This window comes from Dipodomys merriami, unplaced genomic scaffold, assembly GCF_024711535.1.
Source record: "Dipodomys merriami isolate MVZ:Mamm:240054 unplaced genomic scaffold, mDipMer1.0.p SCAF_103, whole genome shotgun sequence".
NCBI lineage: Eukaryota > Metazoa > Chordata > Mammalia > Rodentia > Heteromyidae > Dipodomys > Dipodomys merriami.
Genome location: NW_027202305.1, coordinates 1800465 through 1908711, shown reverse-complemented (window position 1 = coordinate 1908711; position 108247 = coordinate 1800465). Strand labels below are relative to the sequence as shown.

The 108247-nt window shown below is 55.1% G+C and overlaps 1 protein-coding gene across 2 annotated transcripts; it reads right to left on the bottom strand.

Annotated features, from left to right (window-relative positions):
- Positions 1–3927: 3927 nt before the first annotated feature.
- On the bottom strand, positions 3928–104958 carry LOC138809830 (rho GTPase-activating protein 42-like). Of its 2 annotated transcripts, XM_069996858.1 has the most exons (24): positions 104749–104958; positions 79865–79960; positions 68396–68457; positions 48597–48668; positions 41332–41433; positions 40133–40243; positions 35163–35267; positions 32775–32904; positions 31870–31970; positions 26399–26508; positions 25858–25936; positions 24141–24180; positions 20681–20743; positions 20222–20296; positions 19551–19635; positions 18585–18643; positions 16176–16281; positions 15090–15249; positions 14266–14410; positions 12122–12502; positions 11639–11795; positions 10903–10965; positions 6083–6162; positions 3928–5222 (listed from the first exon to the last, which is right to left on the bottom strand). In XM_069996858.1, exons 1-24 carry the CDS (start codon positions 104900–104902, stop codon positions 5134–5136), a joined length of 2625 nt encoding a protein of 874 aa, XP_069852959.1. In that variant the 5' UTR covers positions 104903–104958; the 3' UTR covers positions 3928–5133. The 2 variants fall into 2 exon arrangements, with proteins under 2 accessions (XP_069852959.1, XP_069852968.1); XM_069996867.1 differs by lacking the exon at positions 41332–41433.
- Between the last annotated feature and the right edge of the window lie 3289 nt (positions 104959–108247).

Genomic DNA, 108247 nt, shown 5'->3' with positions numbered 1-108247 from the left:
TCAGTGTGAGGCCGGGAAGAGTCTGGGTCTCCACGGAGCTCAGCCCCGCTGCAGGGCCCAGCAAGGACACAGCCGTGGCTGTTCCTCTAGGAAGGCCGGCTCCTCAGCCCTGCCTGGCTGCTGGTTCTCAAAGACAAACTTAAGTCCCACGCTGAGCACGGACGCAAGGACCCCGTTCTTGTTCTCAAGAGCGCCTTGGCTCGCTCCCACCGGCCTGGAAAATGGCCAAGTGCCGGAAAGAAGCGCACAAAGACGGTGACCTCAATGCGGATGCTCAGAGACACGCTGTGGGAACTCAGGAGTCTTCTGGAAGAGGTCGCAGGCCCCTTCCCACTGTGTGTGCCTCAGTTTCCTGCCCTGGAAGTGACTGAGGCAACTGTTTAACATTAAAGAAGGACGGACGGAGCACAGCGGTTAACACCGTGTCAGATGAGCCCGCACTGGTTTCATTGCAGGAATTCAACAGGCAGATAAAATAGCGTGTGAGGGTCACACGGAGTCTTGGAGGCAAAGGATGAGCAGGGACAAGTTCCTTCTCCAAGTCCCGCTAATCAGATGCCAACAACTCCTGTGTGAAATATAAATTTCTTATTTCTTTCCAATCAACTGTAGATTGGCCAAGGAGACCATTTTACTGGCCCATCTGACTGACAAGTTTCTACAGCGAAAGTGATTTCATTTATTCCTGGCTAGCACAACTTCATCTCTGCCTTGGCTTTCTCATCTGCAAAACGGGTACAGCAACAGTGTCTCTGTCGCAGACTCACGAATAAGATCACGTAGGGCAGAACCTCATCTGGTCGGCCCTGCCTTCCTGCGTGGCCCAACCAAGTGGCCTTTTCCCCGGTAGACAAGCGATGAAGGGTACGAAGGACGTTCACAATCTTATACAAATATACAGGAGAAATAACAACAGTATGAGGCCATGAGAAACTTCATAGCACCAAAGTTCATTCATCAGAGCTGTTTTCCAGTACAGTAAGGACGGACTGTTACAAGTGGAAAACAACCTAGAATTCAATGAAAACCTTCCATCTGGGCAGTCACACCCACTCTGAATCCTTTATTTGAAGTATACTCCTCAAATCCATGTTTATAGAAATGTTATCCCCCACAAATATTCAAATAAGCTTAGAAAAGCTAGGCGTCGGTGGCTCACGCCTGTAATCCTAGCTACTCAGGAGGCTGAGATCTGAGGATCCTGGTTCAAAGCCAGCCTGGGCAGGAAAGTTCGTGAGACTCTTATCTCCAATAAACCCGCTAGAAAACCAGAAGTGGCGCTGTAGCTCAAGCGGTAGAGCACCAGCCTTGAGCTGAAGAGCTGAGGGGACAGCGCCCAGGCCCAGAGTTCAAGCCCCAGGACAAAAAAAAAAAAAAAAAAAAAAAGAAAAAAAATCAAATAAGCTTAGAAAAAGGCACACAGTAGGACAAAATTTAAAATGGTTATACACTTAGTAAAGCAATAAGACGGCAGCAACGGGGGGACCCAGGTGGACAAATGCTGCAGCGTCCTCACCGGACACTGTGTGGAAAACGAACTATACAACTGGTGGGCAGGAACGGGAGGGAAACGCTGGGAGAGAGCGGGGGGGGGGGGGGGTCAAGTCCTCCTTACCTGACTTATGTAACTGCACATCGTCGTCGTCGTCATCATCATCCAACACGGAGGCCACGGCACACACGCGCCAGAGCCGGCAGCACAGCATTGGTGACGGGCGCCCCGGCCCTGTGCGTCTGAGGGGCCAGCTGTGGGCGGCGCCACCTCCACGGCCTGCCACCGCTCATCACGTGACAGCGGCACGCCGGGGAGGGGTCTGTGACTCACCCAGGGCCCCGCAGGCACCGCGAGGACGAGGATCCGGGTCGTGAAGAGAGGAAAGCTCCTCCCTCTGCATCCGCGCATTCTTCCGCGCATCCCGCTCTCCACGCCGCCGTGGCTAACGCTGCCTCGGGTCTCCTCCCACAATTCCATGCTGCAGGTCTCCACAGGGCCTGGCCGTGCCGCAGCCCCCCTCGGTTTGGGGGGTGTCGCTGGAGCTGCCACAGACGTGGCGGGGCTCACGGGCCGCCCCTCCTCGGGACCCCAGGCGTCCACTCCCTGTCCAGCCGCACGAATCAGTGCTGCCCGGGGCCGGCCCCTGGGGCTTGTCGGGGAGCCGCGGGCTGGGGGTCCCGCGCGGCCGGGCCTGGCCCCTGGGGCTTGTCGGGGAGCCGCGGGCTGGGGGTCCTGCATGGCCAGGGCGCAGGGGTGGTGGTGCCTGCTGAGGTCACCCCCATGCCTCCCAGCTCCCCCAGGCTCGCCACAAGCCGGGTGACCGGACCCCGCGCCCAGGACAGACCAGAGCGCTGCCTCGGCTGGAGTTGCACAGCCTGCAAGCGAGGCGGGGACCCAACCACAGAAACGCAACAGGCCACGCAAGATACGGGGACCCAACCACAGAAACGCAACAGGCCGCGCAAGATACGGGGACCCAACCACAGAAACGCAACAGGCCGCGCAACTAACATGTGCGTGTCGTAAATTTATTTTTAAAGTAATTCATAACAGTGTAAACAAACAGGGATAACATAGCAATACACGTTGAGTGATAGGAGCTTTTCCCACGTTGGTGAATGCGCACACGCACACACACACACACACACACACACACACACACACACACACAGGAGAACAGATAAACACAGACATATTACAAAATAAACAGAGTCCCTTATAATAACTTAGTGACAACCGTGTCCATGTTTATTAATCTGGCATGTTGCTGCCTGTAAAGAAGCCGTGTTTCACAGAGGAACTACAGTACCTGAACCGCGCATAAATAGGGTTCTGAATTAAACCCCGGCATCCTCCCTGCCAAACTCCCTGCGTGTAAAAGGCTCGCCTCCGAGTTGGAGGACACCGGGATTGCGGCCTTCAGCTTTCGGCAGCTCTCCGCTGCAGGGCCGCGGCTGGCATCCTGGGGCTTGGGGAACAAGGTCGGTCGGTTCATCGATGTCTGCCGGGGGTGCCGAGACGCCGCAGGGCACGGCCATCTGCTGGAAGTCCTCCCGCCTCCTTCCGCCCCACGGTGCCGCAGTGCTGGGCGGGGGCAGGGCTCTGCTCCTCAGCCATCAACATGGGCTCTGCTCCTCAGGACGTCCATTTCCCCGCAGAGCTCAGGACACGGGGGCCCGCCATCGTGGCCTTGTTCCAGAACTGATGAGGAAAGGGACCCCTGGACTGCCAGCAGCACGTGCCCAGCACGCAGCCAGCGTCCTGTGAGACCGGACACTCCTGTCCAGGCCCCACGCTCTCCAAGGCCAGGCCACGTACCCGAGGAAGACCACGCTGACGATGGCTAGGTGCTGTGGTCGTGGGAAACAGAGTCTCGCTGCTAAGTCCCTGGGACTGAGCCCGCGACCCACACTAGATGGGCCGGGGCAGACTCCTCGGAGGCAATTGACCTCACTGACAGTGTTTTGATTTTGGAAAATGCCGGAGAAGCAGAGGTGAACTACACAGCGACCTCTGCCTTAAGGTGGAACTGAAATGAGAGGGAAACGCTGACCGCGGGAGGGAGGAGGAAGGACAGACTTGCATCAGCACTTCCCAGGACCTTCCTAACTTACACCTCCACCACCACATTTCCATTCACATTATTTCACATTTCCATTCATGTGTTCACTCATTCACTCATTCACTGACCGCCCTCCTGACGTGTCTGTCACCATTACACTTGACTAGTTCACCCTGACACATTTTTCAAATTTAAGTCACGAGAACTCTTAGGCCACAGTGGTGTGTGTGCTCAATCTAGAAACAGTCCAAATAGGAGGAACTGGGATTGCAGACACTCAAAGACATAGAGAGTTTTCCACAGCAGCTACCCGAGCATCCGGGGAGGAGAGAAAGCTCTGGAGAAAGACAAAGGCCAGGACACACACACACAGACTTACAGAAATCATATATTAGAATTACTGACACGGAGGGCTGCGGGTGAGCAGTCCCCAAGGTACAACGGGTAGCAAATGCATCTCCACTCCACGCCTCAGAAAGTCAGTGAATTCCTAGGAAAGAAAGAACCTGAATGGCAGACAGACAATCGTGTCTGGATGTCACTCCTGAGGGGACAGCACAACGTCCAACTCTGTGGTACAAATACAAGCGTCCTGCACTTTCGTATTGCTTTTTCCGTCTTAACCGAGGGCTGATCTACACGGCCGGCTTGCCTTCGAACGGCCTCTGTCACGAGTGTGGAAGGGTGTCTCCGTTAGCCAGGATGCGCCCCTGCACTCCGTGCTGAGCGCCCGCCCACGCGCCGCGTCCACGCGTGCGATGTCACCGTGGCGTTACCGGCAGATGTGTACGGAGGACTCGTCAGCATGTCTGTTTTAACATGAAACCGTATGAAATCCCACAGTTAGGAAGATGGTTTCACGGGAACTCTGGAGGAGGGCGTCAGTCTCGGCACTGACCGCGGAGCCGCCGCCGCCCAGCCAGAGCAGCTGTGCGAGGCCGGCCTGCGGCTTCCAGCATGCCGCCAGCACCTGGCTCTCCGACGCCACAGGTGCCCACCTGCGGCCCCCGCCGTCGACTTGGAAACAAACAGAACACCTCACATCAGAACACAGACTTCTCTCACCTTGAAATGTTCAGGACCAGCAGAACAACCACATACAAAAGGAGTGTACTTCTTTACAGACAAATAAGAAATGAACGATTTAAATTACTCTTTAAAGTCCTGATTCCAAGTTTCCCCAGAGACTACCAGGCCGGGGAGTTCCGAGCTCAAAATCCACGCAGCGGAGTTCTGGCTTCCGGATTTTAGGGGATGTAACGATGAACATGGGTGCAGTAACCGAGAGCACAAGCGTCACGGAGGGAACATCAGAGAGAATTACTTATTATCAAAAAGAAGCAGGTTATTAAAAACAAGACAGAGAACAAGCCATAAAAGAATGGCTGTGATCTAAACATATTGTTTTTTCCTTTTTCCATTAACGGAGCTACACAGTCTGCTGGTGTGGAACTTGATAGAAATTGACTGTTTACATTTCGTGGGCCGGTCCTCCTATCTGTGTCAGATGAAATCATCGCGCTTATTACTCGTTACCATGGATACCATGAAGATGCGGCCGGCACCGGCGACAGCACTAGAGGAAGACAACGTAGTTCTCGGGGACGAGTCCCGTCTTGCCTTCATAGGTAGCTTTCAACCACCCGGGTTCCACGGAGGGGTACACTGGCAAAGCAGAGGCAGGAGAGGTGTCAGCGAGGGCCGGCTGCCAACCGGGCGGGGAAGCCAGAGGGGCCGGAATGCGCACACAGACATCCTCACACGATGTCCACGCAACACACACACAGTGTGCGCTGCTGCAGGCGCTGTGCTTACATTCATCACACACAGGTGAGAGGCAGGGACCACACACACACGCACACACACACACGCACACACACGCACAGACACACACAGACACACACACACGCACACACACAGACACACACACAGACACAGACACACATACAGACACACACACAGACACACACACAGACATAGACAGACACACACAGACACACACACGCACACACACACATATGCACAGACAGACACACACACGCACACACACAGACACACACACGCAGACACACACACGCACACACACACACAGACACACACACAGACACACACACAGACACAGACACACATACAGACACACACAGACACACACAGACAGACAGACACACACAGACACACACACGCACACACACACATATGCACAGACACAGACACACACATGCACACACACGCACACACACACACACAGACACGCACACACAGACACACACAGACACACACACACACAGACACACGCAGACACAGACACACAGACACACACACACACGCACACACACACACAGACACACACACACACGCACACACACACAGACACACATACCAACCACACAGCGGGGGAGGAGGGCGTCTGCGAGGATTCCATGGGTTTGCTTAGGCCGCAGGGTGAGGAGCAGGACCTGGGCTCCCTGCTTCTCCTCCAGGCCCCCCGCCCGCCCGGCGCGCCCTGGGGGTGGCGCTTCACTCACCGTTGGAGAAGAGCGCCCCCTGAGGGAAGGAGAGCTCGTGGCTGTGTTCGGCCTTGCAGGAGTACATGGCTCTGGCTTGCCTGAAAGAGCAGGGACATGGTAAACACCACGGCCCGGCCCGGCCGCATCCACACAGAACAGTCGTGGTGGCGGGGCAGCTGGCGTGTCACACGCGTGGAAGTGTGGGCGGCTGAGACTGGCCGCACAGGCCGGTCTCCCACAAGCCCTCCCCCCCATGCTTCCTGAACACCACACTGACCTTGCGGGCTCAGTCTTGAACTACAAACCTCCTGATCTCTGCCTCCTAAGTAGCTGGGAGGTCAGGTGTGGGCCGACACGCTTCGGGTGGGCAGAGGCATCCCGTGTGTTCAGCTTCTAGAGATTCTAGAGGCAGCCTAGGGCCCAGTACGCGTCAGAGAAACAGGACTGACAGCGGGCGGCGGGGGCGGCGGGGGGGAGGGGGGACGGGGGGGGGGCGCCGGGCAGGCGGGCAGGAGCGGTGTGACCTCTGGGTCACTACCAGATCCCAACTTCCCCTGAACACCAAACCACGGGAGTTTTGATAGAAATCTAGCCACATACAACCATTTACTTTAAGCGAGGACGGTAAAGCCGTTTCTTTCAAAATATGTAAATATTTTCAAACTTCCGAATTTTCTACCCTCAAAACTTCCTCCAGTAACAGCACCGCATTTCTCTGAGTCACTAAGACACACAATGAAACAACCTACAATGAAACAACTTCCAACGCCGTAGCACTGCTTACAAGACTCTATGCCACAATGCTTTAAACGCAACCCAAGTGGATACTGTTTTGGGCAGAAAGCCTGCTCCTGGTGGCGTTTCGGGGGGAGGGCACCCCTACAGAGCTGACACAGCTGCACACGGCCCCAACAGAGCAGGCCGCGCTGCCCCGTTTGTGGCGACCGGTTCCCGTGACCTGACAGAGCTGTGCGCGGTGCGGTGTCTGCGCCGCGTGGCCGGATGAGTTAATGCAGCTCTGGGCCACGCCGAGCCTCCTCTCCAGGTGCTAATGCCTCCTCTTTGCCTGTGGCGCGGACTGAAGAGCAGGTGAAAATAACCTGTCAGCTATTGTGTCTCTCATCAGAAGACTCTAATGCCTCTTTGAAAAGGGTTTTGAAGAGCTTGCCTCTGGCCGCGTGGAGAATGAGGTAATGACACTCAATCCTCAGGGCCATTTCTCCCATCATCATTAGGGAAATGATCTGCTCGCAGCCGAGCCGACTCCGCCTAGACCCGGCCGCGTGACCCGGCCAGGAGATGCGAGGCCTGAGAAGGCCAGAGTGGGAGACCTGCCAATCTGATCGAGAACATGAGGCATAAAAGGGCCCCACAGCGTGGAGAGGGGGCAGGTGAGGGAGGGCTGAGACACAGTTCTACACCCTGAACGCTACCAACCAAGATGGAAATGTCCATCGTCATATCTAACACACAGATCCGGACAGCATGAGATTCCGTACCGGGCGGCGACCACAGAGCCGGCTGCCGGAGAGCACATGGGAGGGGGGCAGGTGGGAGGGGGGCAGGTGGGAGGAGGGCATGCGGGGGGAGGGAACGCGGGGGGAGGGCACGCGGGGGGAGGGCACGCGGGGGAGGGAGGAGGGCATGCGGGAGGAGGGCACGCGGGAGGGGGACACGCGGGAGGAAGGAGGAGGGCATGCGGGAGGAGGGCAGGCGGGAGGGCACCTGGGGGGAAGGAGGAGGGCACTCGGGAGGGGGGCACGCGGGAGGAAGGAGGGCACACAGGGGGAAGGAAGGGGGAGGAGGGCAGGCGGGGGGAGGGCAGGCGGGGAGAGGGTAGGCGGGGGGAGGGCACGTGGGAGGAGGGTAGGAGGAAGGAGGGGGGCAGGCGGGGGAGGGCAGGCGGGGGGAGGGCAGGCAGGGGAGGGCACGTGGGAGGAGGGCAGGAGGAAGGAGGAGGCAGGCGGGGGAGGGCAGGCGGGGGGAGGGCACGTGGGAGGAGGGCACGCAGGAGGAAGGAGGGCATGCGGGAGGAGGGCAGGCAGGGCATGTGGAAGGAGGGCAGGCAGGAGGAGGACAGGCGGGAGGAGGGCAGGCAGGGCAGGCGGGAGGAGGGCAGGGGGAGGAGGGCAGGCAGGGCATGTGGGAGGAGGGCAGGCAGGAGGAGGACAGGCGGGAGGAGGGCAGGCGGGAGGAGGGCAGGCAGGGCAGGCGGGAGGAGGGCAGGCAGGGCAGGCGGGAGGAGGGCAGGCGGGAGGAGGGCAGGCAGGGCAGGTGGGAGGAGGGCAGGCAGGGCAGGCGGGAGGAGGGCAGGCAGGGCACGCGGGAGGGCAGGTGGGAGGAGGGCAGGGGGAGGAGGGCAGGCGGGGCAGGCGGGAGGAGGGCAGGCGGGAGGAGGGTAGGGGGAGGAGGGCAGGGGGAGGAGGGCAGGCGGGAGGAGGGCAGGCGGGGCAGGCGGGAGGAGGGCAGGTGGGAGGGCACGCAGGCACCGTGGACCAACCACAGCAGCGTCCTGCAGGCTTGTCCTCAGCCCGACTCCTCAATGGCTGGCGACCGTTTCCTAACAGCACTGTGTGTGCTGCGGATCAGCCACACTTTCTTATAGATCTGGCTGTTTTCAACAGACACTGGCTGATCCCGGCTGGACGCAGGGGTGAACGGCCAGGGGACAGGGCAAGCTAACATGACACACGGCCGTGCCCCCAAGACCAAGGAGAAGAGCGGGGAGGCGAGGCCCGTGGAGTCCATCACCCACGCGCTCAGGCGAGACAGTGAACACACATGCTTGTCCACATGCTGAGCACACAGACCTCCAAGGTGTGACTCTGAGCCGTGACTGAGGCCAGGTCCCGAGCAGGCCCGCCTGACCGCACGTGCATTCACGCTCTCCGTGTGTGTGCAGCTTCTGAAAAGCCATGAGCCAGTCCACAAGCGCCGTGGCTCAGCTGCTGAAGGAGAACCGGACCCTGAGCACAGAACGCGGAGCTCACTCGCACCAGCAGGTAGCTCAGAGCATTTAGACCGAGCCAGCACGGGAGCCTGCCCGCGGGTGGCTGAGCCTACGACGTCCGTTATATGCCAGCGTCTAATTTATTCACTGCCAGTTTTCTTAAGGCTCTGGGAATGTCTTTCTTATTGCAGTCCTGTCGGACCCCTTGCTCCTCACCCACCGACTCAACCAATCACACTGAAACATTCGGAAAAAAATGCGCCTTCATTTCCTGCTGTCGCTCTGACGCAAAGCATCCATGACCCAAGGATGACAAGGGGCATGTGGGAAGGTGTGCACGGGTCACGGAAGGGACTGGGCAGGCTTCAGATTTTGGCACGCACGTGTGTGTGTGTGTGGTGCTGGAATCCATTTCCCATCAGCACAGGAAGGATGCTCTTGAGACTTTCCCCAAGACCGTGTGGAGCTTCCTAATGGAAGGGCTCCATCTAGTGGAGCCCGACGGAGGGAAAGGTTAACTCTCAGATTGCAGTGAGCTCTGGCTGGCCAGGGCTCGGGCTCCATTGTGCCCCGAGAGAAAGGAAGCTGATGAAGATGAGAAAGGAGCCGGCGCTGTGGACAGAGGCGGCTGCAGGTGGGACCGGCCAGGCTGCCTTCACCTTGGTCAGATGTTAAAGTGATGGCGTTGTGGAGTGCCAACAAGCAGAAACCAACCGACCCAGGCACAAGCCCCAGATGCATGGTGAGGCGCCGAGCCGAGCTCGGGCCGCAGTCCAGCATTACCTCCCATGAACGGCACACGTGCTGTAATGGGTACGTATTCAACCCACAGCACACGTGTCGTATTATGTACGTATTTAACAAACGGCACGTGTGTTGTAATGGGTATGTATTTAACAAACAGCACATGTGTTTTACTGTGTAAGTATTTAACAAAGTGTGGCATACTTTTACAAGGTTGATAAAATTCTTTGGTTGGATAACTTCTGTAAGAAACACAGCAATTCCTAAATTTTTCTCTAATTCCTTCTCTTCATGGACTGAATTAGCCCGACAGGCAAAGCTCAAAAATGCCCCAGTGGAGCCAAAGGAAGAAAAAAGGAAAAAGTCAAGGCTTATTCTTCAACTTCTCTCGTATCTCGCATGCCATTCTGACAACAAATACTCCAGTACCTCCTCTAGAAAGCAAGTGCTAGAAAACGTCAGCCTTTGTGACCTTCTCCTACTCAAATGCACAGCGACAGCCCACTGCAGATGGGAAGAATTGGCCGGGAACTGGACAGGGGGACAGCGGGACGGGGGCACAGCGGGACGGGGGGACAGTGGGACAGGGAGACGGGGGGACGGGGACAGTGGGACAGCAGGACAGGGGGACAGGGGGACGGGGGGACAGGGGGACAGTGGGACGGGGGGACAGCGGGACAGGGGGAGCTAAAGCAGAGGCTCAATGCAGCGGCACAGGATGCAGCCTGCCATTCCACCCTCCACGCAGGGCCCGACGCCCCAGGAAACGCCAGTGCCCAGGCTGGGGAAATTAGCTATCTCTACAATGCTGCAGTCATTCTCAAGAATGCGTATCCCTGAGGATTATGCCAGAAAAACTTATGTAACTTTTATAAGTTCAAAAAACCCTACTTTTGAAAATTGTAACCCAAACATTGTCATTGAAGCCAGCAGGGGCTGGCGGTGTCTGCCTCTTAGGAAAGCTGCATTCCCCCTCCTCTGCGGGGGGGGGGGGGGAGGGGAGGGGGGAGGGGGAGGGGGAGGGGGGGCCCTGTGACCGGACGCCGTCTGGCAGGGGCCGGTGGACGTGTCTGGCCAGTGGCAGCATGCAGCGGCGTGTCGCCATTTCTTTCTCAGCTGTGCGTAAAGGTTGCTGGGAACTCACCGCCCGGAGGAAGCCGCCCTCACGGAGCCGGCGTTCTCAAACAGCTGCGCCTTTGCTGCCACTCTGAAAAGTAAGTGAATGCATTGAAATGCGGTTTTATGAATGACTCCGTGTTATCTTCGTGCTTCCACGTTTGAGAAAGATGACCTTCATTTTAAAAAAATGAAGTCGGCCAGAAAATCAACCGCCTCAGCGTGAACATTCAAACCAAACAGGATGAGCAGGGAGCCGGTGTACCCCTTCTGACCCCCCCCCCCGCCCAGCTGTGCCTTAAACTTCAGTTGAGAGGGATTTGAGCTACGGGGTCCTTTCCTGAGGACCTTATACCTCGAACCCCTTTTCTGCTTCAGAAAACAAGGAAACAGAGGCGAAGGTTTTCTTCCCACTCTGCTTCCAGCTGGAGGCGAGGGAAGAATGGGAGAATGGAGTCAGTGTGACAGGGGCGGGCGGCTAGGTCCCCCTGACTGCGGGTGCCCTACGCGTCTCCTGTTCCCTGAGAAGCCGAGCCCTGAACGGGTGCGGTGGTCTGCAGAGTCGGTGCGTGGCGCCCTGAACGGGTGCGGTGGTCTGCAGAGTCAGTGCACGGCGCCCTGAACGGGTGCGGTGGTCTGCAGAGTCGGTGCACGGCGCCCTGAACGGGTGCGGTGGTCTGCAGAGTCGGTGCACGGCGCCCTGAACGGGTGCGGTGGTCTGCCCCCCCGGGGGACACGGGCAATGCAAACCTGTCCTCACTTACACTGAGCCAGGCCTCTGGTAGCCATTGCTGGACGCCGTGTCTGGCCTTAGCCTCCTGAACATTTTGGGGGGCAGCTCTGGATTTGGTGTGGCTTTGGGTGACTCCTTGGAGCCTAGAGAAGTTAAGCTTTGAACGGATCCACTGTAGCTCTTGTTTCCTAAAAGGCAAGCCCAGGAGAACAGACAAAATAATAGCACTAACGCTGTACGCATGCACCACAAAGGAAGCATTTTCCTCCAGGGCTGAATGGGAAGGCACAGAATGTTCTTTGGGTGCAGCGGTCCCTCACTCAGCAGATCTAAATCTACAGTAATTACAAAGACATCGCCTCCAGGGAGGCAGAGGCGGGCAGAGGGTGACAGGATCGGGAGGATCTAGGCTCAGGCGCCAAGCAGAAGAGCGTATGTCCTTCGTTTCAGCCGTTCGCCTTGCTGCGGCGTGGCGGGCGCCCAGGTGGTCACCGCCCGGGCCCGCGCTGCTTACCCTCAGCTGCAGAGACGGACCGGAGAGAGCAGCCCGGGGTTCTCCGGAGCCCCGGAAGCCCGTAGGGGCCCTTCTTGACGGAGTCCGCGGGTGGGGAGCCGTCCCCCGGGCTGGCCACCGAGGCCACGCTCTGACTGTCCGACTCGGCGTCTGTTTTGGCGGCGTCTTCGCGAGAGCTCGATTCGGGGCTGGTGGTCCAGAGACCCAGACTCTTCTGCCCACTGGAGGGCGACGGGGTGGCGATCCAGGGGACCCCTCCGGGCTTCTCCCGGGGCGGGCAGGGGGCCGGCTTGCTCGTGCTGTTCTGTTCGGAGGAGTGGGAGGACAGGGACTCGATGCTGCCCATGGGCGTGCTGTCCGGGCTGCTGCTGTACGAGTCACCTGAGCGGCGGGACGCAGACAGACAACGCTGAACGCTGGCCGCAGCCTTCCCTGCACCTGTATCTCCCCCCCAACCCCCCTCCCCCACACCCAACTGGACCCCGCGGGTCTGCGCGGCCCAGGGCTGGCCTGCGGAACGCCCGCAGACAGGCGCGGGAGCTCAAGCAGGATTCTGTCCAGAGCTCGGAACCGCTGCCTGGTGTTCACACACTGACCCCGGTGAGACCGCGTGTCTCGAGCAGTGCGGAGGTGGAAACGCGGCTCCCACTGGGGACGGCGCGGGACTCGGTGGACCGGAGGCCGGCACCCACCTTCACCTTCCCATCCCCAGTGACGGAGGCGGTCCACGCACACCAGCCCCTCCGCACAGACGCCCTCCACACACACGCCCCTGGATCCATGCACATGCGCACCCCTCCACACACACGCCACTCCACGCACACGCCCCTGGATCCATGCACACGCGCACCCCTCCACACACGCCCCTCCACGCACACGCCCCTGGATCCATGCACACGCGCACCCCTCCACGCACACGCCCCTCCACGCACACGCCCCTGGATCCATGCACGCACACGCCCCTCCACGCACACGCCCCTGGATCCATGCACACGCCCCTCCACGCACACGCCCCTGGATCCATGCACACGCCCCTCCACGCACACGCCCCTGGATCCATGCACACACGCACCCCTCCACGCACACGCCCCTCCACGCACACGCGCACCCCTCCACGCACACGCCCCTGGATCCATGCACACGCCCCTCCACGCACACGCCCCTGGATCCATGCACACGCCCCTCCACGCACACGCCCCTGGATCCATGCACACACGCACCCCTCCACGCACACGCCCCTCCACGCACACGCGCACCCCTCCACGCACACGCCCCTGGATCCATGCACACGCCCCTCCACGCACACGCCCCTGGATCCACGCACATGCCCCTCCACGCACACGCCCCTGGATCCACGCACACGCCCCTCCACGCACACGCCCCTCCATGCACACGCCCCTCCACGCACACGCGCACCCCTCCACGCACACGCCCCTGGATCCATGCACACGCCCCTCCACGCACACGCCCCTCCACGCACACGCCCCTGGATCCATGCACGCACACGCCCCTCCACGCACACGCCCCTCCACGCACACGCCCCTCCATGCACACGCCCCTCCATGCACACGCGCACCCCTCCACGCACACGCCCCTCCACGCACATGCCCCTCCACGCACACGCCCCTCCACGCACACGCCCCTCCACGCCCCTCCGTGCAGGCACCACAGGGGCACAGCTAGCTACAAGAGGCCGGCTGTCTGGTGAAGCTTATTTTCTTCCTACTCTTAATTGCATCAAGGAGCCAGAGACAGACGTGGAGCACCGCCACACACACCCGCGCACACTCAGACTGTTTTGTTAAGTGAGGACTGCAGGGAGGCGCGGGCGGAGGCCGCGGTGTGCAGACGGCGTGGTGCGAGCTGCCCGCGTGAGAATGCGTGGTGGGGACCTCCTTCCTTCCTTCCTCCCCGACACCCCGAGGCCAGGCTCTGAGAACTCAGCGTGAGAGCCAGCAAGCGAGACCACGGCTACTTTCACTGACTTTCTCCTGTTTTCTTATGAACCACTTGGACGACAGGACCAAACCTGGCCATTCCTACCGCGCTGAATGGCGCCGGGACCCGTCTTCCTCCCCCTTGGTGGCAACAGTGGATTTGCGGTCCAGGGAACCTGGGGGGGGGAGGGGTGTGGCTGCACTTACTGTCGGGCTCGGCCAGGCACGGCGTGTACCGCCCCCGGGGCTTCCGAGGGCCAGTGGACAGGCAGATGGCGCGCGCCCTGCGGGACCCGGAGCGAGGCTGGGGCTGGGGGAGAGGCACGTTCGGGTCTGGGGCCGAGTGGAAGATCTGCACAAGAGAGACGGGGCCAGACTCAGGGACGATGGCAATGTCAGCAGGAGAGCCACACCGTGGAGACCTCAGAACCACAGTGCTGGCTGACACACGCACACGCACGAGTACACAAGCACACACATGCACACGCCATGTACACACACACCATGCGCACGTACACGCCATGCACACACACACCATGCATGCGCATGCGCGCGCACACACACACACAATGTCAGCACAAGAGCCACACCGCGGAGACCTCAGAACCACAGTGCTGGCTGACACACGCACATGCACGAGTACACAAGCACACACACGCACACACCATGCACGCACACACCATGCATGTGCGCATGCACATACACACACAATGTCAGCACGAGAGCCACACCGCGGAAACCTCAGAACCACAGTGCTGGCTGACACACGCACACGCACGAGCACACACACACACACACACACACACACACAGTCCTTGGGTGACAGGACGCTTCCTTCACAGGCTTTCTTTTCCATAGCTCCATACGTCCCAGGAGTGCGAGTCAGGTGAACCGATAGCTTTAAGCACCCGCACGCAGGACTGGGGTTCTGGGTCAGGACCCGCCCCGTCTGCAGGGCGCCCCTCCGCCCTCCTCCGAGGTGGGCTCAAGCAGGGCTCCCACTGTGAACGGAGGCGTGAAGCCCAGCCTACCTTCTCGTAGTGCTCGATGAGGATCTCCACCACGATGTTCTGGAACTTGATGCTCATCATGGCGGCCACCGTCTCCTCCTGGGCTCTCATCAGGGTGGGGCCGAATATGACGCCCAGGTTGGAGACGGTCATGAGGTTCTGCTGGCTGTGCAGCGACACCCTAGGGGGAGAGGACAGGCGACAGGCTCAGCGGGGCGCCGGGCTGAGGGCAGGGCTCCGTGCCAGCGCGCGGCCGCACAGCGCCAACACACTGCACACGCTCCGTGGACTCACGTTCTGAGGCCAATTCCGCTCCTCAGGGATGGCCTGGGGAGCAATAACGTTAAGAATGTAGAAAGCTCCTATGAAGCTCTCGAGGTCATGCACATCAGGCAGAGAGGTGTCTCCCAAATGCAAGTCCAGGGTTTCCCTGAGCCCACCAAACCCATCTCTGCCCGGCAGAGGGGCGTCCAGCCTCCTCCTCCTGCCTCTCTTCCTTCTAAAACGTCCCCGGCAGCTCCCCAGGCTGCACAAGCACACGGAAGCCGCCATGATGGCTGCCTTGAAAACACACGTAGACAGGCGCCGCGGCTCCGCCGGCCAGCTCAGCTGCTCAGGGGGCTGGAGATGGGACACGGTATCAAGCACGTACCTCGCTGGGACATCTCTGTCTAACCACTGACATCCGTTAGCCTGCTGGAAGGTAATGTCTGAGGAAGCAGCATGCAGTTGCACACACACACAGAGCACAAGGTTACACTCCTGCCCAAAGGACATCACTAACTACTCCACAGCCACAAGCGAGCACAGTGAGAGAACACTTCAGCACAGAAGACATTCCCTGTTCACCGAAGCGGGGAGACACACCGCTCACGTCACAACACGCGTGAAGAAGCCCTGATTCCTCACACATTTCCCGATGGCTATCCATCTCACCATTATTTAACAACTGCAAAGGGTATGACTATTCACATAATAGAAGCCGGTAAAGCTACACACAAACACCCAAAGATGTATTCTAGACAGCTTCACGTGTTTTAAGAAGACACCAGCAGCTCTTAGCGAGTGAACACGTGGAGAGGTAAGCAAGCTAAGCCAGAGAATTACTTGACCAGGTGCTTGATTAAGATGTCCAGCATCTCTCTGTTCTTCTCGGGCAGTTTGTGTACCAAGGCGTGCACGGCCTCCACCCTGTAGTTCTGGTCGTCCGACTCTGTGGGGAAGAAAGGTCGCAGACGCTGTTTTAACTGCAGGCATCATAACCTCGCCTGCGTCCCTCAGCCCGCAAAGCCTCGCGTCACGGAGCGGCTGTCTTCATTCCCCGAGACACCAGAGCGCTCCCTCATCTGCTGGGTGTGGAAAAGGCCAGACTGTGTGAAGTCAGGGCTGAGGTACCCAGATGTCCCCAAGAAAACCTAACTGGGAATGGAAGACAAGATACACACACACACACACACACACACACACACACACACACACACACACACACACACACACACACACACACACACACACACACACACACACACACACACACACCACTTCCCAACTTTGAGTCCGGGGACCCAGCTGTGGGTCCGTCCCTGCCAAGGAATTGTGACACTTCTAGGTCTTCAAATGTCTTCTTTTACACTGAGATGTATTTAAAAACAAAACCAAAAACAAAAAGAAGAACTGAATTTCATTGAGGAACCTAGTTTGGCATAGTTCCCCCTTGAGTCATATAACAGGTGAATTCCTGGACAGACAATGTATTCTAAATATCACTGTAATGAATAATGGGATTGCCATTTGCATCGGAACAACTGAAGAACCAAAGTTCGCATTGAAAAATCCCACTTGTTATAAAGCAAACTCTGCATAAAGGGATCTGGGCTTAGAGTTGGGAAGTGAAGTAAAAAAAACAAACAACAACAAAACCCTAGGAAGCGGGTATCAGTCACGACAGCAAACAACACTGGAATTTTCACTCTTCTTTCTCATCGCACCAGACTGTCAACCGACAGTCTGGTTTTCATCAAATTCTGTCTTCCTAAGTGACAAAAACATTTAGTTTACTCTACGATCCGTATTGGCTAAGAAGCCCTGCTGCGGGCTGCGACAACACAGACAATGGTGTTTGAGCAACAGGTGGAGCATCCACGCCAGCACACAGTGTCCACGGGCACCACAGCCTGCCCATGGCGGTCCACAGCCCATCCACAGCACCAAGCAGTGTCCACGCACACCCCAGCCCATCCACAGCAGCCCACAGCATTCACGCACACCCCAGCCCACCCACAACAGCCCACGGCGTTCACGCACACCCCAGCCCATCCACAGCAGCCCACGGCATTCACGCACACCCCAGCCCACCCATGGCAGTCCACGGCATTCACGCACACCCCAGCCCATCCACAGTGGTCCACGGCATTCACGCACACCCCAGCCCATTCACAACAGTCCACGGCATTCACGCACACCCCAGCCCATCCACAGTGGTCCACGGCATTCACGCACACCCCAGCCCATCCACAGCAGCCCACGGCATTCACGCACACCCCAGCCCATCCACAGTGGTCCACGGCATTCACGCACACCCCAGCCCATTCACAACAGTCCACGGCATTCACGCACACCCCAGCCCACCCACAACAGCCCACGGCGTTCACGCACACCCCAGCCCATCCACAGCAGCCCACGGCATTCACGCACACCCCAGCCCACCCACAACAGCCCACGGCGTTCACGCACACCCCAGCCCATCCACAGCAGCCCACGGCATTCACGCACACCCCAGCCCACCCATGGCAGTCCACGGCATTCACGCACACCCCAGCCCATCCACAGTGGTCCACGGCATTCACGCACACCCCAGCCCATTCACAACAGTCCACGGCATTCACGCACACCCCAGCCCATCCACAGTGGTTCACGGCATTCACGCACACCCCAGCCCATTCACAACAGTCCACGGCATTCACACACACCCCAGCCCATCCACAGTGGTCCACGGCATTCACGCACACCCCAGCCCATCCACAGCAGCCCACGGTGTTCACGCACACCCCAGCCCATCCACAACAGCCCACGGCATTCACGCACACCCCAGCCCATCCACAGCGGCCCACGGTGTTCACGCACACCCCAGCCCATCCACAACAGTCCACGGTGTTCACGCACACCCCAGCCCATCCACAGCAGCCCATGGCATTCACGCACACCCCAGCCCACCCATGGCAGTCCACGGCATTCACGCACACCCCAGCCCATCCACAGCGGTCCACGGCATTCACGCACACCCCAGCCCATCCACAGCGGCCCACGGTGTTCACGCACACCCCAGCCCATCCACAGCGGTCCACGGTGTTCACGCACACCCCAGCCCATCCACAGCGGCCCACGGTGTTCACGCACACCCCAGCCCATCCACAGCGGTCCACGGTGTTCACGCATACCCCAGCCCATCCACAGCGGCCCACGGCGTTCACGCACACCCCAGCCCACCCACAGCGGCCCACGGCGCGTGGTACTCACTGACGGCCAGGATGAAGTCCTGGTGCAGCTTGTACGTCATCAGCGGCTCAGCCAGGCACCTGCAGCAGAGACGGAAGGCGGCGTGCTGATGGAGGCGTCCTCTCCAGCCCGCCCCGCCAGTTCCAGAGCCTCTTTAGGAACTCAGAGATTCTCTCTGCTCAACTAGTGTCAGCGGGACACGGGGCGGGACAAGGAAGGACGGTTACAGCGCTGAGCGCAGACTCCACAGACCCCGGGCCCCGCACGGCTGGCTCTCTCAGGAGGAGAGGCTAGGGATTACTTCATTCAGGACCAAAGCCAACCTCACATAGTTCAAAAAGCAAAAAAATGTATTTCAATTTGTTTAAAACATACATTAAATATCCTCACAGGTTAATATGAAACAAAAAATGATCCTTCAGAGCTGGGTGCTGGTGGCTTATTCCTGTAACCCCAGCAACGGTGGAGACCCATCCCAGGTAGAGGCCAGGATGTAGAGGCCAGGACATAGAGGCCATGCTGCTCAGGGAAGGTCGAGAGCCTTCTGGACACGCAGCCAGGTGCTGCAGGCGCGTCACCAGCCAAGCTACGGCAGGAAGCCTGCATGAGGCGGCCATGTGCCAGAAACCACCGCGGTGGAGAGACAGACGCGGTCTCACAAGAACCAACCCCAAAACGGCTGCGGGAGAGCAGCCTCCACGCGCAGGCCCTGATTCACACTCCAGCACTGTGTTCTTCTGAACACATGAACTCAGTGCTCACAAGACGCGGCCGCCTTGGAAGGTGCCACTGAAAAAAAACCTTGACCAGTTCCAGAACGCATAATGAGCGCAGCAGGACTGTGTGTCCAGCCCGCCTGTGTGCACACAGCCCCCACGTGTGCACACAGCCTCCCTGTGCCCGGCCTGCCTGTGTGCACACAGCCTCCATGCACAGAGCCTCCCTGTGCCCGGCCTCCCCCCAGTGCACACAGCCCCGGGTACACACCTGAGGTAGTTTTTTAGCCCACTGGTGATCGTCTTGTTGTCCCACAGTTCAACGTCAATGTCAATATCTGGAGGGGATTTGGGAGCTGGAAAGAATAAAAGTATTTCAGCTGTGTAATTCAGAATGTGACCCCCGACACCCAAGGTCGGGGGTCGGTCACTGCGCAGGACGCCGCAGCCGCCCGGCCGCGTGCGCTCACTGCATCCCGGCGAAGTGTCCGGCATGCACCGGGGGGGTCGCAGGGCTCTGCATGGATTAAAACAGTCAATCCTCAGAAGTCTCAAGACACGGGGAAAGCTCACCCCCCCCTCCCCCCCCCCCCGTAACAGAGGAGGCGGCTGAGATGTGGGGAAGTTGAGCGTGTCCAGGCTGAGCCGGGATGTGATGTGCGGGCATCGGGCGTTACCTCGCCACGGGTGACCAAAGCCAGCCTGGAAGCCAAACCCAGCAGTGCCAGGATGCCCCTCGCGCTCTTATCGTTCCCCTATGACAGCTGAACACCGCAGAGGGCTCAGTGCTGTACACGAGCCCATCTGTGAAGCCCCGTCGGTCTCGTCCAATAAACACACGGAGTTAAGATTAACTATGAATTTAAAATACACAGAGGGCAGCAGCCATGTGTGCACGAGAAGCCTGTGTTCCGGGGCCACGTGTGCTGGGGCGCCACTTACAGAAGGTGGTGCTCAGGAGCTTCTGGACTTTGGAGTTGACTCCTCCGATGCGGTACAGGCCGAGGACGGTGATGCCTGAGGGGAGGGAAAAGCGTGCGCATGGCGTGAGCCCCACGCCGCCGGGCGGGAGGTGCGCGGCTCGGCAGACGCCCGCCACGCGCCACGCGGCGCAAGAGCAGCCTGGCGGGTCCGCGGTGTGGCGGGTCCAGCCGGCCCGAGACGGCCCTGCACACGCGCTTCCCAGAGCTGACCCCGCACGGCGGCCCGAGAGCCTCGGAGACCCTCCGGGAGTCGAGGGAAGCCCCCTCCCCCGCCCGCAGCTGCTACTCTACATAAACGGCATCGGGAAGGGAGGGCGAGGGTACTCCTCGTCCCCGGTCTTCGGAGTCGGGGATGCCTGTGTGCTCCACACGCATGTTTACAGGTGGGGAAAGGACCCGGCTTTCCCCGCTCACTCACCTCGCGTCTCCACGGCTTGGATGCATTTCCTCACGAAGTTGAAGCCGGCTTCGTTCAGGTACACTGGAAGAGGGGGTGACCGTGAGCTGGGCGCCCGCAGGGAGTGGGGCCCCTAGCTGGTCCCCTCCCAGACGCGCTGCCTCCCTGACGGGACGCGACTGTGGCCAGCGTGTGACAGGGACGCGCGGTTATCAGAGGTCGGGAGCCAACGGCTTCACTCCACGAAAAGAAAAACGGTTACCACTTCCTGGCCAGACGATAGGACAACGGAAACGTTAGAAGCAAAGAAGCTGCGTCACTCAGAAGAGGGTGAGGCACGCGCCGCCCCTCGCCTGACATCCAACAACATCTAAACACAGACTGCCCCACCAGGGTTCAGACTAGTCTAGAACAGGGTTCCAGACTGCTCTAGAACAGGGTTCCAGACTGCTCTAGAACAGGGTTCCAGACTGCTCTAGAACAGGGTTCCAGACTGCTCTAGAACAGGCAACGCCAAGTGCTCACTGACGGGTTATTCCTTTGCACCAAGCTTGCTCCAGTTCCTCCTCTGACAGGTTCCTGCGGGTGAGCAGAGCCTGGCCTCAGCTCGCTCTCCCTCCTCAGAGGCGGCCGGAGGGAATCAGAACCCAACTACGCGCGGTTCCCAGGAACTGAAACCGAGCAACACCCACGGTGCTTTGGCCTCCGGGGTAAAGCGGAGGACAGACCTAATAAACCTCCTTGATTCAGTCAGACGTTACCCGTTCAGGGCTACAGCTTTTACTGAAACCCAAATGACGTTTCCATAGGCAGCGTAGCAGCACAAAAGCTATTCATCGTGGCAGAATTTGAAGAGCCGCAAGGAGAGGAAACCGCGTGCCCTTCCACAGTGCTCAAAAACCAGAGTCCTTGTGCCGCGCTTCCTCGTCATCCAGACCTGACCTGACCCCGGATGCACCGCACGCAGCACACGCACCGCGCGCGGCCGCACAGCGGCTTCCCCAGCAGCCAGCGTGGAGACGCCCGCCTTAACCGCGTCTCCTTCACCCCCTGCCTTGGCTTTTCAGATGAAAAAACACAGGCATCTCCTGCTGGGCTCCAGAGCACAGGGAGACAGCGGCCCACAGAAGTGAGCACTGTGGTCTGCACCGCAGCCACAGGCCTCGAGGATCAAGAGCGGACACTGCAGCACTGCCCGTGACCCCCGTCCTGCTCCGCCCGTGAGTGGCTCCGGGGCTCTGACCTTGGACAGAATCAGTCACACTGGAGTCGAGCTGTGGGAAGGGCGGAGGGAAGGACGTGACCCAAGATGTCTGGGAACTGAATGCTGTGCCGCTCAAGGGCACGTGTGGCAGCCGGACTTGCATGGAAGTGGAAGCAGCTCACTGTTCAGTTGATGTCTGGTTGGACACGGCCCTGGGCCCCGTGGTGCTGGAGAGAACTCGGCCCTGGCACGCGGGAGGGGACTCCGTCCCGGGAACAGCGCGGGGGGGGGGGGGGGGGGCTGGGAGGAGTGCCGGCTGGGAGGAGTTCTAAGTGCCTCTTCCTCACACTCCACACATTGCCCGGGTCCAGGGTGAAGGACAAGCTGAAAAGCCACCACACAAAAGCCACGCATGATCGGAGACAAGGCTCAGGCCACCAACAGAGAATACTAAACAAAGAAAACAGGAGAGAGAGAAACTGCGTTTTCCCTTGCAAACCGCCAGGCCCAGGATACGTATCTGAGACAGGAAAGGGCCATGCAGAAAGAGGATCTGTTTCCTGGCAAGGTGAGTTCAAATGGCAGAATCCCGAGGAACCTGGGTGATGTAGTTTTTAATAAAAATACCTCAGTGGCACAGCTCGAGGGTAGTTTAATGTGAACCTCAGTTGGCACCTGTTTAATACTGACAGTAAATCTTACCTCCCTCAAAATGAATCCACTTCCAAAGTCTTAGGATTCTACAAAAAAGCCATTAACGGCCTAGCTCACAATCAGAAAGGTATTTGTGGACAGAATATCCTGCAACTGGCCATTTCTTGGGGAGTACTGCAAAAAAAAAAAAACCAAAAACACCAAACCACCACCCCACCCCCCAAAAAAACAACCAACCATCAGCTGCCTCAGAGAGCCAGCCAGACACAAGACAGGGCGTATCAAGAAGCAAATAAAAGCCCAAGGAATGAAAATGAAATCTGATGTAAGTGATAGAGAAATGGTTTGATTATGAACTATTTCTTTGATTCAAGATTTCATGTTTTCAATTCCATCAGATGGAAGGTTTGTTAACTTATCACAAATAACCTCAGTGATAAAATAACTAATACAACGTCAATGGTGGTTGGAGTGATTCTCTGGGCGCATACTGGGAAGGCAGCCTTCGGTCCCCTTCCCCGAGCCCACAGCGGCTGCTGGTGGACAGATGGCTGAAGGTCAGGTTGTGCTGGAGTAGCGAGGGGAGGGCCGCTGCTGGCTTCCCCTCCCCCAGAGTCCCAGGGCCTCACGGACAGGTCCAGCGAGCCTCGCGCTCACAGGCAGAGGACAGATTTCCCGGCCTGAGTGGCTCCTGCCATCTCGGAAGGGCTGGCGGCTCCCCCTCCGCTAACAGGACGTCCGCTCCCTTCCCGCGCTGGGGAGAAGCCGAGCCCTCGCCCTTCTTCAGCCGCACGATTCGGACGCGCCTTCTGCTCTTTTCTCGTCTAACTGTCAAGGCGCCTAACTGCGGTTTCTCTTTTCTGGCTTACTGCAAGGTTGGCCAAGGTAGAAAGAAAAGGATTGTTTCTCATTAGCGGCCAGAACTACCTGCCAAGCTCAAATCCATACTGTTTCTGCTTTTCAACTCTTAGCTGTGCCGAGAGCCGGGTCCACGCGTGCATCACTGCACCTTCCCCAGAGACACCCAGACACCGCCACAGATGAAGGGTCAGGTGTGCATCACACCACACACCTGTGAAATTCACTCATCCATCAGGAAGAATACTGCCCCATTTTCAGGGACGTAAAAAAAAAATTACGTAAAGTGAAATGTCAGGCTCAGGGAGACAAAGGGCATGTGTTTTTCTCTCCTGTGGAATTTAGATCTAAAATAGATAAAGATGTGAAAGAATAGACAGGGTTGTATGCACGCACGTGTGTACACACATACACCAACTAACGTATAGTGCGCACAGGGCGGATTCAAATGGTTGTAACTCATTTGAACAACTGCTGTACAGTTCAGTGAGGCCGGGCGAGGTGGAGGGAGAGGAGCAGACGCAGGGGAGAGGAGGAGTGGGCAGAGTTAGCACACCACGTGTGTATGTGGAAACAGAGCCTGGTGGCGGGGCCTGGGTGGGGTGAGGATGGGGGGAGGGGGAGGCAGGAGTGTGAAGGTGCCCCACACGCTCACTGCAGACGTGTGGCTTGAGAGCCCTTCATACAGCCGTTTGAAGATAATGCAAATAAACAATATACTACAGTAAAACTAATAAAAGGTTGTGAAGGGGGAAAATGACTTACTTTCTTCTTTCTTGCTAATGATGGCGGGCAGGGTGTAAATCTGAAAACAGAGGATGTGAATCAGTGGCTTGCGTTACTGTGCGCCGGGAAGGTTGGCAGACGCTGCTGCTGCGGCCTGCGCCTGCCGTGGCCCGAGGCCAGGCCCCTTGCCCCGGCCCCTCCCTCCCCTGCGCCTGCCGTGGCCCGAGGCCAGGCCCCTTGCCCCGGCCCCTCCCTCCCCTGCGGTCCCCATCCATGAAAGGCTCTGGGCCTGGCCATCCGGCAGAGGCGTCCCAGCCTGCGGCCAGCACCGTGCCTACCACTCCCCAGAGTCCTCACGGCGCCTCCCGGGTGGCTGCCTCCGGCCACCTGCTCAGTGCCTAATCTCACCCGGACTTTGCTGAGCTAACCAGCCGCCCCTCACCCAGCTCCAGCTCGGGCTTCTGGACTATTGGTGGAGAAGTGAAAAGGCTTCATATTAAAAAAAAAAAAAAAACAATAAATTGCAGACTATTTTTTTTAATAAAATATAATGAAACCGAAATAGTAAACTATAAAGAAAAAAAGCAGAGCCCAAGTTTTGTATCCTTAAATTCAACAGACATACAAGGGCTCCTCCGAGTGACAAATGAACTCGGAACCACCATTCCCTAAGACTCAAGCAGCACCGTAGAGAGCCAGGGAGCACCACACAGGGACTGGGAGCACCACCAGGGGCTGGGAGCACCAGCCAGGGGCTGGGAGTACGGTCGAGGGCCAGGGAGCTCCACCCAGGGCTGGGAGCTCCACCCAGGGCTGGGAGCACCACCCAGGGGCTGGGAGCACCGTCGAGGGCCAGGGAGCATCACCAGGGGCTGGGAGCAGCATTGAGGGTCAGGGAGCACCGTTGAGGGCCAGGGAGCACCACCAGGGGCTGGGAGCACCGTCGAGGGCCAGGGAGCCCCACCCAGGGCTGGGAGCCAGCAGGCCCACCACAAGCAGCACCGTGGGTACCTGTGCTACCACACGGGTATTCTGCACAGGCTCCTGAACCTGGAAGGTTCTACAATGGCAGGGTGATGCTCTCCTTCTGGTCCCAGTTAAAGAGATGGGCACCAGGGCCTCATGCCTGTAGCCCTAGCTACTTGGAAAAAGTTCCCAAGATTCTCATCTCAACCAGTTTATAAAAAGCTGGGCATGACAGCGGCTCCTGTGGTCTGGCTACCTGGGAAGAGTAAGCAAGGGCACCTGGGTCCAGGCTGGCCTGAGAATAAATACAAGATCTTATTTGGAAAGATAAGCAAAAAGAGCTTGGGGCCATGGCTCAAGTGGGAGAGTATCTGCCCAGCGAGCACAAGGCCCTGAGTTCAAACTCTAATACCCACCTTCTTCCTCACAGAACCCTCGGGGGGCACTGTAAGTTATCACACCACATCCAACTAAAATAACAGCTAAAATGAGAAAAATGCTTCACACGGAGAGTTCCACCAACAAGAGCTTTACCAAAGCAGTTTAACAACCAGCCGGGCTGGAGGCTGTGTCGCCTGGAATGGTTCATCGGCATGTGCCCATCGCTCAGTGCAGAAAACCACCCCGAGCGCGGCCAGAGCAATGACGAGGCTGTGGAGTGGATGCCACCTGCCCGGCCAGGCCGGGGACCAACACGGCGGCCCTCCCTCCTCCCCGACACGGCCACCGTGCGCGGCCCACGAGCGACCGAACCCCAGGCTCCACGCCCCCACCCGTGCGCCGCTCTCACCGGCTCCTTCCCGTCCATGGCTTCCAGCCACAGCTTCCGGTTGGCTTCAGAGAAGGCCTGCAGCGTGATGACGCCATGCCTGCGGGCAGAGCGTTCCCAGCGTTAGGCCACCGAGCGGACACGCCACTACACATTTACCAATCCCCAAGAACAATGAAGGTAAAATGTGACCAGAAAGAAGGGCAGAGGACAAAGACATGGGGAGGGAAGAAAGGGCACAGAAAACAAAGACAGATCCTCAGAAAACAAGCGTGGACAAGCACACACATTCACACACGCGTGACTTTAACTGTGATGACCACGGGTAGGAAACCCACGGAATGCTTTGGGTACAGGGCTGTCAGAAGAGCTACTTTTAAACTATTTTCTGTGATTCATTTCTTTTCTAAATAAGTATTTGTGGCCTTCCTATGTGAAAGAGGGAAACAGGCACATGGCTTTCAGACAGACTGGAAAACACGCACACACTTCCCATGTTGACATGTACACCCAGGAAAGGCAAACGTATCTAAAGGCACAAAGTGAAAAGATGAGTCCAGACCTTTCCACGACTTCTATGTCAAAGCAGAACCGCTTGTCGATCGAGTCTGTCTTTCGCCGGATGCAGGACTTTAACTTGAACATCTCTGGGGAGCTGGTCACGAGGCCGTTCTGGAATAGAAAAGACAGTGCACCATCAACACCACATGTGAACCAACACGTGCTCACCGGATCGAGCCACACGCCCTGCTGCCCCATAAGACTGCTCCGTCAGCTGCGAGAGCTACACCCGGCGAATCCCCCCTCGGCCCGACATGCGCTGCCCGGGGTGGGGTCACACACGGCCCGTCAGATGGCCAACGACGCCACTGAACACAAAGACCACAAGTCCCAAATGGCACAGCTTGCAGGAACTGAAATTCTGCAACGGGCTAGAAAGAGCGCCCTGCCGCGCCTAATCGACGTCCCCTAGAAGAAGAAAGGACCAGTGTGAAAAGGCAGAGACGAGTCCTGGGACCCCTGGACGGGGAGCCGAGCGTGGTGTGATCGTGTCTGTCCAGTGCTGGACGTGGAGCCGAGCGTGGTGTGAGCGTGTCTGTCCAGTGCTGGACGGGGAGCCGAGCGTGGTGTGAGCGTGTGTGTCCAGCGCTGGACGGGAAGCCGAGCGTGGTGTGAGCGTGTGTGTCCAGTGCTGGACGTGGAGCCGAGCGTGGTGTGAGCGTGTGTGTCCAGCGCTGGACGTGGAGCCGAGCGTGGTGTGAGCGTGTGTGTCCAGCACTGGACGGGAAGCCGAGCGTGGTGTGAGCGTGTGTGTCCAGCGCTGGACGGGGAGCCGAGCGTGGTGTGATCGTGTCTGTCCAGTGCTGGACGTGGAGCCGAGCGTGGTGTGAGTGTGTGTGTCCAGCGCTGGACGTGGAGCCGAGCGTGGTGTGATCGTGTCTGTCCAGTGCTGGACGTGGAGGCGAGCGTGATGTGAGCGTGTGTGTCCAGCGCTGAACGGGGAGCCGAGCGTGGTGTGAGCGTGTGTGTCCCAGTGCTGGACGTGGAGCCGAGCGTGGTGTGAGCGTGTGTGTCCAGCGCTGGACGGGGAGCTGAGCGTGGTGTGAGCGTGTGTGTCCAGCGCTGGACGGGGAGCCGAGCGTGGTGTGAGCGTGTCTCTGTCCAGCGCTGGACAGGGAGCCAAGCGTGGTGTGAGCGTGTGTGTCCAGCACTGGACGGGAAGCCGAGCGTGGTGTGAGCGTGTGTGTCCAGCGCTGGACGGGGAGCTGAGCGTGGTGTGAGCGTGTGTGTCCCAGTGCTGGACGGGGAGCTGAGCGTGGTGTGAGCGTGTGTCCAGCGCTGGACGGGGAGCCGAGCGTGGTGTGAGTGTGTCTCTGTCCAGCGCTGGACGGGGAGCCAAGCGTGGTGTGATCGTGTCTGTCCAGTGCTGGACGGGGAGCCGAGCGTGGTGTGAGCGTGTGTGTCCCAGTGCTGGACGTGGAGCCGAGCGTGGTGTGAGCGTGTCTGTCCAGCGCTGGATGGGGAGCTGAGCGTGGTGTGAGCGTGTGTGTCCAGTGCTGGACGGGGAGCTGAGCGTGGTGTGATCGTGTCTGTCCAGTGCTGGACGTGGAGCCGAGCGTGGTGTGAGCGTGTGTGTCCAGCGCTGGACGGGGAGCCGAGCGTGGTGTGAGCGTGTCTCTGTCCAGCGCTGGACGGGGAGCCGAGCATGGTGTGATCGTGTCTGTCCAGTGCTGGACGGGGAGCCGAGCGTGGTGTGAGCGTGTGTGTCCCAGCGCTGGACGTGGAGCCGAGCGTGGTGTGAGCGTGTGTGTCCAGCGCTGGACGGGGAGCCGAGCGTGGTGTGAGTGTGTCTCTGTCCAGCGCTGGACGGGGAGCCAAGCGTGGTGTGATCGTGTCTGTCCAGTGCTGGATGGGGAGCCGAGCGTGGTGTGAGCGTGTGTGTCCCAGCGCTGGACGTGGAGCCGAGCGTGGTGTGAGCGTGTGTGTCCAGCGCTGGACGTGGAGCCGAGCGTGGTGTGAGCGTGTGTGTCCCAGTGCTGGACGTGGAGCCGAGCGTGGTGTGAGCGTGTCTGTCCAGCGCTGGACGGGGAGCTGAGCGTGGTGTGAGCGTGTGTGTCCAGCGCTGGACGTGGAGCCGAGCGTGGTGTGAGCGTGTGTGTCCAGTGCTGGACGGGGAGCTGAGCGTGGTGTGATCGTGTCTGTCCAGTGCTGGACGTGGAGCCGAGCGTGGTGTGAGCGTGTGTGTCCAGCGCTGGACGGGGAGCCGAGCGTGGTGTGAGCGTGTCTCTGTCCAGCGCTGGACGGGGAGCCGAGCATGGTGTGATCGTGTCTGTCCAGTGCTGGACGGGGAGCCGAGCGTGGTGTGAGCGTGTGTGTCCAGCGCTGGACGGGGAGCCGAGCGTGGTGTGAGCGTGTGTGTCCCAGTGCTGGACGTGGAGCCGAGCGTGGTGTGATCGTGTCTGTCCAGCGCTGGACGTGGAGCCCAGCGTGGTGTGAGCGTGTGTGTCCAGCGCTGGACGTGGAGCCCAGCGTGGTGTGAGCGTGTGTGTCCAGCGCTGGACGGGGAGCTGAGCGTGGTGTGAGCGTGTCTGTCCCAGTGCTGGACAGGGAACCGAGGGTGGTGTGAGCGTGTCTGTCCAGTGCTGGACGGGAGCTGAGCGTGGTGTGAGCGTGTCTGTCCAGTGCTGGACTTGGAGCCAAGCGTGGTGTGAGCGTGTGTGTCCAGCACTGGACGGGGAGTCGAGCGTGGTGTGAGCGTGTGTGTCCAGTGCTGGACGGGGAGCTGAGCGTGGTGTGAGCGTGTGTGTCCAGCGCTGGACGGGGAGCCGAGCGTGGTGTGAGCGTGTGTGTCCAGCACTGGACGGGAAGCCGAGCGTGGTGTGAGCGTGTGTGTCCAGCGCTGGACGGGGAGCTGAGCGTGGTGTGAGCGTGTGTGTCCAGCGCTGGACGTGGAGCCGAGCGTGGTGTGAGCGTGTGTGTCCAGTGCTGGACGTGGAGCCGAGCGTGGTGTGAGCGTGTCTGTCCAGTGCTGGACGGGGAGCCGAGGGTGGTGTGAGCGTGTGTGTCCAGCGCTGGACGGGGAGCTGAGCGTGGTGTGAGCGTGTGTGTCCAGTGCTGGACGTGGAGCCGAGCGTGGTGTGAGCGTGTCTGTCCAGTGCTGGACGGGGAGCCGAGCGTGGTGTGAGCGTGTCTGTCCAGTGCTGGACGTGGAGCCGAGCGTGGTGTGAGCGTGTGTGTCCAGTGCTGGACGGGGAGCCGAGCGTGGTGTGAGCGTGTGTGTCCAGCGCTGGACGGGGAGCTGAGCGTGGTGTGAGCGTGTGTGTCCAGCGCTGGACGGGGAGCCGAGCGTGGTGTGAGCGTGTGTGTCCAGCGCTGGACGTGGAGCCGAGCGTGGTGTGAGCGTGTGTGTCCAGCGCTGGACGTGGAGCCGAGCGTGGTGTGAGCGTGTGTGTCCAGCGCTGGACGTGGAGCCGAGCGTGGTGTGAGCGTGTGTGTCCAGCGCTGGACGGGGAGCCGAGCGTGGTGTGAGCGTGTGTGTCCAGCGCTGGACGGGGAGCCGAGCGTGCTGTGAGCGTGTGTGTCCAGTGCTGGACGGGGAGCCGAGCGTGGTGTGAGTGTGTCTGTCCAGTGCTGGACGGGGAGCTGAGCGTGGTGTGAGTGTCTCTGTCCAGTGCTGGACGTGGAGCTGAGCGTGGTGTGAGCGTGTGTGTCCAGCGCTGGATGGGGAGCCGAGCGTGGTGTGAGCGTGTGTGTCCCAGTGCTGGACAGTGGTGTGACCTAATCATCCTGGCTGTGCTGCACTGCTGACGTGGACAGCCACGCTAGTGTGTGCTGCACTGCTGACGTGGAGCCACGCTGGCGTGTGAGGCAGTGCTGACGTGGACGGCCATGCTGGCGTGTGAGGCGCTGCTGATGTGGATGGCCACGCTGGCGTGTGAGACCCTGCTGACGTGGACGGCCACGCTGACGTGTGCTGCACTGCTGACGTGGATGGCCATGCTGGCGTGTGAGGCAGTGCTGACATGGACAGCCACGCTGGTGTGCTGCACTGCTGACGTGGACGGCCACGCTGGCGTGTGAGGCAATGCTGACGTGGATGGCCACGCTGGCATGTGAGGCAGTGCTGATGTGGATGGCCACGCTGGCGTGTCAGGCAATGCTGACGTGGACGGCCACTCTGGCATGTGCTGCACTGCTGACGTGGACGGCCATGCTGGCGTGTGAGGCGCTGCCGACGTGGACGGCCACGCTGGCGTGTGAGGCAGTGCTGACGTGGACGGCCACGCTGGCATGTGCTGCGCTGCTGACGTGGATGGCCATGTTGGCATGAGGCAGTGCTGACGTGGACGGCCATGCTGGCGTGTGAGGCAGTGCTGATGTGGACGGCCACGCTGGCGTGTGAGGCACTGCTGACGTGGACGCCATCCATGGTCATGCCAGTGTCCACCTCCCCCTGGAGCAGCATCGTGTGGGATGGGACGGAACCTAGGCTCAGCCCAGCAGAGCTGCCCGGTGCATGTGAGATGCAGCCCATCTCGCCCGGCACTGCTTACTTAGGTCTTTGGTGATGGAGCTCGTGGCCTTATTGACTGTTTACATCACTAACTCGGGCTGTCACAAAAGCAGAATTTCTGGCAAATGCCACTCTGCAGAGTGGAAACTAGCTGCGACAGTGGTGGCGCTGAATACTTTTTGTATGTTCTCCACGCTTTCTTTTAGTCTGAATTAAGACTGATGAACGCACAGCACAATATGCATCACCTGGTCTGTCCCTAACTTCAACCAATTTCTGTGGACTCGGCCATGATCTAGACTACAAACTGGCTGAGTCATCCTCTAGGAATTTTGTGTCCCGATCTGTTAAAGTTGGATTGAGTTATCTATGGGATAATTATCTATGGGATAATTCTGTCTGCATCTATTGGAAGCTATAGGATAAATTCCAGCCCACGGACACTGAGGTCTCGGCTTGACAATCTTATTTCCAAGTTCACTCATTATGCATGTCCATATCTTAACTGTCAAAAGAACACGCCCTGTGTGGGGTCTGCCCAGGGACCTCCCCCATCCTACTTCTAAATCAGCCGTGTAAGACGCATTTTCATGGACAAGTTAAAGGAAAACCAGGACCACGAAAATCATTCAGCTCACAAAGATCCAAGAAAATGTTTCTGAACTTTTCCATCTTCTTTTTGAGTTGCTGCTCCCAGGTTTGAACTTGGTGCCTTACGCACTCACTTGGCATTCTTGTTCGTGGCTGGTGCTCTACCACTTGAGCCACCCCTTCAGTCCAGCATTTTGTTGATTAACTGGAGACTTTTCTCCGTGGTGGGCTCTGAGTTATGACCCTAGGTCTGAACCTTCTGAGGGGCGAGGGTTACAGACATGGCCACTGACGCCCGGTGGCTTTCAATTGTTAGGAATGTCTACGTGTCATTAGAGAAGCGCAAACATGGATGACTATTTTCATTACCTGAATAACAAGCTTTCTATTGTTACTACTTTACAAAAGGAATGAAACTGGAGACTCACCACTTTTCCGCCGGACTTCATTTCTGAAACACTCATGGTGAAGGTTTTGCTTCCCTTGTCGTACGTGCAGTAATGTTTGGTCCACGTGAAACCAAGCGGTCCTAATGGAAGGAGCAAACCCCTGGAGGTCAGCAAACCACAGGCTCTCACTTGTACATTAAGGCACAACCGGAGCGTGTCTACGGGCACGGGGGAGGGGGGGAGGGGCAGGAGGACCCCACCCCTGGGCCAGCCGCCACCCCGGGGCCAGCCCTGCTCCACGCCACACAGGAGCAGTGCCCGCAGACTTCTGCAGCGTGATTTAAAAGCAAGAAGCTGAAGCATCACGAAGGCGCCTCCAGAGCAGTGTGCGCGGAGCGAGCGTTCCAATTCCCTTTACTAACTGCTGCCCGGGCTGTCAAGTTTAACTTGCTTTGGTAATAAGCTGCTCTAGGCTGTGAAGTTATGGGGTGTGGTTGTAGACTCCACACTCACGAAGGATCACAGCTATTAGCTGTGATTCCGGGTGGGGACCACAATTCCTGTTTTTGTCCAGGACCAGGACCTGAACTCGGTACCGGATGCTCATCGCTCCCAGGGAGGCGCTCTACCCCGAGCCACGCCTCTGACGAGGTGAGCTGGGCATCTCAGTGTGCCTGGTGCACACACGGATGAGCGGACGCAGCGATGCGGGAGCCAGCAGTGCGCGACTGCGTCCGGCCTGGCCGGGCCGGGCAGTGAGGAGGTGCGGGGCGTGAGGGAAGCATCTCAAAACGCTCCTCTCTGTAGGCAGCCAGGGTGGGAGGGAGCACGGGGGTGATAAACCACAGGGCATTTCCCTCTTCCTCCACGAAGAACCTCTGCGAAGTCCCGGCGGCAGCAGAGGCAGCCGGCTGTGGCGCTGGGAGAGAACACGCGGGACTCACGTTTCTCCTGGACGTAGAGGTAGCCTTCCATGGTCCACGGGCTGGGCGGTCTGTAGTCCCGGTTGGCCGATTTCATCCTCTGCATCAGCCGCTCCACCTCTTGTCGCGTGCTTTCGAAATTGTTCCTTGTCTTAAGTAAAGAGAAACAACGCACTCAGGCTGTGTGGTCAGGGGAGGGGGGGGGGCTTCTGCACGGCCCGTCCCTTCCCCGAGCTCAGCTTCTGCACGGCCCGTCCGTTCCCCGAGCTCAGCTTCTGCACGGCCCGTCCCTTCCCCGAGCTCAGCGCCCGGGGCCTGCAGAGGAGCCCTGCAGCCTCACCCCACCCCTGGCCAGGATTTCCTTCCTCCCCCACACTGTGATTTTATGACCAAAAAGACAAAGGAAACCAATTAAAATATGCCAAACTCATTAAACAGACATCAGAATTTCCCAAAGCAGACCTTTTTTTTTTTTTTGAGGAGTAGCAACCTTAGTAGTTTTAACAAACATGGTGGCACCGCGTCAATCTAGAAGAAACTCTCTTCTCTTGTTCACTGCCACCAGGTGTTCCAAAGAGACATAGTTATACTAGGGTATGGGTGTGAAAATGAACCCCAAAGAATCACTAGCTTTGCACATGCTACCTTCTTTTGCAAGAAACAGCTCATCTGCCTTATGTCAAGTCTAAGTTACAGAAAATGTCAAACTTTTCTCCATGAAAATCTCTCTTGTATTCAGACCACATGATCTTCCTTATTCATGTCTAAAAACATAAAAATCATCACTATATAACTCTAAGATCTTTCTGTAGTCCACAATAAAAGAGCAGGTTAGGAGCCTGCCTTCCTTCCTTCCTTCCTTCCTTCCTTCTTTCCTTCCTTCCTTCTTTCCTTCCTTCCTTCCCTCCCTTCCTTACCTTCTTCCCTTCCTATTTTTCTTTCTAATGGACACAAGGATTCAATGGTCCCCCAATTCCTTCCTCTTTTCCTGTTCCTGCATCCCAGGGATCTTAATGTAATTGTGTTTAATACAGAATTGAACTATAAAATACCTTGGCGTTTACAGTTTTCCTTTTTAATATTTACTAGAAAATCCTAAATGTGTTCCGTGTTGGAAAACAATGGAAATGAATTAAAGGTGAAATCAGTTCTGCTCCAAGTTAACTAAATGCTAAACTCAAAACCCAAGAAGAATAAATCCAATTATGTATTTCTCATGGGACATTCAAACTGCAGTTTTACGGAACATCTCTGCAATAATAAGAATCAGATGGAAGTGGCACTGTGGCTCAAGTGGTAGAGCGTTGGCCTTGAGCTGAAGAGCTGAGGGACAGCGCCCAGGCCCAGAGTTCAGGCCCCATGACTGACCAAAAAAAAAAAAAAAAAAAAATCAGATAAGCAAAGAAATACAAGCTTTTTATAAAAACAAAAACTGAGTGCTGAGGTCGCTGCAGCAGACACAGGGGGCACGGGGGGGGGGGGGGCGCTAACGCAACATCCGTACAACCAGCGCCTCATGCTTGGTCCGTCGCGGTGATGCAGAAATGGGTCGGCTGCAACGGCTTTGCTGCTGCTTTGCTGTCCTGTGATGCCAGGGGGCCCTTGAAGGTTGGGAAGTGTACCGCTCTGCCGTCCAATGTGTTTAGGGTCAGCCGGCATCTTTTTCCAGCATTGATGTGTAAATGACAAACCAAAGTTGTACGTATTTAAGGCGCAGGTGCTCTCTTCAGGGACGCACACACTGCGAGGTCACAATCAAGTTCACCTCACCTGGGCACCATTTTTACTTGCCTATGGGTGAGCACACTGAAGTTACTTCTCACCGGCACACTTCAAGTATAGAAGAGAGCACTATCAGGTATGCTGTCTCCACTGACGTGGCCTCCAGAACTCGCTCCTCCTCCCTTTCAGATAAATTAATAAGTGCAAAAGGCTCCCAAATCCCCAGGGTCTACACCGAGCTAAGCTTGACTTTATGCTGTGTGTGTGCCGGGCCTGGGGCCTGAAGCCAGGGCCTGGGCACTGTCCCTGAGCTTTTCTGCTCAAGGCCAGCACTCTACCACCTGAACCACAGCTTTACTTCCAGCTGTTTTGGTGTTAACTGGAAATGAGAGTTTCATGAACTTTCCATCGGCCTCACACCTCAGCCTCTTGATTACAGGCGTGAGCCACCAGTGAGCGCCTGGCTCTAAGATTTACTTTTATAAAAGGTACAGCTGTATGCACATTTTCCCACAGTGTGGTCTGTCCTTTCCGGGCGTGCAGGCAGTGAGTGGCTACAGAGCCCTCTGTGATGATGGGCATGCCTGAGGCCCGCTGCACTCAGACAAGGTTTAAAGGCCCCAGGGTCGCACGGGGGCCACAGGCCTCGCTCGGTCCGGAGGGCAGAGAAAACAAGCATGCTCTTACGTTCTGCAAGTTGAACTGCAGCTGCTGCTTGTACGGGGCGAATTCCTGGGCGAGCTCGTAGCCCTCATGGTAGAAGGTGAACAAGCCCTGCAGGAATGACAAGAGCTGCAAAGACAGAAGAGAATTCTTTAAGCACGACGTCTGGTTTTTACAGGAGTGTCAGATGCAGAATACCCTGGAATTATATTTCATCCTAATACTAATCAATTTCAACCTGTTTGTTTGGCGAGGCTGGAGAGAGAATTACGGACAGAATAATTTTGACTTCCTTTTTGGCAGAGAGTGAGTAAACTTTTTAGGCTGACTGCTAACAGTTGTCATGCTAACGTGTGCCTCTCATTCCGGCAGATTCCAAGAAAACAAGAGGCCACAGGGCGGGAGAAACCGGCTCTTGGAGGTTCATTAGAGGTAAGAACCCCATGGACGTTTCCTGCTTGGGCTGGCTTCAGACAGTCATTCTCCAATCTCGGCCTCCCGAGTAGTTAGGATTACAGGTGTGCGCCGAGGTCTGGCTGGCGTTTTGATCGGTGAGGACAGCCAGACTGGCTTCCCACGGAATTACAGCACTTGGATGTTTACGTGAAGTGAGTCATAGCCAAAAAATAACTGTTTGAAGATGTTTACATTCACTTCCCCGAGATTTTATGCCACTCACTCGATCTCTTCCCGCTGCGAATGAAGGAAATGTTTTGGAAAAGAGGCCTCTGATAGGTCTGCAACTTAATTGTTTTAAACTAAGGAAGCAGCGCAGGTTGAAATAATTTCCGTAGGCGGGCAGCATCCCGCCGCGCCCTCCGTCCGGGCAGACAACTGATCCGCAGATTCACCTTCCCACAGCTAAACACGGGCTGCTGGAAAGCACGCCTAGGGCTTCCTTTCGTGAACAGCTCCGTGTTGCCTCCTCTCACACTCACTTCTAAACACCTACTATGCTCAAGTTATTTTCTTACAGGATTTTTGCCCTAACAGTTCCTCAGTTTATGGCAAGATGTACTATTTGCCAGCTCTGGACTGATTTTATACTCCGTTTTTGCATCTACTGGTGATTACTGCCGAAACTAAGTATTCCGTAGATTGTTCTAACCAGCTGTGGTGGCCCGTGCCTGTGATCTCTGACGCCCGGGAGGTGCAGACAGGAGAGTCAGGTGTCAGGTCAGAGAACCTCCCACCTCTTCTCTTTGTCCCCGTCTCTGGGTGGCAGCTTTTGAGCTGTGACAGTGCTGCTGGCGTGACCGCCACAGGGTGGCAGCAAAGTTAAGCTGATTTGAGGTTTGACTCTGTCCCTGTGCCTCAAGGGAAGCTCCCACTAGGAGAGCCTGGAAAACTTTAACAACTGTATGTCCCACGTCGCCTCGGGTGCAGGCGCTGAGCTGTCTCCCCCGAGGAGGCTCGACCTTTGCGACCACGGATGGTTCGAACCACCGGGCCCATCTGCCCTGGGACCCACAGACTCCACCTCGCCGTGAAAATAACCCCAGACGGCGGCCTCCCGTTTGCAGACGAAATTACTGTTAGTAACTCGAAGAACCTGGGGAGTCTGAGTAGACGCCGCCCCTGTGAGCCTTCAGACCCAGGAGAGGCTGGCAGAGGCCACACTCATTTCCTGGCCCGTGACTCCCCAGACACGCGGCTGGGGGGACACAGCTGGGTCATCCCCACACGCTTCCGCGCTTCGGGCTGTGAGGGCCCGCGGTTCCCGGGAAAGAGCGAGCGAGGCAGGGCTGAGTGGAGGGGGCGAGGCTGCAGACAGACCGGGCCGCGTGGCAGCCCCCGCAGCTTCTGCCCAACGCCAGCAAAAGTGCCAGGACGCAGCTCACGCCGACGAGGCCCCGCCCTGCGGGCCAGCCCACGCGCGCGTGGTGATCGCGACTCGTCAGTCTGAAAACCCGAGAGCAGTAGGATGCGCTGCATCGCACTGCCCCAGCACCGACGCCACGGCCGCGCAGTGGGGGGGCCCGAGCCCCCCATCTGAGCGCCTTCCTTCAAGACCCGACCCTCGTTCGAGGAAGGCAGCGGCACAGAGGGGACAGAGGAGGTCACAGCAGCCTCTCTGTGCGGAGCCCGCGCCCCGTGAACACAGCCCCCTGCGGCTCCCATGCCAACCGCCGCGGACCCCCCCCCCCCCCCCCCCCGCAACAGTGCACACGTGGCACCGGAGAGCCCGGAAATGTAAAGGAGGCTTCAGTAGCTTTAAAAAGCATCCAAGTCTTAGCAGCTCCTGTTGAATTACAGGCTGGGCGCCGTGGCTCACGCCCCTCATCCTAGCTACTGAAGAGGCTGAGATCTGAGGATCTCGGTTCAAAGCCAGCCAGGGCAGGAAAGTCCATGAGACTCTTATCCCAATAAACCACCAGAAAACGGGAAGTGGTGCTGTGGCTCAAGCAGCAGAGTGCTCCCCTGAGCTGAGGCCCTCAGGGAGGGGAGGGTGTGGAGCGGGAGGGTGTGGAGGGGGAGGGTGTGGAGCGGGAGGGTGTGGAGGGGGAGGGTGTAGAGGGGGAGGGTGTGGAGGGGGAGGGTGTAGAGGAGAGGGTGTGGAGGGGGAGGGTGTGGAGAGGGAGGGTATGGAGGGGGAGGGCGTAGAGGGGGAGGGTATGGAGCAGGAGGGTATGGAGGGGGAGGGTGTAGAGGGGGAGGGTATGGAGCAGGAGGGTATGGAGGGGGAGGGTGTAGAGGGGGAGGGTGTGGAGCAGGAGGGTATGGAGGGGGAGGGTATGGAGGGGGAGGGTGTGGAGGGGGAGGGTATGGAGCGGGAGGGTATGGAGGGGGAGGGTGTGGAGGGGGAGGGTATGGAGGGGGAGGGTATGGAGGGGGAGGGTGTGGAGGGGGAGGGTATGGAGCGGGAGGGTATGGAGGGGGAGGGTGTAGAGGGGAGGGTGTAGAGGGGAGGGTATGGAGGGGGAGGGTATGGAGGGGGAGGGTGTAGAGGGGAGGGTGTAGAGGGGAGGGTATGGAGGGGGAGGGTATGGAGCGGGAGGGTATGGAGGGGGAGGGTGTAGAGGGGGAGGGTGTGGAGCGGGAGGGTATGGAGGGGGAGGGTATGGAGGGGGAGGATGTGGAGGGGGAGGGTGTAGAGGGGGAGGGTGTGGAGCGGGAGGGTGTGGAGCGGGCGGCTCTCCTTGGTTCCATGATGGGAAGGAAGTCTCCAGTTCCAGCAGGACACCACGAGGCCAGTTGGACAGTATTGCTTCTAACCTGGCCGGCCATCCCAGCAGGAAAGCTGGGTACCGAGGTGGGGAGGGCAGCAGCCACTTCGCAGAAGGCCCCTGTCCGAGGCTGCGGACAGAACGGGCCAGAACCACACTGGGACAGGGCAGGAAGACACGTGCTGGGGGGAGAGGGCGGTGCCCAGCCAGGAGGTGGGCTCGGCCGGCCGGGGGCACGGAAGGAGGGACACCGGGGAAAGGGTCAGCACAGTCCCGCACGGTCCCGTAGCCAGGGGTCAGGAAAAGCCCCACGGGAGGCATGTGAGGAGGCCGGTAGTGGGGACAGAGTCTGGCAGCAAGCGTGACCCGGAAACCATAGTACAGGCCGGAAAAAAGAACTGAGGTCAGACCAGGCAAAAGAAAGCTTGTGAGATCCCATCTCAAGCAAGAGCCAGGCACGGTGATACGTGAATCATCCCGGCTGCCATGCAGGCCAGGCCTGGGACAAAGCAAACCCATCTCTAAATAACCAGTGCGAAAAGGGCTGGACACATGGCTCACGCGGTAGAGCGCCCAACTGGCCAGAGCGAAGAGCTGAGTTCAAACCCCAGGAATACCACACACACAGCCAAAAACAACACGCAAGCCACATGGGATTCTGAATCCCAGGGTAGCACCTGGCCAGGGAGGAAGAAGCGGGGTTCCCAGACCGGCGCGGCGTCCTTGAGCCCACCGTAGGTTTCAAAGAAGCTCAGACTCCGTGAAACTTCATCAGACCCTCAAAAACGCCGCTGCTTAAGCTACTAATTCAATCAGAGGTTTACCGTCTTAGCGACTGAGCAAACAAATACGGACTTAAGTCTGCTACTGCGAATAAAAGGGAGAAGTTAAGTCCCCAAGCTGGCAGAATGGCCTCTAGCTTCTTAATCCTCGAGCTGAGCAGCTGTCTGAGAAAGCTGCCAAGAGTCAGGCTGCGGGAGGGAAGCGGGCGCCCGGCGACGCGGTCCCCGAGGGCAGGGTGGGCTCCCCTAGGAAACCACCTCCAGAAGCCATGTCCTCCCCGCCACCCACGAACGCGGGGCCACGGCGTCGCAGGACAACAGACATCCCACAGAATGCCCAAGACTGACTCAGGAGGAGCAGAATGGCCAGGATATTCCGTTACCCGTGCCCGGATAAATCCCGTCTGTCTGTATCAGAAGCGGGCCTCCCTCACGCAGGAGGGAGACGCATGTGTAAACAATGGATCTCGCTACCAGAGAATGCTGTGGAAAATGAGGTAAGCCCCTCCAGTCCAGCCACCTGCTCTCTTCTGGAATGCGGCTCCCATCAGGAAATCCGTGGCTTTTCACCCTCAGGGAGGGAACGAATGACTCCTCGGGTAAGCTGGGCAGGGTCTGGCTGTCAGGAAGAAGGGAAGGCAGAGCTCCCGGGCCGGGGGCCGGGCTGTGGCTCCCTTACTGTGACCCGTATCCCCTCACGCACAGGGAACAAGGTGTTTTATCCGTCCTCCTGCCCGCCTTCCCTTCCCTTCCCCTTTGCCTCCTCCCCACCAAAGCTTCCTGCCACTGATTCAAGACTCCCAGTGGCAGCTGCACCCACAGGCAACACCACGTTGTAGGTCTACGGGGTTCTGATGACGTCCGGCACTCAGCCTCCACGGCGGTGCCACGCTGTCACACTGGGGCCAGGCCACCACAGGGCCCGTCTCCCCCGGTGTCCCGCCTCTCCCTCCAGCCCCACCCCTCCTTTTGTTTTCTCACATCATAATCTCCATTAGAAAAACCACCACAAAGGCTCCTGGTGTCCCAGGAAACTAACACTTACCGGCTCAACAAACTCGAACTTCTTCTTTTCCTGAACTTCTTGAATCTTAAAGACATATTCTAAGGACGCCTCGTAGAAGTTTTGGTGTTCTCGGTCAATCTGTGTGTCTGCCTGAAAAAGGAAAACCAGCCCATGAAAGATGCCAAGGGGCTGCAGGGGTCCACGCAGATGTGAACGCCCGTGAGCACAAACCCCAGGGCAGACTGCCCACGCTCCCCCGGCTCACAAGAGGTTAGAGCATATGAAGCTGAGGACTGCACACACCCATGCGCACACACACGCACACACATGCCGGCAGGCAGCACCCTGAGCAGTGCTCTCTTGGATCCCTGGTTCATTTCAACCAGACGCGCGAGCATCCTGACATGTAGGAGCTGGCCACCCAGGGACCCGGGCCGCTCCAGCTCCCTTGTGCTCTGATAACTTGGTTTGTGTGATGTGTTCTGATGTGTTTGGACGCCTCCTGTCACATGACCCCACATCGCATATCCACACCCCACGCCACAGCCACATCCACACGCTAACCCCTCCTCAAAGAGAACCTGGAGCACACGGGTCTAGTGGAGAGACTGTGGCCGCCCCGCCCGCGCTTGTCCACATGGCTGGTGGCAGCCAGGCCACACTGGGCCCCCCTGGGACTCCCCCCATGGCCTGGGGTGACGGGTCATGGTCCCAGGTCCAGATACAGATCCACGTGGACCCTCACAAATGTCTGTTTGCTTTTTTTTGCCCAGGCTGGCCTCAAGACCACAATCCTGCTGATCTCTGCTTCCCAAGTGGCTAAGATCACAGGCTCGGGCCACAGCACCCAACACAGCCTAGTTATGAATGGCAAGATGTCCGTCTCCCATCCACTTTGGCTACAAAACCCATCACTGCTTTAAAAAGCCAAAAGCGAGACTGTTATCTTTTCTGCACGGGGAAGTAAAGCTTGAAAGCAAGGCCTCGGATATGGTAAATTTCACGTACAGGCCACCCTATCATCAACTTGGTCATTCTTGCCTCTCTTAATACGTCCAACAGGGAGCAAGGGGGGAAGTCTTGTCTCGGTGCTGAAGGAAATGCTGATTCAGAACCGGTGGCATGAGGGTGTCTAATGTCCTCGTCCGCAGCAAATTCAGCAAAGTGAGCCATTCTTCCTGTCACTGCACTGAAAGGAAGCAGGCTTGCAAACTATGACTCCCGCAGGAGGAACCTACCTCTTGGAGATGAGACTCCTTTTTCTTCGCAGACAAGTTCAAATGCTTGTCGAGAATAGAGTAGTATTTTTCACTCTCCTTGTCGAACTTCTTCTTTCCATCCTAGGAAAAGGCATTTACAACGCGAAGAAGAAAGATTCACTTCAGAGCATCACGCAAGCCTCCACGCCCCCCACCCCCAGCCGGAGCCCAGTGCGGTCATCTGACAAAGATCTAGTGAGCTCCAGCTCTGTGCGAAGTCTTCACCCCACGGAGCGGGAGGGAATGTGCAGCAAAACGCTTGAGTTTGTGTTCGGCTCTCGAAGGACCTTTCCATCCCTCAGGAACACAAATGCACAACACTCAAAGCCACACAGGACCTGCATGTGGGGGCCTAAGCGTAATAGGACCAGTAGCTTTGTAACTGAGAGCCAGTGGTGGCTCTGGCCTGGGTGCCACCGAGAGAACACCTCTCATTTATTCTGGTGATGGATGTGAGTTAACGTGCATGCAGTGTAAGGAACACCGACGCCATTCCCCAGCCTGGAAGAGACACTGGATATTGTGAATAACTCATTCTTGCCAGGGAGAAAAATGACACTTTTAAATGACAGTAGACTCAAATACAACAAGTCAAAGTCAAATTAAATCAAAAGTATTATGTCTACATTATGCTCTTTTAGTGTTACTTTTGCTTATTCCTACAATTTCAGAGGTGTGGTGGGTTGGAATATACCTGTGTGCGGGCTGGCATTTGTGTAAACCTAAAATACCAAATTTTATCACTCACATTAGAGATAAGATTATCTAATAAGAATAGATAAGATTATCTAATACAACAGATTAATTTTAAAGAAGTGGACAGCAATGGGCCCTAGTTGGACCTATGATTGTTAGGATAACAGACCTCCCTTAGGGACAGACAACTCCTAAAAGGTGCTTGTTTCAGATCAGATCAAACAAAACCAAAGTCTTAGCTCTCACACAGATAACCACGGCCAGTTTATCTCCTGTCTGACCACAGGACACCTGGCTCAGAGCACTGCACTGTAATATGGGCATGAGAATTCAAATCTAAGTATGCACTGTAATATGTTTATAGGATTGTATATGTGTGCACACACATATATTCTTGTCCTTAATTGATAAAGACTCCTCTACATTCTCTCCCTCATAGACAAAGCCGAATCACATTCTTGATTTACTCAATCAGTGACCACTGAACCCAGGACACTCAAAACCATAGCGTGAACAAGGCAAACATCACTTGTGAGGCTCTCCTAACCCAGCAGGACCAGGTGATCCAGCACAGAGCATTATCAATGTTGGAAACTAGAACATAGGCCAGGACCAGAACCACTTCTAAGAACAGCAGGCAATTTAGAAGCTTGTTTTGGGGTTCTTTATGGTAAAACTTTTGTGCATCTAAAAATAAAATGATGCCTTATACCTGTAGTAATAATAACAGCAACAACAGTAATGACAATGATTCAAAAATACTCCTTAACAGTCAAAAGCATGCAAGATTCACCACTGAATTCTATGAGATACTAAAAGAACAGCAATATTCTTACAAATATTCCACAACAGGGCTGGGAAGGTGGCTCAGTGGTAGAGCGCTTGCCTTGCATGCATGAGGCCCTGGGTTTGATTCCCTAGCACCACATAAGCAAAAAGGAAAAAAGCCGGAAGTGGCGCTGTAGCTCAAGTGGTAGAGTGCTAGCCTTGAGCTGAAGAGCTGAGGGACAGCACGCAGGCCCAGAATTCAGGCCCACGACCGAACCCAAAACAAAACAAAACAAAACAAAAAAATTCCACAACAACAACAACAACAAAAGGTATCTATAGGCCATTTTCCTTGATGAATGTTAAGTGCAAAAAATCCTAGCTAAAATACAGGCAACAAAACATTAAGGAAATCATACAATATGATTGCATTAGTTCCATTTGTGGAATGCAAGGATGGCTTAACACACACATACTGACTAAAGTAAAAGGATGGCTCAACACACACATGTGACAGAAGATAGACAGAAGCAAGGACAAGGATCACAGAGTCATCTCAATACATAAAAAGCCACTGGTAAATCCAGCATCCTTTCAGGATGAAAATCCTGATGAAATCTGGAAACAAATCACATTTCAGTATATGAAAAGACCAAGCACCTCAGATCTACAGTCAACCAGCTATTGTTGTCCTGTCGTCTGGTTTTTATATCAGTAAAACTCATCATAGGATGAGGTTGGGAGTACTGCTTCTCTTGATACTGTGTGGAATAAAGAAGAAAAAGGAAAAGAAATGTGAAATTAAATTGAAAGGCCAACACAAGCAGAGAGCCTGTAAATCAGTGCTGCTATAACCCCAAGGCCAAACCGGCCCAGCTTTGGAGTGATCTGTGAGGAAGCACTCTGCTCGCTGCTCCACTGAGAACTCCTGCTTGCACTGTTTTGAAGACTTCTGGGCTGTTTCTTTTGGCTTTTTTTTTTGAATTTTTCTTTTTGGTGCTGGTAGTGGGGCTTGAACTTTGTACTCTCCTTTGGCTTTTTCACTCAAAGCTGGTTTTCTACCATTTGAGCCACGTTTTCACTTCCAGCTTTTTTTCTGCTGAATTCAAGTTAAGAGTCTGCTGGCTTAAGGCCATGATCCCTAGATCTCAACCTCCTGAGTAGATAGGGTTACAGGCATGAGCCACCAGTCCAGTTTAATTTATTTTTTTGCCTGCTGTGGGGTCCCGGCTGGCTTCGGAACTTCAGTTCTTCTCACCTCCATCTCCCAAGAACTGGGATTACAGATTAAACACAGTTTCTTTTGGCATTTTGAAGATTTGATGCTTTTTCCATTCTGTCTGGGTAAGCCTCCGTTCTATCCTCAAAAGACAAAGCATTCCACACTTCTCTTGAATCCAAAAGTTGTTGTCTTACTCTTAGTTCTCTGGAGGAGAATACGTAAGGGTTTGGAAATATTTTGCAGCATGAGTGATAAATTTCACTATCGAAAAGTCAAGATGAAATGAGAAAATCGAGAGGGAAGTGTGGGGGAGGGATGTGGAGGGGTCTGGCTCTGCTTTGCTTCCACAATGACAAATTTTCATTTTCGTGATCTCACCATCAAGTGACTCCATTTTGGCTCCTACCTAAGATTTCTGACCCAATTTGCTAGCTCATGTGAAATGATTCTTTTCAACACCTTCTTAATTGATTGTGTTTATAGGACTGTGAAAGCTAATTCCTAGCTATGAAATGTTGGCCCCTATAAAATAAATGTGAGATTACAAGGAAAGAATGCTACATGATGACCTACGATTAGATTTTGGGTAAAAGCACATATGGCTTATTCTAAACCAACGGCAAGAACAACCAAAAAATACCATCTAAAAAATAAAAAAGCTTTACAGTTTAATTACTGCTGTTATAAATGTTGAGGAAGTAATGACTTAAACAACTTAATAATAATTAGGAAGGAGAAAACAACACGAATGCCAGGCCCCACTTTGCTTTACGATCTCGAGCCTTGGCAATGCCTGGGGAATCACAAGGCTACCGTGGGAGAGCCATGTATAATTCACGAGCACGAAGTCCACGTGGACACAGGCATGGGCCCCAGGAGTGGAAATCTTCGCTCTCTGACATCTTTCACTAATTACCTGTACCTGGCATTGACTGAATGGTAAGGATTAATCTACGTACAGCCTGTTGTCTGCACCGAACTGTTCGGTTCTGATTGGACATAATAAATGATCCATTTTCCCAAACTGCTCTGTTGTCCCCAGCCCGCCCCCATCATGCTCGCTGGCTGGGCTCGTCACTACCCCACCAGGACCCACAGTTAGAGATTCTCTCTTAAAATTCCCGAGGACTCACATGGGCAAAGGAAGACAGCAAATCCCTACCCCCCCAAAAAAAACCCCACAAATCCCCCAAAATAAGATTTGCTTCCCCAAAGGAGTCTGTTCTCATGGCATAAATTAAACCCCGTCTTCCCCAGAGATTAAATGACCACCCTGAGATCAGAAAAGTCATCCAGGAAAATGCTCATGTGTCCATGCATTTGATTTTCAAAACAGAACTCTTGTTATTTATGGTTTCATTCAACCCCTGAAATATCAAGGGGGAAAAAACAGAATAAACACTACTTGACACTATTTCTAATAAAAGTCTTAACAAGAGAGTCTCAAAATAAACTCATAGGTATTACCAACCGAGACTGGTTAACCAGATTTCCCAAAGAAAGCAAGTTTTCAAAGTGCAGAATCCTACACTGCAGAGTCCTTCTACAGTGAGGTCGCTCCACATTGCCCTGGGTTTCTGGGTTTCTCACCTCCAAGTGGGACCCAGGAAGTCCCAGCGCTCTGCAGGCAGAGTGGGAGCGTGGGCCGCAGGCCTTGCCTTGCGGTGCCCTGGCCTGGGAACAGGCAGGAGCAGCTCACCTCTGTGAATGTCACTGGTGGGCCAGCCCTCCTTTCTCCCGATGTTCTGTCCAGCTGCAAACAACTGCTCGCCACTAAGCCTGAGTCTATATAACCAGAACCACAAATTTCCAGATCTCTGAACAACAACAGGCTTTGTCTCTACAAAGCCAAATAAACAAAACACTTTTGTTCCATGTGTGTGTGTGTGGGGGGCACTGAAGACTGAACACAGGGCCTTGCATGAGTGCGTGCGTGCTTGTGCGTGTACGCATTACTGAACTGAACGCAGGACTCGAACATGCCAGGTATGTGTTCAGCCCTTCCACCCTACCCCACAGCTATTTTGCTTCTATTCTGCTTTGTTGTTTTTTCTTTACTTTGGTTTGGCAGGGATTCCTGCACAGTTTGCCTGCACTGGACTTGAACTAGTGACCTTGCCTCTGCCTCCTGATGGCTGAGATTACAGATGTGTGCGCCATGCATGATCCCCTCCCCCGATACTTAACTGGTTGGTTTTCTACGAGGAAGAAGGGTACAGTGATGGGGCTATCTCTCCTCGTCATTAAATTTTAGGGGGCCTCTGTTCCCCCCTCTCCCCATCCCCACTGCGTTTGGGAGTGCCTACAAGCGGACTTCAAATACAGCACCAGTCTGATCCATCCAATGTATCTGCTTTTCCCTCTCTTCTGCTAAGTGAGAGTCACAGGGGCATCATCTTGTGCTATCTGTACTGCCCGGAGCAGGCAGCGTGCCCGGGGAAAGCCGATGAGCACCATCCACTAGACTGCTTCGGTGACTCAACCTAGAAGCGGGCCAACCAGACTGCGGCGGACTTCAACTGGAGGGAGGGCGGGGTGGCCGACGACAAGCCAGCAATCCATCACACCTCCACCACACCTCCGCCACGGGCCAAAGACCACATCAACGTGGAATAAAGAGACGACAGGGTAAGAAAAGCCTCCTGAATACACAGACACACAGACACAGACACAGACACAGACACAGACGCACCCCCCCCACACACACACACACATACGCGCCATGGAAGGGCCCTGCCTTAGGAACTCTGCCATTCTTTTTTATTTATAGGGCCAGCCATTTTCCTGGTCAGCCTGGTATGGGCTACTTTCAATGCCACGGTAACCAGACGCTCTTCCTGGGCCTGCCCTCGGCAGCACTGCCGTAGGAGGTGGCTGGCAGGTTTTATTGGTAAATTAAACATGAAAGTTCTCTGGATTCCAGCTGCAACAGAAGGCTTGAGTGAATTTCCAAAGGGAAATAGTCTGAGGCCCGTCATAACTTAGAGGCGAACTCTAGAGAAAGTTCCTAATATCTGTCACTGGTTCAGGCTTCAGGTATCTTCTAATTATCTCACTGTATACTGACCACCAAGTTTCAAAACCAACCGGGCACACACACAGACACACAAACACATGCATACACAAGAGCCCAATAGTGCACAGCTGAAATTCAAATACTGACTTCATGCATTTTGCGACTGTCCCACAGAAAAGGTGCAAAAGTTAAAGTGTTCTATAATAAAAATGATTTCTTAAATCCTTCATCTCTTGTCTTCTTTCTTAGATCATCCTGCTTAAAAAAAAAAAAGATCATCTGACCTTTAGAAACATGAGCAACTGCAAAATACCTTAACTCCCTGAAGGCTGCCACGATGCCAGGCGACCACCGTATGGTTAGAGCCATGACCAATGCCCAGTACTTCTATAGTATGTCTGGTGTGTATGAAAGACGAATGTGAAGTAAAATACTCGTGACTTACTGAGTTCTTTGAATTTTCAATAGAAATGGAGCATTATCACTTTTTATAAGAAATCTAAGGCTGGAACACAATTGTAACCATTCTCTGTGGACTTCCTGAATCTTATACAGGAAGACAGCCACGTTGTAAGACCTTCTGTGGACAGAAGAAAGATATTTGCTGGATTCCATGACTGTCAACCGATATGAAATCCGAGTGAAAAAATCAAGTCCTAGTCTGGAGTTCACTATTGCTACAGTGTTTATTTCTAAATTTAAACCAAAAGATAATGCTCATACAAGTTCTAGTAAAGCCGTTTAGAACAAAAATCAAAGCGAGGCCTGGTGGCTCAGCCTGTCATCCTGGCTGCCGGGGAGGTAGAAAGACGGTTGGCCGTGGGGGTGGAGACTGAAGCTCTAGGTCGGTTCAGGGACTCAATCCTGACCTGTGGCTGAGGTCCCGCATAGCATCCGTTTAGGATGAGCATGACAGAAGGCAAATTTGATCAGGAGGTGTTTGGTGCTGGTATGAAATCCTCTCGGAGGACCAATCACACAAAATGCAAATGATGGTAAAAAGCTGTTTTACCATCATTGACTAAAATTAGAATCTATTCTGTGCCTAATTCCCATCTTATTGTGATCAGGACCTAAATTTCATGTGTGTGTGTGTGTGTGTGTGTGTGTGTGTGTGTGTGTGTGTGTGTAGCACACATATATGTATATACATATATGTGTGTACATACATACGTATATGTTATGGTATATACACAGATATACACATATACATACACATATGTGTGTATATGTACATATACACACACTCATGCACATATATATATATATATATATATATTTTTTAAATCAGACTCTCATCCTAGCTTCCAAAGTTATTTCTCCACAGCTGTTGTATGGCAGAATTCACTCACAACACGCAGACTGCTTTGCTGTTCTAAATAAGGGCATCATCGCCGAGCAATAGCACGCAGTCTGTTCCTGACTCTGTACACTGGCATTCAAGGCATTCACAAGGTGGCGTTCGTGTCCGAGCGCTGGCATCCAGAGCATCACCCTCCAGATCACTGGGAGACTGAGGAGGGGTTCCAAAAGCACACTTACTTTGGCTGCCCCAATCTGCTCTTTCCGGAATTTCTCCAGAGGCGCAATCAGGACGTCATTGGCATTCTGAATCTGAAATGTAAAATGCACATATGCTAAGTTGTGTGTAGTCCCATTAGAATGACACTGAAAAACTGACTCTGAGAGGACTTGCTGAATACAGACAGTGTGTCCCCACATCCATTGCTACTTTTTTTTTTTAAACCATTCTGGGATTGAACTCAGGGCCTGGGCCCCAAACCTAAGCTCCCAAACTCCTTTTGCTCAAGGCTAGCACTCTACCATTTGAGCCACAGCGCCACTTCTGGTTTTCTCGTGGTTCATTGGAGATAAGAGTTTCCATGGACTTTCCTGTCTGGGCTGGCTTTGAACCATGATCCTTAGATCTCAGCCTTCTGAGTAGCTGGGATTACAGGTGTGAGCCACCAGCGCCCATCTTGACTATTTCTACTTTATAATTACATCAATTCCACATATTATTTTACTTACCATCAATAATGGGACAATAAGTACTTATTTTGGTGCAATTGTACCTTGAATGTTCAAGTTTCTTCTTCTAGGAGTTAACTAAGAAATAGTACCCTGGGTATTAAATTTACAAATATTTAAATTACACTGGTTTGATGTAGCCAGTACGAGCAGCTTTTTGAAAGTTGAGTCATATAAACCTAGTTGCTAACAGAATGCTAGAACTCCACCGCTGGAAAAGAAAAGGCTCCAACAGGGCTGACTAGTATCTGCTTCCACTTCAACAAAGAGAACTGAAGTCCCATGTTCCAACATTTCCTTAAAACTTTGAAAATTATATAATATTACCATTAATCACTGAGAATACTGATGGGGCTGATTGCCGGTGCTCACTCCTGTAATCCTAGCTACTGGAGGGTTTGAACTCAGGGCCTCATGTTTGCTGGACTGATGCTTTAACCATTTGAGACAAACCACCAGCTCTGTTTGTTGCTGATTATTTTGGAGATTATATCTACAGATCTTTTCTTCCTGGGCTGGCCTCAAATCTGAGTCCTCCGATTTCAGCCTCCTGAAGAATTTGGATTTTAAGTGTGAACCATCAGGGTCCAGCTCTGCTTTATTTCTTGAATTGTATAAGCCAAATGCACATAAATAATCAACACAAACACACAAAAAACCCTCCCTCTCTCCCTCTGCTTCCCTTCCTCTCTCTTTTCCTTTCTTTTTCTAGTATATAGGTCTTGACATGTCTTATTTCAGTAACACAAACATGGTTAACTGAAAATTCCTAGTCATTACCTAAACCTTGGATTTAAACAAAGTTTGATTTTTAAAAAATACATTTTGGGGGGCTGGGAAGGTGGCTCAGTGGTAGAGCGCTTGCCTTGCATGCAAGAGGCCCTGGGTTTGATTCCTCAGCACCACATAAGCAGAAAAATGTCACAAGTGGCACTGTGACTCAAGTGGTAGAGCGCTAGCCTTGAGCTGAAGAGCTGAGGGACAGCACCCAGGCCCAGAGTTCAAGCCCCACAACCAACCAAAACCAAAAGAAAAATACATTTTGGCCCCTATTAAAAGCTAAAAATGTATTCATGAGGGATGTCACTCATTTTCAGTGAAAGTGAAGCAAATCGAATACCAGGCAAAGCAGCAAGTCCCGTATTTCCCGAGAAGACACTGGCTGGGCTGTGGGTAGGTCAGCACATTACAAGCAATTACTGTTTCCTGGCTTTTTTGTGCTGTTTCAAGTGGTCCTAATGAACGGCCCCCAGGGGGTGCTCATAAATCACTCAAGAGCAACAGCTAGAGACACTTTTATGTGGTTAGAAGAAAGCTTCTCCAAATAGGCTCACATACATTTTTCTCCATGTGGCTGTTTCCCCATGGGCTGCGGGTTTTAGGCGCTGGCCTCTGAATTCTCAGCGCTGAAAACTTCACTCCACTGTCGGTCAAAGTAACCAGTTGGATAAAAAGAATCTTAAAGATAATTACCTCGAGCGCTGCTCCTGCTCTTCCATTTCCTTCCCTTCCCAGGACTTGGGTAAAATCCAGGTTGCTGGTGCCAGGCGCAGCTGGCTAACCATCAAGACTGGAGGTCCCTTATCCTACAGCTTTCCCTGCCTCGGGATCTCCAGAATAACCATCCTCGCGCTTAAACTTCTCAAGACCAAACTCACCCGGAGTCTGGAAGCGAGTAGACAATGCGATTCCTCTCAGCGCTATCAGAACTGAGAACGCGGCCTGCCGCAGAACACAGATGGTGCGTCGCATTGCAAAACAAGGGAGATGTTGGTATCCATGCAAAGAAGCGAGGTCGTAACACGTGGAACACGCGGTGTATGAAGTGCACATTGTGATGGTAATGTAGGCAATGAAGACAGGACTGGGGGTGAGCACATTAAAAGGAGCATCCTGTGCTAGAATGGGCGACGTCGCCATTGGGTCTTTGTGACGGGAAGACCGGGGCTCTCATTCGGGGTGAAGTCTGAAGTCTGGCCAGGAGGAGAGGAGGGGGCTCCCCAGCTGGGTCCCAGATACTGACTTCCAATCCACGTGCCCTTCCCCCACTGCAGGAGCAAACTCACGAGCCCTCTGCAGCCTGAAGCGAGGCCCCGCGCCCGCGCCGCGCAAGCCACGCCTGGAGGCGGCAGCCCACTGGATTCACGGAGCGCCCCGGGAGGGCCGCGCTCGGCCATTCTGACCGAGGGAGCGTCCACTCTGCACAGGAGACCCCACCAGCTACAAATGCGGCTGTGACGAAGGTGACAGCGCCCCCCAAAAGCCGAGCATAAGCCCCTCTGCGCAAGCAGCTTCGGTCTGCGCCAACGGGTGCCTCCTGACCCTTCCCCCGTGTGGAGTTCGCATTACCAACTGAGCCACGCTCCTGGCACTGTGTGCTTTAGTTCTTAGTCAGATACAGTCTTGTACTTTTGCCCCCCATGGCCTCAAACCATGAGCTCCAGTGCAGCGGGGAGGACCGCTCACTGGTTCTCTGAGACAGGTCTCACCGACACTTCTGCTGGGATTAAAGCATGAGCCCACACCAGGCTCTTTCTAGTTTCTCCACAGTGGCCGCCTGGCAACACGTCCTGTCTGGCTGCAACTCGCCAGGGAATTGCTGACTTGATTAGAGAAAACAAAAGTTGACCTGACAGCCTTCATAGAAACCAGGAATGATTCTCCTCCACAATCACGAAGGACAGTGTCCTGCCTACAAGAAATGGTACTTTTGCAACACAGGAACGCAGCTCAGTTGCACATCTTCTGATACGTGCTGTCGTTTCCTGCCTGGAGGAAGTGAGGTTTGCAGAATCATACACACTCCGATCCATGCTTTATGGCACAGCTGGGTGGGAATCGGGTACGACCTTTACTGATTTTAACCTTGGGACAGAGGTCGGTCACAGAAATAAACCAGCAAGGCGTCTTAAGCTTCACAGAAGCTTCTGGTGCGCAGGGTGTGAGGCGGGAGGCCACAGAGGGGGCTGGCGGGAAGAGCAGCGACCACGCCGAAGAGATCCTGTCCACCCCTGCCAGGCGGCCTCACCCCTGCGCCAGCCCCAACCCAGAACCGGAGAAAGAAAACCAAGGACTGTGATGTCTGGAAGCCAAGGAGGGGCTGGCAGCTGGGCGTGGGAGACGGCCGGGCCTGGGGGCAGTCACCGGCATCCACCAGGAAGGGGAGGTGGACCCCGCAGCACACAGGGGGCTGGGGCTCCGACCTCACAGCTCCCCCGGTGTCACGGTTCCCGCCCCGCGCAGAAGGCCGAGGCCCAGAGTGCTGAAACCAGCAGCCCAAGGCAGCAACTCCTAGCAAGTGGCAAGGCCACAACTCGAACCCGGGCAGTGAACCTGAGAATCCAAACCACTCCCAAGCTCTTAATTCACATGGCCCCACTTCCCTGATAATGAAGCACAACTGCAGGGCCAAGTTACCCCTGGTTAAAGCGACAGGAAATGTCCTGATAATAACAATATTAACAATAATACTACTATGTGGACAGTGACAATAAAGCAAAGAAGACGAGGCTCCAACGCTCTAGAGCTTGAGGAGAGCAGGCATTGTTTTTGCTTTCTCTGACTACGAACCCTTGAAACAAGAATGTGGTTCTGTTATTAAAAATCTTTCTTGGAGGAGCTGGGAAGGCGGCTCCATGGGAGGGCGCTTGCCTTACACGCATGAGGCCCTGGGTTCAATTCCTCAGCACCACATAAGCAGAAAAAAGCCAGAAGTGGCGCTGTGGCTCAAGTGTAGAGCGCTAGCTTTGAGCTGAGGAGCTAAGGGACAGCACCCAGGCCCAGAGTTCAAGCCCCATGACCAACAAAAAAAAAAAATCTTCCCTGGAGGACCGGAATCGCTCATCATACCTTCAAACCCAGGTCCCGCTTGCCGGAGACACAGTCAAGCGGCGCGGGTCAGCGGTGACTCCGCTGGCAACAACAGCCTGGGAATGGAGGGGAGAGACGTGCTCTCGAGACCGTGCCAGCGCGGCCTCTGCCTAGCTCCCGGGACGAATGCTCAGAGCACACACAGGGGGTGTCACTCGCTGTCTCCACACGAGTGAACACGGGGAACTCAGGAACCTGTGTGGAGCAGCCGCGGGGGCCGGGGGGCCGGGGGGTCCAGCGCACGCCCACAGGGCATCTTCACCACGAGCCCCCCCTCCCCCGCAGGCATCTGCTCCCATGAGCAGCTTAAGAAAAGATCCCTGGGGGGGGGGGGGCTCCAGGGGAAGATACAATAGTCTAACATAAATAATTCCTTAACTGAGTAAGCCGGCAAGTTCAATCACCGTGTTGTCAAAAAGAAAATAAAACCAGAAAAAGGTAACTGGAAAGCGCCAGCATGGGGACTTGAACAGAAAATCACACAAGTCCACACACAGCCGAGAGTCAGCCGAGCCCTGCCCTTCCACAGACCAGTTTTTTATGATGTATTTTGCACAATTTTTCTTTTAAACTTTCCCAGGCATCTGAGCAGAGGCCCTTAGTCATAGCTAAGAATCACTTTCCAAATCAGTTCCATATGCTCGGACTCGCGTTCCTGGTCCTCTCGATTCCAGATCTGGTCGTAAACCGTGCGCCAGTGCTCCACGCTGCACAGCTGTCAAAATCCTTTCTTACGCAATGAAATAAAGGCATTCTCTCGGCCCCTTCTGTGAGGTCTGGGGAGTGCGAGCTGGGTCGGCCCGCGCCCCTCCTCCCGCCTCCCGGGCGGGCGGGCAGCTTCCAGTCCTGCCCACCGCTCACTTCGATCCCCCCGGGGTCTTGGCTCTCTCTAAAAGGCATGCTGAAGATTCTCCCGGGCTCCCTCCTTCCGCACAGCCTGAGACCAGAGGCCGGGCTTTCACGCGCGCGCACCCCACCAGAAACAGCAAAGCAGCCGCACCATCGCAGCCATCCCGCACAAGCTCTGCCGCGGCTCCCCAGCCGCCGCCCACCCTGGGCGTCAGGGGACACCACACCTGCCACCCTGTCCAGTTCATCTGGGAAGAGCCGTGTCCTGATCACTGCTGCCCAGGCCTCCAAAGACGGAACCTCAAAGTCAACCATCGCAGCGGTGGGCAAACTCGCTGCTCCATGAGCATCCTAGAGACGCATTGTGTAACTCACCCCAAATGAGTCTAATAAAACACAACGAATCGGGTTAAATGGCTATTCGTTACTGAGTAGGGAAAATACATCTTTTCGGATGATTCAAGAAGACAGTGAAACTAGACTGTGCATTACTACCATCAAAAGACAACCAGAGTGCCCGCTAAGAGGGGACACAGGCTCCTAGAGCCAGCATGCTCTTCCCAAAGCCTCGGGCCGGCCTCAGGCTGTCATTACAGACCTTCCAGCGGGACGGTTTCCAGGATCATCCACGCTTCTGATCAGAGATGAGCCTTGGGGAACGCCGCTACAAAACTGTTGGAAACCTAGCACGTGAATGCTCCCGAAATCTCCTTTAAAGTGGAGTCCTCTCTCATCCACCTCTCCCCTCGGGGCTCTTCCCTTTCTTTGCATGTCCTAAAATCAACTTAGATACTCAAAACCAAAGAAGAAAACGAGCATTAATCCGTGACGTCCAGAGCTGGAGATTCTCTGGATCTCTCTGCCTAGGATGTCAGCCTCACCCCCGGGCATCGGGAGCCCCTGCCCTGCCCTATTACCCTGTCCCAGAAAAGAAAATGCCCCGTGCACACACTCACTCCCAATCCTGGTCACTAGCACAACCACACACTCAAGCCCCAGGCGGCACGGGGCACAGGGCCCACTTGCACTGTCTGGCGTACTTCTTTTCAAATAAACTTTCCTATCACCTTCCCTTAAATAAACATAAATCTCTGCACAATCTCTACATGCTCTTCTTGGGCAGGTTTGTTTTGGGAAACTGGGAATACCAGTGCTTTGGGGACCTTGTCTAATGATGGAGCCGCGGCGTCCCTGAACCGCAGACAACACGCGGTGGAAGTTTCTCCCTCTACTTGCTGGCCACAGCAGCTGTGCCGGGCGGGCGTTCCCGCCAGCCTGCATTCGCACGGGGACACGCGAGCTCCAGGCGCTGTGATAGTGCGCCACGTTGACACGAGGAGAATGAACTCTCACCCAAGTCCAAATGCCGAGCACGGAAAAGTCCAGCGATTCGAATCGCCCAGCACGTCACTGAGCTGGGCCACCTTTGCCCCGTGGTCCCACCCGTGGCATCTGCCAATGAGAGGCAGAACATGATTCTCTCTGCGTTCCCTCCTGGGTCCTGCGGTAGCAGCCTCGGGTCCCCAGCTGGCTTTCTCTGGGCAGGACGCCGCCCTGGGCACTGTTCTCCTATGGACCCCAGCTGATCGATCACTCACTGCACCTCATCATTAGGACGGCTGGCGCTCACTAAGCCACACAGGTAATTCTAATCCACGGACTTCTCCTAAAGCTGAAATTCTACCGGAGCAACAATCTGACCAGCCGGTCATCATCAGAGATGACCTGAGAAACGCCTCTCTAACTCAGCTCCGCCCGCTCCTGGGCTCCAGGAGGTGACCAGGCTGGACCACACCTTCCTGAAACCAGGATGCGGGTCCACACCGCAGATCCAAAGCCACAACGAAGCCAGCCAAGCACGGGCTCAAACCACGAGGCAAAACAGCTCCTCCACGACAGCTTCTCAAGTGTTCTGTCAAAGGGGCGAGCACAGCGTGGCGTGGTTTTCTCAGATGCTAGCGCCAAACTGGCCTTTTTATCCACCACCTGTGCTGAAGTAGTTGCTGCCCCACAGACTGCGCTGCTAGCATCCATCACAATACTGCTCACGCTCAGGAAATCTTCCCTCTGCAAATTCTTAGTGAGACGCATGCATGAGATGTGTTCTAGTAAAAATATGAGCTGTTTAACCAGGGGCTCTGAAGGTGACAGGGTGTGGGGCCCTGGTCCTCTTAGCATTGCTAACACTGCTTCTGTGTGACTATCTTACTCAACACAGATTTGGAAAATAAACATTTGGAGAGTAGAAAGTATGTTGCATTGGGCTGGGTACTGGTGGCTTATACCTGTAATCCTAGCTAGATCTGAGATCTTGGTTCAAAGACAGATTGCACAGAAAAGTCCATGAGACTCTTAACCTCCAATTAACCAATATAAAGCCAGAAACAGAACTGTGGCTCAAGTGGTAAAATGTCGGCCTGAAGTAAAAAAGCTCAGGGACAACACCAAGGCTCTGAGTTCACACCCCTGTACACACACACGTACACACACACACACACACCACACACACACACACACACACACACACACACACACACACACACACTCTAAATAGACATTTGCTATTACTAGGGCCATCAAAGGATGACCTTCGATTTATTTTAAAACTATTGGCATTGTAGACATCTTTTATGACTGAGTTGGATGAGGTTTTTATTGAATATTAACTTCAGAGGAAGAAAACAGCTCCAGTTGTTTGTTTAGTTTATAATGGAGGTCTACATAGTCGTTTGGAGATTTTTAAGCGCAGTTGTGAACACGGGCCGTCCCTCCGGGTCCCCCTAGGCGGGAGCTGCTGGGCCGCTCCTGACCATGCCAGCAGGTGAGCTCGGGTCCCTTCAGCAGCCGGCAGCGACCGCCCTGGCCTGCCTTCCACTCGTGTGCCCACAGACCTGACCGCGCGGGTCTGCGTCGGGAAGCACCACTGAGGCCCGGGGAGCGCGGGGCGTCTCCTCAGCCGCTCACAGGCACCTCTCCGTCCTTCGCGGCTGCGCGGCTCAAGTCTGAGGGTCCTGGAGGCTGTGGAGGCATCCTGAATCACAGGAAATGGTTCTTGGTATGGTTCCCGGGCTGGTCCGGCCAGCCAGGCCCCAGCTGAGACCGCGCGGGTCTCCACAGGGGCCGCACACGCAGGCTCCCTGAGGAGATGAGGAGAGCCCAGCAGAACGCAGGACAGACGTTTGCCAAGTGTGACTGACGCTCCGCTCCGAAGGCAGGGCACACAGGTGCTCAGCCCGGCCACGAAGCCCCGCTGGTGAGCTCTGCAAAGCACAAGATTGAAAAAAAAAAAACACCTGCAGAGGGCGTCACAAAGAGGGGAGGAAGGCACCCTCGTCCGCCCGCTTGTGAGGCGTGAGCAGCGGAGCCCTGGCCCCGCATCAGGACTCCGGACGGCACTGGGTCTGTGGCTGCTTCACGGTCCCTCTAACACACTCAGCAAGGGCATCTCTGACTTTTCTGAGCATCCGGGACACACAAAGGGGTGGGAGAAAAGGCAGGCAGGAAACAAGACTGTGTCAGCTACCACACAGCAGCCCGGTCGGCCGCTGGGACGTATGGACGCTCGAGTCAGCTTCTAAAACCATCCGAGAAGTGACATATCCCCAGCCCCGGGGCCATGGCCGCCTCCAGGCTCAGACCACCACATCCGGCCTCTGGCAATGGGGCCACTTCAAAATACATAAACATAAAAGAGTATGTTCTTTTTTCAAAAATAACTGCTTAAACCGGAGATGCAAAACACACACAGAGCGGGCGAGGGTGCGTGCCCACACAAGCCGTGCGTGTGAAGACTGCAGACACACAACGAGAAACAGAAGCCGCCGTGTGGGAGAGGTCTTTCCAACAGACTCACGGAAGAGTTTGCATAAGCCAGGGAAGACTACACAAGCCCCAGCCCAGGGCTAGGAGACCTTTAGGGAAGACAAGACCCACAGATCTCTACGGACAGATCAGGTACTGAAGGAATGGTAAAAAAAACAAAAACATTTTCTGGTCCAATGAAAATTGTATTGTTTTTAATCCGGATAAGAGATATAAACAAAACACAAATGCTATTACATGTCAAGTTTTTCTAAACACTGAATGGAGACTTTCCGCTGCCCTGACTTACTCTTAAATGGATATGCTCTCTTGTCATAGGTGACGTTATTAACGGAGTTCCGAGCAAGGCACATGAGACAGGAACTACAACGTTAAACGAGCTGAGTATGACTGCTGAAACCCGGGAGCTCACGAACAATCCGCTGAGAGCAAAGCGTCTGCCTGTTAATTAAAGGTACACATCTCAGTTTTCAGGTATTATTCATCCCCAATTTTATCAATAACGAAGGTGCTCAATACTTCCCCAACGGGGGCCAGAGATGAAGCTCGCTGGTAGCTTGTTTGCCTAGCACACACAAGGCCCTCGGTTCAATTCCCAGCCCTGGGAAGGAGGTAGAGGAAGAGAAGGGATATGCAACTTCAAAAGGTCACTCAGCAAGTTTCTTTCATAGACAAAACTCACATGGCAGGGAGGGTTGGAGCCTGCACCCCAAGATCAGCGCTGTCAACCCTGAGACAGACAGCGGACCAGAGCCAGCGGGACTCACGGGACGCTGTGTTCTGTTCTCTACCTTAGAATGCACGGGCAAAGGCTCGGACACCGTGGTGCACACAGCCAGAGCCTGAGCTCCTGCCCGCGTCCAGCCCCCACACACAACTCCTACACAGCAGCGAGAGCCCGAACCTCTGACATGTCACTTTCTCTTAACCTTCCTTGTCATCCACCCACCCCCCTCTAGTGGGCAGCAGTTAGCCTAGTAGTAGACTGCGTGAAAAGCCAGGAGGGCAACCTGAAGGTCAGTACCCAGACCTTAGCTTGAAGTGCGCATCTAGGCCTAAACTTGGAATGGATCACTCAGTGAAGGAATGTGCGGGAAAGAGTGGGCCTCCATTAGCTCCGGATCCCGCACCAGCCTGGGAAATCTCTCACACACGCGCATCCCACAGCTTCACGTCAGCACCCCGTCCCGCCCCCGCCTCACTCTTCTACCCCACGCCCAGGCCTGCGGGAGGGGACGCACAGCTGACCCCATGAGCCAGCAGACAGACTCCGGCCAAACGCGCCTTCTTGACTTGATTGAAAAACCTCTCACTTTAGAACGCGTCTCCTCTGCCTGTCCGGACGGCAGGCTCTTCTCGGGTTTCCCGGGCACAGACGCGGCCTCTGAGCGCAGGTGTGGCCGCCCAGGCCATTCCTGGCAGGCTGGTGACCCCGCGGAGGGTGACACGTGGCGTCTCTCAGAATCACAGCCTGCGCGCGTGCGGGAGCTGAGCAGCTTGGTATCTGATACGGTCAGTCAGCGAGATTCACGAGGGAAGGGTTAATAAAGCTGAGACCTTTCCAGTGAAAAGTTCTCTCAGACTTCGCCGAGTTACTGCTTTGGTTCAAGGACTCCCAGATCTCTCCAAAGAAAACATTCCCTCTAGTAATACTTGGAGCAAATTGGTGATTTGGACGTTTTCAACCAATTAAGACACTGGGGGGTTGCAAGCCCTACCAGACACGGCCTCCGTAACACGAAACTGAACCACAGGTGGTGTGGGTTTCTCAATCACACAAATGTGGCGGACGGAGGCCAAGCCAGGAAGAAAAGCCAGTGTCACCGTGATTTCTACACTGTTAACTAGTCAGCAAGGAGCGAAGCAAGGCCGCTTTCGGGGGGAGACGCCGGGGCAGCAGTCAGCACCTGGTCCACTCAGGAAAGCCACAGACAGCACAGTGCCCGGCGCTCGGGGTACGTGCTCGCCAGGCTGTCAAGCAGAGCAGACCACGCCGAACCAAGCAAACGGTGCCCCCACACCCCAAAGGAGTGTCCCGGTCTCATTTGCCCCATCAAAAGCATTTCAGGATCCCCACGTTTCATGTCTAAATTCCAGTCACAGAGTAACATCTGCTGGGTAGAAAAACGGAGCTCTGAGAAAGTAAATAAAGAGGAAGAGGAAGCGGAGGAAACCGGCCACGGCTAGAAGCCTGCCCCGTCTGGGTGGCGGTTGTCCCTCAGAGGTGACAACCCCGCAAACACCGCGGACGCAAGGACTTCAGGCCTTTTGCGTTTGCCCCAGCAACACATTTGGAATTGTTGTACCACAGGTTGCTCTATGTGCATAACTGTGTCCTTTCGTTCTTAGGGCTTACTTTCCTTGCTGCTGAGACAGGTAGAGATTTCCCTCTTGGTAAGTAATCGTTCTGTATAACTGTATAACTTTCCGCTCTGTTAAAAACAAAGGGTGAGCGTCAAACCGCGTGCGTTGCAGAGGGCGCCCACAGAGGCCGCACGGGCGTCCGGAAGAGAAGCAAGACTCTGCACAGCTGGCAGCGCTTCCGATGAACCCCACGGCTCACAAACAGTGCAGAAATAACACACGCACCCAACCAAGGCCGAGGGCGTGAAGGGTGAACACTTCTCAGAAGGAAATGCAGTAGTAAGGTCCAACTCACTAATGTTTTCTACAAGAAAAGCAACGGAGTTGCAGAGGACAAACAGACATCTGTTTCAAGGAGTAGAGTGCCAGCCAGCACAGCAAGCTGGAGGCCCGAGTTCCCAACCTCAGCACTGGAAAAACAAAAATAAAACAAACAGAAACAAGTGCACCGCCAACGAGAACAGCAGTCCCTTTACTCATGCCTGTTATACACCCAGATCCCTCCCCAGGCACCCTCAGGACACCAAGACTGGACAGCACGCAGGCTGAGCTGGTGCTGAGAACCTCCCGTCCGTCAGAAATACCGAAGCTGTTTTGAGGACAGACCCTAAAATGTGCAAACAACTGCAGAAGCAACTAAGGCCATGCTTTCAACCAATTATGAATTATTTTCTGGAGCTAAATTACTGAAAATACTTGTGTAGTAAGACATCCAATGTCAACTCCTAGAGCTACAGATGCCAAAAAGCCAGAGTCCAGCCCGGCCTGCAGTCCTGTGGGGCGTGTCTCCTGTGGGCAGATGGGGACACACCGCCACCAACATGCATGTTTTGCCACGGCCGCCATGTTTTGCTCTGACAGGTACCTGTCTCCATGGCAACAGTCTAAGGACCTAGTAAGGAATCAGCAGAATGTAACTCCTGCTTGAGAAATGATTGAAATCCGGAGCCCTCACAAATGAGCCGTGCGTCCCAGAAGAAATGTGGTTTTAATTAAAGCAGAATGAGACAGAACGCATAGACATTCAAGATGTTTCAGCTGCCAGAGTAAAGGACCGCTTCGAACTGCACACACTTCGAGAAAAGAGATACAGACACGCGGGGACAGAACACGGAGTGGGAGTGAGACCAGAGAGGAGGGAAATAAGTTAAGAGAAGGGACGATGGCCTGGGCCAGGCCACTGCTGTTCTCTCCCGGTCTTGAGGCTCGGGGGGGGGGGGGGCGCGGAGGTGGGGCAGGGCTTGTCCGGGCATCCAGCAGTGTTTCTGTCCGTCTGTCTGTCTTACAGACAGAACAATGGCGACCGGCGGCCAGCCAGGCTCCTCTGCCGCTGGCAGCTCTCAGAACCGGACGGTCTGGAATCTCCGCTCCTGCCTGCAAGGCAGGGCCAGGGCATTTCGAAACCAGCTAACAAGGCAGCCAAGCTCCAGCCAACGTCGCTCTCCCCCTCCTGGCCGTGCTTTCTTGGGAGGTAAAGGTCCAGGCAGCCTCTCGGGGAGCTCCCCACCCCCAGCACTGAGAATCTACCTACTCTTGTGTGTCTCTGTCTCTCTCTCTGTCTCTGTCTCTTCCCAAGACTGGGACTTGAACTCAATATCTGACACCTTTGCTTATTGGCTGGAGCTCTACCACCTGGGCCATGCTGCCAACCTTCCACCTACTTTGCTTTTCTTTCTAAAAGTTATTTTTGATTGTTATTATTAAGGAATTGCACAGAGGAGGGGCCATTTCATACGTCAGGTGATGAATACATGTGTTTTATAGACAATGTCGCTCCAGTGGTCACAAGTCTGGTGACATCCACACCATCTCCCCACCTCCCTTTATCCTGACGGGCCGATCATCACAATCCAGTCAGGCCTCGTAGCAAAGACCTTAGACCTTTCCCCATGTCTTCCCAGAGAACAGAAAAGTGAAGCACTGGATACTAGAAGTCATCATAGTCATAATCATAAACCTAATTTTTTTAAAGAAATGGTTATCTCCTCAAATATAGCAAATCCTCACATCTCTCTATTTTACTGTGTCCTTGAAATGCTAGTGTGTACTTTCATTCTGCATGGGACCAATACTGAACAACTGATCATTACATTCATATCAAGAGACTGAAGCTATGACCAGTAATACATTACAAATGAACAGAAGCCAGGCATCAGTCACTCACGCCTATAATCCTAGCTACTCTGGAGCCTGAGGAATTCTGAGGATCTCAGTTAGGACAAACAAGTTAGCATCTAAGTCAGCCAGGACAAACAAGTCCTCGAGGCTTTGTTTCCAAAATTACCAGCAAAAAGCTGTTATGTTAAGAGTTATGGCTTAAATGGTAGAGCACAAGCCAAGCAAGTGTACGGCCCTGCATTCAAACCACAAGCGATCTGCAGTCAAACTGTGTTCTCAACACCAAGTGTTTGCAGGTAGAACGTGCGCACCTCGGTGCATATACATGTACGTCTACACCCATACGCAGCCGGGCATAGGATGCTAATGGAGCAAGACGGATTTAAAAAGACCAGAATGCACTCCACAACATTAAAAGCCTGCCTTCACACACGCTGATCTGTCAGCCACGATAAACATCACTTAACGAGGTCTCCGTCCTTTAAAAACATCACTTGAGTGAGTTCAAAGTTTCTTTTAATCTTTTTAAAGCCTCTTAAAAATTTTCCAGGGAAAACTTTCAGTAACTTTCCAAATGACAGCCAAGCATTCTCAAGCAGCCCTGCGCTGATGAGCGGGGCTCTTCACTGGCGTCTCCTGGAGACGGGCGGACGTGGGCAGGGCACCTGCAGCATCTGAGGCGCTCCGCTGAGAGCTGCCTCCTCCACGCTGGCGCTCCCTGAGAGCTCACTAAGAGCTGTGTCTTCACTAAGACAAAGGAAGAGCAGTCACGTTCTACCCAGGTAAACTGGTGGTCCAGACTTCCTTCTGGCTTTTAGAACGTGTCTGTATTACTGACACCAAGAGTCACGCTGTGCTCTAAGGATCTTTTACCAAAAATTAGAAAGTAGATGGAAACCTGAGCAATCACATAGGAATTCCCCAAAACTAGTACAAATGGGAAAAGCTGGGGATGGGATTCCAAGCTGAACATGAGTATTACTATGTCAAGAATCTCTATGGGGTGTGTACGGACCCCAAACCCATCTTCCACCCTGGGTCCTCCTCATCCTTCCGTACCTGGAAACAGAGGTGAAAAGGAAACAGGTACCGTGGTCAAGCCTGAGTTCGCCCACAGCTCTGGACGTGAATGAGAGTGTGTATCTAGGGTGTTTAACACAGTACCTGCTAAACAAGAAACACAAAATGCATTTTACCATGCAACAATGTATTTGACTCTAAGACCATTTTTTGCACAGATACTCTATCTGAATTCAAGTATGTATCTATATTCAACTATTTCCAACTTGTTACACATAAGGAAACAAGGCTAGCTACTAAGTAAATAAAATCAAGAAGCTGCCCTATCTTTTGAAAACTTAGATCAAGCAGAGGGACTAAGAATTATCCCGAATGAATGGTGAGCCAGGTTAACTCCAAGAGGTAACTAAGGGATACATTAGACATACATTAGACCATTAGACCAGAAGTTCTGGACTTGACTGCTCCCAGGAAACCCACTACACAGCAGGCCTGGGGGAGAGGAGGGGCTGCCTGGCAATGTCTGGAAGCCATGTCTGGTCTTAACCAGAGGGGAGAGGTCTACGTGTGGCATGTGGTGTGACACTGCTTCACACCACGACTCACGACACAGTTGACGCAGGTACACAGCCGCAGGGCCGCTCACAATCCCTGCTCTCTCGAAGCACAAACGGACTCTGCTTAGGGCCAGGCTCCACCCAGCCCGATTCACGCCTCCTGAGCAGCCTCTGAGGGGTGGTGGCCTGCACCCCGCAGGGCTGTCTGTCCAGCATCTGTCTTTCACTCACCACCACACACCTGGCCAGAGCGTTGCCACCACCCCGCTGCCCCATTTCCCACTCCCCATCCCATGTGTAAACTCTGGTCACATCACTGTGGAAACACCAAGCTCGTCTCGTTTTTATAGCTTTCTTTTCCGAGGCTGGCAGTGAAACCTTGTAAACGTTTGTCTGAAAAGAGCAAAAGGCACAGGAAACTACTGCCGCCAATTAAAATAATGAAGCTTCAAATGACTAAATTATCCGGGGTATAAACAGACGCTAGACAAGATTCTCTCCATGGTGAACATTATCAGCTGTGTCATAGACAAACATGCCTATTTTTGGTGCCAGTCCTGGGGCTGGAACTCAGGGCCTGAGCTTTTCTACTCAAGGTCAGCACTTTACCTCTCGAGCCACAGCTCCATGTCTGATGCCTGGGTGGTTAAGAGGCTTGCAGATCTTCCTGGCTGGCTTTGAACTGTGATCCTCAGATCTCAAGCTCCTTGAGGATGGCAGGTGTGAGCCATGGGCAACTGGCTTTAGGTTTATTTCTTCCCTGTCTTGTAAAATTAAACTCCCCATGCAGATGTCAGAAGATGTGCAGAGTAAATACCTAATTCTTTACATTTACCTTTCAGAAAATAAAAGGTGTGTTTCCCAACCTTTAATGGCGAACAGGAGGACATCATTTATGAAGACAGTAGGGTTGACCACATCCCCAACACTACTCAAAGCAAAAAGAGCAACAACCCTGCCGAGTAAACGTGAAGTACAGAGGCAATCATGGAGAAATTTCAATCGGATACACGGGTAAGCCAGGCTGTGGAGCTGGCACAGACGGCGATGGCAGGTAACTAGAGATGGGCGGGTTGGGGAGGAAGGCCAGGGGCTGAGTCCAGGTGCCAGCTACAGCGGCTCCTGAGAGTATTCACAACCAAAAGCAACGATAATCCCGCCCAAAGATTCGTGCTGAAGCAGCAAAACTGAAGAGGAAAGTGCACCACGAAATGTCATTTGACAAAGAGGAAAATGAGAAGCGTGTGAAAGTACTTTACCTCGACTGTCCTATTTTAAATGGATGGCTCTTTCCATAGGACATTTTTTTGGGGAGAAGGGGTTTGCTCAAATCCTTACCATCCATATAAACCAAAAGAGGGGGGTAGGAAAGGATCTTGGAAAACAAGAGTGTAGAACGTAGAAAGTTCCCATGAAACCACTTGTAAGTCTTTCAATCTGGCAATTTTCTAGATAACCACCAAATATCAGCCATCATGATGTCACTCTTCAGAAAAGAATTCATGAACTAAGTAGGGCACAACTGGCCAGCAAAAAGTGGATAAATACACAGATAAATAAATAAGCAAAATAATCACGTATCTGAAAATTAACCTAAGAAACTTCAAAACTGTGATCATCTCTACAGTGGTTTTTGAGATATCAGTAAGGCCCCTGGAGTACTTATTCATGTGCCTTACATACTATTAACAATCCAGATGGTCTACTGATATTGCTGCAGTTTTAGTTAAATAGAAATTCAATTTGGAACATTATAAATTACAGGAAGATTCTAGAGCCCAACTCCTGGGCTCCAATCCTTGCAGGACCTCTAGTACTGCTTTCACTTTTGAGTTTCCTCTTCTTCAAAATCAGTGCACAAGTAAACCTTATCTGAAATGCTTGGGACCAGAGGACTTTCGGAGATCTGAGTTTCTGAGATTTTTCATAGACCTAATTTATTAGTTAAGCGGACTGCAATCAAATTGCTCCAAAACCATTCACTTTTTGAATGTCATATCAGCCTAAAAAGAGAAAAAAAAAGTTGGATTTTACAGCATCTGGACTTGGGGTTAGTGACGCTCAGCCTGTATGAACTCATCTCCACTCGTGAGAGCAGAACTTGCCCTCAGCCCACACCAGAAGCCCAGCCGAAGGTCAATGTGGAGATCTTTGAAGCACAGAGAGCAGGTGGCTTGACCTTCACACCCCATGGGGCTCTCCCTCACCTGTGACCTTTGCCCTGTGTGCACATCCAATACTGGCCCGCTCCACTCCCGACCCCGACGTCAGCCGAGGGGCCCGGGCTCGGGAGTCATGCCGGCCCTCCCTACGTGCTATTTCTGCCTCCACTTCTCTTCCATCAGCCAGTCACAGAGACCAGGTCCCTCGAACCCAGAATGTCTTCTGACAACTATTTACTCAGATCTGACCCTCCGGTGCACACCGCACACACACACAGCCCAGTGTCGGACATTACCACAAAAGTCCAAGAGTGCGTGGAAGTGCTCTTTCTTCCCTTAACGTAATTATGATGACTAACTCGAATGGCTGTTATCTCTGGCCTTGGATCTCCTCCAGAGCCTGCCTCTGTTTGTTTTAAACTACTGCCACCCCTCCTGCTTCTTTCTTCCATTCTCCACCTGCCCCATCAGTCCCTTCATTGTTCCCCACTTTCTACTGGGTTTTCATGGTTCCTATCTTCCTCTTCTCCCAGCTCAGAAGCAGCGCTTTCCCCCGGGCTGCAAAGTCTCCCCTGTACCACGGGACCACGGCCTGACCACGGCCCTACTGTGTGCATCTATTAAAGTATAACCCACGCCAGTTGGTTTATTGCTCTCCTTAGATGTTTGTGCAGGGTGTGAATCAGAGCCTCGCCCTTCCAGAGCTGTACCTCCTCCCCCATCCCCTGCCCCGTCACCGCATCCACAACACTTTCCACCTTCATCTTCACACCTCCCAACTCCTCTCTCCTCTTCTGTCACCTACCCCCTCTGAGGCCATGCGTACATGCATTCACACACACGACACACACGTGCACGCACATACTACACACATGCAAATGCATGCAGATACAACACATGCAGATGCATGCACATACAGCACACATGCAGATACACACATGCACACCCATGTGCACAGACAATGCACACATGCTCACATGTACACACATGCTTGCACGTACACACATGCTTGCACGTACACACGTGCATACACAATATATGTGATACATGCATTCATGTGTGTGCATGCACATACAATACACATGCACGTGCATGCACACAATACACATGTGCATGCACATACAGGCACACAGTGCACATGCACACACATGCATGCTTGCCCTCCCCAGGTCCCCCGGTAGAAGCTGGGTTTCAACTGTGTCATTCATACAGCTAAAGTGTGGATGAGGCGCAAAGCTCTTGAAATAGCATCTAACCAGGCTTCAAGTCCCAAGTCAAAGTCACGCTCACAGCAAAGCCCTCTGACCACAGAGTAGCGCTCCTGGATGGCGTGTGTGCCCCAGCGTGAGGTGGCAGGTGCTAGCTCTGATGGGAGACCCGCGAAGAGCTGCTGCTTCCCGAATGCCACGTCCTCCCTCGCTCCCCCCCCCCACAGGCCCCACCCCCTCTCCTTCCTCACCTCAGGCTTCCAACAATTCTGCCTCACAGACACGGCTGCTCTGCCCTCCTTCTACAAACCTCCCGGCCGCCATCCGACGCCCTGTGCGATGAGTACAGCGCTTGTTCCTGCCTGCGACCGGTCCACGCTGGCGCGCCGGCCACACTGCCCACCGCGCCAGCCTTCCGCAGCTCTGGTGACACCCGAGGGGCTCACCGTCACCGAGGCAGCTACTCAAACTGCGTTCCCCAAGCCGCTGGGCAGAACGGCAGCAAAGCATGCCACTTCCTGTCCACACGCGCCTTCTGTGTATGGCGCGTGTGATACATAACCCCAACTGCAGCCTGCAGCCAACAGCACCCAGATGCCATATCAACACAGCCGCGTGCTTACACATGAGCATGGACTCCCACATGCCACACGCACGCAATGCGTGCTCTGCAACGCACATGCTTTGGGCTCTGCATTAATAAATGCATTAGGGTTTGCATGACAGCTTCCCCATGTTACAGCTGAGAACAGTGGACCACAGACAGGGACTGCACAGAAAGAAAGCTGAATACATTGAGTCCAGTTTTTTTTAAACAGATAAATGTGTTTACCCAGAATTGTGCTCTCATGCAAGTTAACCTAGAAAGTTCTAGAAAGTTCTCTTCATTCCTCCCAGGAAGAAAGTTCTCCCAGCTCTCATGAGCCAACTCACGGCACTTTTCCATGAAAATCTTCTGCTAACAAGTACCAGAGTCAGTTCCTCCTACAAACTGCCTTTCATGCTTGAAATACACCAATATTTTTAATACTATAGCTGTTATAAGATAACCCAGGCATGCTGGCTCAGTTAGAAATGGTTTCTGATGGCCCATTTTCTTCAATAGTTTCAATTCCCAGAACAATTGAATGGCAAGAGGTTCTTTGTATCTGCTGAACAAATGAAGTAAGTCATACAGTGTACCCTGTTAATAATATTTACAAATGAACAATTCCACAAGCATATGTAGCATTTAGTAAAGGTATCACATCATAAGGTCTTATCTTGCTATCTGACATCTTATCTTTCTTATAATATGCCCAAATAAAACAATATTATAACAAAATAAAGACCAAACTTACCAGTCTTCTCCTCTCTTCTTCTACAGCAATAAGTAGCCTTGCAAATTCTTTGAGTGACTGAGCTATGTAAAAACAAAAAAGAAAAAAGAGCATTGGTCTTCCTTCACTTCTAATCACACAAGAGCAAGCACGGAAGCGAGCTTGCTATGCCTCGTATACTTTCAATTCTGTGGTTTTGTCTGTGTAGCCATTACATTATCGAAAATAAGATCCTAATGACTAACATCCACTACAACAGAGGCTGATAAACACGCTAAGAGATGAATGCTTCTCTGTGTATTTGCAAATTAAAAGTGGAGCAGGTGTCTTCCTCGAACACACGAGGGGAAGTATCTATATTTAATGTATAAGACATACACACACTAGGATCTGTGTCACTTCCAAGCAGTGACCTATGAGGAAGAAGCCATTTTAATGCTACAGGAAGCGATGCATCCAGTACTACTTAGGCGCACCTAGCCGCAGTTGCTATTGAGAGAGCGCATGCCCAGTGTGAGAGGCACAGGGTCAGAGCCCTGAGCCCGTAGGTACCACTGACGCACGTGGCATCTGAGGTCCTACTTCCCATGTGGACGGGCGGTGGTGAGCAGGACCTGCCGTAGGTACGCAGACTCACACGGCCCGTTCAGAATTAAGGTCCAAAGTGTTTCTTTAGAAAACTGCCTGTACTGCCCTAACTTTCTTCTGTAGAACTGGCATTAGAACTCAGGGCCGTGCGCTAGCTAAGCAGGTATTTCCCCCTCAGCCACAGCCCTCCACGTGCTGGTTACTTCTAAGGCAAACAACAACACAATCATAATAAACTAAGTGCTGAGCTGTAACTATTTAACAGGCATAAAGTCACTATGGCCAAACATTGAAAGTTAACTTCATCAAAACTGTCTCTAGTGAGGGGTGTATCTGGAGGATGCGGAGGACAACAGAGTGAAATCAAGATCTAGAGATGGCACGGCACTGTCTCAGCAAACCAGAGGAAACGGCCGCGTTCAAGTTCACAGTGGAAGATGCAAAGGTAGTGGAAACGGGCGGGCCGGGCAGAGGGCTGGCTGTCAGCAATGACGCTCAGGTTCTCACTTTACCCTGTTACCTTTGTCCAAATCGAATGATGCTGTTTTCAATTTCACTTGAAATCTTTTCTCCTCCGTTTTTCATCTAGATACTATTTATGAGCTCAATAAGATAGTAGTTGTTTATAGTGGAAACGTCTGAAAAGAAAAACTCTGACATACAAAAGCAGTTCAATGTCCGCTTCTTCACCACTAAAACTGAGTTCCATTTCACAATCAAATTTTTTCCCTCTTTTCTCTTCCAAGGGAAAGGATATCCTTTAAAAATAAAAAAGAAGCCGGGTGCTGGTGGCTGGTTAGTAAATGGGAACATTCTCCAAACAAGCCCCGCCCACCAAGGACTGCGTGACAAGATGCTGTCCGAGAAACAGAAACCAGACTCTCATCCCAGCCAAGATGATCATCACAAAAGAAGACAGCAGAAACCCCAGTGAGGACCCTCACCCATCCCCCACTGTGGGGCACTGAGATCAGCACAGCCACCGGAGACCAGTATCGAGGCTCCTCAAAGGGCTCAAAACACCAGTGCCATGTATGATCTTCCACTGCATGGCAAGTGCTAATACCCCATAGAAGCACTTTTTAGTGCTTATCTCTGACTTACTTATATTTGCCTAACTATCACCTTACCACCGGTTTTTCTTTAAGAGTCCAGATTCACATCTCATATGGACCTCCATTACAGATTTGACCAAACTGACATTTTGTGGCAGGAATTTGATTTAGTGAGAACTGTATTACAAAAACAACACTTGATACACAGAAGGTTTCCAATAGACAAATGCTGAGTGAGTTAATGAGCTAAACAATACTTTGCTCCTGCCACTGATGCACTCTACAAGGAGAAACAAACCAACTCTCACTCTAGGACGCATGAAACAGTAGGAAAAAGATGGCCAACTACCTTGGGAACTCCCCTTAGAGACTGGAATTCCCGCCACCTGAACGAACTTTCCTTGCTAACTAACCACCCCTCCCTTCCTGTCCACCTGCAGCCTGTGATTACTGGAGAGCAATCAAAACAGCTTCTCCTACAAATTCCAACTTTCCAACAAATTATCGAGGTCACAAACACTGCGATAGGTTTCCTTTTGTTCTCCACCACATAATATTGGGGGGAAAACACTTCTGGAACAAAAGAATTCTATTGTTCACGTGCATTTCTGGCAAGTCCTGGGAGGCTAAACTTCAGCGCACAGGAACGAAGGTTGAATCACACCCTAGACGGTGATGAAAAATGATGACATTTTCTGCAGTTGCCAAGAACATAAATCCTCCGACATTCCTGAACCAGCTAGAGTATCTATTTCTTAACTTAATCTTCTGAGCAGGCTCGAATCCACCTTACTGTTTCTGACTGGAAAATCGGTTTAGTGTGTGAAGGTAAGAATGAGAAGAAGCAGCGTACCCTGTCCGTCCTGACTTAACTCCATGCTTTAACTCCAGAATATCTTATTCATTCAAATAAGCAAATCGCTCGTGACTTTCAGCTCTGCCACGGCGGAGACATGGGAATCTATCGAAGTTTATGAAAGCCAGGTTAAACCAATGCAATCACGTTTCAGGAGTTCAGCTGGTGCCCGGGAGCAATCTCCCCTCTACCTGGAAGAGGACCGGAGGCTCTACCGGGCCCCTCCCCAGCTTCCTTCTAAGCTAGCTGTTCCCACACGATAGGAACAGAGCCACGCCAGCCACGCAAGCTGGTGAGGGGCCTGGGGAGGTGCGCGGGGCCTGCCCTCCACCCAGCGGCACTGGAGACGCGCAGGCACAGCCAGCATGATGCGACACAACTGTGCAGGGCTTGGTGGGGGTCAGGCACAAGCAGCTCAGGTCTGGAACTTGCATGGGGAGCACTTCGATGCGAGCACCGAAGCACAGCGAGGTAGCATAGAGCACGCAGAAGAAGACAGAAAGCCTCCACCGCAGAGTGAGTTGACCCCCGCAGGCAAAGCACTATCCGCTCTGCGACACCTGCACAGTAACGGCCACCAGATGGACAGGTGTGCCAGTGGCGGGCCCCCGATTCCCACCCAACACGGTGCCCGGGCCCGGCCGCCCAAACGTCTGGCTGCTCACCTCCCCAGCGCTCTGGTTGTGACTTTCTGAGGGCCAGAGCATGAGGTAGGGCCTCACCCCTCCGTGTACGGCTCCACTCCCTCAGCCAGCGGCGGCCCAGGAGGGAGGAGGCAGCCACAGAGGAAGACAGACAGACAGCCACGGGGAAAGGAGGGCAGACAGCAAGCTCTGGACAGCAGGAGTGGAGCCCACTGCTCACTCCAGCCTGCTCTCCTCTAGACTGTCACTGCCCGCCGCAGTGCCCGCGGCTCCAGGCGGGAAGGGAAGGCAGCTTCCTGTCCTCACAGGGGAGCCCGCACAGGGGCCAAGGCCTGACCGAGCTCCTTCACCCTCCCCCGTCCCTGGCCTCCCCTCCCCCACGGTCCAGCAGAGCCTCAACACCCACCTCCCTGCCAGCCTCTCCTTTGCCAGCCTCTCCTTTCCAAGGCCTCTGCTCCCCTCATACACCCACCAGCCGGCTCGGCCTGCGACCCACCCCTGCGCTCTGCTCCAGGCTCCAGCCATGCAACCCTGCGCTCTGCTCCAGCCATGCAACCCCTGCGCTCTGCTCCTGGCTCCAGCCATGCAACCCCTGCACTCTGCACTCTGCTCCAGCCATGCAACCCCTGCGCTCAGCTCCAGCCATGCAACCCCTGCGCTCAGCTCCAGCCATGCAACCCTGCGCTCTGCTCCAGCCATGCAACCCTGCGCTCTGCTCCAGCCATGCAACCCTGCGCTCTGCTCCCAGCTCCAGCCATGCAACCCCTGCACTCTGCTCCAGCCATGCAACCCTGCGCTCTGCTCCAGCCATGCAACCCTGCGCTCTGCTCCAGCCATGCAACCCCTGCGCTCTGCTCCAGCCATGCAACCCCTGCGCTCTGCTCCTGGCTCCAGCTATGCAACCCCTGAGCTTTGCACTCAGCGCTCCTCTTCTCCAACTCTGGTTTTCTCCCCAGTGTATTTCCCACAGCGGCTATCAGGAAAGAATGTTCTTCTTTCTCAAGAGCCCAACCCCAAATTCCCCTTCCTCTCACCAGATGTCCTGGCCAATCGCTTCTCTAAGAGAAGTTCAACGCTCTGTGATCAACACGACCTTGACAACCCCAAAAAGCTAACAACTCCCCGCTGAGCTTCTGATCTCACCTCTCCTGCCCTACCCCTGCAATCTTGCCCTTCCCCATGCTTCTCTCCTCCCTCCCTCCCTCCCTCCTTTCCCTCCATCTGTGTGTGTGTGTCTGTCCATCTTCACCTCTCACCCCTCTCTGTCGCTGTCTATCTCTGTCTCTCTCTCTCTCTCTCTGTCTCTCTCTCTCTCCATCTCCACTTCTTACTCCTCTCAAAGCTCCTCCTCGTTTCCCTTGGTCTACAAGTTGATAGAAGGTGTCTCCAGCATTCAGGAAGATCAGGAAGGCGCAGGGCAGAAGGAAGCTTATTAGACCCAGCCCAGGCCCGGTGTTCAGTCTTGAATGCTCGTACTACTCGAGGAGAGCTCCACATTTGCAGTACCAAACCTATCCACATTCTGCGCACTGTTCGGACAGGAAGACTGAAGTAGGGAGGTTTACTAACCTGCATGGCCAGAGCTAACGTCTCCCCGGGTTGAACTCTGAGCCCCAACTGGCTGACCTGAGCCACCCCCCCCCTCCCCCGGGAGGCCCACAGCCCCAGCTCACTCTTCTACATCTGGTCAATCAAACCACCACCCAGGATGTCTCCAGGGAACGTGCTGCTTGCATCTCCACTGCGACAGGTCACATCCATACCCACAAGGCAGCTCTGCCCGGGGACCTCGGCCGAGTCAACACGTCAGTGTGCGCACAGCCCTACCCGCAGTAAGTCCAGAGATGAACGAGTTCTTCCCTCACAAGGCCGGCCCCACCTGCTGATGTCTGTCCTGCCTGCTCCACGGCCTCCTCCCCTCCCCCTCCCCCCTCCCCCTCCCTCCTCCCCCCTCCTCTCCCTCCTCCTCCCCTTCTTCTCCCTCCTCCCCCTTCTTCTCCCCCTCCTCCCCCCTCCTCTCCCTCCTCCCCCTTCTTCTCCCCCTCCTCTCCCCCTCCTCCCCCTCCCTCCTCTCCCTCTTCCCCCTCCTCCTCCCCCCTCCTCCTCCCTCCTCTCCCTCTTCCCCCTCCTCCCCCCTCCTCCTCTCTTCCTCCTCTCTTTCCCCCCTCCTCTCCCCTCCTCCCTCCTCCCCCTCCTCCCCCTCCCTCTCCCTCCTCCTCCCTTCTCCCCCTCCTCCCCCCTCCCCCTCCTCTTCCTCCTTCTCCCTCCCCTCTCTTCCTCCTCCCCCTCCTCTCCCCTCATCCCCCTCCTCCCCCCTCCTTCTCCCTCCCCTCCTCTTCCTCCTCCCCCTCCTCTCCCCTCCTCCCCCTCCTCTCCCCTCCTCCTCCCTTTTCCCCCCTCCTCCCCTTCCTCCTCCCCCCTCCCATCCTCCCCTCCTCCCCCTCCTCCTCCCTTCTCCCCCCCTCCCCCTCCTCTCTTCCTCCCCCCCTCTCCTCTCCCCCCTCCCCCCTCCTCCCCACTGCAGGCCGCAGCTCCTCACTGTTGTGTGAACGCCAGGAAGGGACACCCACGCTGGCTGAGGCCATCCTTCCCAACTCACATTCCCTGGATGGGTGAGGCGGCATGCACACACCCCGCCCCCCGCTGCCCGCGGCAAGGGCCCGGGCCTCTCCGAGGGTCTCACTGCAAGACCCAACCCTGTCTAATCTCAACCTCGGCGCTGAGAACCCACCAGCGGCTGCGGTCATTCCATCCGCTTGTCCTTCCTCCGCCTGCCTCTCCCGGCTGCATCCCACCTCAGCACGGCCCCGCTGCAGCACCTCCTCTCTTCGGGAGCTCCGGGGAGCCCAGCCCCCGCTCTGGCTTCACCCCCTCCCGGCATTTCTATCCCGCTGGACCGACACTACTCAGCGCGATCTCAGTGTACAGTGATTACGTCGTGATGCTATTTTTTAACCCTTCCTGTTCTGTAAGCCTCATGAGGGTAAGAGAATCTTACTCCAGTCTGCATGTGCTGTTGATTCTCTGTACACAGAGGACACATTACTGCTAGAGATTTCAAAGTCCAGGCCGGTGCGAGCCATACCCTGTGTATCATTTTAATTACGAGGCTGGCCGATTAGCACACCACCTACACCGGGCCCTGAAAACCATCTCTTATTCTAAGGCTGTGAGTGGAGAGAAATGACCAGGTTTCTGGCCTCCGAGGCTCCACTGGCAAAACCCTGTGATCCAAAGCACACACATCTGGAGGAGACAAAGGGCCCGCCCTGCTCATGGGGGCCGCTACAGAAACCACCACGGTCTCAAGGAGCTCTCCACACAGAACACCATGGTGCTCCCGAGGCCCGAGGCCCCAGCCCGGGGGTCCCCTAAGTTCACATCTAGGGTAGGGCCAGCAATCAAACTGCTAAGACCCCACAGCCGATTCTGATGGTCTGGCAACTTCTGACCTCCAGCATAAAATACAATGCAAGCTTCGTATGGGGAATTAAAGGGCAAACTCCATGAAGCAGCTGGTAGTGAGATTTGTAAGGACCATGTCTCCAGGAACTTTGGGGGCATGAAGCTCCAACTTCAATGGTGGAAAACAGTGCCCGGCCCTGCAATGTTGGCTTGGGTCTCAAGATTCAAACATGACTCCAAGGATCTCCTCTCTCCTCTCCCCTCCACCATCCCGAACCAAGACCCGGCAACTGTCCGGAATTACTCCAAATTAAGGTTTGGTTTCTGCTGGGGGATCTGTTCATATATTCTGATGCAACTCTAAAGGATCATATTTGCCTTTGGGGGTGTGTGATTCAATGTACTCTTTTCCAGTATCTCCCTCTACTTTCTACCTCAGCTCTAGATCTTTTCTTCAGTGCTTATACAATTGCCTTTGTTTTTTGCCAGTGAGCTTAATTCATTTTGGAGAGTCCTGCCTCTAACTCTCTTCTTTCAGACTCAAACTCCTGGCATGTTGCCTTTTGGTGAAAATGTTTTGTGTCCAAAGTCAAACTACAATTTTTATTATTTCATTCACATTTAGAAAAGCATCGTCTTGCTGATAAAGAATGTGTTCATAAAGGTCATCTGACTTACTCCAAAATGGCAAAGATATCCAGCCCAGAATTCATCAACAAATTCAGGTTCAGGATGCACCTGCTGAGTGTGACTTCAACCAAACATCTTCAGGTCTCTTGAGAACCTTCCAGTAAACTCACTATCTTCAGAAGCTGTTCTTGGCACTAAGAGCATGGTTGACTACAGAGAACACCAGCCGGGCAGCGCCGTGGCCCGGTTCAGACTAACCACCCACAAAAAAAAATTACTGTCAAAGCTGAGGGAACTCACCTCACACCCAAAAGGAGGAATAAACCCCACAAAGCAAAATAGGAAAACACCAAGTTTAAAAAAAAGTCAGGCTGTGAAGGCTGCCCTTTGAGAAATCACATATTGCTGGGAGCAGTGGCTCCTACCTATAATCCCAGCTACTCAGGAGGCTGAGATCTGAGGATCGCGGTTCAGCCCAGGCAGAAAAGCCCCGTGAGACTCTTATCGCTGATGAACCACCAGAAAACTGGAAGTGGTGCTGTGGCTCAAAGTGGTAGAGTGCTAGCCCTGAGCAAAAAGAGCTCAGGGATAGCTCCCAGGCCTTGAGTTCAAGCCCCTCGACTGACCAAAAAAGAAAGGAAAAAGTAACTCTAGTCCTCCGATCATGGCGCCACGCTGTGAGCTGCCTCATCTCCCGAAGGCGTCGCGTCACCGCCTCTTCCCTCTCCGTAGACGGGCAACGCCTCCCCCTTCTGCTCATCTAACCCCTCTGACACGGCTGGAAGACGGCTTCCTTGGAGGGCTCTATCCTGGACGTCCACCCACCCAGCGAGGCCTGGTGTGTCTTCATGTCTTGAAGACGTTTCCTGCCTGTCTGCTGACACTCACTGTCACAGTGGCCTCTGCTCCAAACATAAACACAAATGAGCTCAACCGTGGCTGGGCTTCGGCCCTGGCGAGAGCCGAGCCAGTGAGTCAGTGAGCGAGGCAGACAGGAGTGGGGGGGAGGGGGAGAGCCACGGGGCAGGTTTCCGACTCGAATCCTTTTGTGTTGGCACACTGCTCCCACAGAAGGAGAATGACTCTCCCACCACAAATCTTCAACAAGATGAGGCCAATGGCCATGCTCCTCCACGCTTACTATGCAGGCAAGCTGGTGGCTCAGACCACCCAGCCCTCCACCCCGCGTGTCCACACAGGCACCAGAGTATCGGCTTCGGAACTGGGAAATGACAGGTTTTGCACACAATGAGGATCAGGCCGATGTTAGTGGACTCCAAGTTACTGCACTGTGATCTGCTACACTCATTTCACTGTCTAATTTTGGCTTTCGGGGGGGAGGGGGAATACTGTTGAGATTCTGGTAAGTTACTAGTCACGGGCAAAACGCTTTCCCTCTTGTTACCCATTTTAAACTCAGACCTGATCAAGTCACCTCACCCTAAAAGGTGGGCAGTGTTACCACCTTAGTTTACAATCCACATACTCACAGGGCAAAGGTTTGACGACCCTGTAAGCCATGGGCCAAGCCCCTTTTGTGACTGTTGTTTGGTCTGAGAGAGGGTCTCAGCCTGGTCTCAAACTTGAGATCCTCCTGCCTCAACCTCCTGAATAGCTACACTTACAGGCATGCACTACCACACTCAACTGAGTCTTTTTAAACAAGACTCTAAAGTTCTACTGATATAGTTTGAAAGGATTTGCTTCTATAGGGTTCAATAGGCTTTTCAGAGAGGCTGTTCACACAATGAACGTTTACTAGGCCTGGCTACAGCCAAAGGTCAAAAGCACTGGGCAGGAAGACTTTCTGACTCAAAGAACAGGGAACACACTGGAGGAGACAGAGCCCACAGTGGAAAAAGACAGAACTTCTTATTGCACACCTGTGTGGGGGTGGGGGCGGGGAGTGGCCGGGGACTCACGTACAATCAGCAAGCTGAAAGACAACTTTTTCTTAGGCTTGTGACTTGACAAGTTTTTGTATTACTGTTTTTCACAAAAGCCTGAAATTTTTTAAAAAAGATAATAAGACTTCTGAGTCTCAAATTAAATCAAATAATGTTTCTTAACAGTACAAATGATACGATGAAAGCATCTTTCCACAGGTGATCCAGAATATACAACCTTCCCAGCTGTTGCTTCACTGTGGTACACAAATAAGAGTGGTTTTAAGACACAGAAGACAATAATTCAGTTGTCTAACCTGGAGCTCTTACAGGGTAGAATGCGCATCCTCTGAATAGTTCAAAAGGAAAAGTTGTTTGTGTGAACAACTCGGGCACTTGGAAATGTTCTGGAGAACAGAGGGCTTCTGGGAGGGCTGTGAGTGGCCAGTGGGAGTGAGGGGTTCTGGGAGACCGGCGGGATTTCTGGTTTGGCCAATGAGCAGCGACCTGCTCCCTTGTGCTGAATAAAAGGTCTCAGGCGTCATCTGGGAGATTCTCGTCTCTGCTGCCCAACTCTATTCCCCCAAGAAACCACCCAGAGGAGTTTGGTGGCCACCACCAGCTCCTCTGGCATCACGATATCGAGAGACACGCAGAAGAGCCGTCTTGCAGGCGTGAGCACACAAGGCGCAGAGGGAGCCCAGGTCTCCCCGCTCCTTCTTATTTGTCATTTAGAGCACAGGACGGAACGTGCTTCCACAGAACCGTGGGTCTAGGCAGTGTCGGTGCGGCGCACACGGCCGAGGGCTTGCGCATGCCCCCTGGGGGCGGGAACGAGCCTCAGCCACTGCCCACGGCCGGGCTGCGGTGTGGGTCAGCATGCTGCCACCCCTGGACGAGGTCACAGGGCCACACCCCGCGTCAGGCACGGCAATCAAACAGCAAATATTTGCGGTGGGTAAAGCCACACTGGCTCAGAAAGACACAATGGAGTCCTTGTGACCTGAGCTGTCATCCTCCACACGCAACAGGAAGAACCCACAGCACAGAGCCTCCTGGCCCGGTCCGAGCCGACTCAGCCACGATCCTGTGGCTCCGGTGTGCGCGTGCATTATCCCCCACACGGCACTGATATCTGAAGGCAGCTGGCTGAGGGCCTGGTGAGCACCGGCTGCCCTGCCTGCCCCGGGACGCGGCGTACGCAGGGCCGCAGGCCTGCCGGGCAGGCCCTGGTGGCGGGGTGCTATTACAAAACATCTTCTGATCTGAACTGGCGAATCCGCCGTCTCACTGCTCCCCCGACCCCGGATCCACCGCCCGGCTGACAAGGGGCCGTGTGTGTTGCCTACTTTCTACCACAAGAGTGTGGTGTTTCAGCCTGTCAAAGGAACGGGATCCCCACCTCAAATATTGGCCAGCAAACGGACGCTCTGTCAGGGCTTCCGGTGTGAGTGCAGAGCTGCCGCCCGCACGCAAACGCCAGGGGCCCGCCCGGGCTCCCTCGGGCATGGAAGGAGGGACCCCGCGCGTACGGATGGCTCAGCTTGGCCAACCATGCCTGAATTTACTGCTAATCTAAGACGCCCTCCTTGTCCTTTGCTCTAACTGCTGACCTGGCCCGACAGCCTGCCTCACGGGTGTATCCGCAGTATCCTCTTTAACTCTTCTGCTTTAATTCTTTATCTTTTGCTCTGAACCGGAGCCAAAAAGGGCTGGGGGCGTGGCTCAGCAGTGGAGGACCTGTCTAGCAAGCGTGAGGCCCTGGAGATACCCAACAGCACCAAAGAGAAAAGGTAGAGGAGAGAATGCTGTAAGAATCTGATCTCTAATCAGTAAAGACTCAGATATAGAAACTCCAGAAGAGCACGTGGCTCAATCTCTTCCTTTTAGGGGAAACAGAGCCTCGTAATTCAGAAGGGCAACGCTTCCCCAGGGTAGAACGGCTTGGTCTTCTCAGTGGCATCTCCTCATCCCCAGTCCTGGGACCCCCAGACAGTACCACTGGCTGATCAAATCTGACTCCTCTATCAACAAACCCACGAGTCCAAAAGAAACCAGCACTCAGTTAAGAAAAAAATGAGGTAACTCTTACAAGCTCTATCAAGCACATTTCATAGCAGACGTTAAGTTGGTATGTCTGAATGAATGATGCAGACACTGCCTGCACCTTCCCAGGGGCATGACCTGAGCTACAGAACAATTACGTCCTTTCCTTAAAGAGTAAAAAGAAAAAATATCCAAAAAAAAAATCACAGCTTCGAGAGGCTTCTCACAGAAATCCCAAATCGACCTTGGAGTTTTACTAAAGCTAGAGAACACTTCAAACGTGTGTCCTGGAGGTGTGAGTTGTCTGACTTCAAGGCAGTGAGGATCACAGGCTGGGCTTGTACGATCAGGACGTAGGGAAGGGCTGGGGGGGCACTCACCAATGCTAATCTCATCGTCCGTTTCTGCGTCACCAATACACTCAAACTGGAAGTCCTGGAGGGACTGGGAAAACTTCTGCACTGCCATCGAGAGATCTACGATAAAAAGAGAAACTCATGAGCAGCAGTGCCTGGGCCGCCCAGGGCTGTCCACGCCGGTGTCATGGCCGGCCCCAGCGCCACATCCACCCGCACTGCTCTTCATTTCCTCCTTATGAGGGGTATCATGCCGAAGGGTTTCATTATGATACCTTCACACACACCTAGGATGTTCCTGTGGTGTCTTCACACACTTACGATGTACCTGTGATATTTTCACACACACCTATGGTGTACCCGTGGTGTCTTCACACACCTGTGATGTACCTGTGATATTTTCACACACACCTGTGATGTACCCGTGGTGTCTTCACACGCCTGTGATGTACCCGTGGTGTCTTCACACACCTGTGATGTACCTGTGATATTTTCACACACACCTATGGTGTACCCGTGGTGTCTTCACACACCTGTGATGTACCTGTGATATTTTCACACACACCTGTGATGTACCTGTGGTGTCTTCACACACCTATGGTGTACCCGTGGTATCTTCACAGGCCTGTGATGTACCCTGATCAAATTCGCCTTTGCTACTGCTCCTTTTTTTCCCTCACCCTCATTGTTAACCAGTTTTAAAGGATTTCATTGTTCTCTTTCCATGAATACATATAAAACACTTTGGTCCTACTATAAATAGCATGGCCCTACTTTTAAAAGACCTTAAAGATGCCACCAAAATAAACTTTAGAGCTGACAAACACTATCGTACAATTGGAACCCAACGAACAAAGATCTTCACCTTTTCATGCACCAATAACAAACAGGATGAAGATGAAATCAGGATAGCAACCCGGTCGCCGTAGCCTCGGGTAAACTCAGCTATGCAGGAGGAAGACCTCCACAGTGAAAGCTTAGAATTATGAAGCGGAAACTGGAGAACACAAAGTCAGAATGCTGAGCACACAGCTGTGCACCGACAGCCGGCCGAAGACGGGACACACGTAATCCTGTCTGCAAGGGGGCTGGATCCAGGGACTCTCCTCCCAACCTCAGCAGGGAAAGCGGAACACCAAGACACGCACTTCGCAGCTGCAGGGGTCCAAGCAAGCCGAGGCCAAGACATGAACCTGTTTCAAAAATTACTGGAGCACGAAGGACTGGAAGTATGGCTCAAGTGGTAGAGCACCTGCCTACTAAACAAAGGGCCCAGAGTTCAACATCCTCCCGCCGACAAAAGATATTCCATGCAATCCTCCTCAAAACCACCGGCAGCTCTGACAGTCTGGCAAGTTTAAACACAACCTGAAGAGTCTACTACAATTACTTCCAAAACGGAATCAGCCTGGCCCACAAGGCCTGGCTTTGTGTTGCTGATGCCGTGGGATATACCTTTAAGTCAGTAAGCCCAGGAGCCGGGAGGCTGAGGCCAGCCCGGGCTACACAGCGAGACCCTCTATAGCCAAATACAAGGGAGCGGGGAGAAGGGGAAAAGTGTTCTGATGCCAGAAATATCTTATCTGGAAGCCAACTGTCCAAAGCCTTTGTCTTTATTGAGAAACTGTCACTCCGACATCATAAATGAAGCGTTTACTTAAAGAAGAACAAGGGGCAGCCAGGGGGCTGCTGGGGAGGGGAGGGCTCGGTGGGGGGAGGGGGAGGCAGGGGCGAAGCCTGTACCGCCCCCTACTGGTTTAGATGCAGTGAGAGACCATCTGAGAGGCTGTTTGTAAGTGAGTGTGGTTTACAGTGGACTCGACCCCACATCCTGACCCGAGTCCAAACAAAGACAAAGAAACACCTCCTCCCCCAAAACAGGTTCGGCCCCTCGGCTGTCTTCTCTTCACCCCTGCTCATTCCTCTGGGCACCCGCACGCCGCTCAGAGGGCCGCGGGCACTGGTCGACGTGCGTGCGGCTGACGTGGAGTCCGGTAACTGGGCGGTGCAGTGATGGCCAGCCGAGGACATGTAGAGAGGTGACTGGAAAGGCACTCGGCAGCCAGCAGGGGGCGCCCACCTGTTTCTGTCATTCCCCCACGGGTGCTGAAGGGTCAGGCTGCCCCTGGCGGCGGAGCCCGCGTGCTGTGTCCTGGGACGGACCTGCGTGGAGGCCCAAGCCAGCCTCACGTGAGTTGGTTGCGTACAACGGTGCACAGGGAGCCTCCTCCTGCTGAGGCCGGGGGACAGCCCCCCTCTGGCGGCACTGGAGTCCACGCATCTGGGTTCTGCGCTCCGGGCCTGGGAGATGAAGGCTGGCGGCTGGGCTGAGGAGCTGTTGGGGTTCAGACCTTCATTCTTTGTGTGGTGGGGAAAGGACAGGATGGCCATCTAGGGACCGCGGAGCGCCCAGCACCCCTGAGCGCCAGGTCCCCGAGTGCCCGGGAGACGCCACGCCCTTGTTTCGTGAGAACCGCTTAGCGGTTCGGTCGTGGGACCCAGCGGAGAGGTGAACTGTGATCCTCAACAAATGCCAACTCCTAAAACACAACTTGTTATGATGTCAAATGCAGCACAAAAAATATTTTCATTGTAAGCATAACATATCTCCGCTGTGTATCCAATTACTATCCTCAGATCTTCAGTGAAAACAAATAGTGGCGCTGGGCTCTCATGAAGACCGAACAGCTCATAATCCCATAAATGCTATGTGTTTGGCATGCAATTCCAGAAGATTCTAGCCTAGAAAATAACAAAACAGGAACCAATACTTGGGCAGATTTTATCCACAGTTTCTATGAAGCTACAAATTCCAGAAAAATTAAAAACCACAAAGACTCCACTATTGCTACAACTCAAGTTAAAAATAGACGGTTCAAAGGAGGAAATGGACCGCCCCTCTTCCTGCCCTGGGGAGCAACGGGAGGGCGGCGGCCAGGCTCTGGGTTAGCTCCCTGCCCACATTCGCCCCCCGGCTGCTCCTCAGACTCAACTTCCACAGGGTCCGCTTCAGTCCTCTTCTTGGACATCAAGGCCCGCTCTCGTTACTAAGTTCTGCCTCAGGATGGATCCGCAGCTCCCATGCTGCGGATTAAGCTTACGTGACGGGACACCACGCTCCAAAATTCCCCTCGTCCTCTGGGACGGGACAATACCGAGACACCCCGCCGAGGGGAGAGGTGGTTTTCCCAGGCACCCGCGGCCCTGGGCTGGCCGGCCAGGCGCTCCGGCGGGGCCCCTCCTGCCCCACGGCCGCTCCCCAAGCCCAGGCATTTCTCCAGTGTCCGCTGCACTTGCAGGACTGGCCAGGAGTCGCGGTCCCATGGATCTTCCAACGCTGCGCTGGGAAACAAACACCCAGCTCTCTAGACCCGGTCTCAGCACACTTCCTTTACTCCTGACGACCTAACGTATATTCCCGAGATAGTCAGATGATGCATTTGCCATTCTGCTCATTTCAGCCTTCTGCCAGCTCCCACGTTTTACTTCATTTTTCTTCCACTCCGCCCCTCTCGGTATCACAGGCCAAATGTATTTGTTGTTGTCATGATGTGACCAGTTCCATTTCCTTCCAAGCTCCCGCACCGAGGTCTGCTCTTCCAGGTCACGCAAGTGTCTCCCTTCCCTCTCCGCTTTTTCACATCGTTTCCCGAAAACGAGTCTTTGTATTCTCAAAATTTTAGCCAAAGGAGCTAATTTACACTGGCTTTCTCGATGTCCAGTCCTCCTTCCGGCTGAGGGGCCCCTGGTCTCCCACCAGCCTTGGCGCAGACCGGTCCTGAGCGCAGGGCAGTGGCACACACCCTGCAGGTGTCCAGCGTTGAGCACAGCCCGAGCGGGTCGGTCTGTGGAGATGAGTAATTCCTGCGTCCTCTGAAGAACCTCCAAGAGCTGCCTCTACCAATGAACTACCCCAAAGCCACACCCAGCTACTCAACCAAGGCAAGGCACCCACTGAATTGCAAATATGAAATGCTCTATTCCCAGGCTGCCACAAGAATCCAGAAGCTGCTACAACTTTTTTCAAAACTGGGGAGACGGACGCCCTCAGTAACCTTACGCTAACATGTTTAAGGTACAGACACCACAGGCAAACTACAACTCACAGAACTTAACTCTTATCTATTTCCATTTTGGCAGCCAGATGGCCTATGTCCCAGGACCTCTGTGTCAGAACAGACGTATTTTAAGAATTCAGCGTTACCTCACTGTTCAGAACCCCTGATGGGGCGCCCCGGGTGATCCTGCGCCTGCTACTGGCCATGTTGGTGCTGTCCCCAAAGCCCCATGGACAACTACGGCAGCCCCAGCCTCTTCACGGCCTTCGTGCCAGTAACAGCCAGCATCTGAGAAATAAGGCCAACTAACGCCTTTCTAGAAGATGATGAAGAACAATCCAGGCTGAGAGGCCAGGTGGTCACCCACAGATGTATTCCTAGCCATAAAAGGAGCCAGAGAAAGGCCGGGGGGAGGGGGCTGGGGAGCTGAGGGGACGGGGGGGTGGGGGCAGCTGGCCAAGCAGTGGGTGTCCCCCTACAATCCCAGCACAGTCCCCCCACAATGACGCTGGGGCTGTCACTAGGCTGCTGCAGTGAGCCATCCGCTCAAAGGAAGTTCAAGTTTCACACATCACGGAGAAAACATAGGTCTCACTGAAAGACAATTGGTTAGGGATAATGACTCCGGTGCTCGATAGGCTCCATTAACTCCGGTTCTGCTGTGTGAGTACGTTTCTTAAGCTCCCCAAGTGTGCATTTCCCTATCAAAGGAGGAGGACACCACACGGCACCCACCGTCCAACTCACAAGGACGGCGCTGATCCACCGCCAAGGGACGGCTTGCAGCAGCCGCGGGGTGCGGGGAGCGCCCCGTGCCTGTCTTGAATTCCTAGGGACGTCCCCAGCGATGAGGCCGGGTCGGCACGTCACCAGACCTACCCAGACGGAACCCAACACCGGGACAGCCCGGCGGCCTGTGATGACATCACCAATGCAGCTGAGCAGACACCCATCAGGGACGACGCCGGCCGCCTCCCCCAGGCCCCACGCCAGCGAGCAGTCACACCACACTCCACGCCAGCGAGCAGTCACACCACACTCCACGCCAGCGAGCAGTCACACCACACTCCACGCCAGTGAGCAGTCACACCACACTCCACGCCAGCGAGCAGTCACACCACACTCCACGCCAGTGAGCAGTCACACCACACTCCACGCCAGTGAGCAGTCACACCACACTCCACGCCAGCGAGCAGTCACACCACACTCCACGCCAGTGAGCAGTCACACCACACTCCGCGGCCCTCCGTGGCCCAGTGTCGTCCCAACTTCAAACAGGCACCGTGCTCTCTGTACTGAAAATAGTGATCTGCATTCCAGCATTCCTTAAAGAAAAACTTTCCCACACCCAGAAGTGAATCTGCTTGATCAAATGCACACAGACTCACCCAGACAAACCTGCGCGCGCGCACACGCACACACACACACGCACACACACACACCTTCACTCACAGGCATGCGCACGCACACACGCACACACACATGAAATGCTTAACAGGCTGAGAACGTGAGCCCAGCCCAGCGCTGTTTACCCTTGTATCTTCACTCTGTTGGGTTTTTATTGTATTTTTACTCACTTTTCTTTAACCATACGAGAGTGTTTAGCATCATGTGTAGAAAAAAGAAAACGTTCCCTCAACCATCTGCCGGGCTCCTCCTGGGTGCTTCTCAGCGGACGGTGATTGACAGGAGGAGATAGAGCCGCTGCCTTGGGCCGGACGCAGAGGTGCTGGCACCGTGCCTCCCGCTTCCCAAAAGAAACAAAAGGCCACTGTCAGGCCGGGCAGAGCGGATGCCAGGAAAGCCAGGGCACAAAGATCACTCCGCTCCCTTCGCAAGCGGGCTCAGTGACTCGCTGGCCCTCCCCCATTGTCCCTCTCCACTCTGAGCGCGGTGGCAAAGCTGGGGATCCGGTGGAAAACAGCACAGGAAAACCAGGAAGGACCGGGCAGAGGACGTGGGGCTGCTTTTATGACTTGTTCTCTCCCAGGTTCAGATCCCTGCTCCATGTTTAATAAGCTGACTTCCACCGTCGGCGCCCGGGGTGAGGTTCTGCAGCTTGCCCCTGGCCCGCCCTGGGGAGGGCACCCGCTGTGCAGGGGGGAGGGGGGAGGGGGGAGGCGGCAGGCTCCTGGCTCAGAAGCAGACGGAGGCTCCATCTCGCAGGCCTCGGTCACACCAAGCTTCCACGGCCTCCAGCAACCTCTGCGAGTTCCTTTTAAACCCACAGCTCCACCACGCTGGATGCAGCTCACTAAGAAACAAAGTCATCTCCTCGCCACATCATTGATGACTGACTTACTGAAGATTCTGCGTCTAGTGGATCTCTCCGTATCCTCAATCCCTGAGCATTTCAACCGCCGGTGTCCTCTCTGTTTACACCCGCTGGTTATTGTGACTTGGAAGAAGACCCGCATCCTGTCTACAGAAACTACTCTGACCAGAAAGCAGCATGGTGACACACCTCAATCCGTTATTCCAACACGAAACACAGACTCAGACTCACTCCCCTAAAACGCTCTGCTGTGCACGCAGCCTCAGACACGCGCTCCAGGGATCTGCGTGTAACCGGCACCCGCTGGCTGCGCCGGGCAGTGAGGACTTCCTCCCGCAGCCAGAGCCAAGGAGCGCCTACCGTGTCAGCGGGCGCAGCCAGGCCTGCCCGTGGAGCTTCCCACACCCCGAGAAGGAGCTGTGCCTAATTCTTTTATTGTTACAATAATAGAGACTCTCCGCACAGATGATACACACAGTTCAGCCTTTAATTAGACAGCGCGTAGCCCGTCGACGGATGGTTAGGGCCCTGCGAGGCTCAGAAACCTCCTGAGGACCGGGGCTGTCGGCGCCTCTCACGCGCTGCACGTGCTCTGGCCTGCGTCAAACCGCCCCGGAGGAGAAGGTTTAAGTGCATTCACCTAAGTTTCTGGATGCGTCTGTCCTTCCTTCAACGACCTGAAACTCTAGCACGATGATTTCTGTCTGCCATCCTGCATGCATTCTAGGAGGCTACATTTTAAAATCCTTATCCAATTCCGGAGTGAAAGACAGAAAACTAGACAAGGGAGGCTCCGTGAGTCACGGTGAGTCTACATTTCGTACTGCCGCTGTCATGGTGGATGGTCGACATCGCACAGAGCATCTGGCATCATCAGTGAAAGAAAACGGCTACCAAGAGCCAAAACCTACCAACAGATCTCCTGCATGTGCCACTCAGCCATCTCTTCCTGTTCTTTCAGTGTTCAAAAGAAACAAAACCCTGGCATCCTGAAAACTCTGCTCGGGAAAGATTCCATTGTCTCTGCGAGGAGAGAAACAAGAAACCAGCTCCACAAGACCCGGCCTAACTCTTCCTACACACCGGGTGCCCTCCTGCGTGGCAGAGGCTCCGGGTCTAAAACAACCAGCCGTGGGCGGGCGACTGCAGTGGGCCGTCCCCAGCAGGGAACCCTCGACAGGCTGAAACACGGAGCGGGGTCTCAGCTCCCCAGAGGAGGAGCTGTGTGCGGGTCGGGACTGGAGTCAACACCCACGTCTCTCCCCTCGTCCCTCTCCCCGCGGCGCCGTTCCCATCCGCCAGATGCCCTGGCCAGGGAGGCCAGCATGCCCCGGGCTCCACACTGCCAGAGAGGAGTCACAGATGGGCTCCCTGGAGACGGCGAAGTGGAGCTTGCCAGCCTGTCCGCACGCGGCTCAGGACTCCTGCAAACCCATCCGAGGCCCTGGGAGATGGGGAGCAACAGTGCACTTCCAGTTTAACAGCTGCAGAGCCCGAGGATTTACTCCAAACCAGGGCTCTCCTCCCTCCAGTCCTCCAGTCCTAAACACAGAGCCAGGCTCACCGCAGTCTACGGGGGTCTCCTTCCCCGTCAGACTCCCTCCCGAACCCCAGCGCCTCCACCTGCATGTCATTCCCGCACGGCTGTTGCTGAATCTAGTGTCGCTCATTAAACTGCCACAGCTGCACCATCCGAACAGAACGGTCTTCAGAAGTTTAACTTATCCCCATGTGGTGGGAGCGGTGTCAGGGATTCTCTCTCCACAGGGCTGAAAGTGTGCAGGACAGAGTCGGAAGCCGAGGGCCGCACCCTCGGCGGGCTGGCATTCGCCTTCCAGGTGACTCTAAGTGACAACCGCAGTGCGTTTCCCAACTGCCTGGGACGGTGCTTAGAAAACCCACAGAGAAAGCCTCACAGCTAAGGGCCCTTTCAGTGATAAAATACTGAGTTCCTGAGGAACTCAGAGCCGCACCCGGCCCAACCCCTGAAACAGCTGCACAAAACGAAACCCACTAAATGCAAGCCTGAGAGGGCGGCTGCTGCTCCAGGCTGTGACTGGGCACCGGGCCGTCCTTGGGGCAGAGACCAGGCCCGGACGGGCTCAGCATCACCTCGCTCCCACCGCCCCAAGGCCAGCCAGCCCAGGACAATCAGCGCTACACCACCGGGGAATGATTATCACACACACACACACACACACACAACACACACACACACGTCTCTCCATCGCAAGCTAAGCCTGCGATTTCTAACAGGCTGCGTGAGAGGGCGCCTGGGCCGGGACAGGGAGTGCAGGGGGCGGACGGAAGCGGGAGCCTGGAGGGAGGGACAGCGGAGATCGGAGCCTTCTCCTTCCTTGCGGCTCTGTTGAGATCGTCCAGGGCTGTTCATTTCCCAAAGGGATCACCACTCGGATTTCCTCTCGAGGTGTTTATTTTAAAACCCGCAAAACTAAGCCTGGGAGGGGTGTCCAGGTAGAGCCCGCGGTCTTCCGGCCGCCCCCCAGCGCCCCCCCCCAGCCTCACAGCGCAGAAGGGCTGAGCACCAGGGAGGCACAAAGTAACACTTTGGGGTTAAAATAAATATTCCCATGCGAGGCTGCATTATTTCAGCACATGTAATCTCTACACTCACAACAGGCGCCTCGGGAAAGCTGCGTCCAGAGAAATCCACTGGGCGGCACCAGCCTCCTAAGGATGCCATCGCAGGGCTGGGAGCAGAGCCCAGGGCGGGGTCCTCAGCTTGGGGGGGGGCGGTCTGCAGAGGTCAGAGGGGCCCTCACACTGACTGCCATGCCCCTCCCCTGCACTTCCTGCTCTCCTCCCCAGTACTTCCTGCTTTCCTCCTCTGCACTTCCTGCTCTCCCCTGCACTTCCTGCTCTCCTCCCCAGTACTTCCTGTTCTCCCTCTCCTCCCCTATACTTCCTGTCCTCCTCCTCCCTCCTCCTCCCCTGCACTTCCTGCTCTCCTCCCCCTCCTCCCCTGCATTTCCTGCTCTCCTCCCCCTCCTCCCCTGCACTTCCTGCTCTCCTCCCCCTCCTCCCCTGCACTTCCTGCTCTCCTCCCCCTCCTCCCCTGCATTTCCTGCTCTCCTCCCCCTCCTCCCCTGCATTTCCTGCTCTCCTCCCCCTCCTCCCCTGCACTTCCTGCTCTCCTCCCCCTCCTCCCCTGCACTTCCTGCTCTCCTCCCCCTCCTCCCTTGCACTTCCTGCTTCCTTCTGTACTCCTCTCCTGGCCCCAGCCCTCACCACCTCCGGGACCCAGGGATTCTTTTGTCAGGCTGCCTTCTCCATACCCTCCCCGCCACACGGAAATCTCCTGGTAAAGCTCATGGCTTGAGCAGTATTGCTGTGGAAAGATGCCTGGACATCAGACCGGTGAAAATCCAGTGTTCAGGACAGAATATCTTTGCTCTCTCCAGCCGATTACCTCTTCTCACAGCTCGTGTTCTGTCTGTAAAAACAGCATGCTCACTGCATTGTTATTCAGAAAATTAGAGACATAACTGCAGTGCCCTCCTCTAGGGCTTACTCAGCAAATATCTTTTCTCCCTTTCTTCCTTTCTATACCAGAAGAAGAAACTTCAGTGTGCATTGTAAACCAGCCAGGGGGAGGATGTTGGACAGCACTCTCAATCCTCTGAAAGCTTTCATGTGAACGGTAAAAGTCACAGAACAGAAAACAAAGTGTTTTAGCATTTCAGACTTCATCAAAATAAGAAAGTCCCAGAAATCACTCAGGAAGGAGGAACACACAGATACAAGATTTAGTATGTCCAAAAACAAAATAGTTTTTGAAGTCCTCTCAACTCCAGATCGCACCAAGTAACTGAACTTCTTTTTGTTAAAACACACACACACACACACACACACACACACGCGCGCGCGCGCGCGCGCACTCAGCAAAGATGGATGCAGATCTACAGGGCTCTAGGTGAAAGCCTCCTCCACTGGTGCTCGCAGAAGCTGCAGCTGGACTGGGGGTCAGATGGCAGTGGGCAGCTGTAGGGGGGAGGTAAGAGGGGGTATGTCAGGAATGAGTGTGGTTATCAAGGCATTTCTGAGTAGGAGCCCTTGGAACAACATGAGAGTGAGGGTCATGGGAAAAGTCATTCTCCTCACCCTACTTCCTGGAAGCCTTCTCCCCACCCAGCCATAGCAAGTTGTGTTTACAGAATGAGGGGAGCTAGGAAAGAGGGAAGGAGGGGGAGGGAAGAGAGGGTGTGGGCACACTACATGTTACTAGCACACTGCTCTTTATGCCCCTTATTTTAAAACTCCAGACCTGGTTTTAAAGACTTAGCACACTTTCAACATGTAAAAATATTTAATCCCTACTGCCTTAATAAATGGGATTATTCTTGAAGTTAACTACACAAATAAAACTCAGCTGGGTCTACTTCATCCCTTTCAGAACAATATGTAATCCAAAATTGATTTTTTTCAGGGTCATAAAAAATGTTTCTCAGGATTTGAATTTTTCAAGTTAAGAGTTTTATGTTGAAGCAAAATTGTTTTAGAACCAAGGAACAGATCCTGAAATTTCACTGAAGTCCAGTCACTTTTCAATTGCTTTGACAATTGACTAAAGGTAATCCATCAACAAGTCTTTAATTATACAGTTAATATTTCTATCTCACTTTTTTTAAGGAGTTCAAGATAATTTAAGAAGAAAATATGTCATTCTCAAGTGTGTATATTGCTGTTGTATATTTCTTTAACTTAATCCTGAAATTCTGGAAGAGCACAAGCACTCTTCAGAACGATTTCAAACTAGGTCTGGTTTTAGCATTTGAATCTTACTTCTTTTGCCCTTAAATTCTGCAGTCCGTGGTTTCTTGATAGCATGGATTACCAGTGGGAGTGGCCGTCTAATTGCCTCTGCATGAAGATTATTAAACAGGCAGACAAAATAGGGAGCACTGACCTTGGCACGAATTCAACAGGCACCCGCCCCTGCTTCTTCTTAAAGAAAACAAAACAGTCAAACATGAATAAAATAACAGGTTTCCACATGTTCACTTTATCCATGATAAAATAATTCCACTCTTATACTCTGTCTCTAGGAGTTAGTAGAAACCAGAGTTCCATGAAAACTTGCTTTTTCACCTAATCCGGGAAAACAAACTTCACAAGCACCATGCATAGCTACATCCCATGGAGAGAAGCTGTAAGCCGAGCCCTGCAGGACACCAAGGAGCAATTCTCTGACTGACATGCAGGGCGCAGGGTGAAAACATGCTCACAGCACAAGCCTGGCCGGCAGGTGTGAGGCCTGGGGTTGGATCCTCGAACTAAAAGGAGGGCCGAAGCTAAAGTCCATGGCCACTTGGTGTCTTCCCCTTGGGCCTGTATGACTCAGGACCCATGGTGCTTGCTGAGGGGAAAGGTCTGTCCCATCATGGCTGACAGGAAGCAGGGACACAAAGAAGCCAGAGTCCAAATATCTCCCCATGGCCCCTCAGACCTGACTTCCTCCTGCCAGGCCCCGCCCCTCATGACCTGACTTCCTCCTGCCAGGCCCCACCCCTCATGACCTGACTTCCTCCCAGCAGGCCCTGCCCCCCACAACCTGACATCGGCCCCCATAGACACCATACAGGCCAAGCCCCTAACACAGAAGCCTCCAGGAATGTTCCAGATGCAAATGGAAACAGATGTCCAGATTCCTCCCTCAGAGGCTGCCTGTGTCCTCAGCAGGTGGACCGACCTCCTTCCTGGCCACTCACACAGACCCACCCCTCAGCCCCAGGCGCTTTTCCTGAATCCCCAGGCGAGTGTCTGCCGCCCCTCGGGCCTCCTCCCTCAGGCCTCCTCTCACCCCTGGGATGGAGGCCGACCCCCGTTCCTCAAGTCCAGCTGCCGGCTGTCTTTCCCCAGGCTCCTGCCTGTCTTGGTGCAGATGGGCTTTTCCCTCCGCCATGCTGGGTGGTTGGAGCTGTGAGGGTGTCCCGTCAAGGGGAATAACACAGTGCTTGTCTTTTCTTTGACAAAAAGACATCTTTGTGTAAGCAACACACACATAACAATTTTAACTGGGAGAAAAAGACACAGTGCTCTGCTTACGTAATACAGTAACCAGATCCTTCAGGAGGTGACAAAGATGGGGACTGCAGACACAACGCGGTCCAGATAAAAGCAAGACGATGGGGCTGGGGAGGTGGCTCAGTGGTAGAGCACTTGCCTTGCATGCATGAGGCCCTGGGTTCGAGCAAAAAGAAAAAAGCTAGAAGTGGCGCTGTGGCTCAAGTGGTAGAGCGCTAGCCTTGAGCTGAAGAGCTGAGGGACAGCGCCCAGGCCCAGGGTTCAGGCCCCCCCAAAAAAGCAAGATGATGTCCGAAAAATAACCTAAAGCAAAAAGGGCTGGGGTGTGGCTCAAGTGGTAGAGCACCCACCTGACAATGGTGGGGCCTGGAGCTCCAGCCCCTGACAAGGGGGTGCTCTCCCCAGCCCCTCACTCTGCACCTCAGTCCGTGGCCTGTGACGCCAGCGCCCAGGATTTCTCAACCCAGGTTTGTTCCAGGAAAGCTCTGGAGGGGATTTCCACCGGGCTCACCCCTGAGCTATGCCGAGGAGACACCCAGAGGCCACAAAGGCGGGCAGGGGAGCAGGGAGAGGGGAACACGCTCCAGAGAAGTGTGAGAACTCTCCCCCTCTCTTCACCAGCCAACCGGGACTAAGGACACCCACGCCCAGACCTCTCCCCGACTCCTTCAAGTCACCTCCCAGGCAGAAAGCGCTGGCTGTGATGCCACAGAAAACTGGGTCCACGCTCGGAAAGCACACCTGTCCTTTCCGCCCGACTTCAGGACTCTGTGCGTGGCGCCCAGCGTGCCGTTACCTCCAGTAAGGAATATTCCTGTGAGAAAGATACTGTTCAACCCAGGACTTCACCCCGACTCCCTCAAACCGCTCCCCAGATCCCTACGGATTTAAAACAGCGATGCAGGGACTCGGCCACTGGAGTCACTCTGGGTGTCTCCTCCCCATGGTTTAGCAAGACTCTTAAAAGGCCAGAAAGCAAAGGGCAGCACCCCTGGGCAGGAGAAAGCAGAGTAAAGCAGAGCCTTGCTGGCCGCAGTCACAGAAATGAAGGGAGTCACAGAAACGTTCACGGAGTGGGGAAGGGGGGTCCCACGCGGGAGCCTCCTCCACACTCACTCCTCCCCAGAGAGCAGGATGAGGATTCTGGGGGCCACGGGGAAGTCATCTGCGTAGGCCAGGGCTCTGGAAACCCCAAACACAGGTCAAGTATTATGGACAGCTCTAGAGTGCCTGTGAGCGTGTGCCCGTGTCGGTTACGCTGTGATCCGCCGCATCTTTATTCCGATCAGCTGGGAGTACCCAGCCCTGCCCGAGGGTCCTCCCTCGGCACAGCGGGTGTACTCCTCCCTGGATTCCACACCCACGTGCTCTCCCAGCACGGCGCTACGCCGTGAATCAGCACGTGCGCTGCACGGTTAGAGTCAAAACACAATAATGAAGAAGTCCACATGAGGCAGACTTCTCTGAAGAAAGAATGGTGCCCAGCGTCGAAGGCCGGGCTCCACGAAGCCATCTGGCGACGGCCCTGCAGCTGGCCCGCGGGCCTGGCGGGGTCAGACGCCCGGAGCACACCACCCTTCCCTGGAACCCAGTCGGCATCACGACGCCCCGTTTATCATCACGGAAGAGGCAGGCCAACTGCTTTGAAAACATGCTGTCCATGCCCACCACCCAGGGCACAAAATGCGTGCCATCCAATCAAAGTGCGTTCCACTCACTGCTTCAGACCTCGGATGGTTATGTGGAATCAGAAAGACACTAAATCTTCTGCACAGTTAGGAATCTCTTTTGAAACGGTGTAAACAGGGGTCTCTTGTAAAATCGGACCCTCGATCACAGAACGTGATTCTTGTCCTCTGGTTGAGGTACATCCTATTTGATGGACTTTCCATGAACACACGCATAAAAACGAACCCTAGTTTCCTGGACTGTCCCAGCCCTGACCACTTCTCAGCACGCAGACGCGGCCGCCAACCTGGGAACGTGGAACCACAGTTCAGAGGCTGCCGCGGCCGCTCCACCTCTCAGCCCTGTTGCATTTCGCCTCCGCAGCCAGCTCCTCTCAGATCAGATCGCAGTGAGGTCTCTGTGGTGCCCAGAGCCTGCAGGAAGCCCCCGAGGGTCACCCTACTTCCACAGGGTCACCACGGAAACCACACCGGGTCAAGACTGACAAACTCTGGGTGAGGCACCAACGGAAAAACAATCAGAAGGGAAGGGGCGTAGGACCAACTATGATTTTTAATTTTAATATAACGTTTCGTGAGCAAATTGTATATTTTAGCAATTTCTACCAGGTATGGACCTGCACTGAGTAATCCCTGTATCTCCTGAATTCACTCTCCCTACACACCACTACTTCTTTTATTTGGCCGGAAGCCCTGAAGAAGACATCCTTGCTTCCACCTTTACAATCACCAACTTGTCTCTTGTGCCTGATTTTCATGAGTGCTTTGGTTAATCTCATCTTAAAAGCAGCAGCTGGCACTCAAGAATTTGATTTGACAGCTGTGGGTGCGATCCTGCTGTGTTTGACAGTGGAAGATGTCATTGTGTACTTTAACTTTGTTTTGGTAAGAAAATGCGAGCATAATAGACTAAATAGAAAATGAGATGCATCTCTGTAAGTGCACTAGAGTAGACTAACTGGCATGTACGCCCATCGACAGGTACAAGTCAGAAACAGAACCAGCAAGACTGCTTTAATAAAGTGGCAAAACTCAGGCATTTGGAGGGTGTGTTTCGTCATCAGTTGCAGGAGGGTGAGGGTGAACAGTGGGCGAGAAGGTCTCCTAGTTGCCGTTTCTATTTGAATCCCGTATGATAATGTGGGAAGGGGGTAGTGTAAGTAAACCGCACACAAGATTTCATCTACGGATTTGAAAAAGGAAATAGCAAATCATGCCCTGACTGATGTATTTCATGCTGACAAAAGGACAGAGCTTTCCACTCTAGTTAAACTTTACTTAAACTGCATGCCTTCTTCGCTCGCCTGCAGACTTCTGATATGCTCTGCCAAAGCAGCTGGGCCTTCCTTAAGCCTTGAAAGTGTGAGCGCGAAGACAACAGAGGAGGCCGGTGAGGATGCTGCCCCTGGCTCCCCCGTCCCAACAAACACTAAGTGTCCCCTGCGGGAGCAAGGCCTCACACTAAAGCCTTGCACCTCAGTTTCTATTGCTCAGTGCTCAGCGGCCAAAAGAAACTGCCTGGAGAGACAAACCAAGAACCAGACCCAGACTCAGATAGGACATGGAGCTCTGAATCATCACACTGGGAATTGTGAAGAAAATGTGATGGATATTTTAAGGGCTCTAATGGGAAGAGCAGAAAACGTGCAAGAACGAATGGAAAAGTCAAAACTCTGAGCAAGGATCAAAAGGAAATGCAACAAATTAGAGTCACAGAATGAAGAATGCCTTTCGTGAGCTCATCAGGAGACTACACACAGCCAGGAGAGCAGCAGAGTGCTTGAAGATGGGCCAGAAGACGTTTCCCAAGCAGAAACGAAAAGGGAAAAAGAGGACTGGCTGAAGACCGTGGGACAAGCACAGAAGGTCTATCTATTATACAACATAGAAATAGGGAGGGGGAGGGGGAGGGAGAGGAAGGGGAAGGAGGGAGGGAGGGAGGGAGGGAGGGGGGGAGGGAGGGAAGGAAGAAGGGAGGGAGGGGGGGAGGGAGGGAGGGAAGGAAGAAGGGAGGGAGGGAGGGAGGGAGGCAGGGGGGAGGGAGGGAAGGAAGAAGGGAGGGAGGGAGGGAGGGAGGCAGGGGGGAGGGGGAGAGGGCCTGGCAGAAGCAGCAGCAAGCCAGCCCCCAGGGCTCAGCACAGCTGCCTGGGAGCCTCCTCTCCCTGCACTTCATCTGTCCTCAGGGCCACTAGGTTCTCTGAGCTAAACAACTGCAGGACGTCCTGTGCCAGGGACGGGATGAGGCCTGGACCGTCCTGGACCGTTCTCCTCATGTAGAACAGGAAATGCACGGGGAGGGGGGACGGTCCTCCCCAGTGCCAGACATCACTGCCACTACGTTAAGCTTTTCCCAGGCCTACATACACATGAGCAGAAAGAGCCGAGTTATCTTTACCAACTGGCAACAGAGAGAAGAAATAGGAAGAGAGAGAGAGAGAGAGAGATTTTACAAGAGTGAATTAATTTGGGTCCAAAAGTCAACCTGACCTAAGTAAGAATTCTTTAGGTCTGCCTAAAATTCTTCAACTTAAGCAAGTGAGAGAACATGAAAGCCTAGCCGACGTGTCTCTACCTGAACCAACGTCTGTGAACCTCTTTGTCCCGCTCAGGCCGCAGCCGCAGAGGCTGAGGGTCGGCATTCACACCTGAGCTGCAGGTCCTTCCCACGGTGCCAGAAGGGAGCCGAAGCGGGGAGGCAGCTTCCAAGGGCGCCACATCCTCCCAGGATCACCCACAGGCACACGAGCAACCCCGAATCTGTGTGCTCTTTCACACACAAGCCCACTTCAACTCAAATCCACCACTGCTCCTCTGAAGGGCTTTCAGCAAAGGTAGCAGAGTTGGACATAGGAAAGGTCACAATAACCTTTCACCTTGCACCCCACAAATGTAAAACAATGCCCTTACAGGAACATTCAGTCTTCAAGAGCTTCAGGGCTCTGCTAGAAAGATTCTGCACATTTTCACAAAAAAAAAAAAAAAAAAAGTTGAGAAAGTCTTGCATCATTCTGTCGGCTCCAGTCCCTCGTGATTGGAGTAACAGAGAGGCTTCTGAGGGCCTGTTACAAAACCATACCTGCTGGGAGCCGCCGGGGGCCCAGGAGCCAACATTTTTTACTTGTTTTCTTCTTTTTCATAAGAAAAAAGAACACGAGGTAACTGTGGTGTGGCAACAGGAAGGCCGGCCTCCGGATGGGAAAACTCGGGGTCACCAAAGGAAACAGAATCTGCTCAGACAGGAGCTCGGGACGGATGGCAGCGGCGATCACTTGGACAAGACAGAGCCAAGGTGTCACTACGGCCGAGTCCTCCAGACTGGATTCACTGACGTCCCCACCTATCCCCTGGCAGAAGGCAGAGAGCCTGGCGTTCCCCTGCAGGCCTCCGGCTGGCCGCCTCGCTCCGTCCACAGTGGCAAGGCTCTGAGTAGGACAGTCCCTGGAGGAGATGGTGGGGTGCCTGCTCTCCTCCTCGCTCTGCCCCCTCCCGCCCGCCCTGCGCAGACCCCGAACGCAGAGCCCACCAGCCCTTCGGAGGCCAAGCCCCCAGAGCTGCCGCCTGCGGGGACCTGCCCCCGGTGTCTGCCGCAGCCATGGTGAGCTGGCACAGGGGCAGTCAGCTGGCACAGGCTGGAGGGTCTGCATGCAGCCGTGTCCTACACAACACGCCACCAGCCTGGGCCGAGTCTCCACCAGGTCTACGCAGAGGCCCCAGCCTAGACCCAGCCACAGCCGCCCGGCTGGTGGCCAAGCTGCCCGGACAGAGCAAGGCCGCTGTGGGGCTCCACACCTTCCACTCCCATCTCCCCGAGCATCAGAGCCCAGAGACAGCAAGTAACTGTGTGCCCTCCCACCCCAGCTCAGACACCAGACCCGAGCCCAGGCAATCAGAAGACGTCCCGGGGGAAGCAAGCTCACTCCGGGCTCAGGGGCTCCACACCTAAACCTTATTCCAGAAACCCTGAGGGCTATTACTACTAGACACGATCCAATGAAACACCCACCTGGGCTGGTGCATCTGTCCACAAAACCATATGCTTCCCAAACTGAATAAAACAGTCCAGACCTCAAGATTATATACGTGTGTGTGTGCACGTGAGCACACACGCATGTGTGCACGTACATGTGTGGGGTACACCTGCCTTGATGTCATTTCTAAAGGAGTGAAAGGCACTCTTCAAACACAGTCGGAACTAAAAAGAAGGAAAAGCAGGTCAGGCAGAACATGACATGGAAAGGCTGGTGGGCAGAGCACAGGAAGACTACAAACTGAAAAGCTGCTAGCCAATAACTGACCAAGGACGGGTTCACAAATGGGAAAGAAATGTGGTTACAGAACACAGATGGTGGGTGAAGGCATGGCTCCGGGGTAGAGTGCCAGCCAGTGAGCAAAAGCAAGCATCAGAGTCCAAGTTCGAGTCCCAGTCCTGGACAAAATAAAAAAGAATAAAGACTGTATTTATCCCGGCTTCTTCCTGCCCAACTCTCAGTAACCTGCTGGAGTTTCGCAAGCCATGCTGTCTCCTACATACACATGCACACACACATAGACACGCACACACGCATGCACGCACGCATGCACACACGCATGCACACACGCACGCGGGGGGCAGGGGGAGAAGAAATAATTAACCCCAAGTTCTCATGGAAAGACTAAAGGCCAAGCAATCAGAACCACCAGCCATGCGAGGATGTAATGGAGGCCGCGAGGTCTCTTCAAGGCTCCTGGACCTGTCACCAGTCTGCAAGACCCACTCCTCCCTCCTCTTCACTGAGTCTCCGCCCAGTGCCTGTGTCTCCTAGGTAACTAGCACACCTGGAGGTGGACCGGATAGCTGCCCTTGGTGCCATTACAGCATAATCAAAGAGTCTCAACACATACTTAGCCAAAAGCATTATATTCACATCCGTTCGTCACCGGGTAACTGTGGGTACCTTACTCTCGACACAATGCACAATTCCAAAAACGGAATAATTTAGGACCAAAACAGAGGTGGGCCCTGACGGAAGCCAGGGGCGAGAGGCTGCTTTGGCCGTGGCGGATTCTGGCTCCTCCTCGGGCTGAGCCCCGGGCCCCGCCCAGGCTGTGGGGTGGGGGCTGGGCCCACGGCAGGCAGGCAGGGCCCTGTGCGCGGGGGGTGCTGGCGTGGGGCTCTAACTCCACGCCACCATGTAGACACCACAGGCTCCATTAGGAAAAAAAAAGATAAATGCACATTTTGGGCAGGAAAAATTCTTTAAAGGACAAAGTCTCATGGATGGCATGGCTGACACGGGATCCAGTCTCCTGCGGTGCAGGGCGGCTGGTGTCCCCTACCCAACACAGCCCACTCGGGCTTCCCACGGAGGCCACACCAGCGCCTCATCCTTTCCTGTTTGTTCATTTCCAGAGGAGGTCTCCTGCTCCTTGCCTGCAGCTAGTGGACGGCAACCCTCTGACCTCCATCTCCCACAAGGCTGAGATTACAGACCTGCATCACCATGCTCAGCATGTTTGCTGAGATGAGAGGTCATGATAACTTTTTTCCCAGACTGCCCTCCAACCGCAGCCCTCCAAACCTCCGCCTGCAGACTAGATATAAGTGGGTTTATGAGAGAATTAAATCTGAATACTATAGACATAAAGAATGGAGACTTCTGATTAGCCAAGAATTTCAATTTGATGCAAACACTCCCCCCCCCAGCACCCGTGCTCCCAGAGACATGCACGCTGAAGGAGAAATTCAACTGGCCCCAAGCAAAGTCATCACAATGGCCTTTCCTCTGGCTGCCCGGTTTTCATCCTTTTTCTGTTCCTCTGCTTCAAGATCTGTCAAGGCAGCCCCACGAATGACGCTGCCGCCGTGGTGGCGTGGCATGTCCGTGGCTGCTGCCCTCCAGCCAGGACCTGCAGGGAGCGGCCAGGGCTGGGGAGGCCCGGCCCCCGGGACACACCACCAGGGTTATTTGATTCTGGGCAGAGGCCCAACAGACTGGGGGAAAGGTTGAAAGCTGGCCGAGTAGCAGGCTCGCACTCACTCCGGCTCCTACCCAGAGAGCGGAAGGAGCAGGAAGGACGTCCCCCTCGGAGGGCCGGGCAGGCACAGGTGCCGCCTGGTCTGGTGAGAAGCAGGACTGTGGGAAGCGAGGGCAGACAAAATAACCCCCTTTCCCTCCCTCCCTCCCATCTCCCCATCGTGAATGCTTCACTGCTAAGTCACACTGGCTCAGTGAGATTTGATTTGTTGATGTCTCTAAACCTGAGTAGAAGAGCCTACCGGCGTGGATATACAGATGTATCCAATCAGCACAGTCCTAGTCTCCTGGGAATGGGGAGGGGTTGGGGGGGGGGGTGAGGGGCCTGGTGAAGCCACCTCCTCCCCAAGGAAGAGACCAACTTCCAGTTCCCACAGCTACTGCCCAGAGAACACTTCTGTGTCTACTCTGGGAAGGAAATCCAGGAGAGCTGAGGACTCTGCTTAGAGGCACAGAGAGGGAGCGTGAAGCCACCATGCCACGCAGCTTCGCTCACTCCAAGAGTGCCAAGGCTCCGGGAAACTAACACGGGTGCAACACCAGGACGGAATCAAAGCCTCTCAACATTAATCACAGTGCGTTCAAGGGTGCAGCCACTTCTGCTCATTTGACTCAGTCCTGACCTTGGCTTGAGAGGCCCAAGCCAAAGAGCAGGGCCCCGCCGGATCTGGGGTGCTGGCTGACCTCTGGCTCACAGGCCAGCTGGGAGCTCCGCCCCTGCGAAGCAGAGGCTGGGTACAAAATCCAAAGCTGGAAATGGCCCGGAAGAGCGTTCTCACTTTAAGCTGGGAGTCCCCAGGGACACGGAGACCCGGCCAATGTCTCACACTTTTTTCTTTTTTCCCTTCTTAATTCCTGGCTTGTGCCATCAACAGTTCTGGCAGGCCCCGAGCGCACCGAAGCCTGGCTTGGCACAAGATGCCTCTCGGCCCGGACAGCTGCAAAACACTGCGGACGGAAGGAAGAGTCACGTGGATTCTGTTCTCTGGGTTTTCTCTTGGGGTAGAACCTACCTGGTCCCCAACCACAAGACACCACAGCCCTGAACCTCAAACCTCGGTCTGAAACCATGGGTGCTGGCTCCAGCTGTGCACCTCCCTGGCCACGTCCACAGAGTGCACACAGCATGGACCGGCGCGAGCGCACCCGGGAGCCATGCCCTCCTGCTGCTTTGGGCACGTGTCCCCTCTGTCAGGAACTTCTGTTCCCAGAACACAGGCCATCTGGCCCCTAAAAAGAAGCCAGCAATGGAAGCAGGCAGGAAAAGGAGATTCCCAAGCGCAGCCTCCACTGGGAAAAGCAGGGAGAACTGAACCACGGCTGCAACACCACGTGGAATGTGATGAGCCGTGCCTGAGTGAGGAAATCCCTGCCACAGCCCTGCCCTGCCCTGGATCCATTCACCATGGCTGGCAGGCTGAGCGTAGCCCTCAGCGCTGTCTACGTGGAAGTGGTAAACGGATTCTCTTTTTAAGATAACACATTGCACACAAAATCAGTTCTGTGCATGCATACACGAACAATCAGAGTAAGTTAGATGCGAACTAGAGCCCAGTCATTTTCCTTTTCCTTTAACAGAATCCTAAACATACAGGCTGGAGAAACTCCATCTTGAAGGCAGACTAGACAGCTGGCCAACTCAAACCTGAGGTAATGAAAGAAAAGCCTTGGTCAGATTTGGTCAGGTGTTGCTGGGCAAGGTGCAGCAAAAGGCTCTCCCCGCCAAATCAGTGCTGTTGCTAGGCTCATTTCAGAGCATACCACCCCACCAGGGTCCCGGGGCCTGTGGCCTCGCTGGGAAGGACAGTCACAGGGGCACTAGCCAAGAGAACTCGTGCCAAAACACCAGAAAACTTATCAGCAAGAACAGAAGTAATGCCAGGCCCTGGAGCCACTCAAGAGGCCAAGAGCTGAGAACCTGGATTAAAAGGTCAACATAGACAGGAAAGTCCGTGAGACCATCTCCCAACTAACCAGCAAAGAGCCAAAGAGAAGAAAGAAAGCAAACAGGTAGAGTGGGAACTTGAAATACCAGGTGCAAATATTGTCTTAGTAAGTCAGTACTTATTCATGAAACAGCAAAGTGTAAACACACACACACACACACACACACACACACACACACACACACACACACACACACACACACACACAGTCATAATAGCTCAGCCTGCTCCAAGGCAGAAAACAAGAACTAAGCACTGAGCACTTGCAGCTGCAGGCTGAGCTCAGAGCAAGGCACAGCAAATGGTGGGACAGGAAAAAGCAGCACTGTCACAGGCCCAGGACCCCACGCCACGGGCCCGGGACCCCCACGCCACGGGCCCAGGACCCCACACCACGGGCCTGGGACCCCACTCCACAGGCCCAGAGACCCCACGCCACAGCACCTTCACAGGCCCAGGACCCCCAACACCATAGCACCTTCACAGGCCCTGGACCCTACCACAGCCTCCTTGAGGCAGCAAAGCTGAGAATTTGTTCCACAAGGAAGCAAGTCACAGTCACATGTCACTAAGGTGAAGCTCTGTGTAAGCGACGTGTGGCTCAGTGGAAGGCGCTGGCCTCCAGTGAAAAAGCCAAGCACGCGTGTGAGGCTCTGAGTTCAAGCCCTTGTCCTGGAACAAAACAATGCGCCCCAGCGCACAGGGCCAAATTCATGAAGCTGGGGTCTGCGTGGCTGGGGAGGTCAGGCCTCAAGCACGTTCATTCACTGTGGGGCGGGAAAACGCATCTGGTGTTTACCAGGCTACGCTCAAGAGTCCTCCGAAGGACGGTGTCCCTGCGCAGCCTGGATCGGGTCTGTGTGGTATTTTCTACTCTGCAAACCCTGGTTGCCCCTACACACACCGCCACCGCCACCGCCCCAGGGTAGGGGACAAGGGGGGCCCTGCTAGCCTGCTCCGACCCAGGTGCAGGGCAGCTCTTTCTGAAGAAGCGTGGGCAAGCCACGGTCCAGCTCAGAGGTGGCAGGGAACCTCTTTTCCTGACTCCAGCTAAGCAGCAGAAGTGGCAAGTCAATATGTTTAGTCTTCTGGCTGGTGAAAACAAAACAGGATTCTGGAACGCATCCTCTCAAGGCACATCTCCGCTGCATCGCCACTGTGTGTATGCAACGCAAAATACATGCGGGCTGCACAGATCCTCGCCTGCGACCCAGACAAAGGCCCCCAGGTCTGCGGTTACTGGACCACTGGAAGGACTCCAGGCCGGGTGGGCACTGGAGGCTAGATTCAGATGTTCACTTCAGAGAAAGAGAGCATGGAAAAGCTCCCAAGACGCAGGGTTAGGGGGAAAGCCTTCGCTTCGAGTCCTTCAGCCATGTCTGGAACACTTAAGTTTCTGACAATGTCTTCCTCACCCAAGCCAAGTTCTGCAGCTGGAAGGCGAGAAGGCCCCACCTGGAGGGCAAGGAGGAGGGGGAGCCCTGAGGCCGGTGGGGGTCCCCAGACCACAGGCAGCGACCTGACCACAGACACAGAGAAGGACCACAGCACACGGATCACGGGCACAGCAGACAGGACCACAGACACAGGACAGACAGAACCACAGACACAGCGCAGACAGAACCACAGACAGGAACACAGACACAGCACAGACAGGACCACAGACACAGCACAGACAGAACCACAGACACAGCGCAGACAGAACCACAGACGCAGCACAGACAGAACCACAGACACAGCGCAGACAGGACCACAGACACAGCGCAGACAGGACCACAGACACAGCGCAGACAGGACCACAGACACAGCGAAGGACCACGGCACACGGACCACGGCACACGGACCACGGCACACAGACCACGGCACACGGACCACGGCACACGGACCACGGGCACAGCAGACAGGACCACGGACACAGAGCAGACAGGACCACAGACACAGCGCAGACAGGACCACAGACACAGCGCAGACAGGACCACAGACACAGAGAAGGACCACGGTGCACAGACCACGGGCACAGCAGACAGGACCACGGACACAGTGCAGACAGAACCACAGACACAGCACAGACAGAACCACAGACACAGCAGACAGGATCACGGACACAGCGCAGACAGGACCACAGACACAGCAGACAGGATCACGGACACAGCAGACAGAACCACAGACACAGCACAGACAGGACCACAGACACAGCAGACCGGACCACGGACACAGCAGACAGGACCACAGACACAGCAGACAGGACCACGGACACAGCACAGACAGGACCACGGACATAGCACAGACAGGACCACGGACACAGCAGACAGGACCACAGACACAGCACAGACAGGACCACGGACACGGCACAGCGGAAGGACACGCAGGACACCATCTCCCCGAGCGCCCGGCGTGCGGGAGGGGCTCTCGATTCCTCCCAGCCACAGACTTTCTAAAGTGCTTCAGGCGAGGTAACCCCAAGAGCACAGGCAGCGGCGCACCCCCTGCCCAGCTCCGGGACGGACGGGGCTCCGGGGATCTCCCGGGTCCGCGGGGCTGCGGCGGGAAGCCGACCGTGGACGCGGACGCGCGACACCCGGGGGAGCGCGGCTCGGCCCCCGCGCCCGCAAACAAAGGAAAAGGAACCGGGACCACGGCACCCTGGGGTCCAGGGCTCCCCTACGTACCCCGCGCCCCGCCCTGCGCCGCCCCGGCCCGCGGCCCTCCCGCCGCCCGCGCCCCGCGCCGCCCGCGCCCCGCCGTCCCGGCCCGCGTCCCCCGCGCCGCCCGCGCCCCGCCGCCCCGGCCCGCGCCCCTCGCGCCGCCCGCACCCCGCGCCGTCCCGGCCCGCGCCCCTCGCGCCGCCCGCACCCCGCGCCGTCCCGGCCCGCGTCCCTCACCCCGCAGCGCCCCGATGAGCAGCGAGCCGTCCTTGAGCAGCTCCTTGATGAACTTGTTGGTGCGCTCCAGCTCCACCTCGTGGCACCGCAGGCGCTCCCTGAAGTCGGGGCTGTCCAGGAGCGAGTCGCTGAACTCCAGAGTGGGCAGCCCCATGGCGCCCGCGGGCTGCGCCGGGCTCCGCGCCGCTCAGGCTTCCTCCGCCGGCGCCGGCCGGGACGCGGGGCGGCTCAGCGCGGGCGCGGCGGGGCGCATGGCCGCGGGGCGCGGCGCGCGGGCGGGCGGGGGCTGGAGGCCGCGGCCCGGGCTCAGAGCGGCGGGCGGCGGGCGGCGCGCGGCCACTTCCGGCGGCTCCGCACTCCGACTGGTCCCGGCGTCAGCGGCGCAGTGAACCCCGAGCTCCCAGGGCGAAGCCGCCCGGCCGGCCCGAGCCCGCGCTCCGCCCCGGCCCCGCGCTCCGCCCCGCCCCGGCCCCGCGCTCCGCCCCGGCCCCGCGCTCCGCCCCGCCCCGGCCCCGCGCTCCGCCCCGGCCCCGCGCTCCGCCCCGCCCCGGCCCCGCGCTCCGCCCCGCCCCGGCCCCGCGCTCCGCCCCAGCCCGCGCCCCGCCCCGGACCCGCGCTCCGCCCCGCCCCGGCCCCGCGCTCCGCCCCGGCCCCGCGCTCCGCCCCAGCCCGCGCCCCGCCCCGGACCCGCGCTCCGCCCCAGCCCGCGCCCCGCCCCGGACCCGCGCTCCGCCCCGGCCCGCGCCCCGCCCCGGACCCGCGTTCCACCCCGCCCCGGACCGGCGCTCCGCCCCGGACCCGCGCCCCGCCCCGGACCCGCGCTCCGCCCCGGACCCGCGTTCCACCCCAGCCCGCGCCCCGCCCCGGACCCGCGTTCCACCCCAGCCCGCGCCCCGCCCCGGACCCGCGTTCCACCCCAGCCCGCGCCCCGCCCCGGACCCGCGTTCCACCCCAGCCCGCGCCCCGTCCCGGACCTGCGTTCCACCCCAGCCCGCGCCCCGCCCCGGACCCGCGCTCCGCTCGGCCCGGCCCCGCGCTCCACCCCGGGCCCGCGCCCCGCCCACTGCGCGCCAGCCCCCGCGCCCCGCCCCGGACCCTCGCCCCGCCCACTGCGCGCCGGCCCCCGCGCTCCACCCCGGGCCCGCGCCCCGCCACTGCGTGCCGGTCCCCGCGCCCCGCCCCGGACCCGCGCTCCGCCCACTGCGCGCCAGCCCCCGCGCCCCGCCCCGGACCCGCGCCCCGCCACTGTGCGCCGGCCCCCGACGCCTCCCCACCCACCCCCGCCCGCGAGCCCTGCGCCCAGTGCCCCCTTCCTCGGTCCCACGACCCCACGCGTCCGCACCCAGGCGGTAGCTCCGTCCGTCCTGGACGCCCCCAAGGTCCTCCTTCCCGGTCACCGCTCCCCTCCAGCTCCTGGGGGAGAAGCCGCCAGGGCCGCCCGAGGGTGGAGGACGCCCTGCGGGAGCGGCGTGAATCCGGGTGGGAAAGTCGCGCCCTCGCGCACCCGGCCGCCGTGCGGTGCCCCGCGGGGAAGGCCGGCGGCCCCTGGACTCGCCCTGGACAGGGCGCCCGATCCTGGTGACCTCCAGATCGTGGGTGCCCGCAGTAGTTTCGAGGAACACGTGGGGGCCTGCATTGGGGGCACCTCGTGCACCCCGGCTCTCCGCAGCCGAGCCAGCCAGAGAACCCGGAGGACGCGGTCCTGCCGGCAGCCACGCCACCCAGAGCTCGGCCGCATTTCCTCGTCTCTCCGTGGTCGTCGCTTGCCCGTTTAAAACATCTGTTAGAAGAAAAGAAACTCCTGCAGATCATGGGAATGCCATTAAACTGCTTTACATTTTTCCCAATTAACTGCACGGACTAAAAGCCAAGAGGTTTTCCAAGTTTTGTAAGCACACAATGAGCATTAAAAATTGCGCGTGACCTTTCAGGCAGGTGAGGCCGTGGAAGCCCCTGTTGAGGGCCAGACCTGCGTTCTCCTGGGCCAGGAAAATCCGGTTTAAAAGTCTCATGTCCCCATGGATATCTTGGTGGCTAATCACAAACGTAGTCATTCTGACTGACTGCGAAGGGCGGGTCTGTGGGTGAAATGCGCCCGGCCTGGGTGGGGTGGAGGGGGGCAGAGGGGGGCGTTGTGTCCTGGGCCAGGCCTCCCTGGCGTTGGAGCTCATGTCCTGAGGCCGGTGAGCAGGTGGCCGGGGCACAGGACTGATTTCACCTGATGTGATGGCAAGCAGAGTGAAAGACAGAAAAACAGGCCCAGCGAATGGTTTTCTTTCAACCTTTGCAGTTCCAGGCAGCTAAATCCAAGCCAACTGGAGAGATTTGAAATGGGATACTCTGTAACAACCGCTCCTGGTTTGTGCTCACATCAAAGCCCTGTGATTAATTCTTGAAAAATGCATCCACCCGCTCTGATTGGGCAGTTCAGGGGTTGGGTGTCAATTCCCAGTTTTCTCTGGGAGTCCTGCATGCTAGGACAGAGCTGGTCTAGATTCACTTGCTGTTCATCTGTGCAGCCGCCTGCTTTGTATGCACCCCAAGGGGTGAGGGGAAGGGGTTTATAGGGGAAGATCTCAGAAAGTAAGACAGAGCACGAGCACCCGTGAACACTTACGTGTCGGAACCTTGCACAGATCTTCTGCCAATAATGCCTTAGTGCTGTTGTTAAATTAGCCCAGCTGTGGCCATCCGCACGGTCATGTGGCCCATTCCTGCCTGGCGCTGGGTGTGTTCCACAGAAGTGGACATTTTCTTGTGGGTGCTTTCGGGGCTACTCATGGCTTCCTCTGTGAATCATGCGTTAATGATAGCTGACCGTCAAGCTTTCTTTTATACCACATTAACCCACGCCTTGAGAGACACGGGGAATGGTTCTGCTCCGAACTATTGTTTTCATGAATTATTCTTCCTAAGGAGTGAACCGGCTTCCTTCTAGAGAAAAAGGTTCCCACGCAAAGGGATTCTCTACCCGTGAGCCTGTGTTTATGGGAAACCTTAATGCACCTAAATGCAGCCTCTCCAGAAATTTCCACTGCACAATACGTGCCACTGTTGGCGGCCTGGTGAGCGCCGCAGATATTATTGGCTGACACACTCTTGGCACAGTTGTTGGCACAGAAAAATGTCTCTGTTTGTTTTCTTAATTCAGAACTGGGATGCATGGAGTTTTGTTTCTATTTAAGAGCAACAGGAAACAGGAGATCATAAACTAATATCTGATGTTTGCAACCTTACCTAACACTTTGTTCTGGACCCAGCATGTCTGGTTCTAAACAAGTCACATTATTAATGTTTCTCAATGAGACAGAATTAGGCATCCCAGACTCAGCTATTCTAAACCAAGCCTGTGCTAAATAAACTGAGGAATGTGGGTTGACTCCTCAGCCCTACATGGCGGGGGTGGGGGATGGGGCGGAGGGGGTGGGAATCTACGCATGGGTATGGCCTGGGTGGGTCTCAGCAATCACTGAAGGAAAGCTGGGCACGGATGGCTCAC

What these genes read in the sequence shown, in the direction of transcription:
- LOC138809830 (XM_069996858.1), bottom strand. Translation starts at nt 104,902, where the DNA reads ATGGGGCTGCCCACTCTGGAGTTCAGCGACTCGCTCCTGGACAGCCCC. An exon ending in GGACGATGAGATTAGCATTG is followed by an intron (nt 68,458 to 79,864) that starts GTGAGTGCCCCC and finishes GTTTTTACATAG; the next exon opens with CTCAGTCACTCAAAGAATTT. An exon ending in TACCAGAGGCCTGGCTCAGT is followed by an intron (nt 10,966 to 11,638) that starts GTAAGTGAGGAC and finishes CTTACTTTTCAG; the next exon opens with AGTGGCAGCAAAGGCGCAGC.